We start from the raw sequence: 117,425 nt of genomic DNA, 5'->3' as shown, positions 1-117,425 counted from the left end.
CTCCACCCCCATCAGTGTGTGGTGCAGTCCCATAGCTTGTTCCTTAGGAAGAGAAAGGGAGGAAAAAGCAGAGCAGGGCACAGAAACTATAGAGGACCTCATTCTCCCAGCGTGTCTCTGCCAAACTTGAGAAATGTTTGCTTTATTTTGTTATGGAGCAGCAGATGCCAGGTGGGTGTGGAACGTTTTAAAATCTAATATTCGGAAAAACAAACCTGTGTTTCTACTTTCCAGATTGAAAAAAACAACGCAAGGGAGAACTATCAGCTAGTTGGTCTTAAATGACATTTTATATTATATAGATATTTTATATATACATGCATTTTGTATTTAGATATATCTCTATAGAATTATGTGGTTTTATAAATATAGGGCTGTGCAACTGAGCTTATAGAAAACTTTGCACTTTTATCCCAAATCTGAGCAAAGCTCACATTTCAAACTCCTGTACAAACAAGAGCTTTCCTGGCCCAGCTGAGAGGAAGCTTCTGGTTCTGCATTCTTAAATCAGAAGGTCATGCAGAATGAGCAAAAAGCTCTCCGAAGTCTGTCATAACCACATGCTCACCCATCTCCATCAAATTCCTCAGTTTATTTCAGAATTTTTTGATTTTTTAAAATAAAAACCAGAACAAAACAGATCACCAAATTTTATTTTGCATAAAGATCACACTGAATAATAAGAGGACCCTTTTCACTTTGAAGCAACAGACTGCCTTTCTGGAGAATTTTCCCTGATCCATATAAACCCATCTGACCTGCTGGTCTCCAATTATCCCACCTGATTCTTTCTAAATATCAGCAGAATATTTGCTTTTTCCCCATTCCTTTAAAATCATCAGATACTCAGATCACCAGATCAGAGATTCAGTTGATTCTTTTAATATTGCTGGGTACCAGCATTTCCAAACCTACTGAAATTTAAATATTTTGGTTGCCAACTGCTTTTAACCTGCTTGTTTCTTTTGGGAGACTGGGGTTCGCTATCCCACCCTATCACCTCTCTCCACATGCCTGTTGATTCCCAAAGGACAGAATGGGCATACGAAGTCTTTTCTCTAGAGAGAAGGCAGAAACAACATTCACACTGTCCCAGGAGCCCTCCAAAATGCCACATTCACTAGGGCATACAAATCCACAACCCACCTTGGAGACCAGGTGGCATCATCTGCTGGAGCTGGCCAAAGATGCTCCCACAATGAAGGGAAAATGCTCATGAGCCAGACAGGCAGCGGCTGTGCCGACCACGCAGTCCAGCCCTGCTCAGCTCACCAAACTCTTCAGCACTTTGGAAAATGCTCCCCTGGTACCTGTGGGGCTTCAGGCACATCCATGGCAGGAGCTGGAAGACAGGTGGAGTGTGCTTGGCAATCCCAAAGGCTGTGAGCACATCTGGGGTGGGGTGGCTGTACTCCTGGCTGCCTGCCATCCCCAACAATGGCTTCACCTTCACTTCTTCCAGACTACGCATCTTGCACGTGGCAGTCCCCAGTGTCAGAGGGGACAACAATATAGAACCAAGAGCGATTGCACACAGAGGAAATTGTCTTCTCCAGGGGCTGAACATCTCCCAGCACCAGCTTGGATCTCCCTGAGCAGAGGGCTTATTACAGGCAGGGCTGGCAGGAGCCAGAGCCTAGTGCCCAAGGCAGACTGCACCCCAGACTCATGTGGAAGCTCAGCTGCCACCTTCTCCAGCCCTGTAAGCCTCAGCTGTTCGCCAAAGGCAGTGGACAAAGGTCCCCAGGCTGGGCTGTCTCCACAACTTTGGCACACTCACAGGAACAATGAAAAGCAGGTACAAGCTGAGAAAGCTCCTCTGTAGAAGCCTTTGAGGGACTCTGCCTTCCTCTGGTGGTGAGGGGAAACACATAGAAGGTGGTCTTTTAACCACCTCAACTGCACAGCTTGCAACAGCCTCCATCACGCAGGGGTGAGCCCTGCCTGCCTCCTTCTCATGCGGCTGCTGTCCTGGGTCACCAGTGGCAGGACGCAGGCTCCAACACTGCAGCAGTGAAACCCTGACATGCTTGAGAAGGGGAAGATACACACAACCAGCAAGGGACATGTCAGGGGCTGAGGTCCAGAACCATTTATTGAAACAAAAAGGATAAGTTCACACGAGACCAAAGCTGGAGATGCAGGGGGAAGGATGCTGCTTTGTCAGATTTCTTAAAGGGTCGCTGTATTTCTGAGCTTTTGAACAGCCTGTTTGTCCCATTCCATAGGATGCCACTTTGGGAAGGTAAGAGGGTTTTTTTCCTCCACTGGGGTGGCATAAAAATAAATCTCTCAACTTACATACATATGTATGGGCTGTATTTAGAGTGATATTTTCCCACAGAAAATATCACTCTATCAGTACATCAGTAGTTATTTTATCTTAATTTTTCTTTTTTCAGTAAATCTGAAATCTTCTCCTTAGGTTAGGCAGCTCCGCTACTTATCTGCAATCTTTTTAAGCACAGATGCAAGGTATGGCTTATATGCCAGCCTGCTCCTGCTGTCTAAGAATGATCCCCCACTGCCTGTTCAGGTACTTCAGACCCCATCACCCAGGAGAAAAACTGGTTATCAGCCAACCTGGGCACATCATGTACAGTACAGCAAGACCCAGGGTGTTTGCTACAGGAAGTCTAATCTGAACCCTAACAAACGGGAACATGTGGGACACAGGGAAACCTGGTGGTGAAGAAGGACCAGTGCAACACGAGAACACAAGTCAGGGTTCACTTCCTTTATAAAACAGGCGGTATCTGTACAACATGGCCACGGCCACAGATGCCTGGCTGGGATGGCAGGAAATCTAAGAGGTGAAAACCTTTCCTGTCTCTTTTTTTTTTTTTTCTGGATGCATGAGCCTTTAATCTGTGTTGGAACATTTATGTAAGTGCAAAGCTTTGGTGAAGCTGGAGGACATTAGCCATCAGAAACCCTATTGTCATTCAGGGCAAGGGCTGCCTTCCACAGACGCTGCCAAGGACTACTGAACTGTCTGACCCAAGCAACAGCCATAGAAACAGCCTGGGTTTCCAAAAGCCTCACAAAATGCACCAAAAATTGCACTCTGTTAATGGCAGAACTGCAAAGGCTGGTGCAATGAAGCCCTCACTCCCTGGCTTCTCGGCAAAATGCAGGATTTGCCACATGAACATCACACCTTCAACACAGCAGCTTGGCTGCTGATAGAAAGCATTCCTTTTTTTCTTTATAGAGCCACAGTTAGACTCCAAATGCCACTTAAAAGACACCAGCAACCATAAAAGACCCAAAACGTTTCAAAGCTGACTCTCAGTAAGATATGCAGGCAGGGTGGGTAGACACTCACCCCACCAGGGAAACAGAAGCAAGGAGGGCAGGTGGGGTAGGATGAGACCGCAAGTGACAAGTACGCTCTGAGATCCTCCAACTGACCAAGAGCCATACAGCTCTTGGATACCAAGAGATAAAGAGCTAAAGAGCTCGTCTTTATCTAAAGACAAGGCTGCACACACTGGCTGACCAGCATCGCAGCCCAGCTCGCTCCTGTGCTATGGGGAAAGCTGCTCTCCAGCCCTGCTGCCAGCTACTGCCCTCCCCAGGCCAGAGACACCTTCACAGGACGGCACATGGATCCTCAGCAGGGGCAGGATGGTGGAGAAGTTGATTAAAAAAAAAAAACAAAAGGAAAAAAAGGCAAGAAAACCCAGCCCAGCCAAAGCAACCAACACCAAGAACGTGGCAGGGGGAAGGTTTGTTATCTGCAACTTGAAGGCAGCTCCTTTCCCAGGGAATAGTCCTGCTTTGTCCATTCCAGTCTTTCTCTCCTAGAGACAGAAGTCGCTGATGGAGGCATGAGGGTGATCTGGCAGTTCTTCTGCCTGGGTGTGCAGCTGGCAGAGGGGAGCTGGGCTCCCCCCCAGCACCAGGCAGTCTCCAGGGAGTCCCATGGGAGCACTGGGCAGAACACAGCTACTTTCGGGCTAGGAGAAGAGAGAGAAAACAGAGTGTTGAGGCATCTTGAGGCATTTCACTAGTACTGGTGCCCAAAGGCCCAGTGGCAAGAGGGGGAGCAGGTCTGCTCCTGCCCTACTGTCTCTGGTGCTACAGGAGCTTAGCAGTGACCCCATATACATCCCCACACCTTCCCCCACATCGTCTCTCACAAATGTCAACCCATCACTTCATCAACAAGAGGCTGAAAGCACACAGAGGACAAGGGCATCCAACCTCCTCAGCTGGCTCTAATTTTCACCTACTGACCTGCTAGTTGACCTTTGCAGAGCCTGGCCAGGTATCACAGCCCTGCAGCTCACTCATGAAACCTATCTGTAAATCACAGGCACCTGGACTGCACCTGAAGCAAGCACCTGGGTATTGCACGCTTACTGCACTCCTCCAGGCAAGCCAAAGCCACACCAGCCACAAGGTGGCCACAGAGCTCTTGATATGTTTCGGGGCTGTTCTTCACTGGTCCTACAAGCACCCAAATCCCTAGGCAGGTCCAGAGTCAAGCTCTTCAACAGAGCTATAAGGTGCATGGTGTATCAAGTTGGAGGAGATGGAGAATAGGAGGACCTGAGGTGCAAGGTATGGCCTTCAGGAAGAAGCAGAAGATGCTTTGCCAGCATCTGGTGGCCCGTGAGGTTAACACAGAGATCCCTGTGAGATAGCAGGGCACTCTTCCAGTAACAGATGTCTGACAAGGAAGAAGCTGCCCTGGGGACAGTACTCACCAGGGCAGAGCTGGGTAAGCAGGGAGGCAGGACAGACCAACCCTAGACATCTCACCCTGCCTGGTGGTGCCTGCAGGCTAGGGAAACATCACTGCAGAGGCAGGATCCTCTAGGACCTAGACCAGCTCTCCATGCTGTCAGCCCCAGCCCAGAAATCTCATGGCCCTTACAGACATGTACAGCATCTGCATCAAGGAGAGGGGAAAGGGCCAGGCAGCTTTCACTCCCTATGCCCTCCCCAAGCAGCCCCAGTTTGGGCTGTTGGTCCCAATCCCACAAGAGTCACTTGTAAGGACAGCCCTGAAGGGCACCATGATGCTTGGATAGAGTGCTGCAGACCTTGCCTTGTGATGCTAGAAGGCTAGCAGCAGCCAGATGGGCTGCCAAAAGGGGTTGGGCACAGGCCAGGGGACAATTCCACAAGGGAAAGAGACTATGATACAGCAGATCATCTCACGCATGCCTTGTACCACTCTTCAAAGCCTACCAGTGAATGGCCAGAATTACTTCCTCTACAGAAATGACAATTAAACAAACCATATGGAAACCAGATCCAGGGACAGTCATCTTTGAAAAGTAAGAACCCACACTCTGCTTTTTTGCTTTTCAACTTTTGGTGCAAAGGAAACCCTCTAAAGTCTTCCTTTCTGGCCATGCACCAGCTAGAGCAAGGTCATTCCTGTCTACTGACCAAGCAGTTTGTACCTCCCTGTGCTGAGACTCCCAGGAAATTCTGGCGCATAAATAACTAAGCACAAGAGTAGAGAAAAGCCCTTACCCTGTGCCTGCTCTCCTGGCTCAGCGTGGAGGTGTACGTCCCATAGGAGTTCACAGGAGTCTCCGACGGCCTGCCGATGTTCCTGAAGCGCTCTGCAGATGAGCCTGGAAAAGGGTGCTGGGGCATGGAGGGAACAGGGCTCGTCTGCTTCTTGGGAATAAGATGGTATGAGGAGGGGGGAAAAAACCCAGAGTATGGAGCCGTCTCTTCCTGGGACACTCCATTGCCCGCAGTTTCCATGCTACATAATCCATTCAGGTTAAAGCGTACCACCGGTGCACCAGGCCCTGGACTCAAGCATGCCTGGTGCTGGGAGACCAAGTCATGGCTGATGCCATAAAAACCAGGCTGAGCTGGGGACACCAGGAGTGGGCAAACATAGTCCTGCCATGGGCTGGGGCTGCTGCTTGTAAGGAGGTGTGGAGTGGAGTCAGGGCTGTGGCTACACAACCCATTCATTGGCAAGAGATGGTGCTTTGGCTGGCTGGGTGGTCCCACGCTGCCCTGGCACTGGCTGGGTAGCGAGAAGGACTGGCACGCATCTTCTTGGGTGGAATGTATGGCTGGGAAGTCATGCCTCAGCTGCTGTGCCCTCGGTGACTCCTGCAGGCAGGGGGCTCCCCGGGATAAGCTGGGTGCCTTGTCCCACAGGATTCCCCATGCTGGCTGGAGGAAGTGGAGCAGACCTGCCTCTTCAGCTGGCCTCCACTGCGAACCATCAGATGGCTCTTTCTTCTTCTCAGATGGCTCCGGCAGCAGTGGGGGCAGCTGACCTGGCACAGCGTGGAGGGGCTGTTCCCACAGTGGAGCAGGGGGCTGGCCCAAGGCAGTGCTGGGCTGTACCACATTCTGGGGCAGGTACTGTGAGTCCTCATCCTCCACATTGTTCTGATACATAGCAGTGCCTCCATGTGGGGTCAGGGACATGCTTGGCAGGGGACAGACCTGTTGTCCTCCCTCATGCTTGTTCACTAGAGTGGCATGGATGTAGGAGAGAATCTTGTTGCTGTCAAGGCAGTCGTTCAGTGACAGGGTGTGGTCAGGGTCCATATTGACCATCACCATTTTCTCATCCAGCATCAGGAGCTCCAGGTCTTCAGCATTCAACCCCAGGCCCTCCAGCGCAGTGAACAGCTCATTGTTGGAACAGCTCTCGTCACTCTTAATTGAGAGAGAGTCCAGGGTGGCCAAGAGAGGGTCCTCCTGCTGCAAATCCACCAGCTCCTTTCTGAGGCTGTCCCCACTTGAAGAACTTGGAGCATCGCCCCCTGCATCCAGCAAGGACATGTCCTTGAGGTGGTCTACAAAACTGCTGCTGAAGGAGTGGTTAGTTTTGGGAGCTGGATGGGAGATGTACACCGCCTTGTCCTGTCGCATCAGGGCACCCATCAGAGAACTGGGGTCAATGCCATCCTTCTGGGAGCACCCTCCATGGCTGTGGGAGGTCTTCTTGGACTTGCTGGTTTTCTCTTTGCTCTGGAAAGGGTCAGGGAAGCCCGGGAGAGGGCAAGCACTTTGATATAACAGCGCCTCTCCTGTAGCAAAGGTAAAGGGAAGATGCGTGGACCGTTTCCGAAGGTGCTCTCCTCCTTCTTCATCTCTGCAGGGTAGGAAGAGGAGACTGGGGCTTGTATATGCACAAACACTCACCACAAACTGCTTCTGCAATGGAAAATTGTGATTCCTACAAACCAAAGCCCCTTTTCTATGACCAGCATCCGTGTACCAAGCAGAACCACACACATATACATTTATGTATGCGTTTATGTAAATGCACACACATACACATTTTTATATACATACATGCACACAAAAACACACAATTGCAGTATAACCAAGAGGATACTTAAAATGCAAAGGGTAACAGAGCTCTGCCAGACAGAAGGTCACACCTTTGCCCTGCTCATCTACACTGCAGCCACCCCTCTAGGACAGGGATGTTGGGCTGCTGCCATACAGCAGCCACATTTGAGGTCCTTGCTGTTCCAGCACCCACCTGTTCCTACAGCTGCTGGCGAGCAGCCACTAGTCTCCCCAGCCTAAGCCTGGACCCGTGCCCAGGACACCAGGGCAGGGCTGTGAGGTGCACAGCACTGCTTAGCACTCTCCCATACTTGCAGAGGGCCATGTGGCTGAACAGCATCAAAGAACAGTATGCTATGGCTGCTCCTTTAAAAGGTACAAGAAGCAATGACTAATCAAACATCCTTCTCTACTTGGGGCATCCCAGAGTCCACACTGATGGAAAAAGCCAGCCTGTCCCCATCCCAGCCTGGGCTGACCCAGAAGGCACTTACACAAGGGGTCTCTGAGTGACAATGATGTACTCAGGCTTGCCGTTCTTGTAGACGAGCCGTGCGTTGGCCTGCACCCACTTCCAGCGGTTCTCCTTCGTCAGCAGGCGGAAGACTGTCAGCCCACTCTCTCCTGTCTTCATCACTGCCAGGAGGAAGCATGGTGCTAAGGGCTGTCAGCATGTCACCAGAGGCAGGGCTGCCTCCAGTGATGCTGCCATTTCCAGCCAGGATAAGCAGGTGAATCACAGCCATAGCATGGCTAGCACACACAGGGGACATCATCCTAGCTACATACCCTCCACTACACACCACCCCAAGCTCCCTGCAGTGACAAGAGCATCACAGCAAGGCATAAAGCAAAGCATCCTATGGGGAAAGGGCTGCTGGGCTTGATACAGCAGCCAATGGAGATGTGCATAGTCCAGCCTCACTCATCAGCCTCAGAGGTGGACATGAGGGACCGGGGGAGGGACTCTTACTCCTGACGTGGTTCTCGGCACAGTACAGCATGTCAGCAGCGTGGATGAACTGGTAGCCAGTGCCACACATCCGCAGCTCTGCCTCAGTATAGCCCAAAACGATCTTCCCCCTGCAGGAGAACAAAAACACATCCAGCTCAGAGACAAAGCTGGGGTGGGGCATCACCTAGGCAGGGTATGGAGTGGCATGCTGGAAGCCCAGAGCATCACCCTTCAGATCAGCTCTGCTGCTTACTTGGCATCACATGCCAAGGGGGTGAAGTCCAGCTTGTGCTTCGTCCTGAAGATCATGTTCTTGGTTCTGATCTGCAGGATGGACGGAGGCTGCAAAGGGGTGGAGATAGCGAACAGAGCAAGCTGGGGTGGTAGTGCAGACCCATCTTCAGACCTTTTGTTCTGACCATGAAGAAATTTCAGCCTGCCTTGAAGGTTTAGAGCCTGGGAAGAGGAGAAAAGTTCAGTGTCACACAGAAAATTGGAAGGAGAGAGAAGAGAGGGAGGAGAGCTGCATGGAAAGCAAGCCAACTCACTGCAGAGTTGATGCAAATAATCCCTTGTGACTTGTTCCTTGCGACTCCAGTGCTCCCCACTAAAGTAAGACAGAGAATCAAAGTGATGCTATGCTGAGGTCTCCGCAGCAGCAGCCTACTGCCTTCTCCCCCTGCAGCCGCTCGCTGCCAGCCCTGGGTTCAGACACGCAGCAGCTGCAGGGCCAAGCACATGCTGCAGTTGCATCAGGGCATCATCCAATGCACAGGCTGCTTTGCATGTTAACTGAGCTGTATCACAGCCCCCATCAGGGATCATAGTGTTGTTTCTAAACAACAGACAACCAGGACTTTTATTCATATTGAGTTTCCAAACTGAAGCAGGATGAGAAATAGCATTGTTACACCTGTGGTTAGAAAAGGTGAGAACCCCATTAACTTGCAGCAGAGAGAAGGAGGGATGAACACCACCTACTTGGTCTTAAGAGATGCCTTTAACACAAAAACTTGGCAAAATGTGTGGAGTAAAAGCACTTTTGTTCAAGATTCAGCATCTCCGAGAGGAACAAAACCCACACGGAGAGGTTGTAGGTACAGACCAAACCTATGAAAAACAGCAGAAATATCTCCTTGTTGAGACATTCAGGTGCTGCACATGGCAGAAAGGAGCGCTGGGTCTTTCAAGGCCAACTTTTGTGCTACAGCAGTGGCATGGACCCCTCGGGGTGAGCCTGCACCCCTCTTGCTGTGGAGATTGCAGCATGGGTCTGTACTCACCAGGAAGCCAGAGGAATTATCCAGGAGGCAGCGAAAGCGGCACACAAAGCTCCTTTCCAGAAAGGAGGAGTTTTCTGCAGGCAGCTGATCTGGTTTGTAGGCAACAGCAGAAAAGCCAAGACTCTTCCCCCCTGTAGGAGAGAGGGACTGGGAAAGGAGCAAGCAAGGATGCCTAGAGAAGATTGGAGGTCCCCAGCATCGGGGACTGTGACAGTTTGCAGAGCACAGCAACCAAAACTCAGGGAAAGCCACAATGTTTGGGTGAAGCCATGGCTAGAGCCACAAGGATGCAAGCCCCGTGCAAGTGATGGCAAGCAGCTGGGCTCCCCAGTGTACATGGGGAGCTACACATCTCTTGCCAAGTAGGGTGCCTGGCTCCCAGCCTGCATTTACCTTCTGCAGAAGGGTCACCCTCTGGAGTGTGGGGTGGGTTGAGTGCCCAGTGGAGGTTGCGCCTGAATTCCTGCTGGTCCTCAGTGTGGATCAGCTCAAAGACACTCTGGTGCATGACATCTGTCTAGAGAGGAAAAAAAAAAAAAAAAAAAAAAAAAGAGCAACATGTGAGCTCTGTGGCCTGCCCCAGGCACCAGTTTTCAAGCCCCACCTGGAAGCAGCCTGTCATGGCCCCAGTTGGCCATATCTCACCCAATTTCCCTGGTGCTCAGCTAGGTCCCTGGCTGAATGAGGTTTGACATCTTCCACCAGAGCTAGTGGGAACAGACAGCACATCTTGCTCTACAGACCCCTTGTCCATGTTGGGCCAGACCTCTGCCCCCATCTTAAAGAGCCGCTAACATCAGCAATACAGGTCCCCTCTGACAAGCTCGTCCCCATAACACGGTGCTCTTCAAAATCCTAGTGCTGACTTATAGGATGAAATGAAAACATGGGTTTGGGAACAAAACAGCAGCAAAGTCACCCCAGCCCTACACTGTTATCAAGAGAGTGAGGCACCTGCTCCGGGACTTGTGCCCTCTGCCCAGGTGGACAGCCCTCATCTACCGCAGATATTGGGGAAAGCCAGCTGTGTGGAAGCAACACCAAACCACAGTAACTAAAGGACTGTAGAGGTAAGTCCCAATTCCCCATAAATCTGACCTAGTGCCTTCCAGATTACCTGGGTAATCTGGATAGCCACAAAGCATTGGAGCCTTATGGAATTTCCCAAGGGTCACCCAGAAGAGTGTGTGCCTGAAGGCACACTGGGCAGAGAACCTCAGACATTTCACCATGGCATTACAGAACGGGGCCATAAACCTCACAGCCTGTCAACGTGGCTGGTGGAAAGCCTCTGTGGGCTAGCAAAGTTGCTTTGACACGTCCCCACGACCGTGTCTGGCAACATGGGATCCAAATTCACAAGAACAAGGAAAAGCCCCATGCAGTCCCCCAAGACTCTGTGATCCACGCAGAGCTTCCTCCTTGCAGGGAACTTGCGGCTATTCTCCAGCACCAAGGAAAAATCCACTCTGTAAACCCACCACAGTGAGTCAGAGGTGTCCCACCAACCTGGTGAAATCCCAAATAGTCCTGAATCGTATGTGAGGAGTAAAATATTAGTCCTTCCGACGTCACCACCAGCACGAAGCCGTCAAGTGCCTAGGGGAGAGAGCAGATTGGCAGGTACATGCCACACTCACATCACCACATAGCTGGCCAGCAAGTTTCATCCTACTCGGACACAGGTCACCCAAGTCATGGCCGGTCCCAGCTAGCAGGCAGCTGAGCCACTGCCCCACCAAGAGAAAGGTGCAGGAGAGGAGACATAGCATGGGAAAATCTGGAAGGAAAGGAAGCTCTTCCCAGTGGCATCTTCCTGTCATAACACTGAGTACTGCCCTGGCTCTCACCAAATCCACCAATGCAGTGTTCAAGTAGCTTCTTGGTTTCATACCCTTCCTGCAGGATGGGAACAGCACCAGAGACCTCCATTCTTATGCACATACCTTGCCACAGGACCAGAGCACATGGAGCTAAAATGCAAATTTTGACAGACCTGATGAGCCTGCTCTACCTAGCAGAGGCCAAGGCCTGCCTCTCATTCTCAGATTATCCTCCACTCTGCCTTGCTGGGGCAAATTCCACTGAAGGCTGGATGGAGAAAAATGGGGATCAATGCTGGCAGAGCCGTGCTCACCAAGAAAACAGATGGCACCTTCTGCTGGGTTTGTCCGAGGTCACGTAGCTCTTCCATACAGCTGCCCAAGCATACCCTAATCCAAACCAATAGAAAACTGCTTCCATCCTGGAAGCGTTCGCTCAGTCTCAGTTTTGGACATTTATACTCATCCTATGTGAAGAGCAAATAAAAATCTCAGAACAACTTGCAGAATGAAACTGGACACCATCAGTAACTGGTCCATTCTGGTATTCTGGTGGAAACAAGCCTTTCTGACAACCTTGAATCAAAACAGCGGTTCATGTTGGCTGCATTTAATGTTGACTCTTGTCTACCTGGGTGGTTCTGTTCATGTAGTTCCCATCCCCCCCACAGCCCAGCAGGGTCTTGGCATCCGTGCGTGGCTTAGGACAGCATGAGGCCAAAAAAGTTGGGACATGTTCAGTGGAGAGCAAACCCACTGCAGATCACTGCATGCTGCCAGCATTGGCTGGGCATTCCCTGCTGCTGCTTGGCCCACATGGACAGAGATACTCCTGCTGGTTTGGGAGAAACATGCCCAGCTCCTGGCTTCATTTGCACCCCTCCTGTCCTCTCCAGGTGCCAGAGGAGAGGCCTGGAGAAGGATCATGTTATGCCTGCCTGGGCAGTCCATGGCAAGGAACAAGGCCTAGAAAGGTGTTGTCTCCCCTGCCCACTCCTTCCTCCTGCATCACCCACCTAGTGGTTGAGGTGGCCAACCCAACACTGCAAAGAGCCTTAACCAGTGAAAATGGAAGAGGTGAAAGCTAAAGCATCAGTGTTTGGTTTTTGAAATCACAGTGAAAACACCTGATTTCTGAAAAGCCACTTTCTTCCAAAGCAGAAGGGAGGACAGGCTGAGTCTTGTCCCTGGGGGAAAACCACAGAATTGCTGGTTGACCTCAGAGTACCTTTTCCTTATGGCAAATAAATTATTTACCCTAAACTCACACCCAGCGACAGCCTGCTGCAAGGCACTCATCAGCCTGTACAGCACCGTCCTTCCAAAGCGCCACATGGCAGCAAAAGGACCAAGTGTTGGTGATCATGGGGGAAAGGGATGTCTGCAGCCACCTGTGCCTGGGATGCACACGTTAGCCACCAGATGCTCTCAGCCACGGAGGTCTCTGTGTGGTGTACAGATTTACACAATGCAGACACCCTGTCCTGGAGCATGTGCTCATTCATGCATGCCCTCCACCCAAACAGGCTGAACACCATGCTCTGTTTTCACAAAATAAATACTCAAGGTCCTTTGCCCATGTAGGCTTGAAACACTAAGCCTTTCCCACAGAAAATAGTAAATGCAGCCATAGATCCAAGGTTTCCAATGCATATTTAATGCTACACAACTTACATATTATACAGTTCACCGGCCCTTCCATCCTCTCCTTGTGCTCCAGGACTGCAAAGTCAACATCCAAAGGAGCACTGCGTTCCCAGACAGGAACGGGCTGAGCTGATTGGAGTCTCCATCTTCCTCAAGAGGAGCTAATGAGTCTAACAAATTTGGGAAGTAATTTGGGTGTTTTCTCCGAGCCAGCATCCCCAGAGCTGGCAGGACAGGATACAGGAGAAGGGACCAGGATGCTGGCTGACAGTGTCCTTTGCACCTGGAGATCCGTGAAGAATAGAAAGTGCAGAGGAGCTTCCCTGCCAGTTTGGGAGTGCAGCTGCTGTCCCAGAAGCCCTGGCTTTTCATCCCTCCTCTCTGGCACCAGGCAGGAGGTGGTACACAGAAGAGCATTGCTAACACAGGCACTGTCAGGATCCAGGGAAGTACCCCAAACTGCTAAGTGCTGCAGGCGCTGCACCTGCCTTTGCCAACCATGGGGGGCAAGCCCCAGCAGTGCAGAGCCCAGTGCTTTGAAGACCATGTCATCACTTCGCCAGGGCTGGGAGCAGGCCCACAGGAGTCTCCCTGAGTGGTAGGCATTGCTTTGTGACTCAGTTTCCCCACCTCTGAAATGATCCTGATAGACTTCCAGTAAACAGCTTCAAGCCCACAGTGCTGCCGTGAAGACCCAAGGAAATTACCGATTTATCTCCCCAGGAGCCAAACTGCTCTCACAGCCATAGCAGCACCACACGGCCACCCCTCCCTAAGGGCAACAGATCTCTGTGGGGATCCTCCTGCCAGCTTGAAGCAGGAGTCCTCTAGAAGGCAGGAATCCTCCTGCAGTGTGGACCCCAGAAGCCCTATGGCTGTCCAGAAACAAAACCATCCCGAACCACTAACCTGGCTGCAGGCAGGGAAGCCACAGTAGCCAGCCCTGGCTTTCTTCCCCCCTTCGTAATGTGTAGACATCAGGATTAATTAGGGTCTAGTATGTAGTCTCAGCCAAGTCCAGCTATTGTTGCTGCCAACTCCTGTTTCATTGTCCAGGTCTACATTTCTCCCCCCTCTCCTTCCCTTTATTCCAGGAACAAATGCTCTCTCTATTTACTGGGGTTGATCTCAGTGTGTGGGAATCTGCTGCAGAGGTTAATTAGTGTTGCCAAAGGCACTTTAACCCTTTGAGCAGCTTCAGAGGCATCGCTTTGCCATGGCAACAGCAAGCAACATCTTGCAGCACTCTGTCCTTCCCTAACTGCACTGACCAGCAGGCAGTGATGTGAACCTGTACTGCTGTGCACTTGGGCAGAGGTGCTCCACCCAGTTCTCAGTCTTGCTAAGGCCTTGGCTCCTTTAGAGGGATTTTCATTATTAACCCCAGATTAAGGTACCTTCCTCTGCTGAGTTTGCTGCTGGAGACAGTCTTGGTGGAAAAGGAGAAGCCAAAAAAGTAAGGCTGGAAAATTAGAGGGGTGGGAAGGGAAGAATCAGGGTGGACCAAGAGATGAGACAAAGGAAATTTGGACGTTGAAGGTGACAGACTAGGCGGAAGTAGGTTTTTAAACATGTAGGAGCATTTGATCATGGTACGGAGGCAGGTTCTGGGTCCCTGCTGTTCATAGCATCATACAGACAGGCCCCTGGAAGAGCCAAACATAAACCCAGAGCTTTTAACTACCAGCTTGGTACCCCTACAAGGATGGCATCAAGTTCGTGAGCAGGACATCAATCCCTGGCAAGCCCTGCTGAGCACAGTTTTGTTACATACACAGCACAAAACTCTCAGTTTTTTGGTTATTTACCACCTTGGCTTTAGCATTTTTCTCACTAGACACTGAGATCCTGGCTCTCCAGCTCTCAAGCAGGGCAGGAACTATACTTACTGCTAGGAGCTAAGGAAGCTTTTGGAAAGGAACTAGGGCTGACCAGCATGCTTGTCCTGCTCTGGACAACAGCCAGACAGGGAAAAGTGCTGCAGCCCATGCTCAGGTGCCAGGTGGGGAAGGAAGAGGACACCCATATCCTCACAGGACCTTCCGCTGCTGGAGCCTGACCTCTTCCTATTCACTATGTGTGGTTTGGAGACAGGTCATCTCCCAGCATCTCTGAATAAACCATGGAAGCGGCAGGCTCAGCCCAGCCATGCTGCAGCATCACCAGCATTCCCTCCAGTATCACCAAAGGAGCCAACTATGTGTCTTTCACAGAGCTCCCAAGATACATCCATGTACCCTGTATATATGGGCTGAGCATATGGCCCATCAGCACCTGTGTAGTCGGTGTCATGCATCGCTGCCTCAAAACCAGGGAAGACATCCATGACATTGTCTTCCCTGTTTTCACCAGTGTTTAGACAACATCCCTGATTCAGGACCAGTGTGCCCATGTTGAAAACCACACTCAAAATGTCCTGCTCCCGTGTCACACCTATGACCCATTTACACACGAGGGCAGAGAAGCAGGAATAGCTGAATCACCGTGGTCAGTTTAGCACCGCTTCCACCAAGATGGAGGGGGTTCTGACAGCCAAATGATTACAGGTGGCAATTTTCTCCAGGAAGGACAGGAAAAGGAGAGAAGAAGCAACACAGTTTCTCCCCAGGGACTTGAAGAAGTCTTAAACCTCTGCTCAGTCAGAAGCACTATGAGCTACACCACGTGAAATCACTGCTTCACCAACACACCCTGCAATCAGTAACAGAACAGCCTGCTCTTTGGGTAAAATTCAAAGGAGATGGAAAGGGGACAGGAAGAAAATCCCTTGAAGGCGTCTGCCAGGGAGAAGTGGCCAGCAAGGAGCACTAACCTGTAGAAGCAGCTCGCCTTCAGGTACTGCTGCTGAGCCCAGTGCTGGTCTGTTGCTGCAGTTTCCATCCCCCTCCACTTCTCCAGTGCCAGAATTCTTTAGAGCAACTGCAAAAAGCAAAGGGAAGGGACTTCAGTGCTGCAGTAACACATGCAAGTCACCACCATGAATGTCCAAAACGTGGACCTAGCTGCAAAGCTGGGCAATGCACTGCTGGGGAAGTTGTGATGTACTGCTGTGATGTACTGCCAACCTTTTGCTTCACCCCTCAAAAGAGTTGATTTTAACAGGACATTTTTCACCCACCAAATATGCTCAACAACTTCCCCACCCCCCTTGTTTTTTTCCTCCCATATCTTTAACAGCCAATATGCTCAACTTCCTTCCCCAGCTCCAGACCTTTAACAACCTATGAATAAAGAGCAGTTAAAGCCAAGGATCAGACAGGCATCAGCAGAGTAACTATGAGGTCCTGTGTTTGTCAGCAATTACCTGCAACCAGTAGCAAAAAGGGACCTGTTTAGGGAGCTCAGCAGCTGCAAATCTCTCATCATCTAGCAATAGCAAACAGTGAGGTCCCCAGTCCCAACGTGGACACACCATTCCTTGCAAGCAGAAACAGCCCTTAGTGCCACACCATACACATCCCACCGGCTCTTGGGGCATGGAAGCAGCTCTGCTTTTGCTGGAGAAGTCACTGCACGCAGCATTTCTTTGTGACGCTGAACCAGAATGGATCACCTCAAGCATGCCCTGACTCTGCAAAGGATCGCTGGCCAACAGCAGTGAAAGCCTGCCCTACACAAAAGGCATTGCAGCAAACCCACTCTTCCAGGATAAGGAACATGCCATTTTGAAGGGTACAATCTGGATAGTCCGGTCGATGATGTCTCATTAGAGTTCAGCAACATAGCTAGTTTATGCAATCAAATTAAGGCAAGCCACAGCTCACAGTGGGAGAAAAACAACACAGGAAAACTCACACATGGATACAAATGTAGACAACCAAGATCACAGGCAACCTAGATCAATGCACAGTAAATACGGATGAGGAAATCTGTCACTCAGTTTAACTAAAAGATGTGCCTGTAAATTTTGTACCGTGCTCCCTAAGAGAACAAATCCCAGGGATATTTTAGGGTGGATAATATTTAAAGAGTAAGATGACAACAAGCCTGCGCATGGCAGGACTGTCCAGGAGACAGCAGAGAATGCAGCAAAGCCAGGAAGCAAGCACCATGAGGACAGAATGTGGCATTTGGCTGCTGATATACCAGCTGCTCCCACCTGTACTGAGGAGGAAAGGTGCAAGGCACCAGCATCAGCTACTGCTGCAGCCTGCCCTTGGCTTCTGCTCAGAGAGAGCAAAAGCTCTTTTGAATTTGCTTTTCCCAGCTCCTGTGCTACATGTGCCAGGAAGCTTCCATGCTCAGATGCAATGGGAGCATCAAGTGGACCCTGGAAGTAATTTAACACCCCTTAAAGCTGTCAATGAGAGCAAAGTCACAAGTGAAGACAGAGCATCAAGTCAGAAGGCACAAGGCACCAGCCACCAGCACATAAATGAAACCAGGCTCTGTAATGCTCAGCTCACCTTGTTCTTTGCCAAAGCAGCTGCTGAAACTCAGCTTCTCCATCCATGTGGAGCAGATCCTGAGGGACCTCAGTGCCTGTGTGCAGAAGCTCATGGGTGAGCAGCTTCCCAGCCATTGTAAAAGGTGGATGCTCCAAACACATCTCTGAACCTTCTTCCAGGACCACAAGGTCCAAAGCAGAACCCAGCAGCGACTGCGTTCGAAGGGCAGCCACAAGCGGAGGGGCTGGTTCGGCCTCCAAAGTGGAGTCCCCCCATCTGTCAGTGCCTCTGCTGGGATAGACAAGCACATAGCAAAGGCATGCTGCCCCCTGCAGACCTGCTCTCTTTCACTGCCAGGGTTCACCTTCCATCCCAAAGGTCCTCCACATCCTCTGTGGGTGCTTGCCAAGCACTGGCTTTTAGGGAGGTGGGAGCAAGGAAGGATGCTGTGGTCTGCAGAGCCTCACTGGTACACACATGAGGCTTTGGGAACAAGGTGCACTTCTGCCAGACACAGGACCATCCCAAAGATCGACTCTGTTTCATAACCAAAATATGTCCTTGTTCTAATATTGCTTTTAACTGAAAAAAAAAAACCCTGATATGGCAGCAAATCCCCTGCTTCTGGGAGGTCTGGGAAATTCCCCTCAGGCTCAGCCCACGCAGATCATTTCAGGAACTATATGAACACCAAGGGGCTGGAAGCCAGGGATTAAGTTTATGGCACGTGTTTGTACAATAGTGGGTTGGTTCCGGGAGTGCTGGGCTGGACATGTATATGCTGCCACGTCCTGACCACTCTCCCATTCTGAACATCATCCTGCTGCAAGTGCTGCTGCCCAGGGTCCCCTGCCTGGGTCAGGGCCCGACAAGCCTGCACAAAGTCCCAGGCACAGGCAGGCCATTGAGCAGAGCAGCGTGCAATCACGGCAGCTGCATTGCTCAGGCAGGGTCCTGTGGTGCGCATGGAGCAGGTTTCTGGCAACACCCTTCCAGCAATTCACTTTCCTGATCCCTGGGAGCAAAACATAGGAGCTATGAATTATTAAAGATCTTCTGTCCTCCTCTGCTAGCTCCCAGACTGCTGCACTGGAGGTGCAAGATAGAAATAAACCTGGATGATAGAAGAGCAGCTAAAGGGTGCTGCCTTGTACTCAAAGGTCTGATTTAACAGTTTGATATTTGCCTGCAAAAGGAAAACCTGATCACAAGCACTGCCTAAAAATAGACTTTGCTAACAGCATCTGGGCTGCTTCTAAGCTGTGGGGCCAGAGGAAACAAGTTAAAATAAGAGGATGGCTCACTGTCCTCCATGCAGATGCCTGCCAGCAAACCCAGTCTGCTCCTGCAAACAGGATCAAACCACCAGGGCCGACGGTTTGCTCTCATACAAACCAGAATCCCCATGGGGGTTTTCCCATGACCTTCCCCAAACAGCACATTTTCCATCCAAGCCACCCAAGGAACACCAAAGATGACCCCTTCTTGGCTGCAGACATCTCAGGCTGGCCTCCCGCCGGTGTTCCCCAGCTTTGTCTCTCCATAAATAGCCCCGTGCAGCCCCTCAGGTCAGCAATTCAGCAGAACTGTCACAGCACATCAACCTGATGAAGCGGAGACGAGCCGGAGAGCCATGGCGGCATCCTCCCCTCCCGCCCAGCTACCCCGGGGAAGGACAAGGCAGGAACGGGGCAAGCTCAGCACCGGGGGAAAGGCGGCCTTCCCAAGACAGCACTTGCCTTCATGCTGGGCAGGGAGACATGGTGTAACTGGGGACTGGTATTTACAAGGGGGGTGGGGGAAGAGGATGGGAAGTGAGAGAGAGAGAAGTGGCTTTTCCTGGGCTCCCTTGCTCTGGCATCACCTTTGCCTCTGGCAAAGGAAGAAGGGGAAGAGAGAGAAGTTGGTCACCAGAAAGCAGCAAGGCTTGCACATTTTTCCTGCTATTTCTTCAAAGAAAGAAAAGATATATCTTCTGCCCACAGGCTATTTTGCCACAAAAAAAAGGCTTTTGTCAGAGAGGAAGAAAACCTCTCCCCACCTGGCCCCATCTCTGAGGAACAAGCTCCCTGCTCACATCCACCTCCCCGCAGGAGAGGGATGCTTTCGGCACCTTGGTGGTCCTCACACACCGGTGCCTGCTTTGCTTGCCAGGTCTCTGCTGCCTGGCCCTGTGCTGTCACCCCCTGGGGGGAGGAGGTCTGGGAGGCCAAAGGGGGGTGGGTTTCCTTCCTCTATCTCCAGGACAGCTTTCCCCCAGCACCCAGCCTCGCAAGCTGTTTCTCGTGATGCTGAAGGGACACCTCACTGCCTACCAGGTTTGCCAGTGAACTCCTGAACCTGCAAGGGCTTTGCAGACCTGAGAAATCTCTGCACCAACAAGTGGGTATTAACATTTTTGAGAGGATATCTCCCAGCCCCCTTCCCTCCACATGGCAAAACCTCTAAGTGGGAACAGGGTTTCACATCAGCTGCTGACTGCAAAGGAGGAAAATGAGATGACTTGATCCCAAATCCCCTCCAGGTGTTCATGCAGGAGAAGCAGCAGATAGAAACCCAACCACTTCATGAATCTTCAAGAGCAGCAAGGGGTCATGTCTCCCCACTACTGTTGGCACCATTTAAACAAGGCAAGGAAACACCGAACCCAGCTGCAAGTGATGGCAGGGACATACGCATGGCAATTATAAGTCTAAGTAGGTTTTGGGCAAGGAGAGAGAAGGAGGATTTTGGTAATGGTGCTCCCTGCAAGCATTCTGCCATAGGGCTTAATGCCCCAGTGCATATCTGTCACTCTCTGAGGGAAGGAGAGGTTGGTTGATTTATTAATGAAATTGCCTCCTACCCACCTCTCTCTTTCTGCCATTTGAGCCAATTCCCTGAAATGAAGGTTTTCCACTCACATGGGAGTAAAAAACTGACCTGGAGATATCTCCAGATCTTCTTTCCCACCCACCCTTCCAGCTCTGAGATGCTCACTGGCAGAGGGACCTGCAGCTCTACTGCTTGGTACACACACCCTCACATTAAATAACCCCTGAAAATTGTTTCCCTGCACTTTATTCCAGGAAGCAGCAGAATATCGGAAACTTAAAAAACCAAAACTCTCCAGGTTTCTCTTGAATAAACTGAGGTTGTTTCATTTTTAATCTAGAAGTTGCTTACACAGAAAAGAGTTTTTTACCCAGCAAGAATGATATTTTCCCTAACCAAAAAAAAAAAGGAAAGATGATGAGCTCACACAGGTCCCAGGTATTAGGCAAGCAATGCCTGCCACACCCTGAGCAGCCTCAGGTTGCCCATATCAGACACCACCCATCTCCACCCTCCCTTGGTGGGCAAAGTACCTCTACTAATGAGGGCTTGCATTGCCTGCCATCCTCCCTGGGAATACTACTGGGGAGATCCTCCAGGACCTGGCCCATCCACATGCAAGAGCAACTATATCCACCGAAAAAAGTTGAGGGATAGCCCAGCTCTCTCCCACCAGCACGACACATGAGTTCTGCAACACTCCAGTGAAACCACCACAAGAGCTTTTGTTTCCACTGGTGGGAAGCCCGCAGGTGACACAGCCATGGCTCAGCAGGAGCATGCAATGCAGAGAACAGCAGCATGTTGCTAAGAGAGCAGAATTTGGCCCAAATGCCTTCTTGATTGCCACACTTAAAATGGTGGAAAGCTAAATTGCTGTTATAAAGGCAGGCAAAGCACTGCGACCTCCTCTCTGGCTTCTCCAATGGCACCTACACTGTCTGCATGCCAAATCTGATCATTGCTCTGTCATTTAATCCACATGTTTTACAGCGAGCTTACATGTCTCCAACTATTTTGAGAAGCAAAGAACAGGAACATGCACTTAGTAAAGCATATCTTATTCTGGGATTTTTTTTGTCTTGTTCAGCATGACCTGAGCTCTTCCTAGGCAGTGCAGAAATATTCCAGTTCCACTTACAAGGAAGACTTAGTGGATGTAGCCAACAGCTCCTCCAATGTGGAGTATTTGAAATGCATTAGAAGGAAAGGGCATCATGAAAATATTTAGAGAAGCAGGCAGAGATTTGCTGAAACTGGGCAACAGAGCTGTCTCCTCCCCATCTTGCTGAACCGTCAGTTTGTTCCTCATCACTGGGATGTATGGAGCCCATTTGCTAGCAACTGGCAAATACTTCTTGAGTTTTCCTTTGCTTATTCATAATAGATGCTACAGCTTTACTTACCATTTCATAATACCTGCCACAGCTCCTGTTGACACAAATGTCATCAAATAGATGAATTATTTATCCTTTGCCTGAACAGTATGGATACACCACCTTCTGTGAGCATGCGTGGTGAATAATGGATGTCCTGTTAAAAGATCTAATTACACTTTTAAAAGCTAGGAGGCTTTGACTATGTGTAGCTTTCTGTTGTGTCTCTGAAGGCACTTGGGTGTCAAAGGGAAAAGCACATGCAGAAGTTTAAATAAGGACAAAGAGAACAAGGACCTGCCAGGCTTTCCCTCCTTCTTGCAGCATCAATAGCAGCTTGAACCATCCTGCTCCCACCGCTTGTCCCCCAAGAGCTTTAGGTGTGCATCATCCCAGCCTGCAACCTTAACCTGGAGTTTCCTACCAGCTCTGCTCCAGTGCTTGCATTTGAAGAAGCCCTGAGAGACCCTGGTTGCTTGTAGGGAGAAGAGCAGGCAGCCACCGAGAGCCCAGTGTAAACCCTAGGGACCTCCAACAGCTTCCTACCAGCTACTCTCATGAGAGCCAGAGAGAAATATTTGGCAAGAAAAACACACAGCAGGTAAATTGCCTACCTAAGGGAAGTCACAAGACTTTCCCAGCTTAAATTGCTCCTCCAAGGCCAGCTCATTACCTAGGCAATTAAGAGAGCAGGGTGATCACAGGACTAGGCTTTATTTTCTTAAACAGTCCCTTGGGCTTTATTGCTACAGCTATCTGTGGTACGCAGCTGAACAACTCCGAAGATGGGAGAGCAGACAAAGCAAACGAGCAACGTTAGTCATCTCCAAACTGCACATCAATTAACACACGTCCCAGTCTCCCATCCTCACCCTGAAGCAGAAGTTTCAGGGGCACAGTTAGGCCTATAATAACTATACAATTTAAAGCACTTTTCCAGCCTGACCCAACGGCCAGGGAGCAGCTTAGGCACTTTTTTGGCCCATCACAGCTCTAGCAATAGTTACCTGGATTCATACCATAGTTTAAAGGGTTAGGCTCAGCCCTGAGGCTGCACATCAATCCTGCAGGTGCCACCTGAGATTTTAAGAGGACGCTGGGAAAACCCCCAAACCCTCAATACTCACAGGAGCATTTTTTTTTTTAGAACGTGTGGGAGAGGCAAACTGCTTGCATTTTTGGATACTCAACACTAACTTTCCACATAAAACACGCTATGCACAGCTCAAAACCACATACAGCCCAAAATGAAGGTTACATCTAGCCTCTGATGCACGATGAAAGACTCTGCAGTTTGTAATCCATCTTGAACCAAAAATTTCTAATGTCACAATACATGCCAGGGTATTTTCCTCCTCTCCTCCCAGCCAGTGACCGACTTGAGCCTCCCAGAGGCCATGCCTCAGCTGCTGGCAAGTCCAGCTCTCCAGGTAGGATACTGCATATGAGCATCCCTGAGGAGCTCCATTTCCAAGCAGATTTAGCCCATTACTGGCTTAAAGCAAGGCTCAGGAGTGTGGTTCAAGCACATACCTCTTGGCACCACAGACCGAGCTTTTTCTTACCCATCTTCCCGTGGTTTTTAAACCCTGGACTCAATTAAGAGCCTTGTCTGAAACAAAAGCTGCAGGTCAATTGCTGGATGTTGGTGCCATAGCAAACACAGCCACCTCAAGAGTGTTTTGATTTAAGCCGAGCGAGCAAACATCTGTGTTCCCAGTAGCGTGCTGCCTCCTCCCTGGCTTCAGTTTGAGGAACAGCTGGAAAAAACATGCTGCACCATAGCCTTCCAAAACAGCACAAGCCCATGAAAGCCCAACTGAGATCAGTTCAGGCAACCACTGAGTCCTGGCAAAGCCACAGTGTGCAGGCACCTGGGAACAGAGCCTCAAGGGTACAGGTCCGTCACAGGCACAGGACGCCCTGGGGACACTGAGCTTTCCCCCAAGGGCAAGCGATTGCTCAGGGCGGTGGGCTAGCTCTCACACCCCAGAAGGGCCCGCTCACTGCAGGATGAGAAACAGAGCTTGGACAACCTTCCCAGCGTGCTGCAGGAGCAAACTGTGAGAGATGCTTCTCTAAACTGAGCCCTTGCCCACTTTGAGGTCTGCCAATTGACTTCCCACCAGGCGTTTAAGTGGATCAAGCAACAGGGATGCTATCTGACAGCCACATGATGAGGCGCCTTTGAGGCATCTTCCTTTTTGCTATCACCCTGCAGCGCAAGACCCAGCGACAAACCTTCCCCTGGAGCACCTTCCTTCCTCCTCTCCCCCGTTCCAGAGGGTGAGGAAGGCAGAAGAAACAGGAGATCCCCCATAAGCCAGCAGCTTTTTCTGGACTCTAGCATCAAGGGGGAGCTGCCCACTAGGCACTACTGGGCTAAGCTGCACAGCGCTCATCTGGTATGGTATGCTGTGCAGACCTGGCATGGTGGCACCAGTCCTGGGGTATGAGAGAGGGTGATGGCAGGAGCAAGGCTACTTGGTGGCTTGGCTTCACTGCACTGCTCCAAGGATGGTCCTCAGCCTTGGCGGGGAGAGAAGATGGGGCTCCCGGGCTCAGGGGAGATGCAGACCACTGCGCCTGGCTTCTCGGCTCTGGCAGTGGCAGCCCTGCAGTGTGCTCCTACCTCTACTGAGCCACACATGCTGAAAGAGCCTCCTGCAGAGAAGGAAGGAAGGTTAAGATGGTGAATGAGAATTAAAAATTATTTGTCTCACCAAGGGGGAATAAGGAAATAAGACATTTTGGGGGACTGCTATAGAAGAAAAGGGACCTGGACAGGAAAGGAGAAGGTAGAAGCTCTTAAGTCAACTTGCACTGACGTTTGGATAGGACCCTCAATTTGGAAGCCAACTTCAGCTCCTTTCAGTCCTCCTGGCCCAGGCTAATGGTGCTGGATTAAGGTCAGTGACTAGCAGGATGGGACATGGGATGGGCAGGGATGGGCTCCTCACTGGAGTCCACCTCCTTGGTGGAACATCTCTCCTGATGTCTTAAGTCCTCCTGTGGCCTAAGTTCACCTCTCAGGGTAAGCAGCGTTCCCATGGGCAGAAGACATTTGTACACACTTTGAGCTGCAAAGCTCACAAGAGGCACCTCTTCCACCCCACCATGGATTAAACCTGGCACGGTGGGGTGTGCTTACTGGTGGCACAGCTGGCTCCGCACCATCATCATTGGCCCTGCACTCTGCCACAGGAAAATCTGCTGTCCTGGGGTGGGCACTTGACAATCCCAAGGTGCTTTGTTGCTTTATGTCCTGAGGGCCAGAGGGTCCTGTAGATGGTCAAAATCAGAGAGGACCTCCTGTCTGACATCAGGATGCCAGTCCACCCAACTTGCAGCCCAATGCAACTGTGTTCTATCATTATTCTATCATATTGCTGTACAAGGCAAAAAGTAGTGCCTCCTTCCAGGAGAAGACCGTGGCCAGGAGCTATCACAGCCAAGAACCGTCCTTTCCCAGAGATGCTGAACACACATGGCAAACTCCTGGCAATAAACTGCTTCCCCCTTTGTTAAACTGAAAAGATTTGCCAGACCACAAGAAAGGAACAGAATTAGTAGACAAACGTACACACAGATGCTTTTGTCCTTTGGAAGAAGACAGTCTGGCATCAGGGGCTCTGCAGCAGAGACACCCAACACAGTACTTGGCATGTCACCCTGAGAAAAATGTTTGTTTAGATAAATAACCCTGCTTAACAAAGGCAATGTTTGATGGTCTCTAAACCATACCAAAGATTAAAGAACAAAACACTGAGTGGCCTTAAATCCTCTGATTTCTATGACCTAACTGCACACCTAAAATCATGCTCCCAAACAAGCAGAGAGGGAGCAGGAAGGGTTTCAATGTAAGCCACATAAAATACAAAAATCCTCATACAAAAATCAAAGTCCTCCTGGTAATATCTCACCAAACTGATGTTCAAAACTCCACTGTTCAGATGCAAGAAGCATCTGCATGTACCTCAGCCATCTCTGACGGCTAAACAGAAGGTTTGCTGCTACCACAGAGCTCAGTCAATCTACCCCAACCTGGGCAGATTAGCTACTGCAATGTAAATGCAGGTACGTGCTTAACAAGAGCTGTGAAGCCTGTTCTGCATTCTGAAGAATTTATCACAAGCCCAAAACAGAATGACAGAAGCTTCCAAAGATTTTACCCCGTGACCAAGCTCTAGAACCCCCTGGGTTTTAATCACTTATGCCCGTAAAAATTTCCCCATACACAAGCTATGCATAAATCAAAATTAATTAATTTTCAAATAGCCAGAAGAAGGAGACATAGAACAAATTATTTAAGATGGGGGCTGGAGAAACAGCAGCTGGCACAAACCTGCTGGGTGAATTGATGTCAGTGATCATTCTCACCACCTGAGACCTGCTCCGGCAGGACATGTCGCAAAGATGCTTCTCTGCACAAGGCATGGCAGCACACTCTAGTTTTGGCCCCTGATTTTCCTTGGTCTCTTGGAGAGGGAGAGATTTCTTCCTCCTGGGTCAATACGATGGTTTGCACTGCCCGTTTCTGAGCTGCCTTCTGACAGCTCTGGGGTGGGCTGGCTGTTCTCAATAAACAAAAAAGATCCCAAACCCACTGTGTTTTCTGATCTGATCTCACACGGGACTTGGCAGCAGTCAGCAGCTAAAACAGCCTCCTCGGGATCCCATTTCACATATTGAAAGATCCTGAGCGGGAGTCAGAGCACAAAAGCTCACCTGGCTCAGCAGTGAGCAGGCAGGCAGACCCCGGCTGCCCCTCTTAACCCTGCTCCCTGACAAATCAAGGGGAAAAAAAAAAAAAATATGCAGATGAACCCCCCAAAAGCCACCAAAAACCAACCAAAAAAGAAAAAGGCAAGGAAGGAATAAGCCGAGAAGGTTGAAGAGCAGCCTTCCAAAGTTGAACTTTATCTCAGCTCCAGCACAGCTTGTCAGAGAGCAACATCACTCAGGCATTCATGCTGAAAGGGACTCAAGTCACTTAAAATAATTTGATTTTTTAGATGGGTTTGCCCAGTGCTCCTTTTAAAGATTTAAAGACACTGAAGGTGGTCTGCAGTCACTATTTCCATCTAAAAGAATGAGGCTTTCTTCCTTCCCTCCCATACCTGAATTACTGTGATGGTACCATTCTATAGCTTCAGACACATGGTTGGGAAGTTGGCATCTCAAAATCAAACCAGATAGAATGACACACACACCAAAGAAGGGCGAAAAGAAGGGCGAAAAGAAGGGCGAAAAGAAGGGCGAAAAGAAGGGCGAAAAGAAGGGCGAAAAGAAGGGCGAAAAGAAGGGCGAAAAGAAGGGCGAAAAGAAGGGCGAAAAGAAGAAGAGTTAGAATCTCAGAACGGGATTTCCCAGTTTCTTGCTATGCAAACCTAAGTAACCCACCATGCCAGGGAGGCAGGAACATCCAACCCCAGGATGCAGGGGCAGGGGGACCATCACCTGCAGACTCATCCTGTGCTCACTGTTCCCCAGCATCACAGCACAATCACGCTGGAAAGGATGACAAGCCTCAAAGCAACTCCTTTTTGTGATGCTTTGCAAAACGACCTGCCATTTCAAAACTACCTTTTTAAGGAATTGCTACTACCTCTCCATTTTATAAAGTCTTTAAGCAACAAACTTTAAATTATTAATGTTTCAGGGAAAAAGCAAGGCCCACACTGCACCACAGACTTCCACCCCACACAAGAAAAAGCGTGCTTCAGAAACACCAGCACCACACTGGTCCTCCTCTGCTTCAGAGCATCGTTGCAGATGATGGGTTTTGGGCAACACATTCAGTGTTGCAAAGGCTGATGCAGAAGTGCTCCTTTCCAGGGCAAAACCACTGCGGAAAACACAGCCAATACAGTCAAACAAATTGACCTGGCGCTGCAAGGCAAACGACTCGTCTCTGAGGCCATTCACCCACTCGCCAATCCTACAAGCAGTGTTTAAAAGAGAGTGGAAAAGGGAAAGAAGTTAAAAACAGAAATCATGGCATTTCTGAGGTCATATGCAACATTCTCAAGCCACTGCTATTTCACCAGGAAATTCGAGGGCTGCCTGAATACCCTCCTGTGGGCTCCTCGTAATTACAACAATTATAGCCGAGAGGAATGCAGACATGCTTTTAACATGGTCTATCTTTAAATGTTCCTAAATAAACTGTAACCACATCACAGGTAATTATTATTCATTGTCAGCACACTAAGTACTTCACCAGTCTATTTTAACGGGGGGGATAAAAAGTTACTTGCATCATGAAACTTTCTAACTGGGCCGCACAATACGCCACTACCCTCCCGGCTCTGCCTGACAAAGCCTCAGCCCGGGATCACGTTGAAATTCTCCTGCATAAACCTAAATTTTTTCCTCAGCAGAGCCCACAAATAAAATCAACCTCATTTGTTCAGATCTCTCCAATTCGGAACAAGTGTGAGTTTTGCTTTTGCCGAGGCACGATGCATCGTAAAGCCTTCCACTTGAAATTGCAAAGTGAGAAAATCCGGTGTTAGAAAGGGGGGAAAAACCACTTCGGGGTGTGGGGGTGTGTGTGTGGAATTAAAGGGGGGGAAACGCTCCTTACCGCTGAAGAAGCTCTTGGCGCGGAGGTAGCCAGCGCTCAGCCGCAGGACCGACAGCTTGTCCAGCCCGGCCACCACCTCCTCGGGGAAGGGCAGGAGCCCCGCCAGCCGCTCCAGCTCCCGGTTCAGCCGCTCCCGGTGCCGCTTGGAGGGGTTGGAGGTACCACCTTCGACCGGCCCCGGCCGTACCCTGCCGGGCAAAGCCGCGTTACCGGACGTGTCATGTCTCCCCTCCGTCCTTCCCTACCCGCGACGCTTCCCCTCGCCCGCACTCACGCCCGGGGCACCGGCTTCCTCCGCTTGCGACCCGCGTACATGGCAGCGCCCAGCGCATCCCCCGATGGAGCCGCGTCGCCCCGCGGGGAGATGGAGCGGGAGTGGCCCCGCCCCGGGAGGGGAGGGGCTGGGGGGCGGAGGGGGTTGAGATCTGAAGTGGGGTTGGGAGGTGAGGGGGGTTGTGGGGGGCAACGAAGCAGGTGAAGGGTCTGGAGAACAAGTCTGGTGAGGAGCGGCTGAGGGAGCTGGGGCTGTTTAGCCTGGAGAGGAGGCGGCTGAGGGGAGACCATATCGCTCTCTACAACTACCTGAAAGGAGGCTGTAGTGAGGTGGGTGTTGGTCTCTTCTCCCAAGTAACAAGCAATAGGACGAGAGGAAACGGCCTCAAGCTGTGCCAGGGGAGGTTTAGATTGGATATGAGGAAAAATGTCTTTACTGCAAGAGTGGTCAGGCATTGGAACAGGCTGCCCAGGGAGGTGGTGGAGTCGCCATCCCTGGAGATGTTCAAAAAACCTGTAGATGTGGCACTTGGGGACATGGTTTGAGAGGCATGGGGGTGAAAGCTGAAAGTAGGACTCAACGATCTTAGTGGTTTTTTCCCAACCTTAATGATTCCATGGTTCTATGGGTGGTGAATATGAATCTTCCACAAATATGACTGGCGGGGCAGGGATATGGGGGTGTAATGTGTGGATGGGCATGAATGAGGATATCGGGGGCTGAAGAGGGATTGAGAGGTGAGGGGGGATGGGAGGGCAATGAGAGGCAGGTGGGGAAGACAGGAGTGAATGGGGCAGTGAGCCTCACCACCCATGAGGGTGAGGGGTGTTGGCACCTGTGTCACTGCAGTCAAGTTGGCATGCCAGGATGACCGTCAGTGTGACTGTGCATGCCACTGCAAGGGTGCGTGTATCATCAGAGTGTCTGTGGTGAGTCTGTGTGTCTGTGCGCGGCATGCATGGCAGTGACTCTCAGGAAGCCATGTGCACAGATCAGTGCGAAGAGCGTAACCATACCTGTGAGCTCCACTGCTGACAGCGTGGTCAGGAGTGCAATGCCCTGCTGCTGTGCGTACCTATAGTGGCTGGGGACAGTGAGAACAAGTGTGTCACACACCCACCCTGGGCTCGGCACACACAGCTGCACACTAACCCAGGGGCAGGGGGTGTGCGCATGCCCCAGCCATGGCCATGGTCACCCCAGCTCTGCCCTTCCAAACTGCCCCACCAAGTCACAGCAACAGCACCAGGCCCCAAGCAAGGCCAGAGCATAGACACACAGGGCAGCAAACTGTTTTCATTGCCTATAACATAGGGTATCCACAAGCTGCATTTCTCCACAAAATTATCCTGTACAGGGTAAAGCACAGCCCTTCCCCACTTGTATTCCCAGCCCCTGGTCTCCCCTGATGCAGAATGAGGGGGTGAGCTAGGACTGTCCTCCTCCTTCAGCCAAAGCCCAAAGAAATGAGACTTGGGCTTTTTCAAATACTTGCTCAGTTAAGAGGGAAATGGAGAGACACTGTTTCAGGTCAAAATAAACCATCACCACTATACAAAGCAAATTGCCTTTTAATATGTAGCCAAATACAGCGGGTGAGTTTTAGGACATCTTTTTCTCCTTGGAATCATCCATCTGCCAACAGCAATACAAAGAAATCACAAAGCGTAAAATGAGACACCACCATGAAAAGAGATTACATGCACATACACAACATATAAAGAGGTAATACACAAGTAACAGAGTGCCAGGGGTCTGTCTCAGCCCCAAAGAGCAGAGCTTGGTAGGGTGCCCCCTCCCCAAGGTGCACACCCTGGCTGGAGCCATGCACTGGTTCAGGTGCTAGGACAACAAACACTGGTGAACAGAGTCCCATCCTGCTGCTTTTTGGGTCCACTGATTTCTAAGGCTCTGTATCACGGCCAGTCAGCTCCTTGCCCCATTCCAGGTGCTCCTCCAGGTCACTTTAGAGGGGTCTGGTGTATTTCAAGCATCACTTTGCTCCCAGCAGACCCAGGAACGCAACTCTTCCGGAGCCCCATCTTGACCTGTGAGCAGCCCCAGGAGCCCCGACAGAGCAAAGCAAGGCAAGAAGGAAGAGACCCAGGGAGATGAGGCCACCCCACACCAAGACACATGCAGGCTTGCTGCTGGGCTAGCCCTGCACTAATTACATGATTTTTACTCACTTGACAAACAGTACGTGCTTAATACTGGTGTGAGAGGCAGATGTGATGCTCAGGGTGATGGGTGCAAGGTGGGGAAGATGTGAGGTCCCCAACCTCTATCAGCTTTGACCAACCTGACTTGCCACATCTGGTCTTGAATGAAACCCACCCCCATCATTGCTTTTCTGCAGGTTTTCCTTGACAGGTCTGGGAGAATTTGCCCATGGTGAGGAGGAGGAAAAAAAAAGTTAAAAAATACAAAAGAAGGGGAATTCAAAGTGATTGTGCTGATCTGCAGGACAACAGCTTGAAGAGCACAAAGTTGGTCTGAAGTGAAGATGCAGACAGCAATCACTGCATCCATTCCTGACTTACTTTCTCATAGCTTGGGCAAATCCACACCAACCTGAGCAACTGCATGAGTAAAATCCATCGTTCCTCCACCTGATGGCACTGCTGAGCACAGAAGAGGAAGGCAACGGCAGAACAGTGACAAACCCAAAGAGAGCTTGGCTGGACTTTCCCCACCCTGCTGGAAGGGAAGGTCACACAGCCTGCTACCCGCTTCTCCCGAACTCCCCGGGAAGGCTGCTGAGGAGCACAAAATCCCAGACTGCCTCTGCTCTCACCAACTCCACCTCCCACAGACACCCTTCAAATGATGCTCAGCTTCTCAAAGTGTTTGGTAACATCCCCTTTTCCAAAGGAAATGGGTCACCAGGGGCTTAGGAGGAGGAGAAGAGATGGAAAGCACATGAGGGAGGGAGCAAGGAGCAGACCAGAGGGGCTCAGGCAGGCTGAGATGATGCATTGGACTGAGCAGCAACATGACAAGGGTGGTCCACACACACAGGCAGTGAGGAGACCATGCTGCATCAAGAAACAGCAATTCAGTGCTGTGGTTCCTTTAAGGCCAGCAGGTCTGTCTGCAAGAGGTTGCCAGGAACACATGGACCGGCAAACAGGGGGTCCTTTCCTTGACCTCGAGAGTCTGACAAACCTCTCTGCAGGCAAAGTCTTTCCCATGAGAAAGACTTCTCATGGGGAAAAAAAAAAAACCAAACAAAAAAAAAAAACAAAACACACAACACAACCACAAAACACTTCATCCTAGACTGCATGGAAGCTCTGCGAGGGCACCTTGTTTCAGGCACTGGAAGACAAAATCCTGAGTAACCAGGGAGCACAGGGCACCACTCACAGGTGTGCACAGCCAGAAGAGCTTATGATTGCTGGTGGCTTTTCAAAATGTGGCTCCTAATTCACAGTGAGGCTTCAAGACAGGCTGCCCACATCTGATGCTGTGCCTGCATCCCTGCAGCACCACCCTTCACTCCATCCATTTGAGCCAGTGCACCGCTCAGGTACTGCAGCCCTCACACCTCACCTTGAGCTGGACCTCACAGGCACAGAGCGGCTGCTGGCCTGCAAAGGATGCTGATGGGAAGCCAGGGCCCTGCTCAGAGGGTGGCAGTGCTCCCGCACCCACCTTTGCAGGGAGACCTGCTGAGCACCTCAAAATGGAGCCCAGTGAGGAACATGATGCTCCAGGGTGGCTCTCACTGGGGCAAGGCACAGCACCCAGCTGCTGGGGAAGGGATATTTTAGAGGCATCATTAAGAAAAGCACTGTCATGCCCAAGAAGGTTATTTCTGTACTGGCACTCAGGCAGCAATATGTGGTCCATCTGGTGAGTGCTGGGACCCATGCTAGACCCCAACAGAAGTCCGCTGTGTTGCACTGGACCTGCCCCAACACATCTCCAAGGAGCTGCCCCAGTGTGCAGAAGCCATGACTGGTGCTGCACAAGCCACTTGTCCTGCTCCCCTTCCCAGGAAAAGCTGGGCTCCAGGGGGAGTATTGGGGGCTGTTTGGGGAAGCCACCATCCCCTCGCAGCTGGCTGACTCCTAAGTGTGCTGATGCTTGTGCAGGGAGAGCAGCTTCCGCACCACAGAGCTGCCCAGCCCCAGAGAACAGGGACTCATGCAAGCCCCGTGCAGGGCAAGGAGCAGGTTGGGAGGGCAGCAACCACAGCCCAGCCCCCAGAAGGCTCTCGGGGCTGCTGGCCAGCTGAGTTTGTGACTCCAGGTGTATTCCTGCTGCTTCCAGCTGTTTTGGAGCTGTGGCCATCCAAGCATCTGATGGGCAACCTGCTGGAGAAGACCTCTGACCCAAAGCATTGGCTGGGTTTGCCTGGATTGGGACATTGTGCCGCCGAGTCACTAGTGCATTTGAGTGCAACGGAGGTGGGCAGATTGAGCCCACCAGTTCACAGTCAGGCTGGCTCTGATCATCAGGAATAGTGTTATCTACAAGAGCATAGGTGGTAACTCCTGCTTCAATTGCTTGTTCTGGGTTCGCCAGCTGAAGTGCTACAGAGGACTTGTTGCTGGAGACCAGGACATCCAGAGCAGTCCCTCCCACCAGCCTGGCTGGGTTAAATGGGACCTGCTGTTCTGGTTGAGCAGAGATGACCTCAGATGTAACAGACACTAGAGAGACCATAGCATCTTGGCCTTGTGCACCAGGTGTCTGGGGCTGTGATGGGGCTTGAAATGCTGAATTAGCTGCCCAGCAATGCTGGAAGTGAGCCACAGCACTGTTTCCCTTATTGCAGGGCAATGTACTGCAGTGCAGTAAGTCCATGCTCTTCCCAGCATCCTCCCGGAGGAGCATCTGCTCCACACAGGATGTCATCTCAGTGCCTAGACTCTCGCCAGCCTCGTGAGCTGGTGGCTCCTCTGCTGCACCCAAGCTGAGCAGAGTCTCCTCCCATCGCTGCAGCTCTGCACTGTCCATGTTGAGGCTCTGGAAAGTCTGGCAGATATTTCCATCCACCTTGGTCTTCTCAAAGAGGGTTTTGGTAACAACCAGGAGGGAGTCGTCCTCCTTTGCATCACCAACCTCCTCATTCTGACTCAGTCTATCAGGCTCAGCAATGAGATCTGGCAAGGAGAACTGAGGCACATTATCAGCATGGGAGATGTATATGGATGCATCCTGCTTCATCATGGCACCAAGAAGAGAGTTGGGGTCTACCAAGTGCTGCCCCGTGCAGGAGTCTGCCTGTGTCTGTGACTCCTCCTTAGCCTGGAAGGAGTCCAGGAACTCAGGCAGGTCATTCCTGTACAGGACTGCTTCCCCCGTGGCAAAACTAAAAGGCAGCTGCAGGTTTCTCTTTCGCAGATGCTCCTCCCCTTCCTCATTCCTTCAGAGCAGAGGGAAAAAAGAGAGATGGAAACAAGATGAGCATGAGCCTCTGGGCCAGGCAAAACCACCCTCCCAACAGTGAGATGGGAGCTCACAGCCCTGCCCTGGCTTTTCTGAAGAAAAGGGTGCTGGACTGGACTGGCTACATGCTGCTGGTGGATGAGGGGGGCTCTGAGGAGCTCATGAGGAGGTCTGCATGGCTCAGGGAAGGGATGCATGTCCAGGGCTCACCCCAGGCAGAAGTGAGCATGTCTGCAACCACCTTTTTAGAGGAGTTTTGCTCATGCCCCCCTGCTACAGGAAGGCATGTATTGCAAAGTGCTGACCATGCAACCCAACCACCCTTTCCTCCACCCTCATTGCCTCTGCATGCCCTGAGCAGCCCTGCGGCCAGCCACACCAAGAGCAGAACACAGAGACCCAGCGATACTCACGACAGGGCTCGCTGCCGGGCAATGATGAAGTCAGGCTTGCCCCCTTTGTATACCAGCCAGGCATTGGCCTCCACCCACACCCAGCCGCCCTTCTTGGTCAGCAGCCGGAAAACAGTCAGCCCGCTCTCCCCTGTCTTCATCACTGGGGCAGAGAGAGAAGAGAGGCAGCACAGATGTGGTTACTCCACAGGGGCAGACAAATGGCATGGGCAAGATGCCACTATGCTGAGCATCACTTTGTGCCCATGCTATGGGGGCAGAATAGGCAGAATGCCATGTGCAGCGCTGCTCCCTGAGGAGATATCACCCAGGAGGGAAGAGCCTTTACCAGAGCCGCTCCAGACCCGGACAGACGGCTCACCAAGGAACAATGGTACTGGCATGGACAGACCTGCACCAGTGCTAGGGAGCTGCAAGGGTCCCCACAAATTCACCCACACCAACGTTCCCCCCAGCCAGGGCTGCTGCTCCCCTCAGTGCTCACTTCTCACGTGGTTCTCTGCGCAGTACATCATGTCGGCTGCGTGCACAAACTGGTACCCGGACCCCCTCCTGCACAGCTCCATTTCTGTATACCCCAGGACAACCTTTCCCCTGGAAGCAGTACAGAAACCCAGTGACACCATGGGTAGTGGGAGGGATCCCCCAATTGCACCCCACCATCCAGATGTGATCCCCTGCCTGGTGCCCTGGCAGCTAACCACTTTGGGTGGTGCAACTCTCCATCCTGGGCTGAGCTGCATCCCCTCTTCCACAAAACCACCTGATATTGGGTTTGCTGGGCTAAAACACAGCAGCCAAGAAGTGCTGGCACCCAGTTAATTTGCTCCCTGCACAACTGGGGTACTGCAGTGGATGGGCAAACCATCACACATTGCCATGGGAGTTGGGTCAGAAGTACCCTGCTCCCATGGGCTCTGGTTTTGTCTGGCACCAGAGGTTTTGCCACAGGGAAGGCGAGATATGCCCTACCAGGCATCACAGGCCATGGGAGTGAAGTCCAGCTTGTGCTTTGTCTGGAAGATCAGTGTCTTGGTCCGAAGCTCCAGGATGGAGAGCGGCTGGAGGGGAGTTGCGATGGCAAACAGAACAAGTGGGGACCTGTCTGATGCCCTCTTCTGCTGCCCAAGAAGGCATTTCAAGCGCCCGCAGAAATTCAAGGCCTTAGAGGGGATTAGAAAATGTGGGTGTGAAACGAATGGGGTGGTGGGAACTGCCCATGCTCCCACCCCTATGGGACACGAGTGGTCCCTAGGGAACACGCTGGGGGTGGAGGGATGTCCCGGTGCTGGGCTGCATTACCAGAAATCCCGAGGAGTTATCCAGCAAGCAGCAGAAGCGGCAGGTGAAGCTCCTCTCCATGAAGGAGGGCTTCTTGGGGCAGAGGTGCTGGGGGCTGGACGCAGCACTGCATCCAGCCAGCAGCAGCTGGTCACCAGGAAAGGCTGGGAAACCAAAGGGAAAATGGAGCTTTTCAAGCTGTGTACCTTGAATTCATAGCCTTGCAGACCCACTCCTGGTGGAGACTTTGCTGCCCAAGTGAGCCTATGCTCTTCACAAAACAGGTAAGACCTTGTCATGGGAAATTACCAGTCCACTATAGTTTCTGGTCCCCATAAGCTCAGCTTGCCTCCCAGATGGGAACAAGGCAACAAGCCACTCCCACTGAAATACAGTGTATTTCAAATGCTGAAAAACAAAAAGGCTTGGGAAGAAACATCCCCATCCCTCCAGAACAGCAAAAGAGAGCACGTCATTGCTATTGGCTGCTTTTGGTGACAGGTGGCCGTGCCAACCCCTGGCATGGTTGCAAGTTCCAAGGGAAGGCTATGGGATGGCTCCTCAGCACAGGGCTGTGGTTGGTGACTCTAAATGCCACGGGAGGGTATTCCAGCACTGGGTAGCCATACAGAGGCAGCTGGCTGGTCCCCAGGGATCGTCACTGGAGACTGCCCTGGCACTCACCATTGGCAGCCTGCTGGGTGCTGCCGGACACCAGGGCCCCATGCAGCTGGCAACGGAAGGTGGCTCTGTCATCCGCATGGATCAGCTCATACACGCTACGGTAGATGAGATCTGACTGGAAAAACACAAGGGGAGAAGAGTGTTGATTCCTGCCCAGCCTGGCAGGTGTCTGGAGGAAGACAGGAGGCTTTCCTTTGTGGGTACTAAATGGGGAGTGATTGCGTATAAAGAAACAGGAAAACACAACCAGCTTTATGTGCCACATGGAGAGCAAGGACTGGGAACCAGCTGCTTTTAGGGAGTGTGGCTCAGGAAGGAGGAAAAGGAAGCAGAGAGTGAATCTGCCTGGGGAAGACATGGGAATGGCTGTGAAGTTTCTAGAAGCAACGGAAATAGCCATGTCTGAGTAACACTGGCTGCTCAGGGATGTAATAGCTAAGCAAAGCTTTCTAGCCTGTTCCCCACACTGGCAAGGCTGGGGTTCTCCTGGCATTGCCCAGCCCTCCCAGGGATGTTTCACACTGGCTCCTGACCCTTTACCAGGGTCACGCTGAAACTCCAGCTCCTACCCCTGCCACAGCAGGCCCTGCTCTTTGAGAAGCTCTCCATCTGTGGGGTGAATGCTAGAGCAGAGGCATTTGCCTGGCATGTCTTAACTTTTAGTACCTTCTCAGAACCAAATTCAGACAAAAAGCCAGAAAAGCTGTGGGTTGTCAGAGGGGAATTTGTGGGGCACAAATTGCTGGTCTGCAACAGCACACAAGGCCTCTCTTGTGTTGCCATCCCTAGCCCTCTGCAAATTAGCAGCTTTGTTTTTGTTTCTTCCACACATCAATGTCAAAAATCATTCCAGGTTGATCAAAATATTTTGACCAAGCTGATTTTTTTTCCCTTTTCAGACTTGAGGGGGTTTTTTCTGTTTTAAAAAGGTTTTTTGTAGGTTTTTTTTCTTCTTTAACTCCAAACCTGTGGGAATTGGCATCTCAGTGCAAACCACCATCCTTCTGTGGGCCACCAGGAAAGATGGGCTGTAAGGCTGGCCACACCACAGAAACACCAGCAAGTCCTCACACCACAGCCCCCTCTGTCTAGGGCCATGTCTTGGACTAGCCTTTCCCATCCTGGTCCTGCAAGCTGTGGTGGTCAGCATGGCCCTGCCAAGCCCACGGGCAACTCAGGCCACCAACTGCCATGTCCCTACCCTCAGAAACATGCCAAAGCAGAGCCCCCTGCTTAACCAGACATAAGGGTGCTTTGAGAAGACCACTCCCTGCCTCCAACAGCTGTTTTGACTTGGAGCATCATCCCATGAGGATCCTTCGACAGTGAGTTCCACAAGGGTGCAAAAAGAGGATAAAGAAAGTGCATCAGTCACTGCAGGTGCACCACAAACCCATGCAATGAAATGGGTTTGGCAGCCTCACGGTCCTCCTGTTGACTCAGTCCTTTGGTCAAAGGAGCTGGATGTCGGGGAAACAGGGTAACAGTATGTGGGGAGAGCTCTGCTTTTCCTTCGCATCCTGCATAGCCCACAGTACTTCAAAGCACTAACACTGCTCACCTTTGTGATATCCTCAGCCCTCTGTAAGTGACAGCACACAGGCCCAGCAGCATGATACAAGAAAAATCTCACACTCCTCTTACACACAAAGACAAGAGGATACAGAGCTTGCCGTTGCTCAGATTGCATCTGTTCCTACTAAAGTCACAAACACGCTTGTTGGCATTCACAGTCCGCAAGAAATGTGACTCACTTGAAAATGTACATCAAAAACGACCCAAGGGAGCTGGGAGGGGAGAAAAGAAAGCCCTGGCAGGGCTATCAGCACCTCCTACCCAGAGCTGGACTGCATCCATCCATTTATAGCCAGGAAAAAGCACTACCCACCTGATGAAAGCCCAGGTAGTCCTGCACAGTAGGGGAGATGTAGAAGATGTAGCCATCTCCAGTCACAGCAATGACAAATCCATTAAGTGCCTGAAAGTGTAAGTGGAGCCCAGGGTTACTCTCCCTAGCTTCAATTCAGCTGCTGAAAGATGAACTTCTCCAGGTATTTCTTAAGCCTTTGGGATGGGAAAGGACCTTCTTCATCAACAAGAAACTCCCCGAAAAGGAAAGCACCTTGTGACCATGCTGGTTAGTTGCTTTTGTGATTTTGTTTTGTTTTTCCCCCAGGATTAGCATAAGCAATGATCAAAGGTGGACTGATGACTTTTTCCTAGACCCATTGTTGAAGCCCTTCCACCACAGGGCAGCTCCTGCATCAGCAGAGACCAGCTAAGGAGAGGTTTCATGAAATACCTAGAGTTAGTTAAGTCCTCTACAGCTCTACCAGCCACTCTTCTGTGGCTCTGATTTTCTCTAACAAACCTATCTACAGCTTCAATGACCAACAGGCAGTTGAAAAGACTGCCCTGAGACATGCAGGGGTCCAGTAACTCCAGGAGGAGCCTAGCATCAGTTCAAGCATAATGAAGTCTTCAGAGACAGTAACCAAACTGCAGTCAGTCATTGACCTGACCTATTTATCCACTGGTTTATTTTAAGGATGACCTCAAAAGATACTTTGGGCCTTGCTCTTCACCTTGAATTTTACAATTAGAACGTTATACAACCTTATTTCTGTATGTTTTCTCCAATCACCCCCCAAAACCTGCCTTTTATTCCTTAGTACCTTGAGGATGCCTCTGTCCCTTTGATTTCTGCTCTCAGCTCCAAGGGTATGTGAACAACTAATCACTAAGTATGCAAAGTAAGAACAAATCCCATCACTGCTATCATTCAAAGATGGTAATGCAGCTAAAAACAACACCCACCTTGAAAGCAAAAGAGGTGGAAAAATCTGGAAATTCAGATCCCAGGTTTGTGAAGGCCCTGGCATTGCATCTGTGACAACTGAAGCGGCACCCCCTGGTCCTTGTAAGCGTGCAGACTGTTTGACACATCTTTGAGGACGTGACAGCATCCTGTTCTCATCTGTTTCCCATTACATGGGACCACAACCCCTTCTTATCTGATTGTGTTCTTGGTCCTGACAAAAGTCTCAAGAGGCCCCATTTCTCTTGAAGGCCTTCAGACACGTCCTGGCATTAAACTGCCACTATGAGACACCATACTGGGAAAGTTACTCTCCTCTTGCTTATGTTCTAGATGGCAGAAGATAAGGCTTTAAAAACAAAACTCCTAATCTCTGTAAAAGACATCTTTGTGCTCATACCATCTGCCAACTTCACTTCTTGCTTTGCACTCTACAATTACATACACACAGCTTGCAGTTAAATCCATACCCAACTAGTAGCTCCTTGCTTGAAAAAGATCAAACCCATGCCAAATTAGAGAAACTATTCAGAAAATATGGAGATCATGGCTAGGGTGGAAGGAGAAGATCTCACACACCCAGTGAACACTAGATAGTAATTCCTGCCCCCTGCTTTTGTATGTAATAGATTTAATTTATTAGTGAATAAAAAGGAGAGAAATTAGGAAAAGAAAGCCCTACATGGAAGTCTGGGTTTAGTCAAAACATGGGCAGAAGTCTCAGCAGGTCTCATAAGCATCAGGCCAGGACTGCCACAAACATGGACTCTGCCCTCATTGCCCAACTTGTCCATGTTCAGCTGTCCCAGTGGGGACCACAGGGATGTGCTGTTTGCTTGAGACCAGGCTGGAGAGAAGGGTCCAGCCAGCCATGCTCCGCTCACCTTCTCCCCCCACACAAAGAGGGGGCAGGAGCAACCTACTGACATAGCTCACACATTTGCTCGTTTACAGTGACACTCTGAGGCTAGCATGGGCTGGCTTTTTTTTTTTTAAGTAACTTGGATATCTGAAAGGCTGTTGGGTTGAGCATGTTGCCTGATACTGTACAGATCCAGCTTGCAGCAGGATCAGTCCCTTTCTTTTGTGCTGCAGCCCCTGCAAGGGGCCTGAGTCAGTTTTCTGCAAATTACAATATCTGATTAAAATGCTCTTTGGGAGGGGAAAAAAAACTAACCCCCAAAACCAAACATCAGGCAGCTCAGCTGGGGGAGTTCTGTCACATTAACACCTCACAAGCTCTCCAGATGTCTTCAATCACCCAAGGCTGCCAAAGCTCTGGTGGCTGAACAAATTGCCGTCATATGGCCCAGCTCAAACCCCCAGAGAGCATTTGGGAGCAGCTCCATCATGGGACTGGGGCAACCACAGTTTCCCTCCTGGCTATCATGTTATTCCTGCTGTGCCTCCATGACTATCACACTTGCAGACAGCTGAGACTGCTCTTGGGAGTCTCACAGGAGACTTCACATGGTCCAAGCTTCATTGCCAGAAGTCACACTGGGGTCCCATGAGTCACTACCTCAGCAAAATCCCCCATGGGGGCTTCTGCTGTGGCTCTGCTTACACCTGCCTGCCTGTCCTTAACAGTGGGCATTTGTGTAAGTCTGTGCAGGAGCAGGGCTTCCAGCTGCTAGTGTTTGGAAAGGTGGAAGAAGGAAGGAGAGGACTGGAAGTCCAGAAAGCACAGAGACATGCAACATCAGGAACACGGCCATGGAAAGATTAAAGGTCTTGCACAGACTTGCCTGCAGCCCCAAGGAGCAGCATGTTTTAAGTTGTCATGCCCAGATGTTTATTCAGCAACCAGGCTTTCCATGTGACCTTGCTATCCCATTTCCTTCTAGCTTACATTTACAAATTGCAGGCCAAACAAACAGAATTCTGGCCAGCTAATTCACCAGCTCCTTGTTATCTGAAGTTCATTGGGAGTTATTGAATTTGACACACACTGGCCTTTCTACAAAGTAAAGCTCCCACCACCCAGTGATTTTGTCCACCACTGTCTTCCAAGATCCATCCTCCCCTCTTTCCCTGCCCCGACAACCTAAAAACTGAACCTGGGCTTTTTCCATCCCAGGCAGGCTGTAAACTCATCCTAGGGAGCTCATACAATGCCCCAGGTAGGGCAAACAGTTCCTGGTGGATGTTTTGTCCTGCAGATACCGCCATTCTCTTCTTGGCATTTACTAGAGCACAAGGAACCCACCACCATGGAAACTAATCAGGAATCAATCCCTGTGCTGTTGTACGATATCCCTGCACCTCTTGGTTGGGATGGATGAGCTTGTATACTTTGGGTCCATGAGCTATAGCGGGTCCCAAGGAAAAATGCCAGGTTTGGGCTCAGTGACAGCTAACACCTGCAAGCTACAGGCACAGACAGCACCTGATGTCTCTGTGAGAAGGGCACAAACACCACTCTGAGCCCTGCTCTGTTTATGGATGCGTTTTATGGTACAGCCCCTACAGAGCTGCTGCAGCATAACCAAAGTGGCAGCAAACTGTGGTGGGGGGTGGGAGGGAAGGGTAGGGACAGGGACCCATTCCAGCCAGGCGCTGTCACTGGTCCCTGTCCCAAGGTGCTCAGTGCCTGCAGAAATCACAGCAAAGCAGTGCCTGGCAAGGCAGGGTCTCCACTTGCTCCACAGATGGGAGATGGGAACCTGTGCCCCACAGCTGCTGTATGGTTCAGCAGCCAGGGACCAGCCATCATGCCTGGCAGATGGCAGGAACCAAAGGAAGAACCCAAATGACTGAGCTACCATACCATACCTGGAGCAGCAGTTCCCCTTCAGGAATCAGCTCCTTGTTAACCTGCAGGTCCACCCGTCCATTCTCTCCTGGGGTTCTAGACTGATCCAGCACATGGTCACCAACATCTGTAGCTGCAGCTGCAAGTGAGAGGGCAAGAAATCAGCATAGAAGGGGCAAGCCAGGAGCCTCTCCCTCCTTCCCCCCATCCCAGTGCTGCTCATGCATGGCTGCACCACAACCCAGCTTGGAGAAAGATGAGACTAGTGGGAGCTGGAGCAGAAACCCCTTACAGAGCCATCCCTAACTTGCCCAATGCTTCCACCAAGAGATGATAGCCCCTGCTTAGTCCCATTTCTGGGAAACCTTACTTCTGCCAAGGTCTGAGGCAGAGACACAAAGCATAGAGGGGAGGGGAGGAGTTTTTGGGCTGCCTGGGCTAGGAAACACCACCCAACACAGCAAGAAGTCTTCAGGTTAGAGCCTGGCAGAACTGGAGTTGACTTCAAGCTGCCATGACCTCCCCAGGTTGATTCACATGCTGCCTCATGCTTCCTTGCTAGATGCCTCCAAGGCAACACCCGTGGGTACAGCCAGTGTGAAACCTGCCCTGGTCATAGGATCTCAAGCATCATGGGACACACAGAAAACCAGCTGTTCAGGGAACAGGAATGAGGACAGCAGCTCCTTGGGGACATCCCCAGCATTGTAATTCATCTGCTGGAGAATTATCCTTGAAAACCCTCAGTCCAAACTCAGCTTCCACCAAAAGGACAATTGTCAAGGCATGTTTTTGTGCTAACTTGACCAAAAACCTCATAGCAGCCCCCATGTTGGAACGACCCTGTCTCTGCCACAAGCTCCTGCAGCATCCCAAGGTTGGTCAGAAGTCACACACCCTGTGCACAGCTACATCCTAGCAGAGCTTCACTGCCTGCCCTGTCTGAGCCCTGGGTTTGACAGTGCTGTGTGACCTTGGCTGCATCCAAAAGGAAAAGATCTTCTGAATTTGGGAGAGCAGTAGGAAATGAGGAAAAACCCCAAATCATCCCAAGTCTAACCACACATTTAACTTTCTCCATGGTAGAAGCTCTCACCTCACTGCTGAAAGGTTTTTAAAGGTGGGTCCTGCCTCCCCACAGTAGCACTGAGTTCAAAACCAAAATAATTCCAAACCTAAAAAAGGTTTAATCTGAAACTGCTGATATGAGACACTTTGCTTTTCATCAAGCCATCAATATGCAAAAGAATTTTCCCTGACAGATCTGCATTTTTGTATTAAAAACCAGTTTGAGGTTAAAACATTGCTCAAACCTATTTACATGTGGAGCTTGAGTGACAACAAGCACCCACCCATTTAGCAACCAGGTGCATGGTTAAAGATAATCAGCTGAAAGTCTTGCATAAGGTGACACAGAGGAGCCACACAGGTTTAAATAAAGGTGGAGAGGATGCTCTGAGTTCATTAAGCAGAATTAGCCTTGATCTCTGTTGCTGATAGAACCGGGCTACTTCAGCCTCCCCCAAACCTTGAGTGCTCCTTGGAGGTGCTCAGGCAGTAGTTGCATCTTCTGCCCTTTCCAACCTGCACCCTCACTCACTGGAGGAAAACCCAGCTTGTGGGCAACTCCCACGGGACACGCCTTCCCCTCCCTGACAGCTCACCTGTGGGTCAGTTTAGCCCAGACCACAAATCTGCATTGCCCCCAACGTAAGCTCATATTTCCACTTCTGCAGGGGACGACCAAGACATTTCCCAAATCAGCAAGGGGTGGATCAGCTGGGCCAGAGGACATGAGACTTCTGGGAAAGATGAGGTTCAACGCCAGGAAAGCAATCACTATGCTCAGTTTGCTCATCAGTCAAGGAAAAGCATGTCCCCAGGAGTTTCAAAAGGCAGGTTTGAGGCAGTCACCAAGCAAAAAGCCTCCTCGCATGATTGCCAGGCAATCCCCAAGGGAAAACATCCAGATCCCATCTGGACCATGGGTATGGCTTCAATTTGCACATGATGGAGCAGAATAGTTTCAAAATGAAACAGCGATTTTTTTTAAATTTGAATTATTTTTGAAGAGCTGACTCCTCTCTAAAGCATTGAAATGAGGCAAGCCAGCAGGGAAATTCAATAAGAAACCAAGTTCTTCCAAAACAAAGCTCCAAAAAGGCAGAGATTGTTTTGAGAGGATATATATCCCAGGAGCACATGGTCTCCAGCTCTCTCCCAGTGTCCACCAGCAGCATCTGCAGGGAGAGAGGCTGTGGGTGTACAGAATCCAACACCAAACACCTATTTGCTCATTTTGTGCTTTCCAGCAAAATTATCTCTTCCAACTCTCCCACCAGTCTCAGCAAGGGGCTTTTAACGTCCCATCAGAGATGTCCACTTCCCTTACTCTCAAACCCTGAGAGGTCCATTTCTGTACAACTAAGCTAGAAAATCCTGCATAATATCTCCCATGGGATACACTATGATGACCTGGCTTGGGGAGAAGGCCTGGAGCACAGAGAGAGGGTATGAAACCCAAAGAGGTGGTGCTTTGCCACCAAGCATCACTGCACAGGGGTTGCGAGGTCCTACTTGCTCAGCATGGAGTGTAACTGTTACTTCTAAGTATTGGTGGTACAGAGCAGCTGGCATTCACATCCAGCCCACTCCTCACCATCCACAGCCAGAGGCCAAGGAGATGCTGAGGCCATGCATGGCGCTCTCCCACAAAAATAATCCAGGAATGTGTGACATGAGCTCCCCTTACTCTCATCATCACTCCAACACCTGTGGCCCAGTCTTGTTCTTGCAGAGGGTTTCTCTGTTTCAAGAGACAGCCACCCTGCTGGGGATGGCCAGTGGTGGAGTGAGCATCCAGCAGATAGGCAGGGCTGAGGCTGTTCTGAGAAGCCACAGCCATTCCTCAGTGGTCTAGATGATCCAGAGACCTCCTGTACCTATTTTCAGGTGGTGATACTCTCCATGTTCAAACATGTTCCTTGAGGAGGACACCCAGTCATGACAAGTTGGGAACAGTATCCCTGTGGCTCCCCCCCCTTGCAACAGGTCTCTGAACTCATCCTCACTCAAATTGCCGTAAACTGCAGGGGCTGGGAGCAATCTAAAGAGATGCCTGAGCACGTCCAGATAAAGGACTCCAGGCCCATGTAACCAGTAGGGCTACAGAGGCTATTCCCAGTCATTTTTTGACTTTGAAAGGAAAAAAAAAAATTTTTAATCAAAGTGCAGGAAAAAAACCACCCCAACTGCAACACGGGTAACTTCACAGGAGGGAGGGAGGGAGGGATCACTCCTGAAATGTCCCCCATTTGCTTGAGACAAATTATTAATCTCCAGGGATTTTCACCAGCACATAAATCCACGCTCACCAGAAACAACTTGCAGGATGATCACCCCATGACAGACAATGCTGGTTTTGTTGCCTGATGACATGGGGTGGTGGCTTGGAGCATCCTTCCCCTCCTGCTGGCTCCCTGACACAGCTGGGTGAATGCGATGCAAAGTCCATCTCCAGGACATGCTACAACTCTGAAGCCAAGCTTGCAGCAAGGTCAAGCTGGAACCGGTGCTACAAGGAGTGGGGAGGACCAACAGCCAGGGTGCTCCACCCCAGCAAAGCAAGCTATAGGATGGGGAGATGCCATTCCCTGGAATCCCACCAAGAGCCCCAGGTCCCTCAGCCTGATTGAACCCCTACACCAGCCAGAGCACTGGAGGCAGCTTCCTGCTGCTGGTGTGATCCCCAAAGACTGGAAGGCTTTCATTCAAAAAGGAAGTCAGTGGAGATGTCAGCCAGGATCAGTAACACTTTCAGCATTGATGAATGAGGATGCATCCTGTACATCCTCAAGAGCATCCCTTTGGGTTGGCTTTCTTGCCTCTGCAAGGAGGTTTCTCAGCCCTGCAATGTGGAAGAAAGAGCTCAGGTATGAGAAAGAAAGAAAGAGAGGAAAAGCAATCTAATCTCTTCACTTTCTGTTCATCACATGCATAAAAAAACCACAACAATGCCACCATGGAGGCTAACATGTCTCTTGCCTCTGGCATAGTTATGTAACTGAAAAAGAGTTATTGGTAAAAAAATCATGGAATCAGTTCTGCTCTCATGGACTGAGTTACACCAGCGGGAGATGACAGACTTCACACAGGGCAAACATTTCTGTTTGAACAGACTCCAGAGATTCCTGGCATCAAGAAACCAGGAGCTCCCAGATCTTCCAGAAACACCAAGCAATGCACAACCGTTTTTCTCTTGGACCTGATCCCAGCTGTTTAACAAAGGCGTCATGCCAAGCAGACCAGGCTCATGCCATCCAAGTAAAACAGGCAAATACCAAAACCACAGATTATAAACATATTAGAAAAAGTAAAAAAAGTCACCTAGCATTTTTCTGAGGAGCACAGAAATGTCCAGGGGTGCACTGGCAGCCCTGAAGCCCACACCAACCTCTCCAACCAGCTGCTGCTGCAAACGCTCCCACACACTCCTGCAGAATCTTGCCCAGGGAGGTATTTAAGCTTGACTCCTTTCACTGCGTCAGTTACTTCAGGTCCAGGCCCCTGCAGCTTTGGCCCATGGTAACAGCAAACAAGGACATGAATAAAAACAAGCTAATTTAATGCTGTCTGCAGTAAGATTATCCAGTGAAACCTCCTGCCAGCTGACTTGCAGCAGAGCATTGCAGAGTTGCACAGCAGCAGAGATGGGAAGGGACCTGGTAAGATCTCCTACGCCAAACGCGTGCTTGAGCAGGGTCAGCTGGAGCAGGCTTCCCAGGACCATGAGCCGTCCCTGGCACAAATGGTAGATGGGGGTCTTGGATCTAACCTTCCTAACTGCACCAGTGCAGGGTCTGTGAATGTCAGACTGATGGTGGGCAGCACAAACCTGGGAGGATTCATCCTGCGCTCCACCATGGGCAGATGAATCTCACTGGGACTCCAGCTCCCATGGTGGCAGGACCATGCCAGCCAGCACATCTTCATGGGATCCATCTCTGCACTGGCACCTGGTGGTGCTCAAATGCTTGCCTGCAAACAGCAGGTCTAGGCCTTGCTGTGGAGCTAAGAGGCTGTCATTGTGGCTGAAAGGTGGCAGCCAGGACCACTTGGACCAGGCACAGATGAGCTCTTGCTCAGGACAGACCAAGCAGAAGATCCCATCATGGCTGTACAGAGATCCCTAGGTGCCCAGGTTCATCCTAAATATGTTGCAACCATGACAAGGGTACAGTCTAAAAATACATCCATATATATAAATGTTAGCTGTGACACTGACTACTCTTCACAGCCCATGACCTGCCACCTCTGGTGCACAAACATGTAGAACAGTCCCTGAAGCTAGTCCCACCTGCAGCCTTAACCACTTCTCTCTGCCAAGCCCAAGTGCCCAATAACCTTGTAAGCATACCTCTAGGTATCCAGCTATGCTTGCAACGTGCAAAGTAAAGCCTGCAAAGAAGACACGCTTGTCATGTGTCGGTTGGGTCACAGTCCTGCAGGAGACTGTCATGCCCTCCCTCATCCTTGGGCAGCAGCCCAGGCTGGGCGTTTGGTGGAGGTTTGGCAGGAGATGAAACACCACAAGTAGACGTGTGCAGACCAAGTTCTCAAAAATACACCCATGTGGAAAATGGCATCTCCTGCCCCAGGCTGACACTGGGCTGGTTGTGGGCCAGCAGGGTACAGGAAGGTACCCCACTATTTGCCATTTGTTATGAGCTGTTAGTCATCTTAAGCTTTGCCAACCTCTAGAGCATGGTCTCATACCAGGAGAGGGTTTTCCACTGGTTCTCTCCATTGCAGACCTCATCACCTGGGTGACATTAATCTAGGAAGAGGGCATAGCAGCACATACCTTAAAAGCACATCCTCTCCACCTCGCAGAGCATTTTAAACCTCATTTTCTTGCTGCTCTCATCCTTGGCAGAGCCATATCTGCAAATCCCAGCATCTGCTTCTTTTGTTACATGAACCCTAGGAAATGAACCCCAGCACAGATCTCCAGCTAGCTGGAGGTTTTCTGAGCCACTCAGCACTAAACAAACCCATCCAAGCTTTCATGAGATCTCACTGTTTGCAGCAAGTAGAGCTCCTGTCACACCATACAGAGCCCAGAGCATCACAGCAGCGGGCACCACTGTGAAAGTAGAGACAAGCTTTTCTCCTCCGGCACTTTCTCTCAAAGAGACGAAGATCAGCAAAGTCATTCCAGATTTATCTGGGATGCTATCAGACATAGGCCCAAGTAGCAACCACTGCAAACTGGTTTGCAGACAGAAGCTCAGCACAGGTCTGGCAGTGACGTTCAGCCATTTTTTTTTAATACAAGTGACAGAACCTTTAAGTGCCTTTGAGACAGGTTTTGATAACAGCAGAGTTGTCATTGCTATCTACCAGCACTGGATCTGAAGAGACCAAGCCCCAAACCTCCACCTTCCCATGTTCTACCCATTTAACCTTGGGCAAGATTGAAGCTTGCCTTTCTGATGCTCAGAGCAGGCTCTGACCCTGGGAGCATGGACGTGCTTCATCTAGTTCAGGAGAAGAGCAAACACAGGACTGCTGAACTACTGCAGGTCTCCATCTGAGGCATAGACAAATGCACAGGGCAAGCTATTCCCCTAGGCATGCACCGGCCACGAGCTGGTGACAAGTGCAAGCTGCAAAGGAAGAGGGAAATCTGGACTTTTGGATCTATTCCTCCTGACAATGGGGAAGAGTCAGACCCATGGGACATAGCCACCACCATCCTGCAGGCACTTGTCACACATCACCCGAGGGCTACCATGGCTTGAGGCACACATCTGCCATATGCCTAGCCTGAGATAGTGCTGCCTTCACCTTCACCAGCAGTTGTTTATACAACCACCACACTACTCCTAGGAGAGAAGGGAGACCAATCCTGCTGACTTTTGTACTGTAGAACAGCTTGGCTAAAATATGCTGAGATTTTAGCAATCAATCTCAAAATGCAATCCCACTTGACCCCAGGGGAAGGAGCTGTTCAGGAGTTGACAAGTATAGCCAATCCAGATTTCCCTGAACACCAGACTCCAAACTTGCATGCCAAGTTTCCTTTTTTTTTTTTTTTAATTTTGCACAGGGAAGACTGTGATAACAGGCAGAAGAGAGCTGTGCAACATCTGCAGCACTTGCACCAGGGGACAGACAAGATACAGCAGATGTATGTATGCCCCAAACGAGCTTACAGAGACATGGAGCATTGACAGTTTTCCTCTCAACGCCTGAAGCTTGTAATTTCCAGGAAGTGACAAGTTTTTCTTGACAAGTTTTCTTCTAATTAAAGCATGGACAGAAGAGAGAACATTTAAAAGCAAAACAGATTTAAAAGATGATCCAGTGACTCACTACTCACTGTAACAGCAACAGCATCTCCTGGTTTCCAAACATCCTTATGCTCCAGAACCAAGTTTAAATCCCAAAAGCACTTTCTTTCAACTTTCAAAAATTAAATCCTTTTGAGCTTCCAGCTGCAATCCTGCTGCCTGCTTATCCAGCTGAAGACCCCAAACATAAATCATGGTAAGCATAATCCCCCCCAGGTGGGAGAGGTAAGGATGCAGAAGCTTTTGTGCATCTGCTGCTGACCCTTGGCCTTGGCTACCACCCTTGCTCTGCCCATCGACAGGCTCTTCCTCACACCCTGAAGGAGGTGATACTGAGGTAAAAAACAGTATTATAGAGGAGTAACACAGGGATATCCAGGAAGGGACACAAGTTTCACACAGGCAGGCACAAGAAACCTGAGCTTTGGGAGGAGATTTCCTGGACAGTTTGGCCATTGATTCCTTTTCTGCTTTGAGTTTGTTGATGGGGATCAACAAACACCAGTACAAACGGGTACCCCAGCCAACACACCCTGTTTGGTACCAGCCCACTGCATGAGGTGGCCAGGCAGGCAGAGCTCCGGCACAGGTCCCCCACAACCTGGGTCTTATCCTGCCCTGATGAGATGAGACAAGTCCCTTTCCCTAGTATCCACAGGCATTGCTCCCACCATCCAAGCCACTATGGGTTGCCTTTCACTCTGTCCCACCCAGGACACAGTGCCCTAGACCCTGCTACCTGACTTCCTAAACCCCATTAAATGGATCTGTCCCAGGCCACAGGCACATAGCACCCACGTATCAGAAATATCAGAGAAGATGGAGAAGGCTGGAAACCCCTTCCTCACATTTCTGCTCCTGTAAGCAGCCAGGCAAGTTGCAGACAACATAGGGAAGCTCAGTCCTATGGCTGGAATGAGCATGAGCACAAGAAAACAAGGATCCTCAGAGCATCACCCTGATCCTACTTGCAATTGACTTTCTGAGAGAAGAGTTTGAACACTGGGTGTAAACCCAGGCCTGCAGACAGATTTAGAGGCCAACACAGCCAGTCCAGAGTGTGGTTTCCTGAAGGATGACTAATTCAGTTGCGTAGTGCTGCAAAACTCACCTCTAGGTCACCGAGCTTTTAACATGAAGCCATCATGAATCCTGTTTGCTTTGTCCATCAGATGAAGTAACCTTTCAAAGTTTACTGTGCAAACATTTACAGTATGCACAAAAATCTGTGCAAACCCAGCTCTAAATGCACTATGCAAAATGGGAGCTGTGCTTGTTCCCTCAAAGCGAGGCCATGCTTGGTCTGAGATGCTAACTGGTGGAAACACCAGGAATTGGTCAATTTTTTTCCCACGAAAACAACCCCTAAACAAGCACAAGATCAGAAAAAGGTCAGAAAAGCTGTAGAGCTTGTCAGAAGACACTAAACATCCCTGCTGAGCTTTCAGTCCATCCACAGAGGTTGATACCATTTCTGTCCTGCTTAGAGGACATCTTCTAAAACATTTCTAAAACAGATCATTCTCCACCAGCTGCTGCTTGTTCATAGCCTCTGCGTGGCAAATTATTTATATGGACCTGAGCCAGTGTCACAGGTACCATGTGCATTTTTATGAGCCTGCTGGTTACTGCAGCGCTGTCCACTGGCATCAGAGGGGAGGGCTCCAGCAAAACCTGAAGTTCCTGAGAAGTTATCAGCAAAACCCTCATGGTGGACTTAGAGGTCTCTGTAGCTGTCCAGGGAAGCCTGTATGCCAGTTTTCCTGCTTCAGGTGGCCTTGCAGCAGGTCAGTATGGGATAACTCAACAGCTCTGATAAAGTGCTGCTGTCAGACAAGCTCCAAGCTTAGCCCACATGCAAACCTGGCACAGCCAAAGTGAGCTTCTGGACAGCAGCACAAAGCCTGGCCAGCTCAACCTAGGCCAAATACCAGTGAGGTTTCACTGGTAGCTCAAGTGGGCCCTGCACACTCTGCAGGAGAGTAACTCTCTCCATCTGGAGAGGAAGGCATGTGGGTCCTTCTACCACCCCCAAGAAGAAACCAGCTGAAGACCTGTCACCTCTGCAGGGTCTTCCTGAGATAGTTTCCAAACCAGCAAAAGATATCAGGGGCAGCAGGAGGACATACCAGCTGATGCAAGACAAGTTGTTGAAGACCAGAGGTTCAGAAGAAGCACCATCCATCTCATCTATTATCAATCTCTCCCCAAACATGTGAACTTAAAAAAAAAAAGCCAAGAAACCCACCACCAGCAACAAAAAAGCCAAACCCAGTTGGGTTTGTCTCTACTTCCAGAAAGCACTGCCACAGGGTGGGCTGTACGGGAGACCTGACAAAGCAGAGAGGGAGAGTTAGCAGGAGGACACCAAACAGGGGGCAGCAGCTAATTCCTCCTGCCTTTCACAGTCGGTCTATCTCCTGCCCCAAAAACTTGAATGTCTGCTCCAAAGGCATGAAGCCAAGAGGATGCAGAGCCTCAGATGGGCTTTTTGGCACATGCTGCATTTCTTGCAAGAGCCATCTCTAGCAGTACATGGGATTTTTACTTTTAACCTGTGACACAGGCTGGGCAGGCATATATCCAGGGTCACCTGCCAGCATCCGCCTCGCTGCCAGACTGGTTATAACTACTCACTTTGGCTCCACATAGGCTCAATTAACCCTTTGCCTAGGAGAAAGGTCAAGTGCCCAGACTCAATAGAAATGCTCGAGAAGAGAAACTTTCTATCAATACGGCACCAATTAAAGCTGCCTGGAGACAAGGCAATGGGCTTGGGCTGCTGGTGGAGAGAGGTCAAGGCATCAGAGGTCAGGGATGCTCACCAGGCAATGTCACACTCTCCTGCTGCAGGACTGTAGCCTGCACAAAGCAGGCGACAGCAAAACTGAACTGGAAAGCATGGCATAAGGGCTTTCACTATCTCCCCCAAAATGCCTGATGTTATACTCCACAAGCAGGCTGCTGTGCCTTGCAGATGACACATTCTTCATCAGGCAGAGCTCAAACCAAGGTCGACCTTGATGAATCAGTGGGATGATCTGAAGTCAAACAAGATGAACTTCAGGGCAGACATGGGCAAAGTAAGAGGAGGGAGTTGGAAATCACAGGCACAGCAGCCAAATGGGAGTAATTGGACTGGCAGAACAAGCCTCCAAGAAGGGGCAAGGCTGCCACCGAACATGAACCCATTCAATGATGATTGCTTTTCCAAAGCAGCTCTCACGCTGGGAAGCACGTGCTGAGTGCATCCAGTGGGAACCCCTCCTGCTCAAAAGCAGGGGTCCCAGCTGGAGAGCTTGGCACAGGGGTCTCCTCCTGGGGACCAGTACCCCCAGCTGGAAGGGGCCCTGGGAGAGCCCCAAGGGATGGGGCATGCGCCAAAAGGTAAGAAGCCAAGTTTATCCAGTCTGGGGGGGAGAAGACACAATAGGAACCTCTCAGAATAGAAAGATGCTGATGGCTTCCTTCCCTCCACAGGCTCTGCCTTCACTAGAGTCCATCACCATCAAGCCCAAGGCACTGGAGATGAAACATGTTCCTGTCCACATGTCCCTACCCCCTTCAATGCCGTACACACACACACACCAGTCTGTGTGTCCCCCAGCTGCAGGAATCACCCCAGCCCTCAAGCACGGCTTTGTGGTGTTGAAGCAACTCCTTTTGCAAGCTGATTGTGAAAGCAATCCCTGGCAGCCTTTCAGGCTTTATTTGCACTGCAGCCTGTAGTTCATGTCCTGCCAGCAGGCAAGGGTGTGTGGTGACTCACAGGCATGGTAAATACCCCTCCAGCCAGACTCTGCACCCCCATTTTCCCTCTTAGCCCAGACACATGGTCTGGCTGTATCAGTAAGAATGGCTGATTGCTGCCTTTCTTTGAATGTCAATTGAGAAAGCAATGCAGGCTAATGCTATGCCAGCACCACCTTGGATAGAAGGACCTGTCACATCCTCAAATCATCACACCTTGCCATCATGGCATTAGGTTGCCTACCTAGCTACCTACCCTGCATCTCATAGACAGGCAGGGACTGAATCCTATTTCCCAGGTTTGTTCCCCAAGTGGCAGACAACGGAGGAAGATAAACCCAGCAAGGCTTGCTCTCATTCCAACCTTGCCTTTGAGGAGACCAACAACATCCAAAGCACATCCAATACTGCGTGTGCAACAAACACCCCTTTTGTTCAGCCAGCACAAGACATTTTCCCTCCGTGGCAAGGTGCCTCTTCATGCCCCTGTCATGTCCTTTAGGGTCCTGCTCCAAGAAAGGACCTCCTAGGTCACACCATTTCCAACCTAGGCACAATCAGCTGGTACCAGGACAGGCTCAAAGCCTTCAGCAGCCATCGACACCTAGGAAGATGTGCTGGAGGTGCTCAGGGAACAGCTAACACCACAGCAGACAACAGACTAGTGCCTGGGGTCAAACAGCCAGCATCTCCAGAGCAAGAATGAGGGTCCATCACACTCACAACCACACTGGGTGGTGTTCCAGCCACTCTCAAGTCCTTTGCAGAGGCAACACACTGTTGTAATATTCAAACACTGCCCCAGGGATACCAATTGGATGAGCAGGAGAGAGCTGCTTTGGTTCCCACTTGAGAAACCAGCTCTGCCAGAGAGATCCCACCATTGCAGCCCCCACATGAGCTACAGCTTCAGGAGCAAGAGCTGAAACCACCTGTAGCTCCTGGGCCTGGGAAAGGTTCCTCAGCTGAGTATGGTGTAAGCGCATCAGCACAAAACTTCCCTGGGCTATGGCTGAGGCGAGAGGGCAGCCAGCAGGTCTGTACGTGCTGGGTAGCTCAGCTGGCCTCCTCTTGGCAGGATTTTTCTTCCTCATAAAGGGAGCACCACATCAGGCGATATATAGTGTGTACAACAGATCCCTGCTCCTCAAACCCAAGGTCTGCAGAATAACCCCAGAGCCCCCAGCACAAGTATTTTGACCAGCAGTATCCAGAGGCCAAACGCAGCTGTGACCTTCAAGCAGGAGGAAGGGAGCTACATACACATGGGGGCAGAAACACACCAAAAGGCCACTGGTGCCAAGGGCAGAAGCAAAAAAGCAGCAATGTCCAGCCACAGCCACTCTCCCACTGAGGTTGCTGCTCTGTACTAGGGACTCTGCAGCGGCAGGGCTGCAGAGAGGCAAACATGAGGAGATTGGTTTTCCAAGCGCATCAGCTCAACCCTCCATCCTGCAGGAATGAACTGGGGTCTCTGGGTTTGAGGCATCACCTTCAATCTCACAGAAAAGCTCATTAGAGAAGTATAATAGACCCACCACAGCTGAGCCCAGCAGGGCCAGGGTAGCAAGTGCAGCAGTAAACCACCAACGTATGAGACACCACCCCCTCCACAAAGGAAGGAGGAGAAAAATGATCTGATGAGATGCCAAATCGAACAAGGGCCTTAGCAGCAGCCTTGTCTAATCTGTCATCCTCAAGGAACAGAGCAGCCTTGTGCAACACCTGCCTGCCCAGGGGAGACATGGCAGCCCACAGATCCTGGGGATTTTAAATTTAATGTAATTATAAGCCACAGTTACAATTAGATGAAGGAAACATGGCTGTTCGGCAAGACACACACTGTCTTACCTATTGCTCCTTTGACCACAGGCTGGAAAGACTGGGACACAAGAGGGTGTTTGGACATAAAGGAAGGGTAGCATAGCTACTAACAAGAAGTAGATGGAGGAGCTTTGCAAGAGGTCTCAGCTGCTGGGCAGACACCCAAGCTGCTCCCCTCCACCCATGGTACCATTTCTCTGTCAGACACCCCCTCCGAGACTGATGAGGCCAAGGTCCTCTGCTCCCTTCCCTGCTCCTGACCTTCCCCTAGCCTCTCCTGAATTGCTCGTCTGCCTGCTCTCCACCTCTCTGACTCAGTTGGTCTCACCTTCCCAAGGACATTGCTTTTCCAAGACACCAAGCACCTCTAACTGACTGAAGAGTATTAGATTTGGGTGCACGGCACCCAAAAATGAAGGGGATTCCTTCCAGAGGGGACACAAATAAAATCTGTGTCATGGCAGCAAAAGGCCTGAGGGGCAGATGTCCCATGAGCATAGCACCTCTCAACAACCATTGCCAACTTCTCCACATTTCTGGAGACATGGCACTTTCCTCCCTGGTTTTCCCGGGCATTTTCAGGCCAGCACCTCAGTTAGATCCAACACTGATGCATTAACAAACAACTCTCCATCCCAACACAAACATGGCTCAGGGTGGGATGCAAGCTGTGGGGTGGGGACTGACCCCAGGAGCTTTTCACCCCTTGCAACACAGACACTCACCCATCAAGTAGCTCTTCACCTTCAGGTATCCAACAGCCAGTCGGAGGATGGAGAGTTTATCGAGCCTGGTGCGCACATCTTCAGGGAAGGGCAGCAAGCCAGTCAGCTTGTTCAGCTCCTGGTTGAGTCTGTCTCTATGCCGCTTGGAAGGGTTGGACTTCATGCCCTCAGGGGGTGGTGGTTTGGGGCTGGAAGAGGCAAAGGAGAGTTTCATTAAACCGGGCCTTTCTGATGGATCTTTCCAAACCCAGTGTTGACTTTAGTGCAGCCACAATAGTAAAACATCAGGTGGCCCAGTTAAGGCCATGCAGCAGCAAGAGCAAACTCCAGTGAGCCCAAAAGGCAGTGGCTGGAGGAGACACGGCCATCCCAGCTGAGTACCTTGTGCAGCCTCAGGCATGAGGCTCTCCAGCTGGAGTGTGGTGTGCTCCTTAGATAGGCATCTTAATGTGCAGCCTGGTTGAGACTGTTCAGCTGGATACTACAGCCTTGCTCCCATCCTTGCTCCTACCACTGAGCCCTGGCAGAGAAAGGGACACTGGGGGCAGAGACCTACAAGCCATCAGAGCGTCTCTTGGAGGTCTGGATAGACTTTTCCACCTACGCTCTGCTCTGTCTGCCCCTTCTCCTCTTCTTCCTCATCCCATACCCTTCCCACACAGCAGGTCTCTCCCTGGCAGCACTCCACACGCTCACGCCAGGTCTTCACCATGGCAAGCACTACCCTGAGTTGCTCAGAGGATTCAGATCAGCTGTTCTGCCTGCTGAGAACCAAGTAGCTCTTGGCAATGAGTACACTAACAAATAGCAAGAATGGGAAGTAGGAAGGTCCAAAAAGATTTATCTGAATTTATTTCACTCAGCTTCTTTCAAGTTTCCTCTAACTGCTCAGAGCCTGAATCCACTGCTTTACTTACTAATATTGCAAAAAGAAGCATACGTGAAAGTCAACGACAGCACTTGCACAGAGATGTTATATAGGGTGGTTTAGGGAAATGCACTTCAAAAACAGTAGATTTCAAAAATTTATTTTCTTCCAATCTTCTGATTTTGGATCCTTTCAGATGGGCATGTCCAACCTAAAACAACATCTGATGCCAAACTTCAGCTCTGAGACCAACCCTCAGTCTGCAGGAGGGGTAAGGTCCACGGAAGGAGCTCTTGCCTGTCTTAAGCTCATACGGGGACCTGTCTCCATCAGTTGCAGTTATTTCACAAGCTGCAGCTGAATTTCCAGCGACAGCAGTAGGAGGTTAGTTAATGACTCTAATGAGTCTGAAATCTCACCTTTTCTCCTTTGGTTTTTAATTTTGATTTGAATTTTCTAGCTTGAAGAAAAACCCTTCAAATTCCCCCTCTCTTTTTGGTTAGATTGCATCCCATAAGATGCAACTCAGTGTTTTGATGTAATTTGTCTAACTACAAATTCCTTCTCTATAGGCATCCTTGCTTCATAAAGCAGCTTCAGATAACAGGATCTGCCTATATTTAGCAGCAATCTAAGCCCTCCCTTCTACTACAACTCTTGAATCTTCTCTGGCAGGACTGCTTGCATGTGTGACAAGAGAGGAAATGAGTATTAAATGAGATGCAGTGAGGTGCCTGTTGAATTTTCATTGCACAGAGCTACCAAGGAGTCTTCTAAGTACAGATGGAAAATTGTAGGATTTCTCTTAAAAAGCTCAATCATGCTGTTTTGCCACATAAACGTCAGGAGGGATATACCCTGCTTCTCAGAGAGGTTGGGTACAACTCATCACCAAACTTGTCCATACAAGCTGGGCAAAACACATTGTCACCGGTGCTTTTATGTACTCCATTAGAAAGTGGCTTAAACACTTTTGAAATCACAGTCACTTGTCAGGAAGGAAAAAAGTGAAATAGTTTTTCTCTGACTCTGTCTCTGATAAAAAAAAAAAAATGACATGAAGAAAATTATTCTGAGTTTCCTCAGATATCCTTAAAAGAAGAGTCCACTGCCTACTCACTATGCAAATCTAGCCCACAAACAGCCAGAAAGAGAAAATGAGACTAGAGATGAACAAGAAGCATTGATCTTTATGGGAGTAGGTAAAACGCAGAGGTATAACAGGGCCTTTTGGCTGGTCTGGCCAAGCACTGAAAGTGCTCTGGCTGAGACACATAGGTGACACGGCCAGCAGCAAAGCACCAGAAGACTAAAGGAGGACACCCCAAGGTCTCTGTTTCTGTATGTCCCCAGCAGCAGCACACAAGGTGCTTCACAGCTTCCCTCGAGGAGAGGTAAGACAAAGAGGAAAAGGGCTCTGGTGATGCTGGGCAGCTCTTTTGGCAGCCCATTTCCATGGGTAAATGTTGCACCCAGGAACTCCCAGGGCCAGAGGCTTCACAGTTCTGCATCTTTAGGATGCTACAGGGAAACAGCTTCCAGGTGCTCATCACTGACAAACCTGTTCACTCTCTGCCAGGCAGTTATGAAGCTCCCTTGAGCTCTGTGCAAGCCAGCAGGCAGGGCCAGGAAATCCACCAGTCCCCACCACACACATGTAGCAAGGGAAAGGCATTGGCTTGAGGCACAGTCACATTATTAGCCACTAGCAAATCTGCTCAGGTGAGCACCAGAGGAAATTACATTTCTCCCTGCTCACAGGAAGAGTGAAGTTTGGTCTAGAAGTTTTAAATCTGTTTAAACTCCCTGCCCTCAGGACTGTCTCCATCCCGACTGCCCAGCTGCCCCCTCTTTGCAGGGTGAAGCTCTGACAGTCTCTGCCAGCCCTGGGCATCATGCAACGCTGTCCCAGGGAGTGCTGCTACCCAAGCACAACACACCAAGCCCTGGCATTCAATGAAGCAGCTCAACACCTACACAACAAGCAAGAAAAAGGCATTTTAAAGAGGCCTGAGCCCCCCATCGAGTTTGCAAGAGCCCTAATGCAGCAGTCTCATGAAAATGATACTGTGCAAAGCTCAGCATGGCTGTTCCACAGAGTTCAGAGTGAAGCTGCTGAGAAAAGCTGCTGACTCCGTGTAGACAGGCCAGAGCAGAGACACAGGGAAAGCTCTGCTCCCAGCAGGCCAAAGACTGTGTTGCTGCTGCAGTGTTGTTTTAGCCCAGCTGCCCTTTGAACAGGGAACCCATCAGGAAGATTATCACTTTTGCAAGCTGGCAAGTACTAAGGGATATTAACTATTAACAACAGTTGAGCTTACCTGAGCTGATATATTGTCTCCTAATTTTATTAATTTTTTAGTAAGTAAAAACCACTGAGCAAACTGCAGAGGGACCAGAGAACTCCCTAACCCCATCCTTCCTTCCCCACCTGGCTGCCCCACACATCCCGCCACCCCCAGCCCTGCTCTGCCTGGCCTCTCCCAGCAGGACCCTGCTGCAAGATCTGCCCAGTCACAGAAGACAATCTCTTCGAGTTCCCAAGTTTGGCCCTGCAGTACCAGGGATTAAGGTCCCCTCTACTCCAAAGAAACACCTTCTCCTGCACTCTGAGCCACACAAATCTAGTTCAAACCCTTAGTCTGGCCATGCCAGCCCCACCATGAGTCTGGAATCACTGCTTTGAAGCAAAGCAGCTTCCCTTCACATTTTCACACTTCATGAAGACTCCCTAACAAACAGCAGAGAGAGGCTCTGGCTCACCGTCTCATCATACATTTGTAACACTGATGTTCCCTCCTCCATCCCAGGTTTGGGCTCGGTTCATGTCTCCTGACACTGCCTCCCAGAAATATATATGCACCTTTATTTCCTGCACACTTGGTAACCTGAGGTAAACAGGCTGACGTGACTTCAGAGCTAGTATAGGGGGAGGCATGGGGGTCCCAATGCCAGGAAACTCCAGCAACACAGCAGGGGGGCATTATGCAACAGCTATTGAGCAGCACACTAATTAATTATTAAGGCACAGGGATCTTTTGGTAAATAGCAATTGCCGTACATTTGATTTACACAGACACTGAAACAGCCAGCCTGCAACTCAAACCAGAGGACAGCTGAGCATCTCAAACTCTCCAACAAGCTTCCTCACAGGAACACTGGGGTGCAGGACAATCATTGCCAGGATTTTTATTTTTTCACCAGCATGCCAGAGCCTACAAAGTACTGGCTCCAATTAACACTAATTAAAACAGAGAGCAACCCAAGCATGCTGCCTCTCTATCTCTTTTGCTTATTTAATGCCCACCTCAGAGTGGCTTAACGCAATTCCCCGTAACCAGTTTGGCTCTCACAGACTGGTTTTCAGCCATCCTACCTGCTCCCACGCACCTGCCCCAGCTTACTCCACCTTCCCAGCTGATGCCAAGGTGCCGCCCCCGAGTGTTACCGGGGGAAACACCCTCCCCCCTCGCGTTGCACCCACCTTTTCGGTACCGGCTTCTTCCTCTTCCTCCCGGCGTACATCCCACCGGCAGCGCCGAGCACCGCAACCAGCGGAGGGGAACGAGCGGCCGCGCCCGGAGGCGGGGTTTAAGGACGATGACGGCGGGCAGGGCCCGGCGCCTTCCCCGCCCCGGACCCCGCACCGCCCTCCCCGGGGACCCGGGACCGGCGCCCGGCAACCCACCCGCCGGGGGAGGGAGGATGCGAGGCGCCCGGTCCCGGGGTCACCGTGCCCGGGAGCTGCTGTGCACAGGGGACAGCCGGCACCGTGGGCAGGGACCACTGTGCCTTGAGGGTCCCTGTCCATAGGGAGCCACCAAATCCTGGGAAACACCATGCCCATTGGCCACCATCCCCAAGGGGCCACCAAATCCTGGGAAATACTGTGCCCATATGCATACATAGGTACTGTGCCCAAGGGGCCACCAAGTCCCAGGAAGCACCATGCCCACAGGCCACCCTGCCCAGGGAGCTACCGTGCCCATGGGCCACCATTCCCAGAGGGTCACTGTGCCTGGGGAGCTGCTGTGCCCCAAAAACCACTGTGCTTGCAGCTCACTGCCTCTGGGCCACTGTGCCTGTTAGCCAGCATGTGCAGGGGGCCACCAAATCCTGGGAGCCACCATGCCTACAGGCCAGCTCTTTTTCCTGCAAAAGATGTTCACTTCTGAGCAGCTTCCTGCTGCAATGCCTACAGGATAACGTTCACCCACTGGCTCATGTTGCTGGTCTCCATGCATCATCTTGGTCTCTGCATTGTCCCTCCCATGGCACACCCACCAGCCCCTTCCAGAGCAGCCAGGCTGGTGTAGCCCAACAGCTGCAGCCAGAGACAAGGTGGACCTGGAGGCACCTGAATTACAGTTCTGTTTCAACATCGAGATGGTTTGCCATGCAGTCATCAGTGAAAAAGAAAAACTGAGCAGAAAGATGCAATGAATTCCTTCATTGTCCCACTCCATGGACAAAAGTTCCCTTTTTTCCTAACCCTGCAGGTATCCCTGTGTGCCATGACTCTGGGGCTTTGCAAGATAAGCCTCCTGACCTCCGAGAGCCTGATCTCCCTGCTGGTCCCCATCCAGGAACAGCCAGCTTGCCTGTCACTTTGCATTTCCTTGTGTTAATGGTGCCCAAGGCTTTTTTTTGCTCTTCCCCCAAGAGCCACCTTCAGCTGCTTTTGTGAAAACTGGGGTAACAGAGGCAGGCAACCATGAACGCAAAGGACAGACTGTTAAAACAGACACAGAGACATCACATCTAACTATGGTTTGTTTTTTACCATAAATAGTTTGTCTTAAAAATCAAGTCTGTTTATGTCCCAGTGGGAGGAAACTATGGTAAACCACCATGTGCTTTCATGGTTGCATTGGTGGTATAGGCAGCTATGTGCCATGGCACAGAGTGGTGGTACGGTGGTACAGGTGAGTCTGTCCTGTATTCAGTACAAGCAGAAGCCCCAGGAAAACCAAGGACAGGACAAGGAAGTTTGATATGTCCCCTGAGGACTTTCCTGACCTCCAACTACTTTCAGCCCAGGAGATTTCCTCAGCCAGATATGGTTCCTACCTAGTAATGCTCTTCCAGGCTCCCCTTGAATCCCTCTAAGTGTTTCACACCATTTAGCAATGAGTTGCACAGCCCAAACATCACTACACAAAGCCCCACCTCCTCTGATCTGGTTTTAAGCCTGGCTTCCACCACTCATGTGGCCATTTGGTTCTTTGATCGTCCTTGTTTGCCCTTCTCTTCCATTGCACCCTTTCTGAGACAAGAAGGATGATGAGAAAACTGTGGGTTCATTTGGTGCCAAATGATGTCCTTTATTTTCTTCTCTCCACCTTTCCTCACCACTTTCCTTTTATGAACCTTGCTGAGTTGACATTTTCACGCAGAGCTTTACCTCCTGGTGCTGTGGGAACAGCTCTCTTACTCCCACGCAGGTACGGAGGAGCATGGAGTGATGGTCCTCAAGAGTCAGCTCATCCCCTTTCCTGGTGACCCCTTCAGCATCCTGACAGCACTACAGCCTCCATTTCAGAGCTTTTCCTACCCTCTCACTGGACAGACTCGGCTGACATGCCAGCACATTGCAGACAGAGCTGTTAAGGTTAGAAAGCCAGACCAAGACACATTGTATTTTTTTTAAGCCATTTGCAAATTCCAGGGATAAATTCTTGAAATGAAATGTGATCGCTTCTTGCCAAGGGGCAAAGCAGAAGAAGCCAATGGCATCAAAACATGCTGCAGGTCAGCAGAGCTGATTTCAGTTTGATGGGAAGTGCATTAATACATTTGTTTATGACCTTCCTAGACTATATGTAGAGACCCAATAGCCATGCCTCTTAATAAGGTATGCTTTTCAATTAGGCAAGCAAAGATCCAGCTCAGCCCTGGAAATTGCACTCCAGTGTCTCCATCAAGTGGAGAAGGGAAGCTGCAGAAGGAAGGTGTCCCAACTGCCCGCACCACGGGCTCCCCAGCTCTCAGGTGTCTCAGTGGCAGGCAGCACTGTGGGAAGGCAGTTTCCAGACCTCATGGGACACCCCCAGGATTGGGAAGCACACACATCATCTCTTGTTTAGCCAAAGCCCTCCATCTCCTCTTTGTCCCCAGCGCTCTCCTGGACTTCTCCTCCCCAGCTCCTACAAACCCCAGTGCCTTTGCAAGGCAGCTCTACATTGCTGTCCTACACCTACTGCCAGCTTTCCTCTGGGAAAAAGCCATCTGATTTACCTCTTTCCACCCACTGAGTGTGGACTTTGTGTCAGAGATGGAACAAGACCTAGAGCAGCTTTAAGCAAACAGGCTTCATAAGGCATCTCCTGCAAGGCAGAGACAGGCTTGGGGCACTGCACATGTTTCAAGCCTAAAAATGAAGAACCCTCCAGGTGGAATGCAGCAGGGAGGGGGCTGTGAGTGTCCTACCAGAGCTCCAGGCCCCAAAATCAGGTGCCTGGATCTGTATTGAACAAGAGGCAAAACCGTACAGCTATATCTGTTTTCTCCCTGCTCACCTGCCTTGCAGTGCTCGTCACCCACTGTACACAGACTCACAGAGGTCTTGGTGGGAAGGGATCTCTGCAGGTCTCCAGTCCAACCTCCCACCTGGTGCAGGAAAGGCATGAGGCATCAAAGTGGGTCAGCAGGGAGGTTATCTGGAGCACACGATCCTGTGGATGAACAATGCAGGATGTCACTGGGACTGTCCCTGCCTGTTCACATGGGCTCACCTGCAGGCAGAGAAGGAGAGATGTTGGTCAAGTACTCAAAGCAGGATGCAGTGGGGACAGGGACAACTGAGTGTACATATATTAAAAGAGACAGCAGCCCAGGCAGAAGAAAATAATCTCCCTGCTGCAAAACTGGCCCACTTGGACAACTCAGTTCACCTGGAGATAGGCTGCCTGCTCTGCGGCCACGAGGAAGGTTGCTGTGGACATCCCTGGGTCCAGACTTCACCATCTGTGAAACTCAGCTGTGTGTCTCTGCCAAAGCAAAAGGCAGAGACATGAGTGTCTGTGGGTTTATACCATTTTGCCTGTATCCATCTCTCCTGCAAACACAGGGCTGAGAATAAGTGATGTCTGGCCATCCAATGCCAGAGTACCTCTAGAGGTAAGTCTGACTGTGACAGCCTTAAGGACAGCAAAAGACGGCAGAAAGGAAACCCTCTTGTCCAGTTCAGAATCCATGGAGATGCTCAATCTGAAAAGGAAATAACTAACTCATCTCTAGTATGGAAACAGGTCTGGTGTGTAATTAAGCATTTGCTGTGCTCAAGACTCAGTGCTCTGCAGAGTGACAGCATCCCCTTCCATCCCTGCTCCCTTCCAAAGAGCAACAAGAGCCAGGGGCAGGATGAGCCATGGGTGCCCTCCCTAAAGGAGCACCCAAGGGAGGAGGCGATGGCAGCATGGGCAGCCTCTGGTGACAGCCCTGGGCAAGGTGAGCTAAAGAGTACGGTTCAGCCTGGGGAGCCCAGGAGCTGCAGGAGATGGAGGCTGAACAAAAGACAAAGCTGCAGCGTAGGTCCAAGGTCCACCTGGGAGAGAGGACTGGGGAAAAGGCTACCTGCAGCGTAGGTCCAAGGTCCAGCCATGCACAGGGAGGCTAGAGAGGGACAGAGGTAGACACAGGTAAAGGTACAGCATAAGTCTGAGCCTAGGTGCTTGGGTCTAAGCTTAAATGGAGCCCACAGAGCTGTAGGCAGAGGGTGAGGTTGTCCAGGGCCACTAAGACCTGCTGGTGCTCACAGAGCCCTGGAAGATGGCCCACCAACACCCCTCATGGAGGGGCATGTCCTTTATGAAGCGCTTTGGGTGCCGCAGGTCACAACAGGGCTGACATGGAGCCAGGGCAGGGTCACAGCATGGGGTCTTGGAGCTGGGACAGAGATGGGGAGACATAAAGATACCCCAGAGGCTGGGTGGGGAGTCAACGCTGAGAAGCCCCAGGGCCGGGGGTAGTTATGGAGCCCAGGGTCACAGGCAGGCAGAGTTTGGGGGAGTGAAAGGGGCAAGATCCAGGAGAGCCATGGGGGCAAGACCCTGCAGCATCTGAGGACCAGGGCTCATAGTGGAAGCAATGAGATGATGAGCTGGGGCCAAGGGGGATGCTGGCAGAGGCCCCACAGACTCTGCCGGATGAGGCTTAGGACAGAGCTGGAAGTGTGGTGTGTTCATCTCCCCAGCAGCACCGACGAGGAGCTGTCCTGCTCATGCACAGGTGATACAAGTTCCCAAGGAGACAACAGGCTGGGAATTATGTGGCAGTTGAAACCAGGAAATAAATAGACAAAGAAATCTGGTGATGAAGAAAGAAGTTGGGCAGAGACTGGTCACAGGTTAGGGAGCAGCACTGAGCCCTGCCATGTTGGCAGAGCATTGCAGGGACTAACTCTGCAGGTGACAACAATGGTTTTCTGCCCATCCAGCTCTCCAAGCTGGCCCAGAGTGGCAGTGGACATGCTCTGCAAGGCAGCACTAAGCCCCCACTTGCTCCATTTTCTGGAGGAGTTACTTTTCCAGCAAATAAAGGAAACCCCAGCCCAGGCAGTGTGGTCCTAAGTACATAGGAGATACCTGGTCTGGGGCACAGCCATCCCTTCCCGCCCTGACATCTCCTTGATCCTTCTTCTTCCTCCCCATTTGTTTAAAAAAGGCATTTCCATGTTCTCAAAGCTTGGTCAAGAGCTGAGCATTAGAAAGCCAGAGTCTCCAGTTCATTCACAGATTTCTCTGCTGCTTTCCACTCCACCAACATGGGTTGTCAGGCTGGCTGGACAGATGGATCTTTCCAGGCGCAAAGCAAATTTGCTCTCAGTGCTTCCCAAAGCAGAGCAGTTTCTCTGACATTCCTGTAGGCAAAAGTGGAGTGCAAAATCAAAAAAGAAGGGGAAGCAAAACTGCCCGCATGGTTTCCAGCAACTGTGCATTCCAGCAGCACAGGGACAGGAGCAGCTTCTACAGACAAGATGCTTTGAATATGATACTTCGAGATGTCAGCAGTGTCAGCAGCTTTTCCCAGAGTCTACAGTGAGCCCTGGGCAAGACAGGGACTTGTCGGCACTCACAAATCAAGGCTCCGTGGGACAAGCCATGGTGGCAGGCAGGGAGAAAGCAGCTTTTCTTCAGCATTATCCAGCCCCATCTTGCGGCAAGGATCAGCAAAACTTCCAAGAGCAGCAGTGACATTCACCACGGTATCTGCCCACTCTGTGGGCATCAGGGTTGTTTCCCAGACGTGTCTATTCCTGCCCTCTGTGTCTGGATAAGGCATCCCCTCTCCTCTAGCATCCCCCATCCCAGCTGCATGCAGGATGGCAGCGTTGGCCCAAGATGCAGCCAGCCAGCTCCAGTGTGTGCACATGCCCTCGGCTTCTCTCACCTGAGCCCTAAGCCTGCTGTGGGGTTTGTGCAAACAGGCTGGGCATGTCTTGGCTGCATAGACATACACTGGTGAGTTACCAGTGTATGAGTGAGTTTACCACCTCATTGTGGTCTCCATTCCCTGCTCATCTTTCCTTTCTGGAGGCCATCAAGGTAGCTCACCCCCTTCCCTGCTGAAGGAGGCCCAGGGAGCTCTGCCACAAGCAGAGAACAGCAGTGAGAAGCACCAGGCAGATGCCCTTCTCTCTGCAGAGAGCGATGGGGGTCCCCTCTCCATGGTGGCCGAGCAACCTTAGGCTGGGAGCAGCTGGTGGCACCAAAAAGAGTGACAAATGCATATGGGGGTTGGTGGATCTTCACCATCCTCTTTGAGAACAGCAAGAATCCAGACAGGGATGGGATCACTCAAAGATGCCAGTATGGAAGGTGTCACGCTGTCCCCAGCTAGCAATGGCTGGTGAACACAACCCAAATGAACGGCCCAAAGTATAGGGTAGGAACTGGAAACTGTGCTAGATCACTGGCTCCTGTACAGGTGGGGAAGGAGGTAGATCTTGACTTTCACCTCTTTGGCTTTGCAGATCTGGAATGGTGTGGACAGCCAGACACCGGGGCCTTCCTTGTAACAGCCAGGTACCCACCAGTCTGGAATGGGGAGCGGTGGTCTTGCCTACCCCCTGCCAGGTAAGATGGTGTGCCTTCGATGTCCCCAGCCACTGGTGGGGAGGCAGGGGCAGCACAGGAGCTGTATTCTTCACATCCAATTACATGGCGGTGGGATGTGACACAACAGACACAACATGGCTGGTGTCCAGTCACATCCTACCACAGCAGAACCAGGAATAAGCAGTTAATCTGCAGTGAGATGCAGCTTGCTTCCCCAAAGCTCCCTGGACATCCCACTCCTCCTGACTCACAGACCCAGTGAGCAGGGGGAGTGTGAGGGTCTTTGGCATGAGACCTCCTGCCCATTTCAGCCTGAGGAGCCACCAGGGACGTTGGTGCAGTGATGCCATTGTCCCACCACTGGTTCTCCTTCCAGCACCTTGGCACTTGCTGAGGGAACATTTGCCAAGGAAGTGACTTTCTAGGCCCAAGGAAGCCAAGGTTTGGTGCATGCAGGAGAGGCTGGGATTTCTTTGGTCCTGGCACTGCCTGCCCCCCTGCCAGCTCTGCCTGTACTAGGACTCCCCCGGGGCAAACTTGGCAGCAGAGAAAGCAGGGCTTCCTGGAGCTCCCACCCCCCAGCGAGGCAATGTGCTCCCGCCTGCCAGCTGCCTGCCTGCTGCCTGCCCGCCCCGGGTGGGCTATCCAGGGGCTGGCAGCACCGGCCCAGGGTGCCAGAGGAGACGGAGAGGTGACAGCCGGTCATGCAGTTACCAGCTCGTGCAGGAAGCTGCGGACAGAGCCGGTGCAGGCTGTCTTTCTGCCTGCCCGCCCTCCTGCCTGCCTGCCTGCCTGCCTGCCTGCCTGCAGCAGGCAGAGCCCATGCGGCGCAGCGGGGGCCAGCCAGTAGGGGGGCGTGGCCGACGGCCAGGGGCGTGGCCAGCAAATATGGAGGCGTGGCGGAGGATGGAGGATAGGACTCTCTGCCCGTGACGCCATCTCTCCACGTCCGCCCCCACCTTCCCCTTCCGTCGCGGCCGCGTCTCCTGGGTGCCGCCATGTCCTTGTGGCTGGCCCGGCTGGGCCAGCCCGGCGCTGCCGCCCGGCGCCGGCTGAGGAGTACCGTCCTGCCGGCGGTGAGTGGGGCCGCGGAGAGGGAAGGGAAGGGACGGGATCCTGCGGCTTCGCCGTTCCCCCGGCTGCGGCGGCCGCCCATCAGGGCGGGCTCACCTTGGGGCGGCCGGGCCGCTCCGGCCTCCCCGCGGGGCTGCGGCGGTAGCGGTTTCTCCCCACCCCCGTTGGGAGGGCCGGCCGGCCTTCGCCTTGGGTAGGCTTCGGAGGGGCGGCAAGATTCAGGGTAACGTCACAAGTAAATAACCTGAGGGCCGAGCGTGGTGACCCTGTGACCTTCAGCCTGTGAAGGGGGGTCTCTGGAGGCGCAAGCGGAAGAACAATAAGTAAAAGTAAAATCTCACGTGTGTAAATGAGGTCCCCGTGTTGCTCGAAATGAGGCTTATTCATCTTCCATGGTCTCTGGGTGGCTTTGCTGAGCGGGGCTCCGTAAGGTACTGCCTTCAGCTTTGCAGGCCTGGTGGGTATTTTCTTTCCACCTTTGTCGGGGAGTTGTGTGCAGAAATGAAGCTGTAACTCTCCTGATAGACTAGGAGAGGGTTGAATCATCATCTCTACCCAGCAACAAACAAACAAAAATGCAACCAAAAGCTGACTTTAGGATCTCCCTTGGGAACACAGGGAACATCATGTGTCTGCAGCCTTGGGGAGGGCTGGGAAGTTTGTCATTGTGGAATTCAGAGCAGAGCTGCGGCAGAGCAGTCCTGATTCAAGCTTTAAACATACTGAAAACTGTTTCAAGATTTCTGTCTTCTCAGTCTTTCATTTCTTAAACAATTTATCAGCCTAAATGCTGCTTCAGTTGCTGAGCTGAAGTGGCAGCACTAACTTCACTGCATGAAAATCCCTTGTATTAAATGTGCGAGTGTGTATCTTCCTGCGTCTGCAGAAGGTCTGAAAAAGCTGCACTTTGGGCATGCCTAATTCAGCTAAGAAAACTAAAATACACTAATTTTGTTGTGTTTTCTTTCAGGCAAGAATTCATATCAGCTCTGAGCAGAATTTGCAGTATGGCTGGCTGGCTTATATGTTGGGAGACAGAGCTACGAAAAAGTTCACTGAATACAGCAAAATCTTTACAGTGGAGGGAAACTTATCTTCTGGGAAGAGCAAGCTTGCACGAGAAATAGCAGAAAAACTAGGTACATCTTACTGTCCCTATTTCTGTAATAGTTAATAGAATCTAACAGTGCGGTTGTTGCTCTTCTGTAAAGAAAGTTAGTTCACCAAGCATCAGTTCTTGACTAGGAAATTATTAGTTGAGTAATGCTGCAGTTGTGGAGGTCTTTTAGATAAGGGGAGAATAAAATGTTGTTGACGTTTGAAATGTGGATGGGATACTTGTCAGATCTGTGGGTTACGTGCTTGAGTATGACTTGTTGTAAATGAAGTTGTACTTCTAATGAAGTCAGTTTGCTCACTGAGTTCCTGGCTCTGGTGGAGTCACCGAGCACATTGGGAGTTAGGATTTTCTGCAGAGCACAAAGGTGATTAGAGGATTGGTGGCAAAAAGATTCTGCTTAGAGCAATAGCTCAGCTCTCACTGGGGAGGTGAAAGGTCGCAGTACTTCAAATTAGGGTTTGTATGCCCTCTGAGGTGATCGACGCAAGGATTTTGTGCTGTTTTCAAGTGTTTAAAGTAAAGCTATATATATAAATGAGCTGAACAGATGTTTACTGTAAATGAACAAAACTTATTATTTTGATTGGTGCTCTGTTGTGGATTTTCTTCCTATCAGGGATGAAATATTTCCCAGAAGCAGACATCCATTATATGGACAGAATCACGGGAGATGGAACATTGCTGCATGAGAAATTTAATGGTTTCTGTAACCTAGAGAGATTTTACAATGATCCGAAATGCCCTGATGGACACTCTTACCGACTGCAAGCGTGGCTGTTTGGTAACCGTGTTTTACAGTATGCTGATGCATTGGAGCATCTGCTGACCACAGGTTAGATTTCACAGTAAATAAAATTTGTTTCTAAATTAACTTGTGAGTGTAAGTTGTGAGTAAGCTGTTCTGAAGTGCTTTGCTAGTATCTGCATCTTTAAGTGAAAGGCTGTTATGTTGTTAGGCTTTCTATATTTTCCCCATTAATGAGTACAGGTTAGCAGTCCTTATAGAAAAAATACCCTGGATATTTTGTTATAACAGTATCTCGTATCATTTCTAGCGAAGGAAATACATACCAGTTACCAATTTCATTAGTTTTAACTTGACAATCCCTGGTGATTGTTTTCAAAAATATATTTTAAACATGCCAAGACAGCTGTGAGTTGTACAGCCTTTTTCAAATCCTCCCTAGACTTAGTTCCTAATGGTTTCTTTTGTTCAGTCTTTTTGATTTCGTGAAATACTGGTTTTGTGGTGGTAGTTTTATAATTTGAGTGTCTTCTGGTGAGAAAAATTTCCTATGCCAACTCTGACTTACCTGTTGCTTGTGCTTGAAAAAGTTTTCCGAAATAGATGAAAAGATGTCAATGCCAGAAAGTATCACACATGGGTAAATGCACTCCTTAAATACAGTAGTACTTAGCTACTGTAGTGACAGGCAGAGTAGGAGAATATATGTATGGATGAGTCAGCCATGTTCAGCATACACATCCAGTATGTTTGTGTGAGCCAAAAACTTGCTCTTTTGTTTTATTTAAAATTTCTGGAAAAGCAGTCAGAAAACTGACCATAAGATGGCTTATTTTATATATTTAACTTATATATTTAATTTATACAATCAAAGTACTGTCTTTAATTTTAAATGTTGCTGCCAGTGGTCTCTTTGAACCCTGCTGACTGAAACCTGCTTCCAATTGCAGGACAAGGTGCAGTGATGGAGCGCTCTCCCTACAGCGACTTTGTATTTCTGGATGCAATGTTTAAACAAGACTACATCCACAAGCGATGTAAGTTACTTGCGTGCAAAAGGAAGTTACTTTGCCATAACCTCACCTGCAAGTGTGGTTATTTGGTTTTTAAAAAAGAAACAAAAATGCCTGCTTGGAAGATGTACTTCTTTAAATATTTAGAGTTATTCATAAGGTGCTTAGCCTGTTGCTGTTCCATGAATCAAGGACCAACCTCAAGCTGTGAGACTTCCAGTTTTAATTCAAGGCTTTGGTTCTGCTTATATTCTGTGTATTGCTTACTTGTGTCCTGTCAGAGGCTCCTGTAGTTCCCTGGAAATACAGATGAGCGTTCTGATGAAGCCTAGAGGTCCTTCAGGCAGACTGATCTTGCACCATCAGGTGGGAAGTAAATAATGGGTCAGCAGGATTTGACCTGCTTGCCTTAAATGGCCAGCTCCCTTCTGAACCTCAGAGAACATAAATGTTACTCTTGTCTGCAAGAAGGGCAAGGAGGATGATCCAGGAAGCTCCTGCAGATCAAGCTACAGCTGACTGGCCTGTAAAGTGATGAAGCAAATCCTCCTGGAAGCTGTTTCCAAATATATGGAGGATGTGAAGGTGATGGAGAATAGTCATTGTAGCTTTATGAAAAGGGAATCCCGCTTAAACACCTGATAATCAGCTCCTCATAGAAGGCTAGCTCAGTGGATGAGTGGAGAGCGGTGGATATTGTTTATCTTAAGCAAGGCTTTCAGTGTTGTCTGTCAACCTCCGCATTGACAGACTAATGAAGTACGGGTTAGAGATCTGGATAGTAGATTGAAAAGTGGCTGAACCACTTGGCTCAGAGTTGTGATCAGCAGTGCAAAGTCCAGCTGGAGGCCAGTAACTAGTGGTCTGTCCCAGGGAGGATACTGGGGCTGAACCAGGTTCAAACTGGGTTTAAAACGCAGATGACAGGACAGAATGCGCCTCAGCAGATTTGCAGGTGGTGCAAAATTGGGAGAGGAATGGTAGACACATCGTATGTTTTGGGTGCTATTCGGAGGAACCTGGACAAGCTGGAGAAATGGTTAGATGGTATGTTATGAAGTTCAGCAAAAGAGAATGCAAAGTACTGCACCTGGGAAGGAATAACTGCAGGCACTTATATATGTGGGAGACAACTGTCTAGAAAGTTTTGCAGAGGAGGACCTGGAGGTCCTGGTGGACACCATGTTGAATGTGAGCCAGCAATGTGCCCTTGTGGCAGAGGATGCCACCAGCATCCTGGGTGCTGCATGAAGGAGGGTGGTGTCAGTGGGTCAAGGGAGGTGATCACCAAATCTGGAGTGTTGTGCCCGGTTCTGGGCTACCAGTTGAAGAAAGATAGGAACTAACTGGACTGAGTCTAGCAAAGGGCTGCAAAGGTCACTAAGAAACCAGTGTCCAATGTATGAGAGGCTGAGAGAGCTGGGATTTTTTTGGTATGGAGAAGAGAAGGCTCAGGGGTATGTGTAAATACCTGATGGTATTTATGTGTGTAAATACTTGGTTGGGAGGAGGACTGGATGGAACCAGTCTTTTCTCAGTGGCACCTAGTGAGAGGACAAGAGGCAAAGGGCACCAACTGAAATATGAAAAGCTCAATTTATATTAAAAAAAAATCAAAACCAAACAAAAAACGAAAAAAAAATCCAAAACACCCAAACATATCCTCCTGTGAAGGCAGTCAAACCCTGGAGCAGATCATCACCTGGGGAGGCTGTGTGATCTCCATCTTGGAGATACTCGGAACACTATGGGGCACAGTCCTGAGCCACCTTTCTAGTTGACCCTGCTCTGAGCAGAGTGGTTGAACCAGATGATCTGTGGATGTTCCTTCCAACCTGAGTGATTCTGTGGTTTGGCGTTATGGGCGCTGAGCTCCTGAGCAGCGCAGCCTTGCTGTCCTGACACCTCGTGGGCAGATGTGTGGGATCTTCAGCCTTGGCTAGGAACGGAGCAGTTATGTGACATGCGTAGGAGACCAGCCATGGCCAAAACATGCAAGCTTACAGCTGAACAAAAGTTTCAAAGTCTCTAGAAAATAACTGTAAAGCCCAGTCATCAGCTGACCTCTTAGTAAATCGCTATTGAAATTCTCGTTTCTGCCTGTTCTTAGGAAATCTGGCATTTTGGCTATTTCTGAGGTGTGAAGGTAGTTATTTACCTGACTGCCTCATGTTTCTGCTCTCTTGTTTGATTTTGCTTAGATTTTGGAGGTGTATATTTGTTTTTTAACAGCTGCTGTAAGTTTCAGCTTCTTCCTGAATGAGTTTGAGAGCTGGTGATAATGAACTGTATCTTACTGCTCTGCGTTGGCGAGGCAAACAAAGCCTAGCAACCCACAATTTATATTTAATATGAAATTCCAACAAGTAATGGATTGTACTGAAATTCTTGAACAGCAAACGTCTTCATTGGCGGTACTGATGACTGGTGCTTACTGCGGTGCCAAGCATAGCGGGCTTTAAATTATTCATGAACTGTTTGAATTTGAAAGCCTGGCATTAGGTTTCTAGCTAAGCCGGTGAGCCTTACTGAGGAAAGCTTGCACTTGAGCTAGGTTTAATGGAGCCTGTGCTATTCATGCCACTTAAATTTGAATAGATGCTTCCTCTGAACCTGCCTGGCTTCCTAATCACCATTACCCCCAAAATGCTTGAGGTTATTGATGTGGTAGAAGAACGCAGTTGCACAGACCTGACCAACTGCTCTCAGATACATTTTTCTGTATGGAAAGGCGAGATCCTCCACTCCCGTCCTCTGAAGTGGACTCTGGTTGTTGTGGTTTTTGGGGAGATCTGCTGTTCCTTGCATAGAGCACAGAGCTGTTGAGTAACAGTAGTGCAGAGTATGCCTCCAGTACAGGTGAAGAGGGATGCTGCTGGGTTAGTGACATTAATATATTTGCTTTACCTCAGCGTGATTCTGTGTGTGCATCAGAGGACAAGGCAAATGCCTGCCTGATCCTTGGGTTTCTCCCAATGATGGGAAATAGAGTACTTCTTGCAAAGTCTTCCTGAAGCATGTGACTTTCTTTCATTACCACCTTTGCCACATTATCATCTCTGGTAGAATGGGGCCATTTATTTTGTGTGGCAGAAGGCAATCCATGACAGTGGCCACCTCAGGTGACCTGGGTGCTACAGTCTCTCCCTGATGTTTTGAGAGGCTGTTTCTAAATGATGGAGGAAAAAAACTAGGTTTCTCTAAACTTAAGTCAGAAATCTCCTCTTTGATATAATTGATGTTAGAGTCTTTTATTTTGCTGCATGTAGCTTTTTAGTTTAATTGTGTTTTACTTCCTGGAAGATTGTTGATTCTAAAAAATTCCTGAGTCCTATTGGAGGGAAAGCCTACTGTAAACTTGCTGTATCAGCCAAGAAGAGGAAACTACAAATATGAAGGTGGGGGATGTGATTTATTTGCAAACAGAATGTGTTTAGCAAATACAGGAAAAACCACTCAAGAAATGATTGCAGATTCATTGCCTGATAGGAACAGCATTAAAATTATAACCTATCGCACTTGTCCTCATTTGCAACGTGTGTATGTGTTCAACTGGGCTGCCTTTAGCTCTCCAGTTTGTTTGGTTTCATTTTTATATACAGGTCTTGATCACTACAAGGAGATCAAAGAGATCAGCGTTTCTGAATTCCTGCCACCTCACTTGGTCATATATATAGATGTACCCGTCCCAGAGGTGCAGAAAAGGATTCAAGAGAAAGGCGAGGTAATTTTATCTTTTGCCACTGTTGTGCCTGTTAATGTCTGCTGTAATCTCACCCTTATGCATGAATCCCATGAGTTGTGCTGCGGAATTCTGCTTCTGAAAAGCATCTCATCCTCTTAGGCGTAGGAATTGTGTGTTGGTGATGGCTCTGTGGGTGGTCTGGTATGCTCGCTTCAAAAAAAAAAGTCAACTTTTTTCACTGAGTCAATATGCTGTCATTTCTGTAATGATAAGCTCTGTAAAAATCATCTGCCCTTAAAAAGCAGCCTTTGTAGCTCCTGTTTCAGGAGTTGTGGCCAGGTAATATGTTTCTTGCAGCACACTCTAAGATTATCTGTGCTTCCTGAGTGCCAGAAGCCCAGCTGGCTGTCACCTTCTCCAGCTTCCCTGGATGACTGCTGTTTCAGACCTGTGTTAATGTATGGGTCACTTGTAATCAGTAAATTCAATTAGCTTTCTGAAATTAAGAAAATTACTGCTCAGTGTTTTTGTATTAACACAGTGAAACCACCAATTTTAAACTCGAATACCTATTAAAAATTAGTTTTCATAAGATATAAAATCCATGGTGCTTTCTGGCTAATCTAATATAAAGTTGATAAGAAATACAGTTGCTTCTTGTCACTAGCGTAACTTCAATCTCGTCTGAGGTCATGATAGGCGTATGTATGTATGCGTATGTATTGTTGATCTTTGACAGTTGTGGGACATTCTCACTTTTGTTCTCTCAAAACCCTTTGAGGGTGGCTGTGCTGGCTGGTTTTGGCTGAGAAGGGGTTAATTCTCTTCACTGTGGGGGTCTGGGACCTTTCCAGCTTCCTGCGTTCTGCTGTGGGCAGGAGGCTGGGAGGGGCAGGGCCGCGGTCAGGGCAGCTGACACCGACTGGCCAATGGCAGGTTCATTCCCTACCACGTGACACCGTGACCAGTATATTAAGGGGGGCAGTTGTGGCTCAGGGAGGCACGGCATTGGGTCGGCGGGCGGCGAGCGGCTGTGTCGGGTGTGGTTTGTTTCGGTGGTTCATCCCCCTCCCCTCCCTTCCTTCGCCCCCCGGATTTCATGTCTCTTGTTGTTTTGCTTTCCATTGCATTTTTGTTGTTTTTTTTAAATTTTATTTTATTTTAATTATTAAACTGTTCTTATCTCAATGCATGAGCATTACCCTTCTGATTCTCTCCCCCATCCCACTGGTGGGGGAGTGAGCGAGCGACTGTGTGGGGCTGAGTTGCCGGCTAAACCACGACAGTGGCATAGATTGTCTCTAAGATGTCTTTTTTTAAGTCATGATATTGGATGTAGACTACTGTTAAAAAGAAAATAAAATTAATTTAGTTCTGTAGCATTGTCTTCAAACTACCTCTTCTGTTACATCAGCATATTGGTTTACTGGGTTATTGAAACAGTCTTGGATCAGAAAAGCTGTAGGGTACTTTTGTGTAATGACTACTCTAAGGTTTTTGGTTTGGGTTTTTTCTTCCCCCTTCTGTGATATTTGGACATGTGCTTATAACTGTTCTCAGATGTGTTATGAGGATTAAATGATGTTTATATTGTACCTTGTTCAAAGGCTGAGGGAAATTCTAGTCAAATGAAGTATTTAACTGTGGAAAGCCTCATAAATTAGCAGAAAACTTTCACAGAATCACGGGTTGGAAGGGACCTCAGGGATCATCTTGTCCAACCTTTCTAGGAAGAGCACAGTCTAGACAAGATAGCCCAGCACCCTGTCCAGACGACTCTTGAAGGTGTCCAATGTGGCTGAGTCAACCACTTCCCTGGGGAGATTATTCCAATGGGTGACTGTCCTCACTGTGAAAAATTTCCCTCTCGTGTCCAATCGGAATCTCCCCAAGAGCAACTTGTGTCCATTCCCCCTTGTCCTCTCCATGTGACTCCTTGTAAAAAGGGAGTCTCCATCTTCTTTGGAGCTGCCCCTTAACTACTGGTACATGGTGATGAGATCCCCTCTAAGCCTCCTTTTCTCAAGGCTGAACAAACCTGGTCCTCCTAGCCTATCCTCGTACGGCAGGCTTCCCAGTCCTTTGATCATCTTAGTGGCCCTTCTCTGGACCCCTTACAGCCTGTCCACATCATAAATTTTGATTTTATTATTTAAAAGTTCTCAGATCTCTTAAACGTTTGGCAATGCCTGCTTTTCTCAAAGCCTGTGTGTATGTTAATGGGTTAGGGTCAGCTAGTAGCATTTCATTTTGCAGTTTCCTGCTTATTTAAGAGGGAGGCTGATGACTGCTGAAGGGAAGTGACTTCCAAGCCGTAAATGGAAGGCTGCCCTTGCAGCTTCGTGATCTGTGTGGCCCATGTTGCTTAGTCTGCTGGCTGACTCTCCCCTTCTGCCCTCCAGCAGTTTAGGCCATGACTGAATGTGCCTCTGCACTTCTAATGAACAAGATCATTATGTATAGGAAAACCATAGCTTTTTTGTTTTAGCAAACTTCAGTTGCTAAATTAGAAGCCTCTTGATGTATCATGGGAACCTGTGAGTTCTTTGCCGTTGCGAGTATAAAGGTCAGTAGCATTTCTGAGACCTTCTGGCAGAAATTGCTGGTGTAACTTGTAACTTCCTTGGGGCAGTGGCACTGCTGAACACTAGTGCTTATTTGGGGATGGTATTTTTTGGAATTCTGCCTTGTTGGCGAATGGAGTGTTTCATTGGTATTCAGCATGCTGTTGTTGCAGGCCACTGGAAAAATAAAAGCTCTACAGTGAGCCCAACAAGCAGAGACACAGATCCTTCCAACATAATGGGCATCATGGATGAACTTTTCAAACAGGAAATGTAATTTAATTTTAGGATTGAACTAAAGGAACACATGGTAGATTAGAGAAATCCTGGCATTTTGCAAATGTGGCATTAAACCCCACTGTGCATCAGATGAACTGTTTAACAGTAGGTATGGTATCCGTGAAAGATCAAAGAAAGATGTTGGATTGAGGGGTTGGAATGGATGGCTGACATGTACTTGTCTGGAACTGTGGAAATGGGTGCACATTGGCCCCCTTGTTGAAGAGGCAGACTCACATGATCTTCTCTTATTTTCCGGGTGGCTATATATAACTTATTACTCCGGGTGGCTATATATAACTTATTACTCCGGGTGGCTATATATAACTTATTACTCCGGGTGGCTATATATAACTTATTACTCCGGGTGGCTATATATAACTTATTACTCCTATGACATTATAGCAGTAACTAAAACATGGTGGGACAACTCAGGTGACTGGGGGATCACAATGGATGGTTATATGCTCTTTTATAAAGACAGGCAGTGTAGAAGAGGTGGAAGAGTTGCAGTCTACATTAAGGAAAATCATGAATGTATCGAAGTAACTATGGTGGTTGCAACTGCTCTATTGAATGCCTCTGGGTTAAAGTCAAAGGGGTCGTCTCCAAGCAGGACTTCACAGTGGGTGGTAAATAGCTCCTTTTCCAAGTGGCAACCTGTCACAGGTGGGGTCCCCCAGGGATCGATATTGGGCCCAATGTTATTCAACATCTTTATAAGTGATCTGGATAACGGCATCAAGCGTAGCCTGATGAAGTTTGCAGACGGCACCAAATTGAGTGGGGAAGTAGACGCTCCAGAAGGGAGAGCTGCTCTGCAGGAAGATCTGGATAGGCTGGAAGAGTGGGCTAACAAGAACCTTATGAAGTTCAACAAGGAGAAGTGCAAGGTCTTGTACCTGGGAAAACATAATCCATGAGTGCAGCACAGACTGGGATCCACCTGGCTGGAGAGCAGCTCTGTGGAAAGGGACCTGGTGGTCCTGGTGGACGCGAAGCTCAACATGAGCAAACAGTGTGCTGCTGCGGCCAAGGCGGCCAATGGGGTGCAGGGTTGCATCAAAAAGGGCATCAGTAGCAGAGATAAGGAAGTCATTATCCCACTCTACTCAGCACTTGTCAGGCCACACCTGGACTACTGTGTACAGTTCTGGTCCCCGCTATACAAAAAGGATGTGGACAGGCTGGAAGGGGTCCAGAGAAACCACCATGTACCAGTAGTTAAGGGGCAGCTCCAAAGAAGATGGAGACTCCCTTTTTACAAGGAGTCACATGGAGAGGACAAGGGGGAATGGACACAAGTTGCTCTTGGGGAGATTCCGATTGGATATGAGAGGGAAATTTTTCACATTGAGGACAGTCACCCATTGGAATAATCTCCCCAGGGAAGTGGTTGACTCGGCCACGTTGGACACTTTCAAGAGTCGTCTGGACAGGGTGCTGGGCCATCTTGTCTAGACTGTGCTCTTCTGAGAAAGGTTGGACGAGATGATCCCTGAGGTCCCTTCCAACCTGTGATTCTGTAAACTTCCTTGAATGCACATGTAGCTAGGATTGATCAGTCCTTGGTAAGCTAATCTTTTTGAGGCTGTTGATGGGTGGTTTTCTTAGTTTATGTGAACTTGGAGAAAATGAGGTGATTCTTGTAACGAACTGAAATAAATTGGAAGAAAGTTTTTCGCTTTCACTTTCTTCTGTTTAACCTGCCTTTCCCTTTCTTTTTAGATTTACTAGTGTATCAGAGTCTCACTCATATGGCTAATCATTAAAACCGTGGACATAGTACTACAGGGCAAGGCAGTGATTTATGCAGAATGGCTCTGAAGACTCCAAATGCCTTAATTCTTGAAACTTGCATTAATGTGTATGTGGTTCACTTGGATGTTTGACTGCTAATACAAGAGTGAGCTCTTGGCAGATGGTGTAGCAGCACCTTCTGCTTAGGTTTGAATCTGCACTGGTGGGAAAAGAAAGAAAACTCATTTCACAACACTGTTTTCTGTTTATTTTTAGCCATATGAGAAAAAGGTGTCTCCTTTGTATCTCCAGAACATTGAGGATGCTTACAAGAAAACCTTCTTACCAGAGATCAGGTTAGCAAACCAAAAGGTTTTTTCTGTTAAGTCTTTGAGTAAAAATGTGTGCAAATCCTAAAATCTCTGCCAATATCAGCAAATAAAATAATGTCATGTGAGAAATCCTCCTGTGCTATGTGGTACAATATTATGTCATAATGATGGGGTATAGTATCCATGCCATAACACCTGTGTATACTTCTGTGTAGTTACCTCTGACATTCGAGAAGCCTTATGCCAGTATTAGAATATTGGGCGATTAAAAATGAAGTCGTCTTAGGTGTGAGCTTTACAAAGCAATGTTTTTTTGACTTGTAACAGATTCAGAGTGGGTGAAGTGTTGTACAATAGTAAATTAATTGGATTTCATTAATTGACCTATCTCATATGTTGCAAAGCTAGGGAGCCCTGATCTGCAGTATGGTTTTTCATCTTGCTGTCTTGGGGCATTACAACTTTGCTGTCGTGGAGGCAGATACAGGGAAGCATAAACTTTTTCCTAGTTAAAAGAGCACTTCAGGAGCAAAGCCAGGAATCAGGTCTGTTTCCTCTGCAAAAACAAGTTCTGTTTCCCTTTCTGATGGTATTCTGTATGTGGTTGGCATTGACACCTTTGCTTCTCTTTCTGTTACCTTGCATCAGTGGTTGGAGTGCTTTCTTGGAGTGATGTCCAAAATGCCATAGCTGTAGTCGTGCATTTGTGTTTGTATGATCTGAAGAGAGCGTGATGCAGTATAAGCTTTTTCTCAGGCCTTTTTGGATAGTTGGGAATTTTTCTCTCCTAAAAAACTCCTTTCAGTTGTCATAGTTTTGTCTAGTCTTGATAGTGGTACGGAGGGAGAGGAGAAAGGCTTTCAGATAAGGGACTGATCCCTTTTCTAGTTCTGTTTCTCTGCCTCATGACGCATCCACGTGATAGCCTTCCAGGCTTGAAAAGGATTTGATGGACTTGTTGGTGCTGGTGAATAAAGACTGCACTGCTGCCTGCTCTGAGAGACTAAAGGTACTCTTCTCTGGGCTCCCCTGGCTTTTTCTAGCTGGGAAGTAAGAATGTGTGCACTGTAAACTTGAGATGAGACTATTATAGTTTGCCGGCTATCCCAATTCTTATAAAAGCTCTATCAAAAATCAAGTTCTAAAAATGTGAAGGCACATGGACATAAGCAGTCTTGGTCCCTTGTAAACAAATAGCTTTCTGGAAGGGAAACTTAAAGGTCGCAGAGCCAGACCTATTTACATCAAAACGATCTGTAATGGCACGAGGTTTGGTGTGTGCGTGAAGCTGATTACTGAGTTCTGCTTAAGTCAAAGCAGGTCTTCAGGTATGTTGTAGCCTCCTTGTTTCCCCTTGCGTTCTTCATCTCCCAGGGTAAATCAGTGTAATTGCGCTGTCAGCAGTTAAACTGAATAACTTCATATTGAACTTGTCATTCGTAGAGGGCAGAAGTTGTTGGTGCGATGTATGGTTAGCTGCATCCCAGCATGCCCCCCCCAGATCAGCAGCTGGTGTGTGGCTCTCTGAAGGAAACAGGGGCTAAGGTTGGAGAGGGAGGGTGGGAAGCCCTGGGACTGCCATCCCCCTGAGGGCAGAACTGTGTGAGTTTACTGGTGAGGAGAAAAACACTGCTTGTTCCTTGGATCAGATCGAGCCCCAGGAATATACTCTGTGTTTAGTGAGGCTAAATCCTAGACTAGCTGGTCCTGCTGTGATTTCAACTCTTTCCCCTTTGTATGTACATGGTCACTACACTTGTTAAGCAAACACCCTCTGGTTGGCATCCTCATCAGCAGATTGGCATACCATAGCTTGTCAGATCAATCTTTGTGCTTGGGTCTGAAGGACATCTCTGTCCCCTTGGGGTGGGGGAGCTGTGAATGTGTGAAACAAGCTTTGTGCATCTCTGGACCTCACTGGCTTATATGTTGGATAAATATACAGAAGCTTCAACTGTCTTTAACTGTTTGCTGGCTTGCAGAGTGATGCAGTGAACTATACTCACACCCAGCTGTTAGCTTCCAGGCAGACTAAGTATTTGATTCTCTAACTCTTAAGGATAACCAAAATCTGGTCCACACAGGCTGAAAAGAATTATAGTTTTTAAGAAACTCCTGCTTACTTTCCATGTTCAAGCTTATGTTTGCTCGTTCTCTTGTTTTTCTTGAAATGCAGTAGGAAAATAGTCTATTTTGTTACTTAGCAAAATTCCATTAGCAAAGTTCCGTTTAATAGGAGCAACCTGATGCTGCTTGAAGTGATGTGTTTTGCAGTGAAAATTTGGCTATCTTAAAGTTGGTTCTTCCTTTCTAGTCCGACGTGTTTATGATTGTCTTTTTACTGTTTCTTTTGATAGTGATTTGTGAGCCCAGTGCTGTGGCAGGTACTATCCTGTGATTTTGAATAGGCAGCTTTTGTTTTTATTTTGATTTTTGCTTTCCTGGACCAAAGCCCTAAGATTGCTAATGTTCTCTTTCATATCCAATACTGTGTCCGCTGAGTAGTTGTTTTCTCTTAATGAAAGCCTTAATCATCTGCAGAGTATCAAGTGATTTGATCTGCATTGTTAATGCAATTGCCAGTATAAGACTCTGGTGAAGTCTGACCTCTCCCTTTGATTACTGACAGTTGATATTGCAGATATGAGTATGGGTGCTATGCTGTCACAGCAGCTCCCTTTCAAAGGAGGCTATTTACTTTTTTTCTGTGGCTGAAGAGTTCTGTGAGGCATTATGCTTTGCTCTCAAGCTGAGAACTAACTCTTTAAGTAGCGCCCCTACTAGGACCACCAGTTGGAATGGCTGACTAAGAGCTTGGGAGTTTGTAGGAGTAAAACGCATTTTGTAATTGGACTTTTTTACCAGAGCTGTGTTAATGCAGACCGGTAGCTAGTTTGGACTGCTGCAGTTAAGGTTTTTTGATAATGTGACTACTGAAAGCAGCAATGTTTAGATGTCCAGCCATAATCCTGATTAAGCTTGGGAGCTGTTGTGCTAAGCAAAAAGTCTGCAAATTCTTCCCAGTGCTCTTCAGGTTTGTGTGTTCTTTGATATACTGTGCATATTGGGCTTCCATTTTATTTTCTCTGAAGTTTTTGTTAGCTAAAGGAAAAGTCTTCCAGGGCAGCTGGAGCAGGTTTGGGAACAACTGTTACTGAGGGCAGATGTGTGTATGTGAAACATGTTTGTATAGGAGCTCCTCTTGTGGAACTGCTCTACAAGTGGCTTTTCTGTGAAGGCTGTTGCAGGAATAGGGAAACGATCTCGTAACCAAGAAGCTATTACCTGTTTAAATGGTTTTTCTACTTACAGATCCTGCTGCCTGCGTTGTATTGGTTCAGTTAGCTCAGTGTTAGTAAATAATGATGAATGAGTATATTCTTAAATTAAAAATGAACCAGTTATTAATGTACTTGTTATAAAATAGAAGGTCTACAGAGCTTTTGGGTTAGGGTGGTTGAAAATTTCACTTGTTTTCAAATAGATTGGGCAGGTGTATTGTATCTGGGGAAGTTTCTACTTTAGTGAAACGGGAACAAGTTCATAAGTGGGTTTTCTTGACTATGTAGGTACCACAGTGTCACAATCCACTGTTGGGTTGCACAATTTGGCAGAGGTTAAACCCCTTTACTTTCCAACTGACCTCAGATAATTCTGAGAGGTTGGGGGTGGCTGGGCTTAACTTCTGATTAACTCAAATGTTTTATCGTGACTAGGTTCATTTTACAATCTCGGAAACAGAATTAAGACTCAAAATGGAGTCAAGTGCCAAGTCACTTTATTTGGCCAACAACAAATACTCAAGAGAAAAGGTGAGAAAGAGAGAAAAAAGTGAGAAAGGGAAAGAGAGGGAGAGTTGCAATAGTGACCATCATGGATCTGTGGCCTCCTGCCAGTCTGATGTACCTTTGCATCCAGTCTGGAGAATGTTCCAGAACACTCCTCGTCGTCTCTGCTGATTTCCCCTTTTTAGAGCATTGTCCTCTTGCATAGACAGTAACTGTCCTGCATACCCACACCTCCCACTTGGCAGTGGGGCACATGCCCAGTACCATCACTAGAGGGTGCTCGAAAGTTCTAGAAGGTCCAAGCCCCCCATATGTTGTCAGTCGACCCTGGGCCCAGGTGCATGCACAGAGGACATGTGCTCCGAGACAACAGGGCACACACTCCTGTCCAGTAGAGCTCACTGGGCTGCCCTGGTGATTAAACCGTCCCACTCTGTTGTCAAGGTGATCAGACTTCGGTAGTTAAACTGTCCTGCCAGCAATGTTGAGACAAGTTTCTAGTCCCTTATGCACAGGCCGTTTGCCCCTTAAAAACAATTTTCCCTCAGGAATGAAGCAACCTATATGTCTAATAGGAATTCTGTTGCAAAAACTCTGTAAGCATTCTAAAAAACTGTAAAGGCTGTGGTTCTGTGTTTGTGCCTTTTAACTTGAATTCCGCTTCATTTTGGAGCAGGGGGGAGAGAATGGGTAGAGCAGTTGTATTGAGGGAATTCAATTTTTTTCTCTTTGCAGTGAGACCAGTGAAGTTCTACAGTACACAGCAGCTGAGGCAGAGGATGTGGAGAAGGTAAGAGTTCGTTGCATGTAGTGATTTTTGGTTTTTTAAACATCCAAGACTAAGATGCAGAGAGAACATGTCCTAGATAACAAACTTAGCAACAAACACTGAATGCATTATGCAGTTAACTATGGCAGAGATCTGGGCTGGGTCTGTAGTAGACTGTTTTGATGAGCAAATGTTTTGTCAGAGTGGAAATCCCACCCACCATCCCTTTTGCCAAGATACCTGGCTATCTGAGCAAGCAAAGTCCCCTGCCCTGAAGACCACCTGATTAACACTAATTTTTTTTTTTAGTGTCTTTTGGCTGATGGAAGTTATGGTGGGTGTTACCAAATTTGTTTTGCTTTTCCAAGCAAATCCTGTGAGGGAAGCGGAAACAGCATTTTCTGAGCCTCTGCTGGGCTGTGCAGTGTTTTGTGGTTCAGTCAGCATCCCTGTTTGAAGTGGCTGGTGGGATGGGCAAGACATAGCTCAGCTTGGGAACTAATGGCATTAACCAATAGGTAAGTCACCCCCAGCATTCAGCTGAGACTTTGTCTACCAGTATAGGCTCTGTCTCTGTTGGCTTTTGCCATTGAGCAGCTTCCTATGATCCCGGTTGGTGCACAGGTTCCTATGTGATAAAATAGCTGTAGTTTTCTAAAAGCAAATCGCTATTTGGTTATAGCAAACAGCTGGGTAACCAGAGCTGTTATAAGCATTGTAACTGGGTTATTCATCTGTATCAGCTAGCATGTGGTGTCTAAACTGCAGTTTTTTCCTCCAAATGGTTTTGCCAGGCAAGTTAGCCTTGGGCCAAGCCAGATAAATTGCCTTCTTACCACTAGAAATAAACCATCTCTTATTATGTGACAGGATTAACATGAGATTACTGTTTCTTCCTACTTCGCTGTGTTAATTTTTTTGGAGTAGATGTAATATATTTGCCTTATTTCAGCAAATATTTTTGCTCATGGATGGCTGCTAGTGGGATAACAGAAGCCTTTTGCTTCCCTGTTAACTTTTCTCCGTAGCTGCTGTGCCCTGCTGAGAAGAGCAACAAGCTCTTTGTAATTCTGGACATATTTGTATTGGGCCCATTTCAGTTCTAGGGATGAAAGTTACATGGTGAATCCCTCAAAGCTCACTTAGAACTCTGTAGTAGCAATAAGGATCTAAGCAGTGCTAAAAATGTCTTTTCAGATATGTCTTGCTGATTTTAATATTTTCATCTGTGTTTCTGGTTTGAAAGCTCTGATAATCCTTCCATAGTCTATGTAATGCTATCCTTTCCTCTACTGGGCGGGGGTAGAAAAACAAGTCTGGGTTATATTGCTTTTTGTGTTAGGAAATAGGTCCAGACCTTTGCACAGCAGTATGTGACTAATTCCTAAATCAGCTGGGAAGAGAGAAGTAGCCGGGTGATTTCTCTGAGATGGAAAACTTACTAGATTGGGAAGGAGAGAAGTTTGGGAAAGTGTACAGGCTTTCCCAAATCAGATGCAGAAGGAAAACAACATTTGTTTTGGTATACCAGCACCTGTCCACCCACCTGTACTAAATACTATATTCAACAGGTAGCAGGCCATCTTACTGCAGAGGTTTGCTTATAGTTTTGTGGGGGCACTTCCATTTTGCCACAGAATATGCCCTTTCTAACTAACCCTCCAAGCCAGTGCTTAACTAAAGATCCACAAGTCCGACCTTGGTATTCATAGCAAGGGAGGTTTCTGACTGCTTACTGCCTTTGGAGTTGTTGGTGGGTTTTTTTTTGGTGTTCTTTTTTAAAAATCATATTTGAATGTTTTTGTTTTGCAGGAGGCAGCCTGTTACTGCCATGCTCACTCAGATAGACTGGATTTGACTGGTATCAAGTTAATTTTCTTTGCAAGAGCCTGTATGGTGCTGTGCTTTTGTTCTGATCAAAACGGTGTTGATAATGCACCAGTATTTAGGTATTGGTGAGAAGTGCTTCTCACTCTGCCCCCTGCGATTAGGCTGGGGTTATGCAAGAGATTTGGGAGGGGACACAGCCAGGACAGCTGACCCAGTCTGAGCAAAGGGATATTCCACACCACGTAACATCATGGTCAGCAATAAAACTGGGGGGAGCTTTTTCCAGATTAGCTGTTGCTTAGAGCAATCCTGAAAGCAATGGGCTAGAAAATCTCCTGGATCTTTGAGTTTTGTTCATGCCATTGGAGTCAGTGATAAGTCTGTTTCAGCTGAAGTCTGCAGTCAGGTTTTTTCTCTTAAGCTGGACTTTGGAGAAACAAAATGTGGATTTTAGTTGGCCTTGTGCATTACTGTAGCTTGTACCTAATATCCTCGTGTTCCCAAGCAAAAGCTTTATGCAAAGCAGGAAATACTGATAAGGACTTTCCCAGTCCTAAAATGTAAGCCCCATTGGTTTCATTGCTATATGTTTTTATGCCTTTTAGTTCCTTACTGTTATGAGAAAATGGTGGTGTGTTACATCTTGGATCCTGTCCTGTCGTGACTGGACTTCTAGACACTTATGCACTTGATTATAGAAGTTATAATTATTAACCAGTAGATTTAGTGAGGCAGTTTGAGTTTATACCCACAAAAAGGGCTGGTGGCTTCAGTAAGGCAGCAGATGAATAGAAGTTAACTGTGAAACTTCAGGGAGGCAACCGCTTGCAAACAGCTAGTTTTGGAGTACTGCAAAAATAAATTAATTTCTGAAAATGAGGTGGGTTTGGAAACTTAAAAATAAAAATTCCCAAAAAACAAAGACCTTACCCTTTGTTCTGAGATCAATCTTATTTATGCAGATAGCTACCAGTGACCTTTACCAGCTGATAATTCTGATATGAATTCTTCTGTATCAAGAGGATGGGCCTGGACTCTTTTCAGTGGTGCCCAATGACAGGACAAGGGGCAATGGGCACAAGTTGGAACACAGGAAGTTCCGCTTAAACATGAGAAAAAAATTCTTTACTGTGAGAGTGACAGTGCACTGGAATAGGCTGCCCAGGGAGGTTGTGGAGTCTCCTTCCCTAGAGATATTCAAAATCTGCCGGGTCACGGTCCTGTGCTCCCTGCTCTAGACGTGCCTGCTCAAGCAGAGGGGTTGGACAAGATGATCTCCAGAGGTCCCTTCCAACCCCTACCATTCTGTGATTCTGCATCATTTTCATGAAGGGAAAAAATGACTGAAGGAGGTAAACCTTTACATTTTGTCTTAGTCCTGGAACTGTTTCGAAGTAGCTCTCGAAGGTCTGAGACTTCATTCTTGTGAGTACTCCTGTGAAAAATCAGAAGCGCAGCATCTTTGTTCACGTGTGCGTTAAAAACAAAGTATGGCGTTAGTGTTAGCAAGGTTGGGGTGCCCCTGTTTTTGTGGGGAGGAATAAGGCACGTAGCAGCTGGCAGGCACTTGTTGAATTTCACATACCTACAGCCACAGTGAGGATTCTGCTTTGCAGTGAAAAGAATCCTCTGTGGCAAGGAAGATCATCATCCCAGGAATTATATATTCTCTGCTATGTTTTCGGGTGGGTTTTTTTGAGGGACAAAAATAGAGAATTGGGAAGAAGCATAAATGAACAAAATAACAAGGTCAAGGTGTGGATACGAATACTGAGCAATTATAGTTAATTTCTCAGGGTATCAAAAAAGAAAGGATAACAAGATTTGAGAACCACTGTGTTTCAAGAAGGTAGCCACAGATGTTTGGTAGAAGAAATAAGAGAAAGTTGGAATGGGGGCGTTATTTGCTTGTTTCTTCCCCTTCCTTCTCTCTGAGCATGTCTTGGAGTTGTCAGAATAAAGCAGTTTGTTTCCTCCCTACATTTTTTTTGTAGTAAAACCCATTGCTAGAGATTCTATTTTAATCCTGTAAATCAGGATTTAAAGCCAGTTTAAAGCTCTTATTGCTCAAGTAGAGAGTCTGCCAAGCCCAGCAATCTTGTCATCACTGTACATACAGTCATCAGTATGCACTGATGTAGTTCTTAATTTGGTTGGACAAATCTGGACTAGAGGAAGGATTATTGTTTCGAAGACAAAGGACAAGATGGTATCGTATTTTCATTGTGAGAGAGCTATAGAGATTGGTACTCTTTCCACATCAAATAAAGTTGTTTTCCCTTCTGTTCAGATGCAGTTTATTTTTGGGATTAAATAGTTGAAATTATTGTGGCTGGAAAGCTGCCCGGTGGAAAAGAACCTGGGGGTGCTGGCTGACAGCCAGCTGAACATGAGCCAGCAGTGTGCTCAGGTGGCCAAGAAGGCCAACAGCATCCTGGCTTGTATCAGGAATAGTGTGGCCAGCAGGAGTAGGGAGGTGATAGTGCCCCTGTACTCGGCACTGGTGAGGCCACACCTTGAATACTGTGTTCAGTTCTGGCCCCTCACTACAAGAAGGACATCAAGGTGCTGGAGCATGTCCAGAGAAGGGCAACAAAGTTGGTGAAGGGTCTGGAGAACAAGTCTTATGAGGAGCGGCTGAGGGAGCTGGGGTTGTTTAGCCTGGAGAAGAGGAGGCTGCAGGGACACCATATTGTGCTCTACAGCTACTTGAAAGGAGGTTGTGGTGAGGTGGGTGTTGGTCTCTTCTCCCAAGTAACAAGCAATAGGATGAGAGGAAATGGCCTCAAGCTGTGCCAGGGGAGGTTTAGATTGGATATTAGGAAAAATGTCTTTACTGCAAGAGTGGTCAGGCTGCCCAGGGAGGTGGTGGAGTCACCGTCTGTGGAGGTGTTCAAAAGACTTGTAGATGTGGCACTTCAGGGCATGATTTAGGAGGCGTGGTGGGGTTGGTGGTTGGACTTGATGATCCTAGAGGTCTTTGCCAACCTTAATAATTCTATGATCCTATGAAATTTGGAAATAAGGGTTGGCAGGAGGGATTTGGATTTGATCTGTTTACACAGGTGTATCCTGTTGATAGCAATGTTTAACTGGTAGCTAGCTTCAGTTTACAGATTATTTGCGACGTGATTTGGGAGCTTAATATTTTTTTAATGACCTCATAGTTTAATGGCTTTTGATTTGCTCATAGCAGACATTCACAGCTCAGAAATGATTTTGTTTGAAGTGTGCTTTAAAAAGATCAGCGTTTCATATTGTAATTAACATTCGTTGTAGTGGCTAAAGTTATAATTAGTGCTGAAATGAGCTTCATTAAGGTGTTTCAGAGTGCTTTTACATGATGATAAAACTAGGGATAGAAAGTTATCTACATGTTTAAATTTTTTTAAAAATGGTGGGGGTAGAAAGTAAATAACACCCACCCCCCCAAAAAACCCCAACCAAACAAAAAAACACAAAAAAAACCCACAACCAAAATCGTTTCAATTCCTTTGTGCTTGTGGATAGTGTTTTATATTAGATATCAGTTTTATTCAGTGTCACCAGCTTGCAAAAACTGGAGATGATGGTGAAAATGGGAGGCTGCTGACACACCAGCTTCACACTGCATTCTTTGACAGTGCAGAACTGTAAGGCTCCAGAGCTGGCCCACATGAATTTATCCACTGTAGGAGGTGTATGCAGGCTGAGCTCCTTCCTACAAGCTGTGGGCTGAGCTCTGTAGGGTTGAGGCCTCTATTGCTCATTGTGGCCATCTCTTTGCTTAGAGAAACCAACTGTGAGGAAGGAGTTTGGAGAGAATCACAGACTCACAGGTTGGAAGGGACCTCAATGATCATCTAGTCCACCCTTTCTCGGAAGATCACAGTTTATTCCAATTTATTTCAGTTCGTTACAAGAATCACCTCATTTTCTCCAAGTTCACATAAACTAAGAAAACCACCCATCAACAGCCTCAAAAAGATTAGCTTACCAAGGACTGATCAATCCTAGCTACATGTGCATTCAAGGAAGTTTACAGAATCACAGGTTGGAAGGGACCTCAGGGATCATCTCGTCCAACCTTTCTCAGAAGAGCACAGTCTAGACAAGATGGCCCAGCACCCTGTCCAGACGACTCTTGAAAGTGTCCAACGTGGCCGAGTCAACCACTTCCCTGGGGAGATTATTCCAATGGGTGACTGTCCTCAATGTGAAAAATTTCCCTCTCATATCCAATCGGAATCTCCCCAAGAGCAACTTGTGTCCATTCCCCCTTGTCCTCTCCATGTGACTCCTTGTAAAAAGGGAGTCTCCATCTTCTTTGGAGCTGCCCCTTAACTACTGGTACATGGTGGTTTCTCTGGACCCCTTCCAGCCTGTCCACATCCTTTTTGTATAGCGGGGACCAGAACTGTACACAGTAGTCCAGGTGTGGCCTGACAAGTGCTGAGTAGAGTGGGATAATGACTTCCTTATCTCTGCTACTGATGCCCTTTTTGATGCAACCCTGCACCCCATTGGCCGCCTTGGCCACAGCAGCACACTGTTTGCTCATGTTGAGCTTCGCGTCCACCAGGACCCCCAGGTCCCTTTCCACAGAGCTGCTCTCCAGCCAGGTGGATCCCAGTCTGTGCTGCACTCATGGATTATGTTTTCCCAGGTACAAGACCTTGCACTTCTTCTTGTTGAACTTCATAAGGTTCTTGTTAGCCCACTCTTCCAGCCTATCCAGATCTTCCTGCAGAGCAGCTCTCCCTTCTGGAGCGTCTACTTCCCCACTCAATTTGGTGCCGTCTGCAAACTTCATCAGGCTACGCTTGATGCCGTTATCCAGATCACTTATAAAGATGTTGAATAACATTGGGCCCAATATCGATCCCTGGGGGACCCCACCTGTGACAGGTTGCCACTTGGAAAAGGAGCTATTTACCACCACCCTTTGGGTGCGGCCCATCAGCCAGTTCCCCACCCACTGCACAGACCACTTGTCTAGGCTATAACGCATTAATTTCTCCAGGAGGAGGCTGTGGGGGACTGTATCAAAGGCCTTGGAGAAGTCCAGGTAGACAATGTCCACCGCCCGCCCCATGTCAGCCAGGCAAGTCGCTTTGTCGTAGAAGGCCACCGGGTTTGTCAAGCACAATCTGCCCTTAGTGAAGCCATGTAGGATTTTCCCAGTCACGTGCTTCATTTGACTTGTGATGGCCTTCAGGGGAATTCGTTCCATAAATTTCCCAGGGATTGAAATAGGGCTGATGGGCCTCCCTCGATTTTACCCGGTTCCTCCCTTGAGCCCTTCTTGTAGATAGGGGTAACATTTGCCTTCCTCCAGTCCTCTGGGACATCCCCCATTCTCCACGAATTCTCAAAGATTATGGAGAGTGACCTTGCGATGATGTCAGCCAGCTCTCTCAACACCCTTGGGTGGATGGCATCAGGGCCCATTGATTCATATAGGGGTCAAGCTCCTGTAATAATTCATGTACTAACTCTTCCTTCACTGATGGTGGGTCGGTGTTTGGATCAACTGGCAATTTTGTTCCCAAAGCCTGGGACCTGGCAGTGCTGGTGAAGACAGTGTTGAGGACCTCTGCCTTTTCACCATCGTTGGTGATTGACTCTCCTTTTCTGTTTAACAGTGGTCCTATGTTTTCCTTCTGCTTGTGGTTGACATACCTGAAGAAACCTTTCTTGTTATTTTTGACATCTTCGGACAGTTTCAATTCGAGCTGGGCTTTTGCTTTTCTAACTGCATCTCTGCACGCTCTGGCAATGCCCTTGTAGCTCTCAATGGATAATCCTCCACTTCTCCATCTCTGATATGCTTCCCTTTTGGATTTGAGTAGACCCAGGAGGTCATGGTTGAGCCAAGGGGGTCTTTTGCTCTGCTTACTTCCCTTTCCTTTGTAGGGGATAAACTGGTTTTGTGCTTCCAAGAGAGAGTTCTTGAAGAACTCCCAGCACTCATTGGCTCCTTTGTCTTCCATGGAAGCTTCCCATGGAATCCCTCCCAAACGAGCCCTGAGTGAACTGAAGTTTGCTCTTATAAAATCTAGAACCCTTGTCTTAGTACTGACCTTCAGCACGCTCAGCAGGATCCCGAACTCCACAATATTATGATCACTGCAGGCAAGGCTATCACTAACTGAGATATAACAAAGCAGGTTTTCTTGGTTTGTGAATAGCAAGTCCAGCAGTGCCTCATTCCTGGTTGGCACACCTAAGTAAGCTGACAGATCAACCTTTTGTGGTCTGGTGTCTTTGTCTCCAGAAATTAGTTGATTAAGAACAGTGTCACCTTCTGCTGCTTACCACCCCCACCCCCGCCATCTCTTCCAGCAACAGCACTCACCAGATCACTGTGAAACCAGCTTAGAAACTGTAAGCTGTTGTTAATGAGCTGCTGGGAAAGGTATCTTCTGATTTGATAATAAGAGGCAAATCTAATTTGGATACAGGTTTCTTTTTCCCGCAACATATTCTGAGCCCGATTGCTAGCAACTCTGTTATTAGTCCTGTCATCAGCCACAGTGGTGGATTTCCAAAGCTTTGCTGTGGAGTAGAGAAATAATTGCTTTTGCATAGCTAATGGGAAGTATGGTGGAGGTTCAGCTTTTAAATTAAAGAATTAAATAACAGATACTTGAACTAACTTACCATATGCCTTTCTTCCTTGTTATATCATTGAACACTTATCTTGGGGAGTTGTTACAGGAGTTTGGTAGGACGAAGCACTTTGAAAATGAAGTTTTGAAAACTCCCTTAAATGTCTGTGATGCAGTTTTCTGTAGCGTTTCCTGAAGGTTGAAACATTTTTTCCATCAACAGGTGGATTTGTGGTTGGCTTTTTCTTTATGTGAAAAGTAGGTTTCTTATGCTTTCAGCTACAGTATCTGGCTTGCCAACTTTGCCTTTTTGTAAGACATCAGAAATGGTTGAAGAGCATCTAAACTTCCTTGAAGTTTTAAATATGCTTTGGTAATGTCATGTCAACCATATTTTTTAAGTCTTTATCAGCAAAAATAGTCTTTAAGACATATAAATGCCTCAAGGAGAATGGTTGTGCAGTCATATCTCTAAGCCATTATTTCTTACCATAAAAACATAATGCTGGTAATAGAGTGGACTTTTATAGTCAAAACTACTTTGTAACAGCTCTTTGTTATTGCCTTTTAAGTGGTAATAGATGGGATTTAGTGTTTGCTGTGATTGCAGGGGATAATTATAGTGGACTTAATGCAGAGTAAGGAGTAGAAGCATCTTTCAATTACTATTCTGTCACTCACTTGATTACTGGGATTTGCTTACTTGTCATCAATGGATTGACAGTGTGTCATCAGGATTTCATTCCTGACCTCATAGCTTTATCCTTTCCTTCTGGAAAAGGCCTCTGAAAAGCGGTGTTTGGAGCTGTAACAACCCACTCCTTCCCAAGTTGCTTCAAGGTACTAACTATCTCCACCTCATCATGCACCTTAAGTGCATCCTCCTGACACTAGTTCAGGTCTCCTTCAGCTCTAGTCAGTCATGTGTGACAACCTCAGGCTCACCTTAAGCAATTGCCCATTGGACCAGCAACAATCTGTTTTCTGATGGAGCCAGGCTGTAAATGAAGCTCAAATATGGGATTGATAATTTTGGGGATGCTGGAGGAGTGATTTGCTGAGCTGACATTACTTCTATGAATGATTCTGGGTGCTGTGCTGTGAGTTTTACCTTTCCTTTCTGCCTGGGGTGAGTGCATGCATGGGTAGGTCTTGATGACCAATCAAATCAGGAGCTTTTGGACTTCCATCAGTATGGCTACTTCAGGGTGTTTGAGTTTTCCAGCCTGAAACGTGCCTCGTTTTCTGTGATGTGAACCCTACGCAGCAACACCGGGAGGCGATTGCCACAGTTGCTCCTCAGCCTGTCTCAGTATGCACTAAACCATTTTGAAAATCAAAAAACCAGGCTTCCTATGTAGCATGATGTTTTTTGTCTGCAACAAAACGGGGTTAAATTTAGATTTATTTCTGTTTCCTCCTCGTTCTGCTGTAGAGGTAGGGTTGTACCTTCTTTGCTTCCTTTCAGCCCCAATGGCAGGTTGAGGAAGAGTGTCTTAGGCCAGATAAGAATTTGGAAACAAGACGCCTCTCAGCTGATTTTGATTTATTCCCTGCCATCCTCTGCTCATGAAGGCTGAAAGCACCAGTAACTTTAGAGCTGGCCCCCACGTGTCTGCCCAGTACTTATGGCAGGGCCATGACCTCCAGAAATATGAGGGGGAGATACGTTACCTTTAAATGATTGCATTATTAATACAGCTTTAACAGTGAAGCCTTTTTGCTGGATGACTTGTTTAATAAGATATTTTGATTATTTCATTGATTTGAGCGGTGTGTTGGCTGGTTTCTGTTTTTTTTTTTTTCTTATCAGACCACCTCTTAGGGTGATTTTTATCTTCTGATTCCAGGTAATCGAAGACATTGAGTACCTAAAGTTTGACAAGGGGCCATGGCTGGAGCAGGATGATGTTTCTTTCCATCATTTGAGACTTCAGTAAGTATGATGTCTTCCAGTGACTGAACATTACTTAGCATCAGATCTCAGGAGAGAATGGTGAAAGCCTTGAGTTTTTAAAGGTATGTTTATATTTGCGCTCTGATTTGGTCTGTTGTCATAAGTCAGCGGTGATAGCAGGCTTCTGTAACATTGGTGCTTGGCACTGTAATATGGTGTGGCATTTTGCTGCTGCTGCTAATTGATTAGACAAGAGACTCCAGATGAATAGATCTGATTCCATTAATGAAGCACAGGAACTCTCCACGCATTCCTGAAGTGCTGTGACCTGTGGCCCTTACTTTTGGGAAAGTATTTTTGTGAGCACTTCTGTTCCTGTGTGATCACAGAAAAATGTTTCATTTTAAAACTGAGCATTTATGCAGTTGGCATGGTGGTTCCTCTGCTGCCTTGGCAGTGTGACATCCTCCAGCAAAGCTTGTTGACAGAGTGACTTTGTAGGAAGTTTTATGTGGTGCTGTTTAGATTGGCTGTATTTGGAGTGGTTTTTTTCTAAAACTAGTCTAATTTCTTATGCTGTCTGATTTTTTTTAATCTTTCCAGCAGTTAAGAAGCTGGCTGAACAGAGTGTAGCAGGGGAAAGGGAAAGAGGCAAACTTGGGGGACTGTTCCATAAGTCCTTTTTTCCTCTTTTTCCCAGACTCCCAGTAAATAATCCTAAATAGAAACTTTAATCCAAAATCACAGAATGAAATATTGCAGTTTTGTCATTCATACTCTATAATAACAAGGGGGATTGTAAAGTATAACAATCTAAGTGTGTTTTTTGTTTTTCTTTGTTAAAGATCCTTGTCCATCTAATTGGATGTGAAGAGATCAAACTCAGATAGTGGCAAGCACCTTGCTGGAATAGAATCAGATTTTATTATAATAATTCTTTGCAAGTACTCAATGAGTATCTGTCCTCCAATTCAGCTGTGGAGTGCTACTGGTGGGGCTGCATGTGTCCCCAGAGCAATGCTGAAAAGAAAGGTAGCCCTCCAAATTCTAAAAGATGTGAACCAAACGGTTGACGTGTATGTAAAGTGAGATCAGACCTACAATTCTATACACATTATAGATGAAGCACAAGTAGTGCCACTCTGAAGTCATGTTGATGAACAAAATGTTCTCTGGGTAACCCTCTAGAAAGAGTATATCTATACTTGTAAAACTATTAATAGGGATAACTTTGCACTGAAGTGAGACAGGCTTCCCGTTTTGCTAGAACTTCATCTTTAGATGGAATGTGCAGTGTGCAGGTAGTAACTGCAGTATAGTTACTGCATTTTAAAAACAAAATTTAAGAATTATACGCTTGTCAATTAATTTCAGGTTATCTCAGATTAATAGCAACACAGGTGTATTTTTTTTTTTACTTGAACATCCGCCTTTGAATTTTTGTTTTTATTGTGACAGGCATTGGAGTAAGTTAAATTGTTGGGTTGTTTTTCTTCAGGCTTCTGGTATTCTTTGCCTTTTAATTTTCTGTGCTGTTATTTCAGACACCTCCTGAATTTAGAGATAATGTTCCTTTTCTATGGTCCTTCTATCAAGGGGTGAATACAGACCACAGAAGAGCAGTGTTATGTGGTATCTAAGGAACAAGTAATGATTTGGGTGCCCTTTAAGTACCTAAGAAGAGGTTTCTTCATGTGGTAATTAAAGGATAGCATCTGGTGACTTAGACCCTGCAAAGCTACCAGTCAGATTTCCTTGAAGGTGAAAATAACAGTTAAGTTGCTTGTTTTCCTGTAGCTTCACACTAGTGTAGGTATTATTAATTGCAGAGTGCAGGAGGGAGTTAAAGGAAAGCATATGCTTAAAGAGCAATATATTAAGATCTTGTGTGACAATTGTACATCACAGCTGAAGACGGGAATAAATTGCATTAAGGACTCAATTTTTTAATTGAACCCTGGGGAAGGGTGAAAGGGTCTGTTGTACAAGGCCCTTGTCATTGCAGATAATAGGAAATTATTTCTTCTATTGGCAGTGTACAGTTGTTTTAAGATCTTACAATGCAACAAACTGCTAATTTAAATGTGTTTATGGTTTGAGTTTTGCTGTTTCCCCCTGCCTTCAGAATAGCATTCTGAAGCTTCAGAATAGCAAGATAGCATTCATATTTGGACAGATGATGAATGTGCTCGATGTTTGCATTGAGTCTTCATTTGGTGCTGGGGTATTAGGGCATTGATCGAATGTGGAATGACAGATCCAATGCCAATTTTGTGCTCATGCCTTGCTCAGATGAATGAAGAAATTGTGGGTGATGGGGAAGAGCACCTTTTTATAAAAATGTGTAGGTTTGGACATAATCTTTTCTCATGTTAACTCCAGAAGCGCAGGACAGACATAGACATGAGTCTCCTGTCACAGCTTGCACAGACTTTGCTCATGAAAACGTGTCAGGCCCAGTGCCAGACAGGGAACAGATGTGTATGGACGAACAAACGCTGCAGGGAGCCTGCTCTGCTGCGTGACTTTCGTGTTGGAATCGCATCCCAGAGCATCAAATGGCAATTTCAGGTGCTAGCTCATGAATGTTAAAGCTGATGCTTTCCTTACTTTTCCCAATGTCGAAGTAGAGAGCTTGTGCCACCCAGCCTTCTGCAGATCTGCAGGTGTCCTATTCCTACATTTATTTTTCCTTTTGGAAAGGGTTTTTTAGCACGTTGCTGGTGGCCTGCCTGTTCTGTATGCTGGCACATGCTGCCCTCTCGTGGGTGTTTCTGGAACGCTACAGCAGGTATTTTTTTCTTCTATCTGCAATTGTTTCCTTTGCTGACCTCCCAGCATTTTGCACAGTCCACTCATTCTGACTCGGGCTATTTCAGATCTGATGCTGCCCAGAAGTCAGAGGGGCAGTGCAGCAGGAGGCAGGACGTTGCAGTCATAATCCTGCTCTGGCACTGACTGGGCTGTTGGCAGTTTCACTTCTTCTACCTTCAGCTTGTACCAGCATGTCTGGGGGAAGCAGAATCAATGGACAGGGGTGAGGATAACTTTTCCACTGCATGTATATAGGGTCTAATGCACAGAAACCCCAGAATGGCCCCCGACTACTTTGGTAATGCAAATAAGTAGGCTAAACAAAACAGCTAGCCGCACCCATATAAAATTAGTTGCATAATGATAGCTTTTATCTCCTCGCCTTGCCCTTGAGTACTCTCTCCCTTTCCCTAATAGAGAGTAGTGTGGCTGTGAGACAGATGCATGTCATGGTAAAAGGTTAAAAACATATGTATTTTTGTGTATGTAAGCTGGAGGGGTCTCCCAGAGGATGTTCTTCACAGCTTTCCTTCCTATCCAAGCTCTGTGTCCAACAGAAACCACTCTGCTTGATTTTGGGTTTTTTTGGAGGTTTTTTGTTTTGGGTTTTTTTGGGTTCTTTAAAAATGTCTCAAGGAGTTCCTCTGTTGCCACTGCACTCTCTCAAGCCCTTATCTGTGCCCTTCCCAGTGAAATCATGTGACTATTGACATGCATTGTGAAGTAAGTCATGTTTTGCAATGAAGAGATGTACTTTGTATAACATCCCCTGTACTACGTTACCAGCTGTTGCAGGGAGCTTACTGCATTTGACTTGTTTCATCAGACAAGTCAAGGGTTAAATCTGTTATGTCCCCACAGCTCCTTCAGAATTTGCTATAGCAGAACGTATTTTGTATGGGCAAATTTTCAGCTTTTTAGGCCACCACCAATTCAGTTTTTTTTTTAAAAAAGGTACAGATATTGGCATTTGTTTTATCTTGATGAAGAGAGGATCTCTTTCCGTGTTGAAAGAATCTACCCATGAAATAGTTTGCCAGACTCATCTGTTCAGTTTTGGTCATTAATACCTATTTGTGTGCCACAAACCCTGTGTAGTAAATCCTCTGTTATGGTATTTGGTGGGACATCAGACATCTGTTTTGAGGCTGTTACTGAAGGACCTTGTATGTGCATTAACTAGTAATTTCTAAGTTCTCTTAACACTTGCTAGCTTCTCGGAGCTATTGCTAACCCAGAGCTTGGCTCCTGTTTCCTTTCTGTTCATTTTGCTCTGGTTAAATGAAATGTTACAATGAGGAAGCTTGGAAGTAAATAAGGGAAAGCCACCCTTCAGCACTGTTGCACAGTGTAACTGCGTGTACTTAGCAAAGGGAAGAAGCGTCCACATTTGTTTTATCTGATTTCAAATAGGAGGACTGGAAGTGCTTGCAGGAGGTGTGTTAGACTTGGTTTCGAAACTTTTTGTCATGGAGGCTCCAAAATCTCATAAACCATTCATTGTAAAACTTCTGGCAATATTAAAAACTGCTTCCTTTGGCACCTTACTTTTTCTCTTGCTTCAATTGAAACAGTTCTTTGTAATTTCCTCTTTGCAGTGGCTTTTTATAGATTTGAAAGGCAGCTGTTGCACCTTCTCACCTTTTCTGGCAGACCTGCTTTTCTTGGAAAGCTCTTTTCTTTCTTGGTGGTCATTATGAGTGTTTGTTGTTCACCAAGGGAGCGGCCATGGTTCACTTTGGGGCATGGCATACTTGTGCCTAAACAAATGGTGGAGGCCCGTATGTCATGGCCCTGCCTTTGTGAAGCTCTGGAGAAAATGAGTGAGGAGGAAATGACAGGCGAGGAAAGACACATGGTCAAACACAGCCTAGAGCTGTCCTGTGTGCCTGCTGAATGAGTGTAGGGGCAGAGGAGGTCAGTACAGTAAGATCTGGATGCAGGAACTTTCTTTACCAGCTAGCTCTAGGTGTTTGTGCCATGAGTCAGGAGCGTTCCTCCTTTCCCCTGCTCTCGCAAGCATGTGCAAAATAGTGAGCGTGTTACACACTCGCTGGCTCGCTACCAACGGGAAGCAGGGAAGCTGACCACAGCAGGGGTTGAGGAGCCCTGGCTGAGGTAGTAAGGGTGTGAATAGCAGAGGAATGAATGTTACTCACTCACTCAGATTCAAACCTGAAACACAATAACAGGTTGGTAAGAAGCTGGTTTCAAGGTGTGCAAGAAAATAATCTGTTTTCCAGTGGGATCCACCTGCTATTTCTCAAGTTACTTTCACATAGAAGCGCAGAATTTAACTTGGGATGCTTTTGTGTTGCTGGCTCTAAGCCTCTTAGGCCAGTGCATGCTTTTAGGTTGGAGGTGTGGTTTCCTAATACTGTGTATCGTCACTTCAATTTTTGTGATTATGCCAGCATCAGTTGTTGAGAAATCATGGCTCAGGCTATGCAAACTTGTTTGGATTTTTGTTTGCTTGACTAGTTTATTTTTCTCCAAGTGGTCTACTTCCTTTACCCTGCCTTGCACCATCAGCAAATACATTCATAAGACTTTCTAATGTTCATTGTGGCAGGCAATCTCAAGACTTTTTTTTCCCACCTATGTATAAAAAACAAAAAAGCTAAGTTACTTGTGTGTCATTGGGTTTTGCATCTGAAAAATTTGTGTATCCTTGCTGTAAGCTGCCTGTAAGGGAAACAGGACTTCCTCTTCTGAAGAGAGGCAGGAATGTATCAGTCTTGATTCCTCAGTACCTGCTTGAGCATGTCGTGCTGGACATAATGTGTGAAGTGGGTGTGTAATAGATGCTTTTGGAGAAGAGATGAGCTACCCATTGCTGTAACATACTTAGGAGTGTGGTTCCTGTGTTGCAATGGAAAGAGCTCTAGCTAATAGGATTACGGATGATTGCAACAATGGTGAGCTAAAATCTTAGTATTAGGACCATGCAGTCACTTATGTGCGCTCAGTTAAGTTTGAAATGTCACATAATCTTATGGATAGGTAAAGCAAGCTCTCAGAAGCAATGCTACTGCATGATGAGAGCTGCCTCAAGAAAATACGGTTAAATGTCAGAAAATAATAAGTAGTGATACTTTAGTGCTAGGGGAGAGAGAAAAAACAAAGGAAACACAAAAGGTGCCTCTGAATGCTTCCTGCTGAGCAGTGAATTAGTTCTGGCAAGCAAGTGTAGTTTTGTGGTTAGAGACATTGTTGTGGCAGGTGCCTTTGGGTGGTGCTTTTAGTTAGTATTCAAAGATATTTCTTAACATACAGAGCAGAGCTGAAGCTAGAGAAAGCCATCTTTGGTAGTGTTAGGTTTGCTTTTTATTTGTTTTGCAGTGGTTTCTTTGGAGGCAGTGGTTGGGAGAGCAAAGTTTTAAAGGCAGCAGGTTTTCCATCTTGCCACTAACTGAAATAAATTGTGCCTGGGAATTGTCCTCTACAATTGCCATTTGTCTAAGATTCATGAAGGAATAGATTAACTGCAGACTGGTTGACTACTGGACTCTGTATGTGTCAAGTTATACTTCATATATACCTGGACAAATTTTACCTACTTTCTCCTACAGACCTGTAAGGTCCAGAACATCTGCTCCTATTTGGCAGAGAGCATACTCTCCCATTTCTGTGGGAAGAAGGGACAGAGATACTTATTTACTGATAGATTTGTGGATCTTCCACAGCCTCTGCTGTTAAGTCTGAGCTTAGCAAGGTCTTTAAACATTGCCTGCACGTGGTCCTGTTCAAATGAAAACCCTTAGCTTGCTGTCTCTGCTCTCTGCACAATGAAATGCAGATTAAAGCTTGTAGCGTTGGTACTGATTACAAATGTGATTGCAGGATAGATTGTACTTAAGGAACGAAGAGCTGGTACCTGAAGAGCTGCTTTCTGCTCAGGTCTGTTTTAGTTCCAGGCTAGCTATGTGCGTTAGAGCCGATTCCTTCTCGGCAGAACCCCAAGAGCAGAGACTTAGTACGTGCAAAGGTGCTCCTCCCACAGTATGCTGGGGTTCAGCAATAAAACCAGTTGTGTCATCAGATCACCATTTTTGACAAGTTCTTTCATCCTGGTTTGGTTATTCCAAGCTGTCCTGTAGTGGGAAGGCTGGGAGTGGCCCACAGGAGGGCTGATGCTAGCATGTCACGAAAAGAGCTCTTGCTGTGTTGGTGAGGAGGCAAAGGAGGGCTCCTTTTCCTGGCTTCCAGAATGTGAAATACACATTTAATATACGTGAAGACAAATAATGTAGTAGTTCATATGAAGCATCTTTGCTGTTCATCCTTGCCCTGTTTATCCTTACATTCTCCCACCTCAACTTTTACTAGATTATTGTATTTCCTTACTAATTTGTCCATAGTAGGATAATTTACAGTGTGTGTGTGTGAGGATACATTTACTTGTTTACTTATCAGACTAGTTTACATGTTGAAACTGTTCAGTGCTGAGTTTCAAGTGTTGAATTTAGAATTTGGTCGCTGTCTGCTGCAGATGGATGTATTTTTTCCCAAATATGTATAGGTGGCACTGTTGGTCTATGTATAATATTAGTATGCAGAAGGTGGCTTTCTAGCAGTTTCTCAGTCATTTTAAATTTGGGGTATTTGAAAGTGCTGGCGCTGTGCAGCATGGATTTTTTGTGGATCCTGATATCTGTTGTTACAGCTGCTGCAGCAGGCTTCCCCCAGTTACTCCCAGGCAGGATGCTAGAGGCGCTGCCTGCTTCCAAACCCTCCGTGCCTCAGTGTCAATGCATTTAGGATGGGAGCTTGGGGAAGAGCAGCACCTTACTCTAATCGGTGTGAGGGTTCATTTGTGAAAAGTAATTGAACAGGAGGCAATTAAATTTAAAAATTAAATTAAAAAAAAGTTGATATAGCAAGATAGTGTGTGGAATTCAATAAAACCATTGGTTTTGCCTTGTTTATATAGGAAAGCAAAAAGCTAGATGTGCCTTATGGAGAAGGCTCCCAGGAGTGACGGAGCATCTCCAGGAAGGAAAAACATGGGGGAAGGAATGGAGGAGCAGGGAGAAGGTGGAGCAGGAGCAAACTGGAGGTAAAGGGATAAAAAAACACCCACAGACACTGGGTGAGGAAGAAGACTATGTATTCATCATAACCAGAAAAGAGCCACAACCTGTGGAAGTATTCTTTAACAGAAAAGTGGTTCTTTAATATTTGGTCAAACTCAGAATTGATACTGCTGTCTTTGGGACAGGATGTGGACTAACTGCTTATTTTTCTTTCCCTTCTTTCTTTCCCCTCAGTGTTCAGGACAAAGATGGAGTGCTGGATCCTGTAGCCATCCCTCGCTTCATTCCAGAAATCACAGTTGGAGGCAATGAATATGATAAAATCTATTATGAGTATCGATCGGTAAGTGATACTGGAAGGGGAGCAGTTGTATGGTAGCCGGGCAACGGTCCCTGTCAAGGTGGGAGCACGTTCATAACTGTCCTGTGCACAGCCTGGGTGTCAAGCTCATGCACAGGGATAAACATTTCTAAGAGTAAGTTCTGCATTTTGTCCAGATCCCCACCTTTTTTGAAGCCTGGCTGCCCCACAAGAGGAATAATGAAGCAAATGGTTTGTTTTGTAAGCCGATATTCTTCTTTGATCTTTAGATGTAGACCAAAGGATAAGTGGTGTTCATTTGTTTTTGTTTCTCCTGCCCCAGTTAGTCTCTGACCTCTGAAATCTAAAATAATCCTTTGAGTCAAACAAGAAAACTGGAAACCCATGGCGACTTCTATGAAGATGACTGCTTATAAAATGCTGAGGGAGGGGGTGGTTTTTCTGGAGTAGGCTGAGGAGGTACGAATGCTACATTGCTTCTTAAAACTGTCATTGATTTAAATAGTGTGTTTCTGTACATGGGCACGCATCCAAAGCCTGTTGTGGCCCAGCGCTCTCTTACACCTCATGCAGCTCCCACACAATGTTTTAATTAGCTGCTTGCCTTTCTGGTTCTGGAGACAACGGCTTCCAATTGACTTAGCACTTTGCCCTATCACTTATTGTTATTTAGCCAGCATGGGGTCCTCTTGCACCATGCAGTGTTTTCCAAAGGCCCAGGTATTGTAAAATTCTCATTAGAGAAATTGTGGAACTGATGACAATTAATACTGATTAGACAAACTGAAGTTACAGGTGATGGTATATTTTCAAGTTGGATTGAAATTATCTCTGCCGCTGCAGGGTTTTTTTTAAGCAATCACTGAAGACAAAGGAAGATGTATATAAATTGTTGTAAACCATGATTTACATAGTCAAAACACTATCATTTTTCTGTTCCTGTTAGCATACAATCTCTCACTGAGATTGAAATGTAAGATGCAGGTTTGTGGACTTGTTTGGAAACTCTGGACTACCAATGTTTTCTTCTGGAATAATCAGTTTAGAAGTCCCTGTGAATATTCAACATAATTCATTCCTCCTCAGCTAGCTATGCAATGGAAAGGCTCCTGGGTTCACGCTGTTCTGCCTCATTTGAGAGGTAGCTTTTCCAGCTTGTAAAAGGGGCTAAAGCCTAAAGGTTAAAGCAGCAGAAAGCATCTCAGTACTCCTTGAGGTTGTCTAATGGATTTGAAAACTTCCTGGTCCATCTGAGAAATTGCTATCAGAATTTTATGCTTCTTGGTATCACTTATTGAGTCCAAAACTTCAAGCTCAGACTAAGGATCTTTTAAGTCCTTCATTCCAAGAGACGTCTGTGCATGTGCAGCACGTATTTCAGAAGGATCTGCTGCATGACTTGTTGCCAACGTGCAACATCCATCTGTACTGACTGTGCCTTTCTTCCTGAAGATGATGGGGGTTTTTTTGGCTGAAATGTCACTTTGCAGCGGAGCTTGGAATTATTGAGGCTGCCTGACACACAGCTAGATGTGACCTCGGTGCTGTGTGTTGAGAACCAGGGGTAATACTTCTGAAAGCCTTTTTCCTCCAACTGTAAAACAGCACATCTTTCTTTGTGCTGGCAAGAAACTGAGAATGCCCTGGCTCATCAAATTGTTGGCTTCCAGGAAAAATCATGACTTGCCTTGCAGATGTAGCAAAGGGATGCTTAGGAGTAGGAATATGAATACCTGGGAAGGAAAGTTGGGCTCTTGGATTGCTCTGCTCGATGCCAGTTAGTTGACAGCAGAAGCTGAGCACTGTCAGTGTGAAAAAATATTGCCAAAATATAATCTCCCTTCTGCAGGCATGCTTTTAGGCCCTGATTCAGGAAAGTACTGTGGAAAGCGATAATGTCTTTTGGAATAAGGAGGAGTTGTACATTTCATGAAACATTTTGTTAAATTCAGGAGATGCTAACTACTCTTCTTCTCTCTTCTTCAGAAGTGCTTAGGCCCTTGTAATCCTTTAGGGATGGTGCACAATGCAAAGGATGCTGAGTTTTCCTACTTCTCACAACCTACTGGAGGGGGAAGCACGATGCCAGCCCTGCCTGCAGTTTATGTTTTAAGAATTCAATTATTTGTGTTGAAACTTTGAAGATCTGTGTTTTACCTCCAACTTTGTTTAGCAAATGAAGGTGTGAACTTCTTTGTAAGGCAAGGCTTATATTCAGAGGTAGTACAGCATGAGACCAACGAGTGCAGGCAGAAGAATCGGATGAACTTCTAGACATGGCTACAAGGTTGCTGGGCCTAACAAGAGGGAACATAAACCCTTGCCTTGCCCATGTTTTTGCAAGGGACGGTTACAGATGTGCTACTGCTTTTGCATTTGAAGACAGATAAAGATTTTAGGCTCACATGACTTGTAAGTAAAGACTTAATTATGGTGCAATTACAGAACTTTAACTTTTCCTTGTGGGAAATAGTGCTTTTTAAAGTTAGTGTAATGATGTTTACCACATAAATACAATGATTTGCGTAGGGGATTTTTTTTTTCCTCGGCAATTCTATAACTAGTCATAAATCCTTGATCATACCAATAGGCAGCTAACTGCTGTGCTTTTGAGTTGCGTGCACACAATTCATACTGCTTAATCACGGTGGTTTTCAGGGATTCGCAAATTCCAGGCAGAATCCATTTATTGTTCAAAATATTCATTAGTCAGAAGCAACTGAGAAGGAGGAGGAAACACTCTTCAGAGTCCAAGATTTTAGTATGTGTGCCTTTCTGCAAAATAATGAGGTAGCCACATACAGTTCTGAATACTAGAAACTTGCTTTTTTTATGCATATCCTCTAAATTTCTTCTGTAAGCATTCTTTTCACATGTGAGGAGGTGGCTTTCTGCCTCCTTCTCTTACCATAAAGTTATCTGGCAGGGTTCAGCTGTTCTGTTCAGGCATTCATAAACTTCTAAAGATGCTTTTCTGGCAAGGGAAAAGTAACCTTCTAGTCAGGTTCTGTAGATCAGAGATAAGCATGTTCATTCTTAAGTGAAGCAACATTATTTTAGGAGCTGTCAGACTAGTAAAGACTTGACTACTCGGGGTTTTGTGGTTTTTTGGTTTGGGTTTTTTTTTTTTCCTTAAATGCTGTATCTCTGTTTTCTTCCAAGTGTGCACAGTCCCCATGGGTAGTGCTCCAAACCCCATGTGTACCCTGTGAAGCTGGAGCACTTAGGCAGATGTGTTTGCAGAGAAGATGAAAACAAATGGTTCTGTTTAATGGAATCAGTGTACTTAAATAATGTACTTATGTACTTCACACTCCCGAATGCTGTTGGCAAGTCCTGCTGAATCTCCTAGGGGTGGTGAAAAAATGATTCTTTTACGTGCATGCTCTTTTCTGTATACATAAAAGTGCAGCTGTCTAAGATCCATATTCAAGCCATCACCTACGTCTTTACATCTGAAAACAAAGCTGGAGAACTCTAAAATAGTCTTTGCCACCTCTCCCTTCACTGCAGATCAGAGGGAAATTATCAGTATTTAATTTATGTAAACTTCGTGTTTAAAAAGACAAAAAAAAAAAAAGTGGGCTGCTTGTCACAAGGTGTACCAGAGCCTAGAGTCCAGTATTTGCTTGTGTTCACTCAAGGTAAAAGCAAAATGGTTAAAACCTAGTCTCTTTTCTCATGTCATCAACCCTACAGAAAGCATTTGTGCTAGCCCACTCACCCCAACCCTGGTTCACATAACCCAGCCCTTCTGTTTGTCCAATGGCTTGCCCCAACCTCTTTAAACACAAGTCTAACAAACCCTGAAGGAGGAAGGGCTATTTTCAGTAATATGCTTAAAAACTGTGGCTTGCATCTCATGCTCTAGGATTTGTTTGGGGTTCCTCCCCGCCTTTTGTCCAGGGTGTAGGACTGCACAGTGGGAGGGGTATCCTATCCTCTCTATAGTTTGCTGGGATCCTTTAAGTATATGTGCTGGTGTGTATATTAAAGAAAATAACCAAATGCTTGGGCACACAGATTCTTCTTCAGACAAACAGGCATAGGCACCTAGAAGCTTCTTTTGTAGTAAGGCAAACCCCACATCAGAATGTTGTCTCTTCTGTCAGTCTAACTAATACAGTTAGGAAAAAGCAAGTCAGGGGCATGTACCTTACCCTCGAAGCAGACACTTGTGGTGAATTAGTTGAAGAATTTATTCCACACTCTCGAGCTACCTTCAGAGATGCTTCCTATCCCAACATGACTTTTAGCTCCAGTGAGCTCATGTGCCTGTGTGTAAGGCTTTTTTAGATTAGTTTTAGTTGTCATATTTCAGTCTGAAGTGTCCTCCTGCTCTTGCATCGAAATGGTGAGCCACATACTTCCCTTCCTTTCTTTACACTCTTATTGCTTTTCCCCACTATGCACTGGCTATTTGCTGATCCTGACACACTTTAGCCTCCATCCCTTGGCTCCTTTCCTTGATGGTTCTTACTGGCCTCCTTTGAACCATCTAATTGTGCAGTGTCACTTTATGCAGAGAGGTGAACTTTGCATGTGTGCCATATTTGCCACATGAAGAGAGCAGAGGCTTATTTGGCAGTGGTATTGATTCTGCTTTGCCCATCCTTGTCAGTGTAGCTCCATATTAAGTAGAGACAAAATGGGTGGCTCAGATTTTTCTGCCTAACATTTAACTCAACAAGAAAGCAAATAAATATGGCACTGAAAGGTAAGAGAAGGCTCTCATTTTATTTTTCCCCTACCCTTTTCCTGTGGTGGAAGACTGCTTTCTGAATAAGGGTATGCTGACTGTGAGGCAAGGAAAGCTTGAGCTAGTCAAAGACCTAGGTACTGCTACAAGGTGCAGTCCGGCTCCCATAATTATGTCTCTGGCAGGTCTCTTCAACTTGCTAACCTAGCAAGGATTTCTTTTTCTATTATTCCTGGACTAGTCTTATGCTAGATTGCCAAACTGAACGGGTTTCTGGGGTTAAGTGAATACCAGAGCTGTGGAAGGGAAGTAGCAGCAGTGTGTGGCTGGGGTGGGATGGCTGCCTTTCCATAGCAGCTGCGCCAGCTCAACTGCATTGCCAAGCTGCATCTTCATAGCCTGCTCCTCATCCTTCTCCTTTCTGCCTCAGGACCTGGGATTGTGTGGCTGGCAGTCCCCTGCAGTCCTGTGTATCAGCAGTGGAGCAGGAGGAACAGGTTGGAGGGAAGAAGTCCATGCTTTTCCCTGAGGCTCTTTATTTTCCTCTTTTTCATAAGAATGCAACATCAGGGGTGGGAAATCCTCAAGTGTGGGCTGCCTGCTTTGGTAGTTGCAGGGAAACAGCTGTAATACAGCAAGCTTTTGAGTGATGGGAAGGTGAGCCTGCAACATTAGTCAACTCCCAGCCTCACAACACAAAAATAAGAGTGTTGTAAGAACACCTGTTTATCATGTGAAGGTCACAACTAGCCCATAAGGGAGAACAATAAGGGAAGGCTTTCTCCAGGTTTGACATAGCCGAGGTTGCATGTGAATTGCAGCCCTGACCCTTCTTGGCAGCTGTGGTTGCAAGGGGCTGAGGATGGCTGCTGGCAAACGGGAGGGTTAGGAAGTCAGTTAGAAAGTTAGCTTTCCCATCTCCTCTGAGAGCGTAGTGCACTTCTGGCTTACCCACAGATCTCTCATTTAAATACCCTAAACTACGAAAGAAACACTTGAGCTTTCAGGAAGCCAGGGTCTATATCAACAACAGGGAGTGTTTCTGTCAAAATAACACGTTGAGGTTTAATGTGGTGATACTGCATGGTGGGATCCTCAACACCTTGGTCTTCGGCTGCAGATTTTGGGTTACAAGAAAAGCTACAGGCTTCTAAAAAAAAAACTTTTGACCAATTCTTCTTGAATGCACAGAGGACATCACCCATGCATTCATATAAAGTACAACTGCTGCAATAAGCCTGATCTAAGCCATGAATTGTCTTCCGTGCCTTTGCAGAAGTAGGGAGGTTAGGATATCTTTGTTCTTCATGTTTGTGTTTGTTACCATAGCGGCTGTCTTTGATAAAATCTTCTGTTTTCTCTCTTGCTATTTTTTCTTGGCTTGATGAAGTTTTCAATTTATTTTTTTTTAGGATCAAGGCCTCCCTTCCTAATTCTTATTTTAATGGAGGTGTTTGGCAGCTGTAATGCCCAGCTCTGTCTGCTCTTGAATCCAGGAAGGAATGAAAAGAGACATGCAACAAGTTAGGAAAGGCTTAATTTGTTTTCTGTTTTATCTCTGCAAAAATATTTTTAGCCCTTTCTAAAGTAACAAAATGTTGCCTGGCTAAATATTGGTAAGACTAGAAGAACCTGAAGAATAACTAAAACCTAGGAATGATGAAGTTCTTCCTGAAGGGTACCTGGAAAGGGGTGGGAATAGGCATGTGTTCTCTTCATCCCTTCCCACCTTCCCACTCCTCCACTCTCTCCATTCCTGTATGTATGGAGAGAGTGTGAGCACAGCCCCTCTTCTGCTTTAGGATTGTGTAGCTTCTCCACCCTTCTTCCCTTGAAGAATAACATTGGCAGTTGGCCAGACTGTCTATCCCAGATAGAGAGGCGGGGAAGGAACCTGAGAGACCTTGGGACTACCTCAAATCTTGGTTTTGGTTAGTTGCATCTGCTTTGTTTTAGATGACAGACCATGCTGTCCCAGGCACTGGGTATCTATGTAAATCAAAAAGACAGTAAAATCCCACTGTCATTAAAATAATCCATTTCAAACTTGACAGTCTGCCACTGAGCCCTATGAAAGAAAACACTTTTTTGTGTGAGCACATCCTCCTTCTCCTAAACTCCTTTTAATCCCATACCCTTGTAGGAATGTGATCCCCAGGGTAGACCTCTATTAAATAAATAAATAAATAAATAAAAACCCCGAGGAAAATAGCTCAGAAGGATCCTTTGTTAGAGGTGAAGCAAAGTTGAGAAAATTTGCAGGTGAATTGCTGCCACTCTGCTCTTCAGTATTTCCTAGGAAACTTTAATTAAAAAACAATCTAACCCTCAGAGGACAGTTTCACTGTGGTATCTTATATTGAAAATCATGCTCTAGATCAGGAAAAAGTTTTGGCAAATCTGTAAGAAGGATGCTTGGATTGATTTCTCACTCTCCCTGCTTTGCTCTAGCTTCTCAGGGGTAACGGCTCTGTGGGTTTTAAACTGTTAAAAAGCATCATTTTGAGGTGTTTAACTGTGCTGGTACAGTTTTGGTTGGGATGGCATTAGTGTGAACATCTTCCTTGTTTCCTCATAACATTTTTATCCTGAGAAGTGCTTTTGGGCTTTTTAATGTAGAACTGGCATTGCTAAGACCTGCTGCTACCTTGAGTAGTGTAACATAAGGAAGGCTCTTGTAAGAGGCTTTTTGCATTTTACCTGCCCAGTTAGAAAAGCAAGCCTACAGTTTGTGTAACACTTTATCTGGCTTGGATATAGTTACTTGGGTTTCTCCTGTGGTAGGTTTGCACTCTGTAGTGTGTTACTGGCATTTCTAACTCATTTGCTGAGGAAACCCAAAGTAGATATTGTTCTGCCACTATGGAGAACGGTCACTAGGGCAAATGGGCACAGTGGAAAAAAACCTGCAACAAAATATTTAGCCATACCCTGTTGCTTGCTTATTCTTGGCTGTCCTGCAAAAGCAAGGCTAGGTATATACATTAGATTGGTGTCTGTAGTCGTTCAAGTTGCAAGTCACATTAATTTTTACAAAATCAAATTCCTGCTTGAACTCAGTTATGTTGTTTGAAATAAAAAAATACTTCAGCTTTAAAGAAATATGCTGTGTCCTCCTAATGGACGCATCTCTTTCTGAAATATTTCTGCTGTGTTGTATTTTTTTAATTAATGAAGGGTAGGACAGCATTCATTTAAAATTTCTTGAAGTTGTTCATTGTTTTAACCTCAACTCAGTAAAGCTTTTGAGTACTCTTGTTACTTGGGCTATAATGAATGTTAACAGCATTAAGAATTTTGTTTGAGTAAGGAATGGCAGGAGTCGAGCTGTAAACAAACATCTATGCCAATCCTTTGGAAACCAAACCATATACAATTTGAATGTGTGTTTGGGGGTTATTACAGCCCCCTCCCCTTTTATCTGTTGCTCTGGAACATGGGAACCAAACCCTTCCAGAATACAACCAATATATGAAGCTACATGTTCCTAGATTCTCTCAGATTTTAGCTGCCTGCCAATAACAAACACTGACAAGAAATCCTGACTTCCAGAAGTTTATACTGGAAGAAGTAGTCTTTGCTAACAGCAGTGATGGAAGGTACTATTATTATGCTTGTTATAAACAGGCACTAAATGAAGAGGTTTGGATATTGATGAATGAGCCCATGCTTTAAGAGTAATGGCTCTGTTTTTAAGTGCTCTTTGATCAGTGCTGCTCAAAACATGCTATTTGTAGATCTATTTTAACTGTGAAGCCCAGCCTTCAGTAGAAAGCAGCGCGGGAATAGAAGGAAAAAATGGTAATTCGTTTTGCTCCTGAAATGTTGGAAAACAAGATGAGTCTAAATTGATGGATGTAGACCTTTTCAGATTGTTAAAACTCTCCAAAGCTCTACCTGTGCACGACTGGTTTGAAATTATTTTGAGGAGCTATGAAATGCAGCTGCAGTGTATAGCAAACAGCTGGCTGAAGCTGTTGGTTGCTATTCTGCAGCCTATACCACTTTATAGGGCTTTTCATCATGTTTATAGTTTTGACAGACACTTCTGTGGCAGAGTTCTTAATTTAACTGATGAGATGATCTTGTTTTCATCTTTTTGCTGATGCTTTTTTAAAGTTGAGCAGTTTCATTCTTTTGAGCTGGCTCTACCTTTGGGTGCAACTCACTTCATTGGTTTCATGCTCTGTGCAGCAGGTTTTATTGCACACTTTGAGATAATCCTTGCTGCCAACTTTAAGTTCTACACAGTGTAATGCAGCAGACCAAGATTTGATTCTCTGTCTCATCATTTTTCCGTGGAGTGGAAAAATCTGTTCCTTGCAGGAACTCACACTTACCTCCTGTCGCAGGGATACGTGTGAGCTGCTGGGCTTGTCTAGTGGGATATCTGTTCCCATTTTCTTGTTCAGTGCTGCTTCAGTTGTAACCTCTTGAGGGCAGAAACTTAATTCTTGTGTTGCAAAGCCTGTGTCTAGATGGCTGCAGTGATAACACAGCTTTTCTTACTTTTTGTGGGAAAGATGGTTCCGCTTTGGTGTGATGGTCAACTGGTTTCTCTGCCTCTTGGTGCTAGACAAACCTGTTGGTGGCTGCATAGGTCTATTTGGGCTGATGTCAGTGAAGAACCTGAGAAGGTTTGAAGGGATTTACTTGACTCTGTATGCTATTCCTTTTACTTGTCTGTGGAAATGTGAAATGTGTTGTTAATAATTGATCATGCATAATAGGAATCACTATTATTTTTAACATGGCCATTAAGTCACACCTTTTCTGTGGTCTTACTCAGGTGTGATTTGAAGGTAACAAGCATGGAGTGGTCCTGCAAATGTGCCAGCCGCTTGCAAATGATGTGGCCTTGCTGATTTTCATTAGAGTTCTGACTAGGAAACTTACTTGTCATGCACAAGTCTTGTGGGAAATGCAAGTCACTTCCAAGTACTTGCCTGGTTTCCCATTGAGACCCTCTAAATTTTGTATCAGCAGTATCCTTCAGCAAGGAGTCCTTCAAACCATTGGCTTTGTTTGATGGCACCTGTGTCTTGTACTGGAAGAGGTGGTCAATATTCAGTCCCTCTCTGTGTTCTCCCAGCTACTGGCAAGTTATGCAGAGCATTGTCCTATCTCCCTTTCATCAGCTCTTTTCTATGCTGGACAGTTTACCTCTTCTGGCTGCAATACCAGCAGCCTCAGGGCTGGCTGCTTGTTCCCATCCCTGCCCTTGTGCTGGCTAAGCAGCTGTGGGCAGAACAGGCTGGGAACTTCAGCTGGGCATAGTTTGAAGCACCAACTTAACCATTTGTTGTCACACACAAAAAAAATAACCTTCTACCATCTGCCCTGCATCCCCAGGTCTTCCCTAGGGGTCCCACCACTCTTCTTTGCAGTGGTCTGGTATCTTTTGGCTGACTGAGCTTGCAGAGTCACTGAAAACTAACCGAGCCAGGAGGAGTAAATAGCTTCTCACTGGGCAAGGGGGTTGACTGAGCTTGTGGAATGATCCAGCAAAGCTTGGACTCTTCAGCAGAGAGATGAGAGGGTGGGTACTGTAGGACGTCTTCTTGTTGGCATCATGCTGTTCAGTCCATTCAGCCATGCTGTACAACATTGCTGCAACACTTTTCATTTGGCTGTTTTAATCCAGGGTCCTCGTGACATTGAGCAAACGCTTGTTCTGGCAGGAGGCGGGCCTGCGAGGAGCTGGAGGGGAGGCAGAAGACGGCTGGCAAGAACCGAAATGATTCCTGTTCCAGTATTTTTCCAAATGCTTAATAAGCACTAAAAGATCACCACCTTCCTCCCCTCTGGGACAGACCTAGCTTGTTCCTAGTTGCACAGCTTTTTTGCTATGGACATGGCAGTAAAATGTGAGCTTTGAAGAGCCTGTTCTTGGGAATTCATCTATGTTACTTGTACCTGGTGCAGATATTGCGCAAAACATAAATTCACATCATTCTGTATGCTATGTAATATAGGATTTGTTTACTGTGCCTTCCTCTTCCCATTTTTGGGCCTATCTTGAAAGCTTGGCTTGACATATCCCAAAACTCGGCTGCTCTTGCCAAGGCCCGCTGTGAACGATGGAGTATGGATGAATGCTTATTATAAAATCTGCTTTGATGTATTGCATGTCTTTAACCAAAGGCACATGGGGATTTTGTTTTGGACAATGAATTTGAATTCTGTTCGGGTTGATATTGTATCTTTTAAACAGGGCAGATTTATCCAGAAATGAAACTGTAAACTCCCATATTTTCCCAGAGAACTCCTGTTGCTTTAATAATCTAGTTATCTGGGAATCTCTTGAAGTATCAAAGGGCCAATTATGTGCTGCCTGGAGAGGACCAGGGAGAGCTGTTTTTGTGATAGAATTAATAGATACAGGCTGGTCACAGCAGGTCTGATGTCCACCCTAGCTCACCACTGTAAATTTATGGGGCAGAGATAGTAATCATTTATTTTCATCTCGCATCTTCTCTTTGCTCAGCAGGAATAACTCTTAACAGGACTTCATGGTTTCTTCTGCTGTGTAGACAAGACATTAAAGGCAACTTTAAATGAAAAACATTAGAAAAAAACAATCAAGAATGGCTTGTAATGGCTTGTGACAAGGCAGGGTAGGGAATGTCTCATGGAGGTAGAAGTCTTCTGTTAGCTTGATGTTTTAGGGAAAGAAGTGTCTTATTTTCTGACATTCAAATAAAAAAAAGCCCAGCACCCCCTTATCTCAAAACAACAAGCTTCATCCTGGATTAAATAACTGGTTTTGTGGCCTGAGTATAGATTTAATCGAGACTGGCTCTTGATTCTCTCTGCAGGGGCAGCTCTCTCAAACAGGGTACTCTTATAGGTTTGTTTGGGGTTTTTTGGGCATTTTGTTTGTTTGTTTTACTAAGGAAAAATCATCAGGACAAGCCAAGAAGTCCTGCGTGAAATCAGTGTTTTTGTGGAGATGAGCAAATGATCTGTGCTTAATTATTTGTAAAGGCTGCCAGTGGATAGCTTATTTTTAAAAGAACATTTTTATTATAACATCTTTGCTTCTCTTCCACTTTCACTGTGACTTTCTCACCAAATTAATTTGGTTTTTCATGGTGGTTTGCTTCTTGAGTCCAGTATTGCAGCTTGAAGATTAACACTGTGTTCTATCTGTTTTTCATTCCTGGAAGAGAGGTTCTGGAGGTAGACCCTGCTTTTGGAGGTAGGACCTAACCATCTCTGGCACTTCAGGTCGTGGTCAGTACTTTCTAACAAGGATTGCTTTAACACCTGAGACTCAGAGGTTGAAATGTGTCTAAATCTGTTTCCTCTGTAGGATCACTCAGTTTAGAGTAATTGCCAATGTAGCTACTTTATGCACTGATCCTGTCGCTGGCAGGTTATGTTCCCATGGCTTAGTTATCTGGTGGGTACAGAGCCTGGTTTATGTTTGTTCAGGCTGAAACTGCACTAAAAACTTGTGTTGCTTTTGCAATGCAAGTTGGTAGGAGATGATTTTGATTACAGCATTGTTGGCACACTTGTGGCGAGTCTTCTGTCACATGAGCGTGCTTTTGCTGACCTGATGCAGCCTGCCTGGCCTGGAGGAGCGCTTTCCTCGCCTGCAGAGAGAGCATATACGCTGTGTAAGGGGAGTTTGCTATTTTAACTGCACTGGCAGGCTTTCTCTTGTAGTCCTGTGTCTGTAATCCCTTAAAATGGCTGCTGCTTAAACAGCCTCTTTTCCCAAATCTTTAAAGCTAAAGGTAGAATGACTTGGCCGCTGAATTTTTGTGTCTGTAATGCTGCCTCAGTGCTTTTGCAATGTGGCTGCACATGGCAACAGGCTGAGGGGGCCAGGCTTGCCTTTCCATCTCGATGTGTGATCCACACAGCTGTGTGTGTCCTCTTCCTCCTGAGCCCTTGTGGAAGACTTTGGCTGTGGATGTCCATTTGGCTGGCTAGATGGACTACCAGGAAGGGGATTGTGTGCTTCAGTGTCTCATGTCCTTTCACAGACTTGGAGGTAACAGATCCTTGTCCTTGTCCCTAGGTCCAGACACAGATCCTTGAACTCCCAAATGCCAAAACTCTGTTTAGGCTACTGCTGTTCACTTCTGTTTACTCTCATCTTTGTGATAATTCGCTTTCCCTCCCTGGTGAGGGTGCATACCCTCCAGCTTTCCTAGCACAGCTGATGTCCCCATCCCTCCCAGCATTCCAGTCTATCAGCCTTTCTCTCTGCAATGTGTTTCTTGATTCGCTAGGCTTGAACTGCTCCTTGTGTGATGCTCTTTTGCCCTGTACAACCAGCCCAAGCTTGTGACATCCTGTCAGAAGGACAGGCTTCCTGCTGCAGTCCCCAGCCCTTCGCTGTCTTGTGTACAGCGTTGTATAACAAACCATATGGAGCAGTGACTTCGTGTGGCAGCACCATGCTTCCCCAAGCCCTGGTTTGGGACCCACGGGTACAGAAAGGTCAGGCTACCCTGCATGTCTGAGCTGCCTAGGCAGAGGCTACTCCCAGCAGCATTAAGGCTCTGTGCAGCAGAGTTGCAGCCTGAAAGGCCAGTGAGGTTCAGAGGTGGCACGTGAAGGCTGTTGCTTAGGTCCCAGGGTACTGGTGAAATTTGGGTACGGGGTTCAAGAAACTTCAGTTTTTCCAGCAAGTAGTTGTTTCTGGCTTTGCTTATGAAGACAAGCAGATATTGCTTTTGCTTTAATAAAGTTAAGTTCAACTCTTGAACGCTAAATATGCAATTTCATTTGAATGGTTTAATTTAATGTTGTAATTAACTCAGTATTTCATGCATGAAATATTTCATGTATTTAATAATGTGTGCCTATTTTGGCATGAGATTCTACTGACTGATACAATTCCTTTTCTACATGCTATGATTAGAGGGGTCATCTCTTACTAAAACTGGGCACCTGGGTGTGTAGGGGGAGAAGAATTGGATGGATCCAGGTGGAATATGCTGTTGTGCTGTTGACTCATTGACCTAGTTTTTATATATATTATGGCACAGTGGTTTTTGTGGGCCCCCATCTAGCTCTGCAGCTCAAATTTTTCAGAGGGACTGATTTTTCTACGAGTGCTAATCGTTATGTTGTAAAAAATATTTTGGGTTGCATTTCTGCAGATACTATGAGGCACTTGGTAAAGAACCTTAAAAATTTCTATGAAGAGTGGAAAGAGGAATGTTTCTGACTGAACTTTCTGCTTTCTCCAGCTTCCTGGTCGCAATTTTAGGCAAGGCTACAATGCTGATGTTGGTGACAAGTGGATCTGGCTGAAATGAGATCTGCCTCCCTTTGGAGCCCTAACCATGATGGACCACAGAACTTGAATGAAGAAGCTGTTCGGTGTGCCTGCTCCACATCAATTATGTAGCACAAACAAAATGTTGGTTAAATCATCTTCCAGCTCTACAGCATAAGAGAATAGACTCCTAGAAGGGAAATCACTTTATTCTGGTTTGTTCTTCCCTGATGAATTCAGGGGCTTTGTCTTTGGATGTTTGATAGTCAATGTGTGACAGCAAAGTGATCTGCTATTACAGGGGCAGACTTAAGATCAATGCTGAACTTTCTCTTCATCAAGATTGTGGCATATTATTACACAGGATTATTGTTGTTCTGCTGAATCAAGAGAAATTAAACCAGTATCCTCCTGGCTCTCTCAAAGTTAATTTCTTGCTCTGTCATGCATGGTGTTTTATTGGTTTCATTAGAAGAGTGCGCATGCTAAAAAGGTGCGCTTGCATCATGTTTTGAAAGCCTCTTACTGGACATCAGCATCAAAACAGGCAAGCATAAAAAAGTTCCCTGAGAGGAGGAAGTAAGTGTTCGTCTGAATTCAAACAGCAAAATATCTGTGCTTAAAAATATATTTAAAAAATTCAAAATAACCGCCAGCAGTTTTACTCATAGCTTCTTCCTTTGAATGGGTGCTATAGATCAAAATGTTTGTTGGATATAAAAGGCAAATGTAATTATTATTTTTGCCAGTCCCTCAAAGTCCAAGTGGAGTTCTTTTTAAAGAAATTATTCATTTGGTATTAGTTAGTCACACAAATGAGGCACCTTGGCATTGGTTCAAGCAATGCTGTCCAGATTTAGTGTGCAGCAATTCTGCATTTCCAGCAAGGGGCTAACTACTTCAATCATGGAGTAGAAGTGCTGCCAGGGATTCCAGTATGCAGGGCAATGCCTTTGAATTAAGCAGCCAAGTCTTGCCCACCCCCCTTCCTGTATCAAAACTAGTATGAAAAGACTCCTTTAACAAGAGCCTTGGGGGCCTGGTTAGATACTGAAAGAAATGAGCAGTGGAATAGAAATGTGGGTCTTCTCTTAGCTCTTTGTTTCCATGTTTTATGGCTTTATAGAGTTTCACCTCAGGTTGCAAAAGGACTGACACTGCTCTAGTACCACCGTGCCACCCTGCACTAATGCAGCTGGTGGCTTCACAATGACGAGCAAGTGCTGGGGTGCAAGGCCAGCACTGTGCCTTGGGCTTGTGTGAAAATGCAGCAGAACTGGTCTAGTCAGTCCTTTGGTGTTGGTGCGTTCTTTTGAACTGTTGCAAGACCTTTGTGCATTTCCACCTTCTGGAGGCTGGTTATGGGGGCACTGGACCTATGCGTGTTGCAGCTTGGCAGTGTGCTTTCTTATCCCATGTGTCCCCGAGGAAGGTGTATCTTACTGCTCTCATGCCTGAGGACCTGCCAGCCTGAGCCACTGTTCTCTTCTGTGCAATGAGATCCTGAGCAA

At 47.5% G+C, this 117,425-nt stretch overlaps 3 protein-coding genes across 3 annotated transcripts; 1 reads left to right on the top strand and 2 right to left on the bottom strand.

The window, feature by feature from the left end:
* Positions 1-316: 316 nt before the first annotated feature.
* On the bottom strand, positions 317-28,502 carry LOC142057691 (aryl hydrocarbon receptor-like). Its single transcript, XM_075094181.1, has 11 exons — positions 28,446-28,502; positions 28,172-28,359; positions 15,817-15,923; positions 11,044-11,133; positions 9,928-10,051; positions 9,535-9,665; positions 8,505-8,707; positions 8,270-8,379; positions 7,791-7,932; positions 5,494-7,093; positions 317-3,962 (listed from the first exon to the last, which is right to left on the bottom strand). The coding sequence occupies exons 1-11, from the start codon at positions 28,484-28,486 to the stop codon at positions 3,807-3,809; spliced, it is 2,892 nt and encodes a 963-aa protein (XP_074950282.1). The 5' UTR covers positions 28,487-28,502; the 3' UTR covers positions 317-3,806.
* A 1,496-nt stretch (positions 28,503-29,998) lies between these two features.
* Positions 29,999-59,905, bottom strand: LOC142057689 (uncharacterized). Its single transcript, XM_075094179.1, has 10 exons — positions 59,803-59,905; positions 55,451-55,638; positions 41,817-41,935; positions 38,112-38,201; positions 36,224-36,338; positions 35,561-35,703; positions 35,231-35,421; positions 34,743-34,852; positions 34,259-34,400; positions 29,999-33,822 (listed from the first exon to the last, which is right to left on the bottom strand). The coding sequence occupies exons 1-10, from the start codon at positions 59,841-59,843 to the stop codon at positions 31,974-31,976; spliced, it is 2,988 nt and encodes a 995-aa protein (XP_074950280.1). The 5' UTR covers positions 59,844-59,905; the 3' UTR covers positions 29,999-31,973.
* A 7,367-nt stretch (positions 59,906-67,272) lies between these two features.
* Positions 67,273-116,344, top strand: NDUFA10 (NADH:ubiquinone oxidoreductase subunit A10). Its single transcript, XM_075094180.1, has 10 exons — positions 67,273-67,452; positions 68,421-68,589; positions 69,187-69,402; positions 70,266-70,352; positions 73,931-74,052; positions 78,873-78,952; positions 83,452-83,506; positions 93,756-93,841; positions 101,887-101,995; positions 115,886-116,344. Exons 1-10 carry the CDS (start codon positions 67,375-67,377, stop codon positions 115,952-115,954), a joined length of 1,071 nt encoding a protein of 356 aa, XP_074950281.1. The 5' UTR covers positions 67,273-67,374; the 3' UTR covers positions 115,955-116,344.
* The last annotated feature ends 1,081 nt before the right edge of the window (positions 116,345-117,425 follow it).

This window comes from Phalacrocorax aristotelis, chromosome 5 (genome assembly GCF_949628215.1).
Source record: "Phalacrocorax aristotelis chromosome 5, bGulAri2.1, whole genome shotgun sequence".
NCBI lineage: Eukaryota > Metazoa > Chordata > Aves > Suliformes > Phalacrocoracidae > Phalacrocorax > Phalacrocorax aristotelis.
The sequence above is the reverse complement of the archived record's forward strand: the minus strand, read 5'-3'. Positions and strand labels throughout refer to the sequence as shown.

Coding starts and splice junctions, on each gene's coding strand:
- LOC142057689 (XM_075094179.1), bottom strand. CDS start 59,843: ATGTACGCCGGGAGGAAGAGGAAGAAGCCGGTACCGAAAAG. Junction 55,639..59,802: donor AAGAAGCCGGTACCGAAAAG/GTGGGTGCAACG, acceptor TGCCTCTTCCAG/CCCCAAACCACCACCCCCTG. Junction 41,936..55,450: donor GGTGAAGAGCTACTTGATGG/GTGAGTGTCTGT, acceptor TCTCACTTGCAG/CTGCAGCTACAGATGTTGGT.
- NDUFA10 (XM_075094180.1), top strand. CDS start 67,375: ATGTCCTTGTGGCTGGCCCGGCTGGGCCAGCCCGGCGCTGCCGCCCGG. Junction 69,403..70,265: donor GGAGCATCTGCTGACCACAG/GTTAGATTTCAC, acceptor TTCCAATTGCAG/GACAAGGTGCAGTGATGGAG. Junction 78,953..83,451: donor ACCTTCTTACCAGAGATCAG/GTTAGCAAACCA, acceptor TTCTCTTTGCAG/TGAGACCAGTGAAGTTCTAC.
- LOC142057691 (XM_075094181.1), bottom strand. CDS start 28,486: ATGTACGCGGGTCGCAAGCGGAGGAAGCCGGTGCCCCGGGC. Junction 15,924..28,171: donor CGCCAAGAGCTTCTTCAGCG/GTAAGGAGCGTT, acceptor TGCTTTTTGCAG/TTGCTCTAAAGAATTCTGGC. Junction 8,708..9,534: donor ATAATTCCTCTGGCTTCCTG/GTGAGTACAGAC, acceptor TCCTCTTCCCAG/GCTCTAAACCTTCAAGGCAG.